At 37.2% G+C, this 139242-nt stretch overlaps 21 protein-coding genes and 2 long non-coding RNA genes across 28 annotated transcripts in view; 21 read left to right on the top strand and 2 right to left on the bottom strand.

The window, feature by feature from the left end:
- Positions 1-15110, top strand: part of LOC107040801 (E3 ubiquitin-protein ligase TRIM9) — a 91854-nt gene extending 76744 nt beyond the window's left edge. The window contains exons 5-9 of one of the 2 annotated variants that reach the window (XM_015261056.1): positions 592-624; positions 9555-9721; positions 11431-11569; positions 12298-12528; positions 13287-15110. In XM_015261056.1, the coding sequence (XP_015116542.1) occupies positions 592-624; positions 9555-9721; positions 11431-11569; positions 12298-12528; positions 13287-13615 (899 nt within the window). In that variant the 3' untranslated portion in view covers positions 13616-15110. The remainder of the gene's footprint in view (positions 1-591; positions 625-9554; positions 9722-11430; positions 11570-12297; positions 12529-13286) is intronic. The other variant, XM_015261064.1, reaches the window with a different exon arrangement.
- Positions 15111-26361: 11251 nt separating this feature from the next.
- On the bottom strand, positions 26362-31269 carry LOC107040817. Its single transcript, XR_001461025.1, has 3 exons — positions 31208-31269; positions 30770-31002; positions 26362-26456 (listed from the first exon to the last, which is right to left on the bottom strand). It is a non-coding gene; the product is annotated as an uncharacterized LOC107040817 (long non-coding RNA).
- Positions 31270-35658: 4389 nt separating this feature from the next.
- LOC107041440 lies at positions 35659-36741 on the top strand. The gene is made up of 3 exons (XR_001461058.1): positions 35659-36333; positions 36404-36561; positions 36660-36741. It is a non-coding gene; the product is annotated as an uncharacterized LOC107041440 (long non-coding RNA).
- Positions 36742-37282: 541 nt separating this feature from the next.
- LOC114841399 lies at positions 37283-38938 on the top strand. Its single transcript, XM_029126371.1, is given in 5 exon segments — positions 37283-37538; positions 37583-38199; positions 38493-38600; positions 38659-38811; positions 38879-38938. Coding segments are annotated over 5 exon segments (1194 nt in total).
- An 850-nt stretch (positions 38939-39788) lies between these two features.
- Positions 39789-41820, top strand: LOC114841398 (odorant receptor 13a-like). Its single transcript, XM_029126370.1, has 5 exons — positions 39789-40055; positions 40103-40705; positions 41005-41109; positions 41168-41320; positions 41388-41820. The coding sequence occupies exons 1-5, from the start codon at positions 39789-39791 to the stop codon at positions 41445-41447; spliced, it is 1188 nt and encodes a 395-aa protein (XP_028982203.1). The 3' UTR covers positions 41448-41820.
- A 1212-nt stretch (positions 41821-43032) lies between these two features.
- On the top strand, positions 43033-45445 carry LOC107040682 (odorant receptor Or2). The gene is made up of 5 exons (XM_029126369.1): positions 43033-43311; positions 43996-44598; positions 44969-45076; positions 45145-45297; positions 45364-45445. The coding sequence occupies exons 1-5, from the start codon at positions 43033-43035 to the stop codon at positions 45424-45426; spliced, it is 1206 nt and encodes a 401-aa protein (XP_028982202.1). The 3' UTR covers positions 45427-45445.
- A 3527-nt stretch (positions 45446-48972) lies between these two features.
- LOC107041464 (odorant receptor 13a-like) lies at positions 48973-51777 on the top strand. Its single transcript, XM_029126437.1, has 5 exons — positions 48973-49251; positions 50205-50807; positions 51319-51426; positions 51489-51641; positions 51715-51777. The coding sequence occupies exons 1-5, from the start codon at positions 48973-48975 to the stop codon at positions 51775-51777; spliced, it is 1206 nt and encodes a 401-aa protein (XP_028982270.1).
- An 874-nt stretch (positions 51778-52651) lies between these two features.
- Positions 52652-56224, top strand: LOC107041401 (odorant receptor 13a). Of its 2 annotated transcripts, none has more exons than XM_015261961.1 (5): positions 52652-52960; positions 54373-54975; positions 55050-55154; positions 55885-56037; positions 56111-56224. In XM_015261961.1, exons 1-5 carry the CDS (start codon positions 52682-52684, stop codon positions 56171-56173), a joined length of 1203 nt encoding a protein of 400 aa, XP_015117447.1. In that variant the 5' UTR covers positions 52652-52681; the 3' UTR covers positions 56174-56224. The 2 variants fall into 2 exon arrangements, with proteins under 2 accessions (XP_015117447.1, XP_015117436.1); XM_015261950.1 differs by having other exon boundaries at positions 56096-56224.
- A 3474-nt stretch (positions 56225-59698) lies between these two features.
- On the top strand, positions 59699-61382 carry LOC107040674. Its single transcript, XM_029126439.1, has 5 exons — positions 59699-59971; positions 60048-60650; positions 60713-60817; positions 61085-61237; positions 61314-61382. Exons 1-5 carry the CDS (start codon positions 59699-59701, stop codon positions 61374-61376), a joined length of 1197 nt encoding a protein of 398 aa, XP_028982272.1. The 3' UTR covers positions 61377-61382.
- A 1603-nt stretch (positions 61383-62985) lies between these two features.
- On the top strand, positions 62986-65347 carry LOC107041387 (odorant receptor 13a). Its single transcript, XM_015261924.1, has 5 exons — positions 62986-63288; positions 64143-64745; positions 64804-64911; positions 64979-65131; positions 65200-65347. Exons 1-5 carry the CDS (start codon positions 63010-63012, stop codon positions 65260-65262), a joined length of 1206 nt encoding a protein of 401 aa, XP_015117410.1. The 5' UTR covers positions 62986-63009; the 3' UTR covers positions 65263-65347.
- Positions 65348-65740: 393 nt separating this feature from the next.
- Positions 65741-67974, top strand: LOC107041433 (odorant receptor 4). The gene is made up of 5 exons (XM_015262007.1): positions 65741-65992; positions 66054-66656; positions 66716-66823; positions 67671-67817; positions 67888-67974. The coding sequence occupies exons 1-5, from the start codon at positions 65741-65743 to the stop codon at positions 67942-67944; spliced, it is 1167 nt and encodes a 388-aa protein (XP_015117493.1). The 3' UTR covers positions 67945-67974.
- Positions 67975-68589: 615 nt separating this feature from the next.
- Positions 68590-70316, top strand: LOC114841406 (odorant receptor 47a-like). The gene is made up of 5 exons (XM_029126388.1): positions 68590-68862; positions 69191-69793; positions 69856-69963; positions 70032-70184; positions 70254-70316. Exons 1-5 carry the CDS (start codon positions 68590-68592, stop codon positions 70314-70316), a joined length of 1200 nt encoding a protein of 399 aa, XP_028982221.1.
- Positions 70317-71408: 1092 nt separating this feature from the next.
- Positions 71409-73374, top strand: LOC114841403 (odorant receptor 13a-like). Its single transcript, XM_029126383.1, has 5 exons — positions 71409-71657; positions 71713-72315; positions 72374-72481; positions 72951-73103; positions 73171-73374. Exons 1-5 carry the CDS (start codon positions 71409-71411, stop codon positions 73231-73233), a joined length of 1176 nt encoding a protein of 391 aa, XP_028982216.1. The 3' UTR covers positions 73234-73374.
- A 1085-nt stretch (positions 73375-74459) lies between these two features.
- LOC107040848 lies at positions 74460-76586 on the top strand. The gene is made up of 5 exons (XM_015261116.2): positions 74460-74711; positions 74783-75385; positions 75971-76078; positions 76143-76289; positions 76357-76586. The coding sequence occupies exons 1-5, from the start codon at positions 74460-74462 to the stop codon at positions 76420-76422; spliced, it is 1176 nt and encodes a 391-aa protein (XP_015116602.1). The 3' UTR covers positions 76423-76586.
- An 863-nt stretch (positions 76587-77449) lies between these two features.
- Positions 77450-79062, top strand: LOC107040856. The gene is made up of 5 exons (XM_015261125.1): positions 77450-77701; positions 77969-78571; positions 78630-78737; positions 78799-78945; positions 79012-79062. Exons 1-5 carry the CDS (start codon positions 77450-77452, stop codon positions 79060-79062), a joined length of 1161 nt encoding a protein of 386 aa, XP_015116611.1.
- Positions 79063-79506: 444 nt separating this feature from the next.
- Positions 79507-81246, top strand: LOC107040665 (odorant receptor 22c). 2 transcript variants are annotated; one of them, XM_029126387.1, is made up of 5 exons: positions 79507-79778; positions 79933-80462; positions 80521-80628; positions 80684-80830; positions 80961-81246. In XM_029126387.1, exons 1-5 carry the CDS (start codon positions 79550-79552, stop codon positions 81018-81020), a joined length of 1074 nt encoding a protein of 357 aa, XP_028982220.1. In that variant the 5' UTR covers positions 79507-79549; the 3' UTR covers positions 81021-81246. The 2 variants fall into 2 exon arrangements, with proteins under 2 accessions (XP_028982220.1, XP_028982219.1); XM_029126386.1 differs by having other exon boundaries at positions 79507-79801; positions 79860-80462.
- Positions 81247-81797: 551 nt separating this feature from the next.
- On the top strand, positions 81798-83224 carry LOC107040657 (odorant receptor 47a). Its single transcript, XM_029126438.1, has 5 exons — positions 81798-82026; positions 82182-82711; positions 82779-82886; positions 82957-83103; positions 83162-83224. Exons 1-5 carry the CDS (start codon positions 81798-81800, stop codon positions 83222-83224), a joined length of 1077 nt encoding a protein of 358 aa, XP_028982271.1.
- Positions 83225-83979: 755 nt separating this feature from the next.
- LOC107040652 (putative odorant receptor 98b) lies at positions 83980-85656 on the top strand. The gene is made up of 5 exons (XM_015260828.1): positions 83980-84231; positions 84289-84888; positions 84959-85069; positions 85135-85284; positions 85591-85656. Exons 1-5 carry the CDS (start codon positions 83980-83982, stop codon positions 85648-85650), a joined length of 1173 nt encoding a protein of 390 aa, XP_015116314.1. The 3' UTR covers positions 85651-85656.
- A 1263-nt stretch (positions 85657-86919) lies between these two features.
- Positions 86920-88445, top strand: LOC107041410 (odorant receptor 67c). Its single transcript, XM_015261974.2, has 5 exons — positions 86920-87153; positions 87220-87819; positions 87883-87993; positions 88050-88196; positions 88252-88445. The coding sequence occupies exons 1-5, from the start codon at positions 86920-86922 to the stop codon at positions 88315-88317; spliced, it is 1158 nt and encodes a 385-aa protein (XP_015117460.2). The 3' UTR covers positions 88318-88445.
- Positions 88446-105339: 16894 nt separating this feature from the next.
- On the bottom strand, positions 105340-110483 carry LOC107040645. Its single transcript, XM_015260814.1, has 4 exons — positions 108994-110483; positions 107963-108524; positions 106457-106687; positions 105340-105956 (listed from the first exon to the last, which is right to left on the bottom strand). Exons 1-4 carry the CDS (start codon positions 110277-110279, stop codon positions 105537-105539), a joined length of 2499 nt encoding a protein of 832 aa, XP_015116300.1. The 5' UTR covers positions 110280-110483; the 3' UTR covers positions 105340-105536.
- A 2578-nt stretch (positions 110484-113061) lies between these two features.
- LOC107042028 (organic cation transporter protein) lies at positions 113062-132647 on the top strand. Of its 3 annotated transcripts, none has more exons than XM_015262896.2 (10): positions 113062-113633; positions 118289-119147; positions 119970-120308; positions 126832-127090; positions 127161-127252; positions 127927-128130; positions 128231-128480; positions 129156-129287; positions 130950-131304; positions 132174-132647. In XM_015262896.2, exons 2-10 carry the CDS (start codon positions 119022-119024, stop codon positions 132454-132456), a joined length of 2040 nt encoding a protein of 679 aa, XP_015118382.1. In that variant the 5' UTR covers positions 113062-113633; positions 118289-119021; the 3' UTR covers positions 132457-132647. The 3 variants fall into 3 exon arrangements, with proteins under 3 accessions (XP_015118382.1, XP_015118394.1, XP_015118386.1); XM_015262908.2 differs by having other exon boundaries at positions 118246-119147; XM_015262900.2 differs by lacking the exon at positions 113062-113633 and having other exon boundaries at positions 118160-119147.
- Positions 132648-132833: 186 nt separating this feature from the next.
- Positions 132834-135065, top strand: LOC107042041 (tubulin beta chain). The gene is made up of 2 exons (XM_015262915.2): positions 132834-132968; positions 133769-135065. Exons 1-2 carry the CDS (start codon positions 132912-132914, stop codon positions 135029-135031), a joined length of 1320 nt encoding a protein of 439 aa, XP_015118401.1. The 5' UTR covers positions 132834-132911; the 3' UTR covers positions 135032-135065.
- A 1768-nt stretch (positions 135066-136833) lies between these two features.
- Positions 136834-139242, top strand: part of LOC107042264 (tubulin beta chain) — a 5624-nt gene continuing 3215 nt past the window's right edge. Inside the window, exons 1-3 of the mRNA XM_015263267.1 lie at positions 136834-136915; positions 136979-137087; positions 138152-138379. Coding sequence (XP_015118753.1) covers positions 136859-136915; positions 136979-137087; positions 138152-138379 — 394 coding nt within the window. The 5' untranslated portion in view covers positions 136834-136858. The remainder of the gene's footprint in view (positions 136916-136978; positions 137088-138151; positions 138380-139242) is intronic.

Raw genomic sequence — 139242 nt, 5'->3', positions numbered from 1 at the left:
AATTCGGAAAAATCAGGAGAATTTCCGGAAAAATTGAAAATTCATGTCATTTTGTTCTTGAATATTCATGTTCCGTTGACAATTCAATCAAGTTATGAATCAAGGAATGAATTTCCTTGAATTCTATCTAAAACGTGAAATATCCTAAACCACAAAGAATCTGCAGTAGTTTTCCTCTAGACTACACCTTCTTAATAAATAATTGAGTGAAATTTTTTCATTAAAAAATTCAAAAATTATGGAGGTTCGATTCCTAATATTGTTATTTATTAGAGATAATTTTTTATCTAGTTATCAACGAATCTTGATATGACCTTGAAACCTCCTAAACGGGACATAACTAGAATAATCAATCTGTCGTCTCGCGGACTTTTCAGGTAAAAAAAATCCTCGAACTAAGAATTTGCTTTCAACTGAAAAAAAATTTTCTCATTTAAAAAGTTGCCGAAATGCTTCACTTGCAAGCAATATTCATAATTCGAGAATTGTTTTCTCCAAATGCATGAACTCCCATTCTCAGTAGCTCGTTACTTCACGAAAAAACCACTGCACAGTAAAATTTAACCATAAATTCTCCCCTGTTGGACGCAGCATCAGAAGGAGAGGATCGATATCCAACCGCAGGTAACGACCAAAGAATAACCAAAAGAGCCCCTCCCCGAGATGTGTAAAGAGTGTGAGTGAGAGAGAGAGAGACAAGCTTGGCACGATAAGCACGATTTCTCCAGTAGTAGTTGGCCCTGTCCGCACGGACGCGCCTCGACGCCCTGAATTACTTGATAATTCCCGTCGTCCTCCCTCCGGGCGACTTCTTTAACGGTATTCCCACCTTTTACTGAGCGTTCCAAAAGCGGATTAATTAGGCACCCACTCCCTCCCCCTCATTCGTGTACTCCCCAGGTACCGGTAGTAACTGACTTAACGATCTACTGCATGCAGAGTCCTGTGATACTCCGATATAAACTGAAAGTATTTTTTTCCGTTCTATAATATTTTGCATATTGTAGAAGTATCTAAACGTGAATATGATATTTGTGTTTTTTCTTATTTTGGGTCGGTTTTTGAACAATTTCGGATTATTGGAGATGAGAACTGGAGTAGAGTAAGAAATGAGAAGAATTCATTATTTTCAATATTTTTAGTATTTATAAGATCTTATGCTCGATGCAAAATTTATGACATTTGAAATATCAGAAATTGAAAAAATGTCTCATCATTATTTGAATGTTTCATAAAGTAGTGTTAAAACATTTTGGCTAAAGTTCAAAAATTTTATGGAAAAATTAATGAAAATTGGAAATTCTCGGTGAAATGATTTCGTGAAAATTAACAGAAATCCGGAAAATTCAGGTAAATATATTCTTCGATTTTAGATTGATAAAAAATTCAGGAAAATTTCGTACTGAGCATTCATGTTTCGATTGAGCAATTAAGGATATTCAAGTATCTTTCAACCATTTTCAATCATCAAATTTGTTAATTGAATTGTGAGAAACATTTGAAAAAAATCATGAATATTCAGTGTCATTCAAATGACGTTTTGCACAGAATTACAATTTTTTTAAACATTCGTTGTGTATAAATAAATGATAACAATTGTAAACTTTCAGAAACCAATTTTTTTAGTCATGAAATCGACTTCTGGTAAAATTCTGAATATGAATAAATTTGTTACGATCCCGAACAAATGATTTTCATGGTGGAAAATTCATTATTTATAAATCATTTATAGAAAATGTTCGGAATTTTTTAAAATGGCAATTTTTTAATGATTTCATCAATTTTCCTCCAAAAGTAAACTTTATAGTTTTATTTTAGATTTTTAAAATGTTTTCTCACGGTTCATTATCGAGATTCAAATTCAGGCCTGCAAATTTAAATAATAAAATCATGGGGCTTAAATGAAAACTCTGATGTTTGTCTACAAAAGTAGAAAAACATTTCACTGGAGAAAAAAATAGCCAAAATGAAAATAGCCAATGAGAATTCTCCAACTTGAGGATATCCAATCCCCCAGTTAGAGAATTTTCATCGTTCAGCTGCTCAAAAATTTGTAATTCCATCGTCTTTCCCATGAAATCCAAACTTTCCTCATTTTCCCCCCAACTTGAATTCAGTCTCACTCTCCTCCAAATTACTCCTCAACCGACCGCAAATTACAATTTAATCCGTCCCACCACCGACTGATTATTTTCCATTATCGACACAATAACAATAACACCATAAAAATAACGCTCACACCATAAATGTTCATTTACGTCCCAAGTAAGACCACTCCGCCGGGGTATGAGAACTACTCAACGGAGGGTAGGAGCCCAGGCAGGAAGCGATAACGCTAATGATTCTTCATTATCCCGGGAAACGAGTATAACCCCCGGTGCAGTGTGCCTTCCGAAAGAACTAGTCCACAATATTCACGAAAATTTCTCCGTTAATTATTAATTAGCCGTCACGTGTCGTAAGTGCGCAGGTGGAGTCTGTCTAGACATCAACCTGAGGGCAATTTAATCAGTCGCGTCTAACCCCCTCATCACTTCTTCTTTCGTCCCCTCCCCCTCCCCCTCCATCGTACCGTCGCGAGCAGAAGCGCCCGAGAAGCAGTAAACACATATTCACGTATACCAGTGAAATGTGGTAAAAGGGCTTTTCGTAATTCACGGTAGTGTTACATTCTCCCGCTGAAATCCCTGCCTTAATGCTCGTTTGTACCGGCAAGGAGATTATGCGAGCGCATACATGCGTGAATGAGAGAGAAAGGGCGGGGGGGGGAATAGTGGAGAGTTATTGAATGTCCGGCCAATCCGCCATACAGGATTTTATTCCATTTGTCAGAGTGTACACTCGCGATTTTTTTTTCGAGACTGTATTTACCTCCCCCATTTCTCTCTGGATTTTTTTGTTAATAGGGGGTGAGGCGAAAATGTGTTGGATTAAATAGAGGAAAAAATGGTGAGTTTAAAAACGAATAATCGGGCGTTTTTATCTCTGCACGCTTTTTATCGCGATATTTTGGTGGAGGATTTCATGAGGGGTAGCGGTGGGGGTGGGTTTTTGGGGGTTTGAATTTTGTGGTTATGGGGGCTCGTGCTGATAACACTCTGGTCAAATGAATCAGGAAGGTTTGGATAATGGGGTTGATAAAGTGTGAAATGTGGGGTTAATTAATCGGGAGACATCTTTGGAGGTTATCGGAATATTTCGGGGGGGAAGGGTTTTTTTATTGGTGGAGGTAATTTGATTTTACAGCCGGAGACATAATGCAGTTGAATTGAATGAAAGACTTGTTTTGGAATTTTTTCGTTTATTTCAACAATTTTTTCGGTGGGGATTAATGAAATCAGTAGCGAAATGGTAAACCGGTTTAAGTGGACTCATCTCCCAGTTGAGTTTTTGAGGAAAATTTCCGAATCTAACGGAGATAGCGAAAATTCCGTAATTACATTTGTTATAGCTCTCAATCGGCTCTACAAAAAATGTTTTAACAAAAATTTTGACATCTCCCTTAGATTCCGAGATATTTATTAAAAACTGGTCAATAGTCAAAATTGACTTATACCGTTTTACCACTTCGCTACTGAAATGTATTCATTTTAAGGAGAATGAATCGATTACATGAAATTTATGCATTTGTTCATCGTGGATAAATTTTATATTCATTAAACTATCTAGTTGTTGTAAATAAAATAGTAAATTAAAATCAAGTTTTAGAAGATTGACTTTTTTATATTCAATCAACGCGGAAATTTCCGTTATTTGATAACTTTAATTTGGGTATTGGGAGTTTTAAATACCGGCGATAATGAGTGAAAACATTGAAATCAGATCGTTGAAGGTTACCTTTATATTCCTGGAGGGATAGCATTATTTCTGAACATCCTTTGATCCCTCCTCCATTCAATTCATCAGGGAATCCAGCATTCCGCCAGTCTCTGCATATCCCACGATCCTGAGTTTATGCATGTTGAGAGAAAAAAAATTACCTTTTCGATCAAACTTTTCAACACTAATTGGAATTCATTGGAAATTAAGTGATTGTCAATCCTTACATGAAATTAAATTGGGGATGATTTGAAAAATTGAGACAATCTAACATCAATTCTCATTTGCATTATCGTAAATAAATCAATTTATTAATTTCTATTAAAAATATTAGTGAAATGAACAAAAAAATTTATTTGATTTAAATGTGACTTTGACATGACACGAATATCCGCAACTTTCTTTCTTATTCATTCATTTATTATTTTACTATTTTATTTAGCCTAAGAATTACAATTGAATTATATTTAGAATAAATTGAAAAATTGAGCCAATCCAACATCAACTCTCATTTGCATTGAAATAAATAAATGATTTCCTTAATTTTTAGCAAAAGAATTATCTAACCGAATAGAAGAATTCTAAATAAAGGCTTTTATTTAATTCAAATGTGTCATTTCTCGGAGTAAAACTTTCTACTCTATTCTACCCAAAACTTCCCAACGACTTTGACATGACACGTATGGCCCTAGCATTCGATATTGTTTCCATCCCCATCCGGCAGCTTTTTGTAACCAATAAAAATAAGTGGAGGGAGGAATCATACCCCCGGGATTCCATCAAAACTTTTTAACATGAAAAACATCCAATCGCTCTTCCGAATAAATCAAAGAGCAATAATACTTCCCATTCACTCAAAAAAATAATTGTTCTTCTGTCGAGAATGTTTTTATGACGTGCAAGGGTAGTTCAGGAATTGGTTAACATGAAAATTCGATTGATTTGAATGCGGCTTTTGACTGAGGGACTGGTGGGTGAGGCACAAAGGAATGTAAAATCACTGATGGAATAGCGGAAAATGGATTTTAGTGGGGGAGAAATGCTGAAGTGAAGAAATTCCCGCTGCGGTCAGACAAGAGGCTTTTCCCTCCGTCAAACGCACGGGCGTCAGTGTGCAGCGGGTGAAGTGGTTGGGAATAACCGGAGGTACGTCAGTCAGTGGAGATAAACCGAGTGTAATCAGACAAGCCGAATGCTAGGCTAAATCATGAGTGATACATTTGGGTGACTAGTGGGGAGGGGTTTATTACGATGACAGTTGGTGGTCAACCACACTCAATACACATTCGTATTATATTCCATCGTTCATCGGGTCTATTCCCACATTAATGTCACAATAATTCAAACTAGGGGGAACATGACATCGAAGAAAACAGACTTGAGAGGAGAGATCGGAGAATAAATAATCACTATTATTCATTTTTCATTACAATATTAATGATTATTGAGTTTATTGATATTATTGATGATTTATTGATACGTTATTGAAATAAGTGAAATTGTCTGTTACTCATTCCGAATACAATGAAGAACAATTTCTTGTTATGACTTATTAATCAAATAATATGTCATTTTGGAGAAACTATTACTGAAATTAATATTTATAATAAAACAATTAATAATTACCATTATCTATTTTTCATTATTATATTAATCGTTATTGAAATTGAAATAATTGAAATTGTCAATCATTGATTTAGAAGATAACGAATAATATCTTATTATTATCACTCATGAATAAAAAAAATTAAATTTTACTGAAATCATCATCGAAAATCATATTATAGCCAATCGTTGCATGAGAGGAGAAATAACAACTTTTTTATAATTAAATAACATAATGGGTCCTTCATATATTCAACGCAACAAAACAGTGAAAAAATGTCGAAAAAAAGATGAACCCATCGTTAATCTCCCGCATTCATCGAATACAATTAGCCAAATGATAATTACCCCCATTAATACGGAAATTACTCATGTATTACAGCAGTTCAAACTAGCGTGAGCATAACATCACAGAAAACACACTTGAAAGCAGAGATCAGCAAATTAATAATTACCATTATCTGTTCTCCATTAGCACATTCACAGCCAATGAATAAAATAAAATTCTAATTAATCCAGTTGAAGAATGTCAATCTTCATTGTTGATTAATGAATTAAAAATCTTCAAATACGATGATTCATTAATACACTATTGAAACAATTGAAATTGTCAATCATTCATTTAGAATATAACAAAAAATATCTTCTTATCATCACTCATGAATCAAATAATACATAATATTAGTGAAATCATCGTCGGAAATATCGTGAGACAAAAAAAGAACTTTTTTCATCATTAAAAAAAACATAAAAGGTCCTCCATATCTTCAACGCCACAAACCAGTGAAAAAATGTAGAAAAAAAACGATAAACCCATCGTTAATCTCCCACCTTCATCGAATACAATTAGCCAAATGATAATTACCCCCGTTAATACGGAAATTACTCACGTATTGCGAGTCAACAATTAATTCATACACACGTAAAACGAGAATATATTTTCCCATTATTGCAGTGGCACGTTTCGAAGTTCATAAATACAAGTAGAAAGGGGGGGGCGGCGGGGTGAAGGCAGCTGTTGGAAAATTTCTCCCTCCAGTGTGTGTGTGCCGGAGAATGAGCTTGGCAACGATGCAATAAACTGAGGTTTTCGTACTGGATACTACGGTTGGATTGCAGAGAGAACCAATCAATTTACGTTTAACCTCCCCCCCCCAAACTCTCTCCCACATTCTCGTTTCCTGCGTCAAACTCCGCCGGAAACTTATCACTTTGACTTCAATTTTCCCTCTCGACTTTGCAATAAAGCAAACCAAATGCCGCTACAATGTTCTTCACAATAAAACATTCAATTCCCCTGAAATGATATTTCACGAATTAAAAAATAAGCCATAAAAGCGTGAATAAATGGGAATTGATTGCGGCATAAAACCAAACATCCAAGAATTCTCCCGTGAAAAAAAAGAAGAAAAAAAATTAATTCTCCTTCCACTCACTCGTAAAATGAAATAGGCTAGAATTTGTGTAATGAAAATAGCCTGCAGGTGTAATAAAAAAGTCCTAAAAATAATTGTTGAGATCATGAAGAGGGAGCAGTAGGAGGCCTTTGGGGTTTGGAGTCATAAGTCGATTCAGTTAAAACCACAAAAGTCCATATCGTGCAAGTGAGTGGAGGGGTGAGGGGCTGGACTCTAGGAAACTTATTAGGAGTTTCTGTGGAGTGCAACGAACTTTCGGTGGGCAGGAATGGATCCCTCCGTGGGCATATTTCCTCCTCTGTTCTATCCTAAAACCACACGAACTAGGCCTACAAATAACTGCTCACACCCCTCACATTTTTCTTTCCTCCGTGTACACAGATGTCCAACAGTTACGATATAATTCATGCACTCGTACCAGGAGGGAAAAGTCCTGCGAAAATTATCCCTCAGCCCTGATAAATGGCGCATTTGGATGAAATAAAACATCTAACGAATTCGTTCAATAATAATTGAATTTCTGAGTCGTAAAGTCTTTATTTGAATGAGAAAACATTTTTCGGTATTTAAAGAACTATTGATTTTATGGGAATAGACATTTATCGCGTATCATATTTAGCTAAATCTGTTCATTTTATTCGAATGAATCAACTTCTTTTATTCAGTTTGTCACGGAAAATAATATTTAGTCTTCATGCGCTCACAGGAAAAATTATCCATGCTATACAAAGTTGTTTGAGATACGAATTCAAATGTATTTTTTCATCTGAAACAAATTTGTTCGGCATTAAACAATTTTTCTCCCAGTGCACACCATTTTTTTGTGTTCAACATTCAATTTTTATCAATGTTCGGGATTGAAATGAGAAAAAATGGCTCGTGATAGATTTTTCTACGATAATTTCCATGATTCTTTTCTCTTTATGTCAATGGTAGAAAATAATTGAAATTTCGCTGATAGTTGATTAGTAATTTTCAGGAGACCTACATTGAATTCGATTCGGGAAGAATAAGTCATGTAATTTCAAATTCCAAATTTCAAATTTGAGCAACTGTGAAGACAATAATTCCCTGATTTATTTGAATATTCATGTATGTACTTGAATTCTTTATTTCTATCAATTTTCTTAGAATATTTCAAATAAAATTCCAATTTCCATTGATTTTTCCACAAAATTGTGAACTTCCAATTACGAAATTCCCTGAAATTTGCAGGAAATTTCCAGGTGTACGTAAAATTTCAGGCAAAAAATTTCAACGCTACAATTGAGTGCGAATTTTTCACCAAAATGTAGATACACAATTTTCACCGTTGGTGTTGAGGTCTGGGGCCGCGAAATCGACCTCGAATTTAATTGAATGTTCGGACCAGTGAACAAGCTGTGCTACGTATTACCCACCTATATCCTCCGGGGAAAAGCGCGTAATGCCTTCGTTTGTGTGTGGCTGTCTGCGTTAGATAAACTCACGGCTCCCAACAAAACCCACCGTCCCCGTGATTCTCCCGTTTTTGTTGTTTCTCTCTTCATAAATACAGAAATCAAATAAAATAATTGGGAAATATGCGGGGCCTTTTTTCTGCAGTCATTACGAAAGCGTGAAAAAAAATTTTTTTGGTTCGCGGGGGTTATTTATAGAGACAAACGAGAGCGAGAATTGTTCTCTATCGGCAGGGGTGACATGCTGCAATTGTGGGTGGAGAAAGGGCGGAAAAAATGACCCAGTTGCAGAGGATTCTTTTCTGTTCGTCACTAACAGTCTGAAAAAAATGATGTGATTGGTTTTTCATTTATTTTTTTTCTTGTGGATTATGACTCTAATATTTTTGTAGATTACTGACAATTTAATTGAATTTTATCTTTTTCGTCTAACAAACCTTTGATTTTTTATGCAATTGAACAATTTTTAAAAATTGAAGCTGTAGATTGCACCTGTTACATAGGTTTTTTATAATTGTGGATGAACTTTTTTTTTCATCGAAATATTTGTTTTTCAAATTGTTTACGACTTTTGTAACTAACTCTGCACGAAAAGAAAAATTCATTACTTATGAATTCATTTTCGAAATTTTTACAAAAATGCAATAGATCCAGTGAAAATTCCCATGTTTTTATTCTATTACAAATGTTACAAAACTATTGTAATTTTTACTAGAATTGCTGCATTTTTTACTCCTTTCAGGGAAAATTTAATGATATTGGACTTTGAAAATAATGATTTCCAACGGATTTTATCCTCTGTGTGCAAAACAAATAATTCACAGAGATTTTTTTTTATTTTCAGGAACATAGCACTGATTTTTAGAAATCTACCACCAATTATTGCACCCTGGCTGATCACCAGTGACTTCTATCACTGAAATTAGTTGGTAGATTCCTAAAAATTAGAGATGAGTCCCTGGAAGTTCGTGGCTGTCGCTAAAAATCAGTAACAAAATCACTGAATTTCAGAATTTCGCATTCGTTGTTTTTTATCGAAAAATTTGTTTTTCAGATTCTTTACGACTTTTGTGACAATTCGTTACTTATGAATTCATTTCGGGAATTTTTACAAAAATTCCATATTTGAAAATTCCCATATTTTTATTACAAATTTCACAACAATATTGTATTCGCGAATCCATAATAATTCGGGATAAATTCCTAAGAATCATAACTTCTCTTTGTGTCCACATATTATCCAAACAATCTCTCACAAAAAAAATAATTTCAGCCCCTGGTGCACCGATCCTGCTGCCCGAGGACTGCAGCGCCGAGAATAACAGCGTAACGGTTGCCTGGCAGCCACCACCAGGCCACGGGATTGGATGTGGTCAGCGCGGTCCAGCAATCGAAGGTTATCTCCTGGAGCTCGACGACGGATGTGGTGGAGAGTTTAGGGTGAGATACACAGACTCAACAATACTTTTACCCTGTCTCCATAAACCAAACGCAAAAGTTGTTGTGTCCCACGAGAGAGTATGGGTGGGATACAAACAGTCCACTGGGGAAACCCATTTGGCTCGGTGGGGCCTCTTCCCCTCGGCTTTCTCAATACTTTTCTGGCCCTCAACCCACTTCACTCCAACTAAATCCTCACTCTCTCTTTCTTTCACTGTTTTCAAGTACACTTTAACCCTCGCACTATCCCTCCCATCCGCTTTTTCGTCTCGGTGACAATAACGGTTGCACGAGGAAATCGGTTTACTTACCACCCTTGACTATCCAACCCCATCGTACATAATACAATGCCGAGACTTTCCGAGGAAACTTGAGAGCTAACTCGTGTTTTCAGATGGACTTCAGTTACTATCGCTGATTACATTCTCAATGAAATTGCTTCGGGATATCTTTCCAATAATTATTTAAGTCAAAGAGAGAACTCCTGCAATTTCATTCTCTCGGAAACAAGAAGAATAGTAGAAGAAAAAAATATACACGAATAAAAATTGTGAAGACGTTCAGCTTCATCAACTGCTCGATCGTTAATCCTTCAGTTGTTATTTTCGTCTTTTTAAATGATTAATGTTATAACTTTTTCATCAAAAGTTTTAGAATTCTCATTTCTTTCCCCATTGACTTGAATTTTAAAGATTTTTGTTTTCAAATTGAGTGAGCAGTTGAGTTTTATTTTCTCCATTTGTTTTCAATTTCAAGTTACATAGATTAAAATAATATTAAAAAATAGGTTTTTTATTTATTTTTATTTCGGGGAGGATGGGGCAAAACGGCCCCCCTTCAATCGTCAATATTTTCCGATTCAATAATCCGATTGGGATGAGTTAAAGCTCGTTTTGAAGAATGAAAAATTATCTTCAAAATGAAGTTGAAACTGGGAATTTTCACGATGTCATTCACAAGTTATTGACAATTGAAGAGGGGCCGTTTTGCCCCACCCTCCCCTATTTAAAATTGTGGAGCCGTTGTTTTGGATTCATCCACTTATCGACCATTAATTTTTAACTGTTATTTCCCAATGACTCAAATTGAAAACTCGCTAGTTTTTATTTTGCGAACAATTATCACTCCAAATAAATAGGTTTTTGTATCCAATTTCAGAGATGTTTCGTCTGAAATAGCACAAGCCATTCATTTCGTGTGTAATTTTCAATCTTCAGTTTCTATTTTCCGGTTCGTTTTTAATTCAAAATTAGCTGTGCTGAAAATAACTGAAAAATCAGGTTATTCTCATTGAAAAGCATACGCCCTTTCCCCTCGAGAATGAAAAAATGGAGCAGATTTTTTCATCAAACAGAAAGCTCAAATTCTTTGCCCTACAATTACCCCTCCTGTCTCTCAGAGATGTGTGACATTCGCAGTGAACATCAATATTAGCACGGGAAAAAAAATCCTCATAACTGACTGAGCATATAGAATGACACGTCTCTGTATTTACTCTGAGAAAGCTCGTAACTGGTCGTTAAGCCGAGGGAGTAAAAGCTTACGCTCGTTAATTCCACGTTACCGGCTTAACAGTGCCAGCGTCAGGGCCGTATAACCGGGAGCCAAAAGTTTCTCATTTCAGTGCTGGCCGTCCTGAGCAACACAGCAGCCAACTCACCGTGATTTTACCCAGTTTAACGTATTAACGAAAATCATTTCTGATGCAGGAGGTTTATTGTGGACGAGAGACCATATGCACTGTTGATGGTCTACACTTCAATTCACTCTACAATGCTAGGGTCAGGGCATTCAACAGCGCTGGTGAGGGAGAGTACTCCGAGCTCATTGGGCTCCAAACTGCTGAGCGTAAGTTCATTTCATTCCCTTTTGTTATATTTTTTTCTTCCATTTCGTGAAGTGAATTAGAATCGACGAGCGTCTCATCTGAATATGCAAATGCTTTTTGCGGGGATGAGGGGAAAATTGATTTTTCCTTTTTGATTTTCAGAGGTTGAAAATCTGAATGGAACTTCAATTTCATTCTGATGTATGATTGACGACGATCGGATTTCAAATTTTCATTTTTTTCATTTTTAAGAAATGTTTATGAATTTTTGATTGCATTCTCATTGGATTTGACGCATCAAGTTAAATTTTGTATAGTTTGAGAATTTAAAGTAGTGTTAACTTGAATAGTTTCAAATTTTCATGATCTTTTAAGTGTTTCATCATTGTATTACAACAAAATTATCATTTTCCTTAAGTGTAAAAAAAATTGTCTGATTTCCCCGTCACAAAATCCATTGAAATACCATATTAATGAGTAATCACTCAATATTTCAAGAATTTATATCTAATAAATCTCGAAAGAATTCTTCCAATCTCGAGCGAAAACGATAACAAAAGAATGTAAATGCCTCACCTCGTCTTTAATTTCTACAATCGTTCCGGAAGTGAATTAAAATCGAAAAAAATCTCATCAAAATATGTAAATGCCAATGTTTCTGTCGGACGAGGAAAAAGTTTTCTTCCTTATTTTCGAGAATGAAAAAACTGAGTGAAACTTTAATTTCATCCTGCTGTTTGATCGACAGTGGCGTGGTTCTCATGGGCATCTGGCGCACCGGGAATCCCCCAAGAGGTTACGATATCCGAGGATGCGATGAGCGCATCGTGCGAGGGGTATGAGCATCGAGTTGTTTTATCGAGCGTCGGATTTTCCCGGGGAATCCACTACTGGGAGCTCACCATTGACAGATATCACAGTGACACTGATCCAGCCTTTGGCATTGCTCGGGCTGATGTATCACGTGACAAAATGTTGGGTGAGTTGTACATTTCATCATTAATTCATTTCAATCAGCGTGCTTTGAAGTGAAAATGTCAAGAGATATTTGTCGTTGGGAATTACCCGGGTCACGAAGGAGTCTTTTGACATGTTCTCTTGCATTCAGTTGTTCTCGAAATAAGAAAACAGATCTTCAGAGCGCCAAAATCCCTAGAATTAACGAAACACTGACCATAACAAGTAAATAATCCTCCACATGAACAGCCTTTTGATCAGCAATCTCATCTACACCGGCAAATACCCAAGTACCATTACCTGTTCTCCCCAAACTTCTATAAGCAATACGTCCCGCTGAAATTACAAGTGCCAACAAGCAACCCCCAGCCTTTATTCATGATCCTCAATGTCCATTTAACGTGTTCTGATGCAAGGACGACAAGCGTCGTCGTGATTTGAGGAGAAAATGTCAAGAGATATTTGTTGTTGGGACTTATCCCAGTTACGAAGGGGTCTTTTGACATGTTCTCCTGCATTCAGTTGTTCTCGAAATAAGAAAACAGATCTTCAGAGCGCCAAAATCCCTAGAATTAACGAAACACTGTCCATAACAAGTAAATAATTCTCCGCATGAACAGTTTTGACCAGCAATCTCATGTACACCTGCAAATATCCAAGTATCGTTACCTGTTCCCCCCAAAATTCTATAAGCAATACGTCCCGCTGAAATTACAAGCGCCAACAAACAACCCCCAGCCTTTATTCATGATCCTCAATGTCCATTTAATGTGTTCTCAGGCAAGGACGACAAGGGTTGGAGCATGTACATAGACCGTCAGAGGTCGTGGTTTATGCACGGTGGTGGTCATGCCCAGAGGACTGAGGGTGGTGTACAACAAGGATCAACGGTCGGTGTACTCTTGGATCTTGATACAACTCATACCCTCCGTTTCTTCGTTGATGGCCAGCCACAGGGTGGAATAGCATTTCGCGATCTATACGGTGTATTCTATCCAGCAGTCAGTCTCAATCGTGGTGTAACTGTAACTCTTCACACCGCCATTGATCCCCCTCGCCACTTACTAGCACTTCACGAAGAGTATATCAGTGACATTGTTCAGAGCTAGGGGTACCTCAATGTCCTTAAGAAGGGCCTCATGCAGAATCATGAGAGTGGTATTGTCGATTACGACAGGTCCAAGGAGCACAATGATCTTCACAATCAAACGTTGGAGAAAATTGTCGAGGAAGGACCGGCCGAGATCAACTGACAATGCTTGGTCCAACATCACAGTACATTGACATCAATTAGACACATTGTCCCATATTTTTAACATTTCAATTCACTGTTTTGATTCAGAGAGGGCTGAGGGACTTGCGTAGACGATTAAATTCACCTTGATATTCACTTTGAAACTAGATACATTCAAATATCGTTAGGGAGAGCTTCATTGAAAATCATAAGCATTGAATCCATCGGTACTCACTGCTCAATTCAAGGAAATAAAATACCTTTGACGTTATGAAACTCAATTTATGGCCTGGTGTAGAGTGTATCGAGAGTATATGTGGGCAAAGCCAAAGTACGGTTAATGATGTAAACTCGTTTGCAAATGTTGGTATATCGATCAAAGGTTACTCCGCTGGCTTTGATGTTTTTCTTTTTTTTCCACCAAGCGAAGGGAAAAAGTGAGCACATTTTTTTTACAACGGTGTACTACGCTTTTTTTGTTCATTCGAGAAAATAATAATATCGCTGCCACAAAAATCGCTTCGTTTGTAACGATTTAAGACTGATTCATCGAGTGGACTCACCGAAAATTGTCGAGAGCGAGGAAATTGGATGGAATTTTTAGCACTTGCGAGTGTTTTGTATGAGAGTTGGGAGCCTGGATGCACGTAAGAATGGTAAGACTGTATTTTATTGAGATAAATATGAAACAGGGGATATAAAATCAATAAGAGGAACAAATTGAACACTGATTCTCACGTAAAAACGAAAAAATTCAATCTAAAACTCACCAGTGTGACACTATCATATCGAACGTATTTAAACGGATAGACTTAAGTGTATCAGTATCATAGTATTAAAGAAAAATATAATAAAAGTACCGGAAATGAGGATAACCAGAAAGAGAGAGAAAGAGAGAGAGAGAGCACTTAAAACACACAAAATAAACAGAAGAATGGTTTTTCTAGTCCTAGAGAATGATTTCAAAATCAATTTTGTATACTTCTATGATCGTTAATTTTCTCATTGTATTCATATCTCATCATTCGGTGTAACCCTCAAATTTCACATCAGAATTAACAAATAGCATTTAAAGGGGAAAATGGTGTTGTGGGTGAGGAACGGGCTAATTAGCTACTACGACCGCAAATTTGTGGACGGAATGACGCGGTCTATTCACTGGACAGGGTGGCACTTGCTATTGGAAAAGGGCCTCAACGTTAATAATCCCGAGTTCACTCAGCAGTTGATCAGTGGACAAAAGGGCGAAATAATGCATCAAAAACAGTCTGTAAATACTTGTAAATAGCATTTATCAATGATATCGCCGATGAAATTGCCAATTGTAAACATTTATGACTATATTCGACCAATAAAAATATTGCTGAATAAAGAATAAATCACTGGGAAAATAAGGGAGGATGTCAGTGTCTGAGATACAAATTCCAAAGCTTCCCTAGAGATCTCTTTACTTATCCTGATCTCCCCGAAACTGCCTCGGGCATAGAGGGCACATAACTTCCGGTTTCATCTTCTTTCTCTTCTCTTATTCCCTCGTTCATTTATCCTTCCCTGCGTACCTTCGACACCATTATTTACCGGATTTTTTTCCAAGGCTTCTTTAATACGCATTTTTTTCTTGCTTTTAGGGATTTCCGACGGGTCTATCTGTTTGAAAAGATGATGGATAATGTATTATTGAATTCCGTCAGTCGGCAGACTGAATATCTTTGAATCACTTTCTGTCGGTGACAGAAAATGTTGGATGGATTTTATTAAAAAGGGAAAGGGGAAAGTTGCTTTTGAGACACAAAATTCCGATGAGTGTTGGGAGTCTCATAGGGGTCCGGAGGCTCAAAAGGTCATGTGAAGGCCACGTGGAGGTTTTATCGAGGTCATATAGGGTCACAAGAAGGTCTCACAGGCCTTATGCAAGTATAATATAATTTGGCAAAATGATTTTCTTCGCAATATTGTGAATTATCAATTTAATTCAGAGAAGATGATGAATAATGGGTTATTGAATTCCCTCAGTCGGCAGATTAAATATCTTGACTGAAAATGTTGAATGAATTTTTTTGTTAAGGAAAAAGGAAAAATTCTTTCTGAAGGAGATATTCTTGCAATGAAATAAAGTCACGAAATTCTTATAAGGGTGGGGAGTCTCGCAAGGGTCAGGAGGTCCGAAAGCTCATGTGAAGGCCATGTGGAGGTTTTATGGAGGTCATTAGGGTCATGTGAAGGTTGTACGAAGGTCTTATGAAGTTCATATAGTGCATATGCAGCATAGATCGGCATCAATCATTACTTTTAGTAATATTATGAGAAGTTGCACCTTACAGTAATTTAGATTTATTTATCGTAATTGAAATTTGAAAATTAATACAACAATTAGTAATATAATTTCTCAATCATTGGTTGACAAAATAATTCGGAATTTGAAAATTTAAATTGATGGTTATTTTTAAAAATCAAAAAATAGATGAATAATATTAACAATTGACGTATTCCAAATTTAACTGCAATTCGAAATTTCGATTATGCCGATGTTTGATATGTAGCTCTTACGCATTATGCAAATATAATATCATTCTAAAATTACGAATTATCTGCTTCGTATTTTTTCCAGTTCATTCTTTTCGAAATCCCCATAACTCCATGTAAATCAAGCACACAACAGCCCAAAGCGTTCAATATCACTTTGCAACCTCCATTCGAAGTACCTTTTTCATGATATCGTGAATAATCAATTTCATTTAATTCCGCTACTTTGTTCTCTCGGATATATATCGAACACCACAGCAGTTTTATATTCGCGAATTTTTACGATCTGTCCACTCCAACCGTTTCTTGCTATCGCAACTGCCACAGCACAGCTATAAAACCGACATTTTTATGCTCAACCCATGTGACATCCAGCATTTTTCATTTCATGTTCAACAAGCGAATATCTACATATATTTTTTCACCGAGAAACTACGTTTTTACGAGAAACCGAAACTCATAAATGGCACTGAAGTATCGATAACCCCTGGAATTCTCCCCCTCAATATTTAACTGCTCTAATTATAAATTGTATTACTGTTGATTCTATCCGGCAGACCGTTCAAATTGACCCATCAATCCTCCACCCAACAAGGCACGAATAAAAAAGGATAAACACCCCCCATTTCTTCCTCTTCCTTATTTACCCTCAAGAATTGAGCTTAAGCTGGTCAAGAGAATGTAATATCGGAGAGAAAGAACCCACCTAGTTCACGAATGGCTTCTAGACGCGTGCGTGTGCCTTGGAGCGTGAAGAGGGATTACAACTAGAATGCCTGTCCCCTCGTGTGTTTACCGGTCAAAAAAACCTCAGTGAAATAAGGTAAAACGAGAGGAAGAGAAGAAAAAAAACTTCCAAAGGAACATCCGATTGTCGAGCAGCGAGGGTAAGTACTCGCCTCTTTTATAGCTTTTTTTTTCTGTCTATTGGATGGGGACATTTGTGTCCGATGGACACATTTGTGTTTGAAAAGAGATGAATAGGGCATGGCCAGCGTACAAAGGGAGAGCGAGAGTGGGTGGGTGACAGGAATGCGAGTTGGAGAAAGTTGGATTCAATGGCAGTCTTGCATTCTAAACGATAGGGTCAACTCTCAAAGGCTCCACCTGTTAAGCCAATCATCAGCCATTCTTCATTGGATTTTCTCTGTTATCTGATGTGTAGACTCACAATCAGATGTTATAATGAATTGTCTGTTGAGACCTTGGAAGGGCTCGATGCAGAATTATGAGAATGGTATATGCTGCTAGAAATTTCTCGAAATTTCATGTAAGATATTATAGTAAATCTCATGTGAGTGACATTGCATCGGATTTCAGGAAAAAATAGTTATGCAATTTCAAGTTTTAAGTAGAATTCACGGAAATTCATGAGTTTTCACAACTCGATTGAATTTTCAGTGGGACATGAGTATTCAAAAACAAAATGACAGGAATTTTCAATTCCTCTCTGAATTTTTCTGACTTTTCTGAATTTTGATTTCCGAATAATTGAAATCAACAGAATATTTAATTTTTCAATGATAAGATTTTCTGAAAATTCAGTGGAACTTGAACACGATAAAACTTTCCGATAAAATTTCCTGTACTCCAAAAAACTGTCGAAGAAGAAGCGATCGAGATCATGTGACAGTACCTGAACCACATTCCAGTGCATTGACATCAATTAGATACTCCGTCTCAAGTTTCCACCATTTCTATTCACTGTTATGATTCAAAGAGGGCTAAGGGACTCCCCTAGACGATTGAATTCACCTTGCAATTCGCTTTGAAACTAGAGACATTCAAATGTCGTTAGGGAGGACTTCATTTAAAATCATTAGCATCAGAGCTGGGCAAAGTACTATTTCAAATATTGATGACTAATTACAGTTTCAGAGTTATTGAACATCGGAAATAGAATCGCATTTAAATAGTTGGATTAAAATGAATGCTATTTGAAAATAATTTCTGTTGTCAACTGATGAAATACGGCAAATTTGAAATAATTCATCGAATTTTCTTCAATTTTTTTTATTACTTGAAATTTTTCCTTTTCTACAGAAGACATTAGAACAGAAACAACAATGAGAACTAAGAAACAATAATTAGAAACAACACTTTTTCAAAATATCAAATGTAATGTCCTCCTACCTACTCCAAAATTCTATCCAACAATATCCTGTGACGTCACAAGATGTGAAACGTTATATAAAGTCCCGTGTTTAGTGATAATCAGGGTAAATAACCCATGGACGAACGTCGATAATCCGTCCATTCAGCCAATTCTTCGTAATTCATTGCGATTACGCTACCGCGAGAGAGCAGTAAAGGTGATAAGGGGTAGGAAAGCAAATATTCGTAGGAAAGAAAAACCATTTCATGTAAAACCAAATAGTGAAATAGAGAAAAAAAATAGTAAGTACTATTTCATTTTCTGTTTCGTTGAAATAAAATATTAAATAACTGCTTTATTTCAATTTCAAAAAGACATATCAATAAATACCATTTGATCGACTGAAATAATCAACTTGAAATATACAGTTCAAATAGTATTTCATCGTACTGAACCATTTGGAATGGCCTTTCTATTTGATTTTCATAAAATAGTGCCCAGCTCTGATTAGCATTGATTCCATCAGTACTCCCTGCTCGATTCGGGTGAATGAAATACCTTTGACATGTGTGCAAAGCCAGAGTGCACCTATCAATCCAATCATCAGTGATTCTCCCTCTCTGTTCTCTTCTAAATTATTCAAACGCACAAACAGAAGAATGAGACGAGATATAAAACCACAGACTCAACAAGAGGAAGAGTATTTCCATCGGTTTTACCTTACAATACGATCAGAATCTCCGACAGATGCACATTGAGACTGAAAAGATCACAGAAGAAAGGGAGTAAGAAAGAAGAAAAAAAAGTTGAGAAGAAAAGTGCATTGGTTCCAAGGCATCCTTTAATGTAATTCGTTGAGATGGAACAGATTTTTCTTTCATTGTGATGGTTATAAATGCAATCTGAGGGCTCAGACATTCTACAATGATAATGGAGCACGTGGTATTCTAGGTGGGATAGTAATGTTACCAGTTCCCTCGGTCTTTTACGACTTAGCAAACGTGACAAGGGACATTTGATTTGGGTTGGAGTGTGTGTGTATAAGTTTCTAGAGCGTGGGTTACCACGAGTGGTAGCTAGTGCTTTCCTCGCAGAAGGAAAACAGTATGGGTTTCAGGGGGTGCGTGGTTATAATGGGACAGTTGGCTCTCGTGGATGTATTTTCATCTCTCTCGTTCTCCTCGTGACTGAGAGTTATATTGGATTTTCTTGAGTTTAGTAAACTTGTAAAAGGCCGCTGTGTTTGGGATATTGAGCGTGGCACATATAAGTTTGAGTAAATGCTCACAAGTGTTGCTTCAGGTTTTTCGGTAAACAAGAGATTTTCTTGACATTCCTTGCGACTGGAGTTTTGTAAATAGATGAGATTTGAGTCGTTATGTAATTCGTGTTGTTTTTGGAGATTTGGGGCGCCTCGGATTGGCTCAATGTATAAAAAATTTCATTTTGAGACCATTCGAATATTTTCTTTTAGTGGAAAGTTTTCTTGAAGCATAATTGTCTTACAAAAAAATTATTGTGCAGGGAACATTATTAGAAAATTATTATTATATAGACAAATTTTCTGGATAGGAAATTTTTGCTAACAAAAAATTCTGCTCTTGAAACCTTTTCACTAGATAAACTTTGTTAAATTGTTAAATTTTGTTATAGCATAGTATTTCTGCAGAAAAATATGAAATAGTGAAGAATTGCGTGAGAAAAATTTCTCAGCCTCATTCAAATTACATTTTGCACAGAATTATTATTTTTCGGAATATTCGTTGTTTATGAATATATAATTAAAATTGTTTAAACTTCCGGAAACGTCATTTTTTAGGCATGAAATTGATTTCTTGTAAAATTCTGAATATGAATAAATTTCTTACGATTCCAAACAAATGATTTTTATGGGAGAAAACTGATTGTTTATAAATTATTTATAGAAAATGCTCGTAATTTTCAAAAATTGCACTTTTTAAATTATTTCATCAATGTCCCTCTAAAAATAAGTTTTCCAATGTTTTTTCAGATTTTTAAAATGTATAAAATGTTAAAATAATTGCAAAAGTAGAAAAGCATTTAACTGGGCTGACACTGATACCTCAGAACCTGATCGGGTGCCAATATCCAATGAATAGCCCCTGTTGACACTCTGATTTCATGACTATTCCCTTCCACACCCCTCTCAACCCACCACTGGCCTGTCAAATTATTTATTATTAACCCCATAAATATGCAAATCGGAGCATCGATTCTTCTGGGATACCGCAAAACTTCCGGGTCCACACACAGACTGTTGGTAAATCCGCTTTCAGCAGGGTAGTGGGTCCATGAAAATTTAAGTATCTCAAAGCCAAAAAGTTTTGTCATGTACTTCTACTTTGGTGATTTTTTTTACGTATTATCTTGAGAGTGAAGGTCTTCCGGTAACTGTTGAAAAGTGCCTCAGGAAAACTCGATAAGCCAGAAATTTCTCTGGCAGATGGTCTCCGCGTTAACTTTATTACCAGCATGTATAGGGAATACTTTCTTTCTCCACTCCCCCAACTTTGTTACTTCAATTTAATACTTATTGTGCAATTTCTGCGTCAGCCGAATGCGCATGAAACCCGCTGAACTGCAGAAATCTTAATTAAATCGGACAAAGGAGGATTAAAATCGACTGGTAAATTAATTGCCCCGTTTTCTTGAATCTCTCACGGTTCATTACGACCATATAAATCCTGGTATTACTGGATATACAACTCGGCAATATTCAAATGAATTAATCTGTTAAAAAAAACGAAAAGGAGATCCATTATAATATTATTCCACTTCGTTACCTCTCGAGCCCTCGTGAATATTTCCTTTTCACGGATTTAAAAAAAAAACGTCCGAGTCTTTTTAGAATTTATAGAGCCCCAGGTTAATGGAGAAAGAATAAAGCAACTGTGAAAACATATTACACATTAGCTAAATTGATGCTCGAGGGGGCTTTTTCCATTCCTCAATGGATGGGATTTCTGCAGAAAGTAAAAATATATACGTATTAAAGGGAGGGAGAAAAAAAGATGATAATGTATATGTGGGATAGCAGAAGCCTGGGGAAAACGAGAGAAACCAAAGCAGGGGAAATATGAGACTGGAGACAGTGGGTAGGGTGGTACGTGCCTCAAGCAGACCTGGTAATAAGGACGTTTTTATCAGGGATGGGCATTGCGACGCTCGTTAAACTTGTTGAATTTATGTGGGAGCCACTCGTTAGGAAAATTGCTCCTGTCGAATTGGAAATTAGTCGATCATAAGGGAGCTATTTAAGGGTGTTTATTCATTTTCCAAAAATATAATTTTTTTATGTTCCAAAAAAAAGTTCTGCAATTTTTTATAATCAAGGAGGAACGTAGGAAATTAACATCGGGCGCTCGTGAGATTTATTTTTATGACAAAAAAGAAAACGAAAATAGAGGGCAATGTCAAAAAATGTACTGAATTGAACGGTCAAGCCGTATATGAACTCAAGCTAACGCCTACATTCGGCGTATATTTTCTGTTTTATTTCTGAATAACAAATTTGAAAGAGATAACTTTGTCCATTAGTCAAATTTTTTTTAGCATTTGTAATTTGGTAATAAGGATGTTTTTATCAGGGATGGGCATTGCGACGCTCGTTAAACTTGTTGAATTTATGTGGGAGAAGATATCGCGCCACTCGTTAGGAAAATTGCTCCTGTCGAATTGAAAATTAGTCGATGGTAAAGGAACCGTTTAAGGATGTTTATTCATTTTCCAAAGATATAATTTTTTCATGTTCGAAAAAAAATTCTGCAATTTTTTATAATCACGGATGAACATAGGAAATCAACTTTTGGGCGCTCGTGAATTTTTTTCAAATTAATAATCCATCTGCAGGACAACATAATAATCTCCGTATGAACTCATGCTAATGTCTGCATTCGACGCATATTGTCTATTTGATTTCTGAATAATAAATTTGGGTTGGTAGATTGAATTTTTCATAAATACGAAGGACATAACATTGTCCATTAAAAAAAATCAAAATTTTTTTGAGTGTGTGCGACTATTGATGAATATCCTTTAGGCCTTCCGATTGATCTGACATTCACCAGGTGTAAAATGTGAATGAGTTAATGAACGGTATTCGAGGGTCTATTGAGCGAAAAATTCAGCAAACAGAAATTAGCGTTTATGAGTGGAAGTTAATGGATCATTGCCATCAGCAATTATGGAGGATCCTCGAATCGCTGTTCGTCAATAATCTGTCGAGGGGCTCATCAATCGGTGCGGGTCTCTCGAGTCGATACAGGCGAAGCTGTATTCATCATGGGCGCGTATGAAAAAAATCTATTGGATTTTTATTGAACTTTCTACCAGTTTCTGGCCGATTCTGTTGAAAAATTCCGCAGCTCATCTGTGTTTTTTTCAATAGAAATGTTTGATGGAAAATATTTTACGGGGAAAATCAATAGAGATAGTTTTTTCTGTACAAGTTATTCTGTTGAGATATGTGTCTATAGAAACTCAATTCAGTTTTTCTGAATTTTTTGTTTGATTTTTTCTATGGAACGCGAAGCAAAATAGAGTAGAAAGAAAACATTTGTAAATAAAATTCCGTTGAAAGTTTCGTGACACGGACAAAAAAATGTAATAGAAAAACCTATCGAATTCGTTAGAAAATTCTATTGAATTTCTATTGAACTGTTCTATTAGTTTTTGGCCGATTCTATTGAAATGTTCAATAGAAAATATTCAGTAGAAAAAGTTAATAGAATTCAATTTTCCTATATAACTTATTCTATGGAGATATTTTCTAGAGAGAAAATTTCCTCGGCTCAAATTTTCCAAGTTTTTTCGTTTGATTTTCTTAATGAGAAGAAAAGAAAAATAGAATGAAAAAGACTTGAAACATTTGAGTCGAGCAAATACTATAGAAAATATATGAAAGGAATAACTTACATAGAAAAATCGAATTCAGTTGACTTTTTCTATTGAATGTTTTCTATTGAACATGTCAATAGAATCAGTCTAAAACTAATAGAAAGTTTAATAGAAATTCAATAGAATTTTCCAACGCATTCGATAGGTTTTTCCATTAAATTTTTTCGTGCGTAGAACAGTGCAATCCATCCTTGAATAACTTAATGACCTCAAGACTGCAGGAATCTATGAAACTTATAAATAAGAAACTATACGAGATTCCCTAAATCTCCAGATTTCCATCAACTGATTAGATTCAATTCATCCCGAAAATGAGGTCAATGAAATACATATGAGTCACTCGACTCCCCTAACAACGCAGATATACTCCCGGCGTTAAGGTAATTTCAATGCATATAGATTCGGATATTGTCGTATAGCATGTACATAATAGTCCATAGTACTCTATGCAGATGGGGCGTTATCTCATGGCCCAGTACAGCCCACGGTGTTTCATATGTAAACCTATGTAAATGGACTCTTCGTGTAGTGACTCTACTAGCTGCACTCGCTACAAGAATATCGTGGAAAAACTTTTATTGAGAAACTTTGCTTCAACCAGTGTCAAGTGTCGAGCAAAAACGATTTCTCGGATTTTATCAGCACTTTTATTTCGACAACAGAGATGTTAGAAAACTTTGATTCAATTTTTTTTTTCAAGTGTTGAGCAAAACATCTCATTGCACTCGGCAATTTCGAGACTAGAATTATTGTAGACAATTCAATAATTCCATTACATCCATTACAGTTGACACGTACGGAAGGATTTTATAGATAAACTCAGCGAATTCTCTAGCAAATTCTTTTGAAAAAATCAATGAAATTCTATTTTTGTATAAAAAAATGGAGTGATTGATGTCGAGTAATTCCTGCAGAAGAGGTTTCAACAGAAAAATTTAATTCTTCTCATTTTTTTCTATAAAATAGTTCCTCTTGCGTATTTTCTATTAAAAACCCTGGAATAAAATTGCGTAATTTCTTCAATAGAACCGGCGAAAACCTAATAGAATTTTCAATCGAATGCGCTAGCTTTTCCAACGAAATTTTTTCATTCCTAGTTTCAATCACTTCCTCATTGAAGATCGCAATGCCCCCCAAAAACGGGAAATTGGTCTGGCATTTATACCGAAAATATAAACTCCAAAGCTACTCGTTATTTCCCGTATGTTAATTGGTCGCTTATACATACGAGATCTCACTCGTCTGTTGCAGGCTGCCAGTTGTAGAGGGAAATAGGATGGAGAACCCAGTGAAATTGGAGTAGACGAGAGTGAGGTGGACTGAAGATGAGGAAATGAGTGCACGATATATGCTTTCACAGTGTATGTAGAGTGGTAAAGCGGATATAACTGAATAGTGGGAAAGGGAGAAAATCTAACGAGGTTGCCTCAGTGATGTAGGTATGGGTATGGGATTGTTGGAGAGCTTATGCAGTGGAGGGAGATAGAGGACTTTCGCGATACGGACAGGCCCGAGATAGCTTCAGGCTCCCTGAGGGTTGCCACGGACATCACCCTCTTACGTAGAGGACCCCGACGAGTCTTTGGCCTCTGTGCGTGAGTCTCCTCTAAACGTCGTAATTGGAGTTTACTTTCTCTCTTCCTCCACATTTTCCCTCCCTTCATATCTTGAATTTTTTACACTCCATCCTCTCTTTTGTTCCTTTTACTCCATCTCACATTTACTATTTTCCTTTATCATCGCATATAAATACGCTCTTTTGGTGCTAAAAATACGCCAAGTTATCGATCCGACACCATTTTTTCAATGTTCACTTCATTGTCTTTTTTAGATATTGCATTACATTCAGAGTTGACATTTCATGCTTAAGGTTTTTAGATTATGACGGAATGTTAGTTATATTTTTGTAATTCTCAGGTGTTGGTAAGATTTTCCATGTTTCATTAATAATATTGTTGCGTATCTGACGGAACGCAAGCCTTAAACTCTCCTTTTATTAATTAATCACGTATCCGTTCATGTCATTTCATCAAACGCAACAATATTATTATTCTAGACAGTAAGTCTCCGGTATGTGTATCACACAAAAGAAATCAAACACCAGAATCACGTCGATTCACTCGTGACACTACTGCGCAGCTTATCGCGCCGCTTGCACATGCGCAGGACATCATATTATGATGCCAAAGTGCAGGAGGCCCCGAAGGGAATTTACGGATTTCATTTTTTGGATTTAGAAAAGATTGGATTGATCTCTCCTCGATATATTAGTCAAAGCAAATCAGCCGTGTAAAAGGGGTCTAGCTCCTATGAAAATTATAAATAACAAAATTGAAAATTGAGCGAAAAATGAAACAAAAATAGGAGAGGTTCAATTCAACTTCAGGAACAGGCGGTTTTCACATATTATATTTCTCAGAAATCATCCTCTCACCCCAAATTGCCAACTAATTCAAAATCAAGAGAAAAATTCAAACAGAAAAATCGAAATCTATTGACTTTTTCTTATCTAATCTACGCAAAGAATAAATGGAATTTTAACAAGAATTCCCTAGAATTTTAATAGAATCCCCATAGAATTTCTAGAGAATTCCAATAGAATTTTCTATTGAATTTTTTCATAAGTGACACTCGCTCCCCCACAATATTATGACATCAAGCCAAACTTAGAGGAAAAGCTTATTGTTCGTTCCACTCCAAAAAGGATTGACGATATCATGAAAGGCGAAGGAACCCCGGGGTCACTCCCATCAGCGTTTCGTCATTCACCATTTAGCCTTCCCCAAAATCCAACCCTCATATCATTTGGTCACGATCGTTGACTAAAAGAAAACCCGAGGGTTCCTTGTGCCTCGTTCCACTCACCCCCGTCTGAGATATCGCCTCCCTCGAGAGCTGATTTTCCCCATGTTTACGTACCTTTTTTACCCTTGTCTTTCGTGTTGCGCTTTATATTCCGGTCTCTATTATCCCGGCTCTCGTTGACCAGTATCACCATTATTGCCTGTAACATCCCATTGTTTCGTGTGTCTCCTACAAGACGCTGCTCTCATTGTCCGCTTGAGAGCCGCTCTAACCGTGCATTGTTCATTTTATCATTCACCATTTTCTCGGTCGTACTAAGTTGCAGTAATAGTCTTATATCTTTGAATGAGTGAAGCCATCATTTCCTTCGAATGCGCTGTTAGAAAAAAATGAAATTCCATGAACAGTTGACAGGCAATTTTCGGAGAGAGCGACATTGGATTCGATTTACGGGGGAAAAATAATAAAATTTCAGATTTCACTGAAATTTAGAACTGCATTCACCAAAAATTTCCTGATTTCTATTAATTTTTATGGAATCATTGAACTGGAATTTACAGTGTCCATTCAATTGCTGGAAAATTACTTCTGAAATTTCACTCACGTGAAATTTTCATATATTTTTTTACTGAAAAATGAGTTGAATTTTGGAGAATTCAATGGTATTGCAATTTCCTAGTCCATGTGCCAACGAAAATAACTGAAAATTTTGGAAATTCAGGCGAGCCAGGTTTCTGGCAGTGAGAACGACGAATCATGTGATCGATCAATCATCTTGCCATGAAATTTCCAATTTTCCATGAAAAAATTCCATTCAAAATTTCCAAATAAGTGTACCAGAAGTTCCAGCCTAAAATGTTCAACAGTGAGTATGAAAAATTGATGCGATTCACCGACAAGATATTGCGCAAAGCTATTCCACTCATGCAAATTTTTCATCCTTAAAATTTACCTCCTTTCATAAATCATAAGCACTCCCAACTTCGTCAATATCCATCTCATTAAATGGTAACATGACCGGGTGAGAAAAGACGAGATATTTCGTTGGAGAACAGCCACAGGGCAGACTCCGGCGTTTGTAACAGGGGAAGAAAAGTTTTTCCTTTTCCGATGCATTATAATACGCCCAAGGTCCCTCCACTGGAGTTTCCGGTAGAAGGGAATCTTGTATACAGACGCGTCGCGTCGTGGTGACCCTCTCGACCTCGTCTCGCGAGGCTCCCTTCAACGCCTTCACTTCAACTCCCATGTTTTCACCGCATACCCTCTTTTCACTCTTCGCCCAACCCTCCTCCCTCCTTTTCAATTCCCGTTCATCTACTTTCTTTTTTCATTTTAATTATAACTTTTTTTTTCTCCCACATATCCTGATGCATCGGGCAAATTAGCGCGGCACCGATGATTCCCGGGAGAACGGAGCAAAAGCTCTCAAGGTCTATTCACGGAAATCTGTCAACTTTTTATTGGGAATTGTGGGATTTTTTAAAAGAGAGGATGTGCGAGTGGAATCACTCAGCTGCAGGAAACCACGTCGATTGATTGAGATGGCAGTTAGCCCTCCCTCAATGGAAAGGCTATTCTATCCTGCAAAATTGGATATTAATGGGAAAACTGAATGTGCATGGCCATTCGCACCACAGCGTCTCTCTAACGAGCACTCAGACCCTAGGTTATTCATTAAAGTAATATTAACTCATCACTCAGGACGGGGTTTTATCGTCGTATTCCGGGGAAAACAATCGTTTTTTATGTAGATGAAGCAACGAGGTTCGAAAAAATTACATGGGAAAATCGAGCGAATTCGCTGGGAAATTCTATTAGATTTCCCCAACTCCTCTGCGCTTTTTCGAATGTTGTCTTCCTATAGAACTTTTTTTCAAAATTAAATTCATGCCGAGGGATTTCTTTAAGAAATAGCTGAATGTAGTAGTTTTTTCTGTGAAATATTTTTATTGAAACAAATGTGCGGATTTTTTAAAACAAAATCGACAGAAAACCAATAGAATTTTCTCCCGAATGTGCTGTTTACCCTGGTAATAATTTCGGCGGAAATTATAAGATCGTAAAAAACGACGATTACAAAGCCTCCATTCGGAAGCAAAAAGTCAAACAATGTAAATTCATCATTTTTACACGACAAAATTCCATTTGAAAAAACAACAAAGACAATTCTTGATGGTTACACATAGCATTGTCCCGATGAAAAAACATCTGCAGTTATTCTTTATCTGCAGTTATTTTTTTCGAGTGATGCTTCTCCATAAGGTTTTTTTTCCAACCATTTAAATAATGCGCTTTGGTAACCGCAGTAGTGCGGATATTTTACGTACAGGAGAGGGTTGAGGTGCTTTGCGAATGGCGCAAAATGTTTCGCGTAATCTGATTTATTGTCTCGACAACCAACAGTTTATGAAACTGGGTTGCAGATGGGAAGGGGTGGAAAATGTGGAGAAACAGCTGCTTTATGATTGCACGCACTCGTGACAATGTGTTGCTTATGAGTTCATTAAAAATGAATTTGAACTGGGAGGGAAAATTGGAGATGGGTTTGTCCATGGGATTGGTATTTTAATAGTCAGTGAGGGAATCAGAAAGTGGGAAATACTGTCTCATGTGTTTTAACTTATTTAAAAAAAACTTTTACGGAAATTTTGGCTCTTGTAACTATTCGTTCCGATATTTCAATTGAGCATAATTCATTTGGTTACCTAGTTATCGCATCTAGAGTGTGATGAAGGTCATACGCAGGTCATATGGGGTCACATGGAGGTCATATTAAGGTTATCTACGGTCAGATGAAAGCCCAATCGGGGTCTTGCGAAGGTTATATGGGGTCTCCTGGGGGTCATATAGGGTGATTTCAGATGAAATAATTGTCAGGTATGAAATAAGTATGATGAAGGTCACGTGGAGGTCACCTAGGGCCAGCTGAAGGTATAAAGGGGGTCATATAAAGGTCAGGCAGGTTCAGATAGGGGTCATATAGAGTAGTTTCGTATGAAATAATTGTCAGGTATGACATGGGTATGATGAAGGTTGCGTGGCGGTCCCCTAGGGCCAGATGAAGGCCCACAGGGGGTCATAAAAAGGTCTGATGGGTCATCTGGAGGTCCTATAAGGAAGTTTTATGTGTAATAAATGTGAGATATTCCATGGCTTCGGTGAAGGTCACGTGGAGGACAGCTAGGATCAGATCAAGGCCTAAAGGGGATCGTATAAAGGTTATACAGGGCCTTCTGGGATTCAGATAAGGTAGTTCCATAGACAATTGTCAGGTATCAAATGGGTACGATGTAGGTCATGAGAAGGTCATTTAGGGTCGGATGAAGGTCTCATGGAGGTCATATGGGACCTTGTGAGGGTCATATAGGGCAGTTTTATGTGCGCTAATTGTCAGGTATGAAATGGGTGTGATGAACGTCGCGTGGAGGTCCCCTCGGGCCACATGAAGGCCCAAAGGGGGTCATAAACAGGCCAGATGGGGTCATCTAGGGGTTCTATGGGGTAGTTTTATATGCAATAAATGTGAGGTATTCCATGGCTACGCTGAAGGTTATGTGGAGGACACCTAGGATCAGATCAAGGCCTAAAGGGGATTGTGTAAAGGTTATATAGGGTCTTCCGGGCTTCAGATAGGGTAGTTTCATAAGAGACAATTGTCAGATATCAAATGCGTACAATGTAGGTCATGTGTGGTCATTTAGGGTCAGATGAAGGTCTAATGGAGGTGATATAAAGGTCATCTAGGACCTTCTGGGGCTCGTACAGGGCAGTTTCATAGAAACTATTCGTCAATTTCAGATTCAGTTTCGATTCACTGGACTAGTCCATCCCCGTTGATACTTTTAGTATTATCATCCATTCATCAATATCTTTTGGAGATATTCAAAATTGCTTACACATGGTATAAATTCATTTCATGCGCCTCAAACATTCGCCAATCTGTTGGTATTGACCGAAACCAACTGTCGAATCATAAAGTTTCTGTATATGCCATCTAAATGTTTACTCCCATAAAATCAGTCTCCTACAACTACAATAATTAACGATGCTGTTGAAACTGTGTGACAGCTGTGTCAGTTTCAGTTGCAGCAAAATGATGAGAGCAAAACTCGGATAAAGGATGAGAATATTCCAACTAATACCATCATGAAAATTACATGAAAATGTCTGCAAAGGTTGTACTGTTCATAGCCCTTCAGCACCAGACGATCTAATTTCAGTTGCAATGTAAAGGTGAAGGTGCCTAGAGGGCACAAACGACGGACTCCAACTGTCCATCAAAACACAAACATCCAGATGTTTGTGTTTTGACAAACCCAACAACAGCTTCATCCAACAAGTTGAGATGATTGTTTCCTCCTGACTATTTGTCGGCTGACACTGAAAATTCTGCAGTGATTCCTCGACACAAGAGTACAGTAGACTTTATTCTAATGAAAATAGTTGAGAGGCATGCGCCATTCGCATTTTCGAATAAACTTTCGGTAATTTAATTAAAATCCTCATATGCAAAGAAACATAATTTTGAGATGGCAAAGCGAAGGATGTTAAGTATACATAAAATACATGTAGATATCTACTGGATTAAATGGTAAACACAAGATGTAGGGGCGCTGAATATGCCAGCCCGTGTGTATACGCCAGACAAATATCACGATAAATTAGAGAATATGCTTTCATATTTACCTGCTCTGTATTTTCATCACTGATTCAAGTTTTGGTGAGAGGGGAGGGGGTGGGGGGATTTCTCCAAATGAAATTCTCAGTCTGACGAGAGCGACAATTAATCCTCCTTTTGATGTTCGTCTGCACGTTTCATAATTTCCACAGCAGCTGGTATTCACATTCCATGATCTCGGCAGATTATTCAAAACATTTTTCGTTGTCAGGTGAAATTATTTGGAGGGAGAATGGATGGCCTGGAAATAGAGAAAACAATTGTCACGTCACTGGTGAATTATGATGGCATTAGCGGAACGCCAGGGAATCTTATTTAGTGAAAAAATGGAATTAATCAGTTGGCGGTGTATTTTTTTAAAACTCTTCTATTTTATTCACTTGATACAGCAGCCGAGATATGCTGGGGTTTCGGGTGGAATAGAACTATTGAAGAATCAGAAGTACCCTGGAGTGACGCTCGTCCGCAATGAGACACTTGTGGACGAAGTGAACTCGATGGAAGTCGGCGAACGACTGCACTCCGACTCGAGGGGAAAAATTTTCTTTCGAAAATTACCCACCATTACGGTAATGACAGTGGGGAAATTTTCCTCGACAGGAGTTTGCGATTTCAAATCGTTTTCTTCGGCTCAAGATTGTGGAGTTGCTTCGGTAAACGATTACCCGTGAAGGGTTGAAGCGAAGGGTGAAATTGCAAATTGTAGCAGGCTTTTGATATCTGGGTATAAGATAATTCGTCGGGCATCGGCTCATGTCACCGACGCTTGAAGCATTCTCATATCGATTGGCTGTAGGATCGATTGCCATTTTCTGATTTTGACCTAAATTCGATTTGCACTTGTCAAGGAATCATTTTCTTGGGAGAAGAATTCATCTTTTTAGGAGCGCATTCTTCCAGGCCGAGTCTATCTCAAAATATTACAATTATGTTGAATTATGGGATGATTATGCTACATATGATCTTGAACGAAATTTATTGACAATAATTAATATTTAGAGTTATTCCAAATTATTTTAATGAAAATTTGTTTCAAAATAGTATATTGTGTTACAAGTGCGTAAAGAACCACTTATTTGCATGCACGCGTAACACATCCTATTTTTTGTAATACCTGCCGAGTTCAGTCGAGTGCGAAGCTTTACGCACTTGAAATTCACTTTACGCACGACCTCTGAGTTTTACGCACATTGTGCGTAAAATAACCACTTTACACGCACTAAACGGTTTCGAAAAGTGAACTTTTGAGGCAGGTATTACAAAAAAATTGTTTGAAAATTCGAAAAATAGTGAAGGGTGATCCTTTTTTTTTTTCGTTACACTTGGTAAAGTTTCAATACTTATCACAGACCAATTCTTAGATTCCTCTGATCTAAGAGTTTGAACTCTGCTTATTGTTAAACACTTAACCCAGAAGTGAATTTTTTGCAGAATATGCAGTGAGTGCTTAAAATAAAAAAATATATATGTATGTATACGTAGTATTCTAATTTGCAAACAGAAAAAAATGAGCTGTTAGGAACATAATGTCAATATGAAAGAATAATTAAATGTTTTTGTGAAGAATGAGATGAAGAAAGACTTACCTGCGAAATGTGGAGCTCGAGTTCATCGAATTGCATGTTGTCTTCCTAAAGATGACTGATTAATGGTTGCTTGATTGCTATCATATTCGGCTCTTCTGCTTTAAATTTGAATTATTTTTCATGCGACTTTTCCTGTTATTTAACGCCATTGACGATTAAATTCAAGCACTTCCTCAGATCTCATTTCACATTTCCCACTCCCCGATTAGACCTTGAATAGTTCTCACACCACCTCTTCAGTCAATTAACCCTTCCTAGAAACAAATGAAATATTAGAAATTCAATATAAAAATATCCCGAAAGATCGTCACAAACTTGACGAGAAATGGATCGAGCCATCATGTTGCGTCTCAATCCTGATATGCTGATGGTTGACGGCCGTCGAAAAATCTCCAACTCCCCCAAGATGACAGCTCTCTGAAGACGGAGTCCTCAGGACGAAGGTGCCTCGATGAAAGCTCACACGCGACTGCCCACCGCCTGTGGAAATCAATTTTTTTCAGAAAATTGTCCTCGATTATCTGTCGAGACGTTGAACATTTTTGCCGGCGCCAGACAGCGATTTTCCATCTTCGTATAGCGTCACCGATTGATAAACGGTTTTGAAAAACGCGGGACGGCTTCAATAAGTGCTGGAGACAACTGTCTCCGGGGGGTGGTGGGAGATATAACGAGCCCTTGTTATGGAGTTATACGATAACTCACCGAGCATCGATCCAACTGTCCTCAACCTTTTCGTCTGTTCTTCTCCCGCGGAGGCTATAGACGGTCTATAGGCGGTTGATTTTGATTTCTTTTTTGGAAATTTATCAGAGTCCAAATTTTTTTTGAGCGCATGCCTCCTGCACTCCCATCAAGAGCCGTTTGGAAATTAGAATGAGAGGACCAGTCTTTTATCAATATTTTGGATTTTTTTAAATTATCCATCATTCATCATCTTACGCTGTTAAAAGTTTCAAGTCCCACTTAAATTTCAGGCAATCTTGTCATTGAAAAATCAAATATTCCATTGATTTTTTGTTCAAATGATCTAAAAATCAATAAAATGCTTTATTTTTCAGTTCAATTATTCTATGAAAATTCAGAAAAATCAGGAAAATTCAGGGAAAAATTGAAAATTCGTGTCATTTTGGTTCTGAATATTCATGTTCCACTGAAAGTTCAATCAAGTTGTCAACCGTTTTTCCCCTCAATCTGATTCCATGGCACTTTTATGAGAATTACTATCATATTTTCCATGAGATTTCAAAAAATTTCTAAACTGTCTCATGTGACAGGGATGATCGACATTGGTAATCAATGAGATGTTTAGTTTTTCTCTACTCACAATTGTGACTCCTCTGAGCGTACATCCCCACTCAGCACCTCCTGTGCGGCGATCGATATTCCACCGACTGACCTATAAGAACAATTCTCGGATGAGATACACAGCTACAGTTATTTCTTTAAATTTCTGATTGATTCTCAAAATTTTAAAAACTTGACCGAGTATTGAATTACATTGAATTTTGAAAAGTTTGACAATTCGGAAGAATAATCGCCTGAAATTTCATAATTTTAATGACCATGTAGCACCAAAAATAAATCTTTAATTGTGTCTTTCATCTGGATCGTCATTAAAAATAACAATTTCTTCGTTGCAATTTCATGAATAATTTTTCAATTTAGCCATTGCTGCTTTCACACACACAGAGAATGCATTCAATCATTCAAACACACATCTTTACATTCACGAATGCAATATTGAATACCATTTTCTAAATCCCTGAAGCGACGGCAATATCCTGCAGCCACCTTTCCAATTTCGAATCTGAAGAGCAGAAAAAAAGTATAATTAAAACTGGTGTGTGTTGAGGCTAAAATCGTGCCAATAAAAACTGCGAATTGTCAGCGTGAACAGTTTGAATGGAATCTCGATTTTTTTCCGATTTGAAACGTCAAAATACTCTGGGTGCATTGTTCAGTATGATCCCACTTTGAATGCCGAGATTACACTTGGAAATGTCACTTGGAGTTTCATTGTATTCGGTACCTCGGATGGCAATACGAGAAGTATGCACATCCTGCACTCCAACCCAGACTCCACTCGCAATTGTTCAGACAGTAATTCCAATCGTTGCTAGGAGAAAAGGTGCGAAAAATGCTGATTTGTGACGTTCGTAAAAGACGATAATGACGAAGGATTAGGAAAATAGGCTGGTTATTCAGAAAAATTTAAGAAATTGAAATTTACGAGATTCATTCATTAATTATTTTTTATTTTTGGTTCCATATGTATACCCTCTCGGGTTTTTACATTTTGTTCCCTTCCCTATCTGCGTTACCATGGGCCGACTTACTTTATCCCCAACTGCACCCCATTCGGGATTGGACTGCCAGGGAAACCATGGAAAACCTCAGTCGTGCAACCGGCCGATAATGCAGGGATTCCACTGTGTCCACTGGTCACACTGACTCAATGGGCACAGTGGTTCTCTCAAGAAAATATGCTTCAGATAATGGAATTTTTTTAGACAGGCAGTTTCAATGTATTTCGACATGACAGAACTTGGGATTGTGACTTTAAAATTAGCTTAATATGGCAGTGTGTCTTTATTATGTAAATTTCGAGGGCCCAGGTGGCATAGAAATTATGATTCCTTAATAATATATATTTTCCATACAACTGAAACAAACGTCGATATAAAACAACTTCACTAAACTTTATGTTTTTAACGATAGGCTCTTCATCCTTGAAATTGATCATCATTTCATAACATTCTACACACCCAAATAATAATTTTCCAAATTAAAATATTGCAGAATATCTAGCGCACTCAGTTTCTGATATTCAACTGATATTTATCAGCCAAGTCATCAGAAAAGACCACAAACGACTGTTACAAAAGTAACAATTGTTCGTGATTTATAATAATTGCGATGAGTGGGCATCGATTTCTTTGTAATATTCCATGATGCGATGATTTTCTCTTCTACCTCCAGTCGTTAGAGCATGCAAAAAATTCGATAACTTCAAAGAGTATTACTATTAACGAGTTCATGTCTCCCCACATTATTCAACAATGACTTTGAAAGCCCTCTCTCCGACGAAGCCGACAGCAGTATGTAAAGACCCCTCACAATGTGTGATTTTGTTTTGGAGCAATATAATACTCGTGACGAAATCGTCAGAATATTGCTGCAGTACTGCCCGATATGGTGTACAACCAGATTTCAACGTTTTGTCAAAATGTTTTTACCGTGTTACGCGACGATTGGTGCGGTACTAATTAGTTGCACGATCTTTCAGAAAGCTTTCAATTCATCGGATATGAGTTCTATGACCGAATGTCTATTTCCCGCAGTTGCTCTCACCACCATTCCTTTCAAGGTACTACAATAAGATTATTAACACTATGAAAAGACTAAAATGTTCAGGGAGCCACTAAACATTGTCATTTCAAGCTGATGGCAACGGTGATTTACAAACATACATTTCTAGAAATCTATGAACGATTAGACAGTGACTTGCGATTCTATTGCGTCGATACAACGACTGTAACCCTGAATAAAACGACTGTCAAGATATTCACAGTATCAATGAAATTTCTGTTCATATGCTACAAAATGCTGGTGTTCAATTACGTTATTGTTCCACTTCTTTTCATTCTCTATCAAATTGTAGCTAACGTACTTCCCACTATATTGGTATTGCCTTTTCCATGTACCTACTTTGAAATATTCACGAGTGATGCTATTATTTTTGTAAATAATACGTAAATGAATCTAATTCATTTAGAGATGAGCGAGAAAGTCAAAATGTAGTGGAAATGTCTTCCCGTTGATAAGTCGTGTAACTCATTTGAATCATAATCCGCATTTTCAAAGCCGATAGATAGATTGCAGATTTCAACACGAGAATGCTGCTCATATATGTCGGTTGGATATTATTGAAATACTTGCAGATATTGACTTGTGGGTGGTATGGCTTGGTGTTGATTTCAGAGGTACGCAGCCCTCTCCATTCATTCTCAACACCAAATACATTTAATACAACATTACACGCCCTGATTTCAGAGTGAGAACCTGAGCAATGCGATTTATTCCTGCAAGTGGCCGGATGTCTACAACAGAAAATTCATGACCCACGTTGCACATGTGCTGCAGCAGAAGGATCGCCCATCGCGATAAATGTTTATGGATTCTTCGTCATATCCATTCCCCTGGCTTCATCGGTAATGTATCTTTCGATTGATATCCTCAGAAAAACAAGAATATCTTCATTATCTATTCTTTTTCAATGTAGGTAATCTTGATTTGTTCTCCTTTCTAGATCATTACGGCTTCGTTCTCGTATTTTTTCTTATTAGAATCTCTTGACCAAGGAAAGTAGTGGAGGATAACCGGAAAAACTGAATATTTCATGTCATTCCCATAATACAGTATATTTGAATCAAAATTGAATTAATGTATGAAAATGTAAAATGTTGTTTTCTATTGCCTACACCCAGAAGAAGCGAAGAGAGGGCTTCAACTTTTTGTTGTTCCAAAAATAGTCCGAAATTTGCAAGCTTCTTCACTGTGCAACACGAAAGTCCAGTAACAATATTGCAGAATTCCCATGCGAGTCCAACTGTCAACTCCAAACTATAGAATACACACTGATAGAAAAGGTGGAACGATTCAGTTGCACCAAACGAGGCTTCTTAACTATTACCGCGATTCGTTAAACCGTTCTATCAGTGCACCTGACGACTATAAGAACAATTAACTTCACGTACGGCTAATTTCCAAATTATTCTCAATAATCCTTATAAACCATTTCTGAAAATTGACTGCATCCAGTGTCAAGAGCAACTTATCTTCATCATTAATTCAACATAATCTGATTCACTGAAGGATATAGATGACTTCTAGAAAGTGAATATCACAAGTTGATGTCTCACAGTTGAAAGTATGGGGAAAGATCTTCTGAATCGTTACACATCATACTCGGAAAGTGTGAAACGTCTCTCAATAATATGTGGAATGTGGCCTTCAGAGAAACCGAGCATATTTTACCGATTGCTTCCGTATTTTAATGGTTTCATACTCTTCATAATTTGTTGGGCCGCAACGAATTTTGTATATGTCAATATTGATAACTTAACTCTTGTGATAAAAGGCCTGAGCATATCTCTGGGCTACCTCAATGGCATTACCAAGGTATTGCGTTGCTTTTCATTTTATGAAACTCAGATTTCAGATGTTTAACAGCGTCAATATTCAAGGTGATTTGTTACATAATATATCGTGAAGAGGTCATAGAACTGCTTGATACGATGAATGAACTCTTCAGAAAGCAACAGGGAGATGAACAGTTACTATCTCGAATATTATCTCCTTTCACGTTTTTCAACGCACTCTCCGTGCTTCTGATGTGTGCGGCTGTCATTGTCCTTGGAATTTATTTTATCACACCCCTCGTAATAATGGCCAATCAATATATTCAGGGTGTAAGACCAATTCGTTACCTCTTGCCCTATCCTGCTGTGTTTCCATACCATATCCGAGGTGGAAGTGCACTCTATCTACTTCACTATGTGATGCAGAGTTATGAATTGTTCGTTTTTTTCTCCAATTCGTCTAGCATCGACAATCTTTTTGCTTTATATTCTTCTCAAATCAGCGGCCACCTAAGAGCCTTGACTTATGAGATGAGACATTTTACGTTCAAGGTTGGTTATGAGAAACAGTTCAAAAAACTTGTAACAATACATTAGAAATTGATACGCTGCTGTGAAATGGTGCAAGTAATACATGGCCCCATCGTTCTATCAATGATGCTGACGACATCTATCATTCTGTGCTGTATAATATTTCAAATCAGTCAGGTGATCAATCAGTCTTACGAATATTTCCATTGATTCATTATTCATCATCATTTTCCTTGCTTATGTATTTGCAGTAAGTTTTATTTTTCGGGGAGGGATTGGGTGCAAACTTAAACTCTATTCCAAACCATCATGCATTTCACACATTAACTATAGCTTCTAAAAGTTTTGAGCTCAAGCTATCTCGAACAAGCTCAAATCAGCTCGAGCGCGAGCAAAACCCTTTCTCAAACATTTCTTTTCACAGAAATATCTTACTTTTTCTAATTGTGCTAACATGCCATGTTTTACAGATGAAGACTATATCTGTGAAACAGATGGTATTTTTCATTGGATTTATGTGCGTCAAACTGCTACAAACTACGATATACGCATTTGCAGGAGCTCTTATCACAACAGAGGTGAATTGATCTACCTAATGAGAGTACAAATTAATACGAATTATTTTCTTCATTACAGTGTGAAAATTTTCGGGATGAAGTTTATGGGACAGGATGGGAAAAACTTGGAACTAAAACTGCTGCGTATCACGTTCAAATTATTCTCATGCAGAGACCCATTCAAATGAAGGCGTGCAGCTATAGCTTCATTTCAGTTAATGTGCTCACAGGAGTAGGTTCATGAACATGAATTAATTGAGAATCGAATCAAGTGTAATGAATTAGTATACGTTTTTCAGATTCTGAATACAACATTATCTTACTTTTTCTTATTACAAACTTTGGATGATGAACAATAATCTTGTATTTCATTATTCATGGCTGCCCTACTGCGTGAAACTGTTGGACAAAAGGCCATCATCTGTGTGGCGAATGACAATGATTCTTATGATTAAAAATGTTTATTGATTTTAATTGCTTCATGAAAACATTAGCTTCAAAAAATAAAATGTAATGAAATGAAAAGTATTTTTTTTATCGTTATTTTACATCGCTTTGACCCGGTGAGGGTATGCTGCGATGATGATCAAGACTTTAAATGGTTAGATCTCACCATTCTACTCGGCCGGGTTTTGAACTCGGAACCTTTCGCACGTGAGGCAACGAACTTACCCACTGCGCCAAGCCACCGGGCAAAATGAACAGTATGTAACTTGGGGGATCCCATGTAACAAACTAGTTGTAAGTCACGATACTCGGCGTCCTCGTATTTTTTGTTATTAAAATTTATTGATCAAGGGAAGTAGTGGAGGATAATTCGAAAAACTATATATTTCATGTCACTCCAGTAATACTACTGCTGTTGCTGTTGTTGCAAAAATAGTCCAAAATTTGCAAGCTTCTTTACTGTGCAACACTAGAGGTCAGTAACAATATTGCAGTATTCCCGTGTGAGTGTAACTGTGAACTGTCCAAACTATGAATTACAGCTGACGACTATAAGATAATTAACTTCACGTATGGGTAATTTCCCAATTACTCTCGACAATCATCATAAACCATTTTTGAAAATTGACTGCATCCAGTGTAATCGTCGATAGATGAGAGAAAATTATCTTCATCACTAATTCAACATAATCTGATTCAGTGAAGGATATAGATGACTCCCAGAATCTGAACCTCACAAGTTGATGGCTCACAGTCGAAACTATGGGTAAAGATCTCCTAAAAAGTTACACATCATATGCAGAAAGTGTGAAACGTCTCGCAATAATATGTGGAATATGGCCTTCAGAGAAACCGAGCATGTTTTACCGATTGCTTCCATATTTCATCGGTTTCGCACCCTTCATGATTTTTTGTACCACTATGAATTTTGCCTGTGTCAATATTCATAACTTGAATCGTGTGATGAAAGGCACGAGCATATCTCTGAGCTACCTCAATGGCATTGTGAAGGTATTGTCTTACTTTTCAGTCTATGAAGCTCAGATTTGAGACGTTTAAAAACGTAAAAATTCAAGATGATTTGTTATCTAGTACATCGTGAAGAGCTCACAGAGCTGAATGGTACAATAAATGAACTCTTAAGAAGGCAACAGGAAGATGAACAGTTACTGTCTCGAACATTATCTTCTTTCAAGTTTTTTAAAGTACTCTCCGTGCTTCTGATGTGTTCGGCTTTCACTGTCGTTGGAATGTACTTCATCACACCCCTCATAATAATGGCCAATCAATACAGTCATGGTGTAACACCAATTCATTATCTTTTGCCCTATCCTGCTGTGTACCCGTATCATATCCCAGGTGGAAGTGCACTCTATGTACTTCACTATGTGATGGAGAGTTATGGGTGCTTCTGTTTATTCTCTATTACGGCTAGTATCGACAATCTTTTTGCTTTATATTCTTCTCAAATCATCGGCCACCTAAGAGCCTTGACTTATGAGATGAGACATTTTACGTTCAAGACTGGTTATGAGAAACATTTGCAAAAACTCATCAATATACATCAGAGATTGATACGCTGTTGTAAAATGTTGCAAGCCATACATGGGCCCATTGTTCTGTCAATGATGGCGACGACTGCCATCATTCTGTGCTGTTTAATATTCCAAATCAGTCAGGTGATCAATCAGTCTTATGAATATTTCCATTGATTCATGATTTCTTATCTTCCTTGCTTATATCTTTGCGATAAGTTTTATGTTTCTGGAAGGAAATTTGGTTACTTTATTTTGGATACTCCATCCCAAACTCATCATGTAGACTTCACGTTAATCATAACTTCCAAGAGTTTTGAGCTCAAGCTAGCTCAAACACGCTCAAAATAGTCTGAGCATGAGCAAAACTCATTCTCAAGCATTTTTTCAATCGCAGAACGATGTTGCTTTTTCCACTTGTGCTAACTTACGATGTTTTACAGATGAAGACAATATCCGTGAAACAGATATTTTTTTTTGTATATATCAGCGTGAAATTGCTACAGACTTTGATATACGGATGGGCAGGAACTCTTATCACAACAGAGGTGAACGGATCTACCTAATGAGAGTATAAATTTATACGAATTATTCTCTTCATTACAGTGTGACAATTTTCGGAATGAGGTTTATGGGACAGGATGGGAAAATCTTGGAAAGAAATCCGCTGGATATCACGTTCGAATTATTCTCATGCAGAGACCCATTCGTTTGAAGGCCTGCAGCTACGTCTTCATCTCTGTTAATCTGGTCACAGCAGTATGTTCATGAACACGAATTAATTGAGAATCGAATTAAGTGTAATGAATTGCTATACGTTTTTCAGATTCTGAATACAACATTATCCTACTTTTTCTTATTGCAAGCTTTCGATAATGAACAATAATCCTGTATTTCATTATTCATGAGTCTGCTACTGCGTGTAACCGTTGGACAAAGGGTCATCTACATCATCTGTGTGGCGAATGGGAAGAATGATTATTGATTCCAAGTGTTTCGTGAAAACATTAGACTCAAATAATGGAATATGATAAAATAAAAAATATGTAACCTGTGAGATCCTATGTAACAAACTCCCAGTAAGTCAAGACTGTATGGCAGTGAGCGATACTGAGACGAAGTGTATCTCACGGAAGTCAATCAACGACTGCTCTCCGAGAAGGGAAAAAAAATTCTGCCATAATTGACATGATTGCTTTTTGATTACTCTATACTTTTCTTCCCCAGAAAGAACTTCACTCCCTTCTTTTCCCGGAAAACGATGACTACTCGGTTGTTTCGATAAGCGATTCTCAGCGGTAAAAGATGAAGAAGGGTGGGCAACAAGAAGCGCACTAGCCATTATTTTCCTTTGTATGTAGCGGTGTAATGGCATACGAAGTATTCTCTATGCAGGACTTCCCCCTCTCATTTCTATCGATTTCCGATTGGAAAATGGACCAACTAATAAGGCACAAATCTATCGAACTTCATGGACCATGCCTTAAGGATATCCGAGTATCTTTTACGGTTTGGTACAGAACACAATACAGATTCAACCATTGTCAATCATTAAATTTGTCTATTAATTTGACGTCACTCAAATTACAATTTGCACAGAATTATTTTTCTGTTTAATATTCATTTTTGATTAATAAACAATTGAGATTATCCAAACTTTCATAAGCCTCGTTTTTAGACATGAAATTGTTTTTTGGTAAAATACTGAATATAAATAAATTTGTTACGATTTCGAACAAATAATTTTTATAATAGAAAATTTATTGTTAATAAATTATTTATAGAAAATGCTCGTAATTTTCCAAAATTGCAATTTTTATATTATTTCATCAATCTTCCCCCAAAATAAAAATTTTCGATTATTATTATTTTTCGATTTCTCTAGAAGCTTTAAAATGAAGGTTGATTGATTAAAATCGTACCCCTTGGTCAAGGGATACTAATGATTGAAGACTCTGTTTTGCCACTTTATCCCTACCACCTATTCAATACTGTACAAATCGAACTCCTCGCAGGTTTTTTGTGACATTTGACTCTTCCGAGTCCCAATTCTCACGATGTATAATTCTTATGGCCCTTGACTGTCGTGATCAATCACTTTTGACAGTGATTTTTTTCTCATTCTATCTCAATCAAACGAGACCGACGAAACCCAAACGAGACTTTTCACTATTTCGTCTGGTCTCGTCTCGCGGACAGTGCTACTAGCAACTAAACCGGTGGAACCGCTGAGAAATCAGCGAACCTGTCTTTAGCTCGATAATATCACTTAACGAGTCGATGAGATAACATAGTGTATAGTAGTCAGTCATTAGAAAATCGTTTCCTAACGAGTAATCACAATCAATTTACAAACTGCTATGAATATACCATGAGTTACTAGTCCCATCCATCTCCGCTGATAAACTTATGAAGGTTCCACTATAAGGTATGCACTTTTTCACTTCAGCGAATACAAATAATTAGTACATATGGACATCAGTGCTTCGGAGAGGGCAGAAAAAACGAAAATCGAACTACAGGAGTACTATCGGTTTAGGCGCAATATTAAATATTGGGCATATTTCAGTGGTTCATGGCCAATCAAGGATGCTAATTTCTTTTATCGCGCCCTACCTTTTTTGGTTTTCACTTCCACTAGTTTGATATGTATTCAGCAGTTTCGATTTGTCTTTGCCAACATCACAAATATTGGCGTTATGGTGGGAGGATTTAGTCTTGGAACGAGTTTTCTATCGGTAGCTATGAAGGTACAGTGATATTTATGGCGGGTTGGGGGGAGGGGCGAAAGGGGCCGGGTCCGAAAATTATAATACCAAACAATTTCATTCCCAAACCAGTTCATCTCACGACAGTTTCGTTCAATTTTCTTCATTATTTTTATTTGGAGTAAAAAAATGCATGAATTCACCTAATAGAACCTGAGAAAGGTTATAACGGTAATAGGGTCTTTAATACACTGATAGAATGATTCATTTATTCCAAATGAGATTCGTTAACTATTAACGAATGGTAGAGTTGAATGCGACCAAATAAATATTCGTTAATAGTTAACGAAAGGTTTACTTGAAAGGTGAATGTCGAGTCAAACAAGATTCCTCAAATCTCCATTTGTTAACTATTAAAATGAGCATTTGATGAGACCGAATAGACCCTAGTCTCCAATCAAATCCATTTGTTGACAATAACTAATCCTTTCTATCAGTGTAGTAATTTTAAATTATTTGTTTGGGACGGGGGCAGGTGAGTTTCGAGACAGTTTCGTTCCATTTTCTTCATTATTTTCATTTGTCGCGGCATGAATTTGTTCGGGATGAATTGTCCGGGATGAGTTGTCTGTAACGGAAATAGCGTCTTGAGTAATAATTTTGAATTATTAACTTCCCGACTCAAAGGGAAGGGATATCTACGTTTCATTTGTACATTCCTTTCAGGTGGCTCTTTTCAAATTCCACAGATTAAGATTGCTGGAGATACATACAATACTGGACGGTTTTCATAAAGAGTCCCTAGCCGACGAGAACTCAAGATATTTTGTTTTGGAAAAATTAACTGGCTTCCGACGTCTAACAAAGATCTTATCAATTTGTGTCCTGTTTGGCTGTGTCTTTTGTATCATCGGCCCAATGTTACTCTTTGTAGCTCAAATTCGTAGGAACATTCGTCCCTTGAAATACACACTTCCAACGCCGGCTGTCTACCCGTGGAACACACACGATATAGGATTACTTTATATATTGACGTTTATATACGAATCGTATAATGTCATAGCTATAGGTGTCGTGACTCTTGGAATCGACGGACTATTTGAGTTCTACATTTTTTTTGTCATCGGTCAGCTCAGAGTTCTCAGCGAACAAATGATCAATTTTAAAGCAACAGACGATCATAACGCGATTGTACGCCAATGGGTCACGAAATTCTTAGTGTTGAAGAAGTGCTGTCAAATGTTACAAACAATTTATGGACCCATCATTTTGTGGCAAGTTGTAACAAATTCAACTGTAATTTGTACCGTCTTATTCCAAGTTACGCATGTATGTTATTTAGAATTTGAGTTACAATTCTGTTATGAAGTAGTGACGAGTTTTCCAAGAATATCTCAGACTTAAGTAAAAAAAATTTTGACACCTTTTTTATAGAATTTTTTTCTGTGGCCAAAGGGTTTGATCCATTCTCAACTATCAGTTGATTACTGAAAATGATTAAAAAAACATAGAATAACAGACTGCAGACCTCAGAACACGAGAATAACTTCCCCTTGTGTATCTGTAATTTTTTTTTTCAAAAATTATTCGCTGAAAAATTCTATGATCTCTGGAATTCTGAGATATTCTTTAAAAATTCAGTTAACAGCTCTTTCACTAATAAATAAACGGATCACAATCTCCCTCCACTATTTTCCAGGTGTCAGGCATTTCTATAGGAAGATATTTGCTCATTTTCGGTTACAGTGGAACAAAAATAATGCAGACTTATCTGTATAGTTGGGCTGGATCGAGTCTGACTGCTGAGGTAAGTTAACCATAACTTCCTTTCTGGAAATTACAATTATCATCTGTAATTGGATGTGTTGGAATCAGAGTGAAGCGTTGGGAAAATCCGTGTACTTTTGTGACTGGGTGAGTAATGGATGTCAACGTTTGAGGACCTCAGTTTTAATAATTCTGACGCAAAAGCCTCTCGTAATCGTAGCTGCGGGTTGCGTCTATATTTCCCTCGATATGTTCCTAATGGTATACAATAACATTTTCGCTGAGCAGATGAGCCGTCTGTCTAACCCATGTACTTTTTTGCTACAGACATTGAACACAGCCGTATCGTACTTCTTCTTGCTGCAGACGTTTGAGGAGAAAGCATCATAATCCCCAATTTGTGATTGACCTCAAGTGAATTTCCGCATTGTTGTTTGTTTCATAATAAAAATGTTATTCTAGTTTTCCATGATTATGAACATTCAATTATCTTGACGAACTGTAGTTTATTGGAAAATTCCTGGGACAAATATGGAGCTTTTCTTCTAGATACAAAAGAAATGTCTTCATAATCATACACTGTTAAAAATTTTAGGAAATCTTGTCATTCAAAAATCAAATATCTATTGATTTCCTGTTCAAAGGAACTAAAAGCTAATAAAATAATCGATTGAAAATTCACAAAAATCAGGGAAATTCAGGGAAAAATTGAAAATTCATGTCATTTTGTTTCTAAATATTCCACTGAATTCATGTCATTTTGTTTCACGTTCCACTGAAAATTCAATCAAGTTGTGAAGTTTCCATCTCACTCCCACTGAAAATTGAACCCGATTCAATTTCACCCTCATAAGTTTTATTATATCTTCCATGAAATTTCAAAAAATTTCTAACAGTGTATTTTCCAATAGATTTCAGATAATTTCCTTCCATTCCTACACATGCGAAAACACAACCATTATCCAATGTCTTTATCGCACTCAACCAATCTGTTCTTAGTGTCATTTCATCCAGTCCATATGACACATCGACGCGCGAAATGTCTGTATGAATGTATAAGATTGTACACACTCCCATTCTGTAAATGACGCAATGCAAGCATCAACGAGGCACTAAGTAAAAACCATCAGGTTGATGGGTTTCATTTCAGTGTAGGATCTCTTGTCACTCACACCTTCGCCGAGCGCCTTCCTCTATTATTTCACGACGCATAGGACAGTCTGACACCGCAGTCTCGTCTTACGCTTTCCTATTTCGTCTCCATATTTTCTATACACGAAAGTTGAAAGAAAGCTCTCTCCAACTCGCAATACCACAATTGAATGCATGTTGAGCAATTTGGTGGGATTTGAGAGAGATGTAGGAAGGTATAGATAGCGTGAAGGAAACTACTACAAACTTGTTGAGAAAAAGTAGATCGAGTTTTTTAAACTTGAATATGATAAGGAGAAATGGATCGCTAGTGGCTTGAATTTCGTGAAATTAGCTTACTGATGCAATAGTAAGTCGACACTCAAGTCTCATCTTTCACCACAAAAACCGAGACAGAAGGAAGCAAAGACCCACGTCAACAGTCGTTTCCTTACCCTTACTTTCCAGGAAATGATATTCCGTTTGATTACCCTTGACTATTCATAGTTGAAAATATTTTCATAAACTTTATAGTGTACAGGGCTTTCTGAGATGTCGCGTTAAAACGCGATGTTAACATTTTTGTGTAAAGCGCTAGTTAAGTTGAAATTGAAGTCTAGACTTGTCCTCGCGAGAAATCGCGAAGTTCACACTTTGCGTTAAGTCGCAATTTTAACGTCTTCGTGTAAAACGCTAGTTAAGTTGAAATTGAAGTCTAAATTTCACGAGAAATCGCGAAGTGCACACTTTGCGTTAAATCGCGATTTTAACGTCTTCGTGTAAAACGTTAGTTAAGTTGAAATTGAAGTCTAAATTTCACGAGAAATCGCGAAGTTCACACTTTGCGTTAAATCGCGATGTTAAAATCTTTGTGTAAAGTGCTAGTTCAATTGAAGTTGGTGCCTTCTTTAATGCAGTATTCATCGAAAGTCCTGGAAAGCAGAGATTCCCTTCCCTCATCTCGACAGTATTTTTCAAAGCCGGACTTCTGCCACTGCCACCAAAATATCATTTTTCTTATTACACCAGACACCTTCTGGAGCGAATTTACAAACGGGGTTCCTCCAGGAAAATTCACCGGACTAGTTGCAGGTCGAGATGATAAGAGGGACCGCATTTAATGGAAGTCAATAAACAGCTGCATTAAATGGCCAAACTACAAGAAATTTCTGAGGTAACCGACAAAATCTTTCACGATCTTTCATTTGAATCTATCGAAAACCGCGAATATTATCCGTTGTGTACTTCACCCCCTCCGACTCTTACGTATCATTCCACCCAGTACATGTGACCCAAACATTCCCTTTGTAATACACACACTCATGTATATAATGCGAGTATGAATGTATGAGATCATACACATGCTTTCCTGCTGCGAATTACGCAACCCAGGGATCACCGAGGCACTAAGTAAAAGCCATCAGGTTGATGGGTTCCCTTCTAGTGGAGGACCTCTTCTTGTCACTCACACCTTCGTCGAGCGCCTTCGTCTATTATTTCGCGTTACATAGAACAATCTGACACCACAGTCTCATCTTTCGCTTTCCTATTTCGTCTCTTGACTCGCAGTTCCCCATTTTCTTCTATTCAAACGAAGGAAAGCAGTAGCCAACACGCAATACCACCGTTTAATTCATGTCGACGAATTCGGTAGGGTTTAAGAGAGATTAGAGATGCTAAATGACGTTCATGACATCATCCATGCCGTCATTTTTGAGACCGCGTCACCAAAAAATGACGGTCATGTGACGCATAAATTTTCTAACTACAAACGATGGTCACAAATAGTTAGCAAACAAATTGTTGACAAAATCTCTATATAGATGCATAATGCCGGTCATAACTAATTTCTAATTTGTGACGATCATAAATAAAAAAAATATTTTCATCTCTAGAAATGAAAAATTACCGTGTTTTTCGGTTCAAAATGCACATTAGGCTGATACGAAATGAATTCAAATAAAAAGTGATAAAGAAAAACTGAAGTTGCATCTATTTAGATGAAAAATGAGTGTCATTTTTTTTTTACAAATTGTGACGATCCTAGAGGAGGGGGAGGGGAATTGTGACAGCCGCCATAAATGTCTCCTCAATGACGTCATAAATGGGACGTCAAAACTTTTTGAAGGACTAGCGGATCGAATTTTGTCGTCGGTTGAGACAAATTAAAGTATCTGCAGCATTTAAAACTAGAAATTTTTCGGTGATCTCCGCGAAACGAATATGATGAGAAGAAACCCGCAGCCAGTAGCTCGAATTTTTCTAAATTTACAGGCCTGAAGACTCGTGCAAAAGTAAGTCGACACACAAGTTTCATCTTTCACCGCAAAAACCGAGACAGGACGACGCAAAGACCCATATCAACAGTCATTTCACTTATCCTTACCCACATTGTGTCGCTCCACCCATTCACTTGCCATAAAAAATTCTTCTGTTGGGCTACCGTGTGGTTACTCATAATTCGAGATATTTTTTTCAACTTGATACTGCACGTAGGTTTCTGAGATGACAGACGAAGACGAGAAACTATACCAGCCCCTTCGCAACGAAATACGCGACCCTGTCTTTACTATGCGAGTGCGCAAGGCATTCAACGAGTCGATTCAATCATATAGGAAATAACATTCATTGGCAACCTTTCATTATTCACCCACTTTGTAACAATCAAGAACAATCAACAAGTCGTTTTTTACAAATGAGTTAAAATGAGTTTCCAAGGAGGCTCTTGTTCGATATCACAGCCATCAAGTTTTTACCGCAGAGTGGACGCTTTTCCACTTCATAGAATATAAATAATTCGTCAGCATGGATATCGGTTCTTCTGAGAGGACAATTAAAGAGAAAATCAAATTCAGAGAATACCAGAAGTACACGAGCGATGTTAAATATTGGATGCTTTTTACTGGAACATGGCCGGTTCCTAATCCAAGTATCTTCTATCGTGCCATACCCATTGTCGCTATAACTTCCACTACTGTATTGAGTATCATGCTTTTCCGTTTCGCTATTGCCAATATTACAAGTATCAGCCTCATGGTTAAAGGTTTTTCTCTAGGAACGAGCTTTCTGTCGATAGCTCTGAAGGTAATGTAACTATCTTTTCATACATGGACATAAATATCCACAGGAAATTATCCACAATAATTTTTAATGAGTGAAATTCTATCGAAAATTTAAAGAATAGATTTCATTCTGATCGTTCAGTGGAAATTTGGAAAATTCATTCATCTCATTTCTACTTGAAATTATTTTAATTCACTTGAATTCTTTCGGAAACGTGAAATTGCATAAAATTTTGCTCCTTCATTGAATTGTATGTCTCTCCTTCAAAAATAACTACTCAATTGTCCATACAATGACAATTTTTTGTCAACAGCGCACTGTTGGAAATTTTTAAACATTGAATTTTTAATGAAAAATGAATGACCAGAAACAAAATTATATGAATTTTTAATTTTTCTCTGAATTTTCCTGATTTTTCTGAATTTTTACGGAACAATTTAACTGAAAAATGAAGAAGTTTATTGATTATCAGATCATTTGAACCGAACATTAATGGAATATCTGATTTTTGAATGACAATATTTCCTGAAATTTCGGTGGAAATCAAACACGATGAAAATTTCCTGGATTTGCCACGGAAAATTCAGACGAAAATTTTTAACAGTGTGTAAGGAGTCTATCCTAAATGTATTACATTTTTCAAATAAAATTCAGAGAAAAAATCCATAAAATAGGTTACACGATTCGAGAAGAGTGGGGTAAAACGGAAGTACGAGGTAAAATGCACAGTGGGATAAAGTGAAATGAAGGTATAATTTGTTATAATCTCTGAGCCGTTGTAAAAATATTTCTACGCCACCCACATTTTCCATACTTCTGAAATCAAGCAATACTCTCTATATTCCAAGGGTCCAACCTGCCTCATTGCATAATCTCATGCGTCACTCGACAATCCCGTTTTACCCCCGTCTCCCTCAATCAAATTCCGGGGTGATATTCTAAACATTTTCATGGAATTGCTCTATTATTTTCAGGTTTTTCTTTTCACATTCTATAAAAAAAAGTCGACTGAAGTGCATACAGTTCTCCTTGACCACCATACAAAGTTTTTGGCCGATGATAATTTACGATACTTGGTGCTCGAAAGAGTAACCGGATTCGGCCGTTTAACATGGATCCTAACCATTCTTGTATATAGTGGCTGTTTGATGTATTTCCTCATTCCTATCATTTCCATAATTGTTCAAATTCGACACAACGTACAGTCCATAAAATACATACTTCCGGTACCCGCCTTGTACCCATGGGAAATATATCCTGGAGGCGTCGTGTACATAGCAACGTATATATTCGAAACCTATAATATATTGTGCTTAGGTATTGTTACATGCGGTGTCGATTCACTATTTGGATATTATATTTTTCACATAACCGGACAGCTTCGAGTTCTGGGTTATCAGATGATGAATTTGAAATCGACGGATAATCAGGCTGAGTTCATACGCGAATGGGTTACAAAATCTCTGGTGCTGAGAGAGTGCTGTGACTGCTTACAGACAATCTACGGCCCTATCATTGTCTGGCAGATCATCACAAATTCAGCTGTGATATGTACTGTACTGTTCCAAATTTCACAAGTAAGGAATTCTATAGGGGCGGTTGGGGTAAAACAGACATTTATGGATGAAAATCAAGATATTTTTATTTTTCTACGCAACTCGATCTGTGGGGAATCTTTCTCAAGTAATCGCGCGGCATCAAACAGGGAAAACTACATCATTTAATCGAAAATATTTAATGCCTCTTTCTGGGTGTTTTCTATTCTCCAATCGAGTATTTTTCCGTTCGTAAATTCTGGAGGAATTATTATACTTTTAGTGACGTAGTCCAGAGAATCGTCAAGTCATAAAATTTATTCATGGAACAAAGAGTCTTTCGAAATATCTTCATATTCAAAAGTAAAATCATTTCATTAATATAATCCTTAAACTCTCTTACATATATTTGTGACGGACTTGATAGTTGAAATTATACATCCTCTTCAGATCGATCTTAATTCAATTCACCCTGTTTTTTTTCCCAGCAATGACTATTAATTTAAGAAATCTTCCATACTTGTGGATACATTTTTGCATTGATATTTTACAGGCATCAGGAATTTCGTTAGGAAGGTATATTCTCATTATCGGTTACAGTGGAACGAAAATAATGCAAACTTATATATATAGCTGGGCTGGCTCTGTCCTGACCGTTGAGGTAAGTTCATTGCATTCTTTTCTATAGAAGTAACAAGCATCCATCTTATGTGTTTGGTTCAGAGTGAAGCGTTGTCGGAAGCTTTGTACTTCAGCGATTGGGTGGGTGCGAGATATCAACATTTTAAGACGTCGATTTTATTGATTCTAACACAGAGGCCTCTCAAGATTACCGCTGCCAACTGCATGGTTGTTTCGACGGATATGTTTCTCATGGTATAACTTGTTACTTCTTTAAGAAGAGAAGAAACATCTCGTGTTATGTCTTGCGTGTACTTTTCTATTGCAGACATTAAACACAGCTGTATCCTACTTTTTCCTATTGAAGACATTCGACGAGCGAGAATCGTAGAATTATAGCTCCAAATAGAAGTTTTCATCTTCTTAATTTTGTGATAAGTCTAAACGAGATGTATCGCTGTATATATGTGAATAAAGCTATTATCTTTTCCGGAAGGTTTATGGCCATGCTCACTGATAGACAGGATTAGTTATTGTTAACAAATGGATTTGATTGCAGTCTAGCGTCTATTCGGTTTCACCAAATGTTCATTCGTTAATAGTTAACAAATGCATATTTGAGGAGTCTTGTTTGACTCAACTTTCATCTTTCGAGTGAACCATTCGTTAACTATTAACGAATATTTATTTGGCCATATTCGACTCCACCATTCGTTAATAGTTGACGAATCTCGTTTGAAATGATTGAATCAGTCTATCAGTGCTGAATTCCCTTCCTAGGCCGTCATTATAGAGAAAATTCACATAAACATAAACACAAACTCATGCTCACCTACTATATTCCACCTTTACGTTCAACTACGGAAAAAATTCCTTGCCACTATCACCTGTCACCAGTAATTCTCGCGAATAACCGGGTTCCTATCACAATTGAGCAAATTATTGATAGCTTCATAAGACACACGCATTCGTTTTGAATCGGGATTCATGAGATGGGGGATGAACACTGCACGGATAGAGAACTAAACCCTGTCGAGAAATATTGCAACCTGCCTCTACCTCGATGTTAAATATACCGTTCGATCAGTCGCTAATCACACGGGGAATACCACATAATACCACATGACGGCCATCCATTATGCACCTATTCTGTAACGAGTAATCACGAACAATTTACGAGACTTTTTTTTCCAACATCTGATGCGCTATGAAGGAGATGCATAGCTTCGACATCAAAATAATGGACATTACACTGTATCGAATAACTTTTTAGAGAACCTTAATGCATAGTACATATGGACATGGGTACGCCGAAGAGGTCAATTGATACGGACATCAATGCCACACAGTCTGAGGCGATACTGCGTAAGATAAAACTTTGTATGCTCATCAATGGGACATGGCCGGTGCAGAATCCCAGTATCTTCTATCGTGCTATCTCCATTTTTACCATAACTTCCACCGCTATACTAGGCATATTGCTCTTTCGTTTTGCATTTGCCAACCTCGCAAATCTCAGCCTGATGGTTAAAGGATTCAGTTTGGGAACGAGCTTCATATCGCTAGCTCTGAAGGTGATATAAGGATATTATAATATTCTTGTTAGTGATGCCGCGAGACACATTACGAGACAAAACTTTGGAGAGATGATGTCGTTCTCAATGAACACGGAAATTATTACTTTCGTCTGTCTCGAAATACGCAGTATCGACTCTTCTCGTGATGACTCCGAGTCAATTTATCTCATCTCGGTCTCAAGTTTTTCGTGTTTTTTAATCTAAAATCTCGGTTTGTCTCGTCTCGGATTTTTACATATAAAAAGCGCGAAAAACTGGAAACTGAGATGGAATAAATTGACTCGGAGTCATCATGTGAAGAGTCGATATTGCGTATTTTCAAACTGAGACGAGAGCAAAGATTTTTATGTTCATTGAGATCGAAATCCTCTCTCCAAAGTTTTGTCTCGTGATGTCTCATGAAATGTCTTGCGGCATCACTAATTCTTGTTTAAAACTAATACTATCCTCTATTAAAAAATAGGTGAAACACTTTCGATCATCAATCTATTTCGCCAAGCTTATGCTTGACTTGAAAATATTTCAAGTTCATACACCCCGAGTCGAATATCTGGACCTTATTCCCCCCTATTACCTCCTTGAGATATTTTTTCCTCCTTTATTCATCCTGTACATCCTGAATAACTCCTTATATGATCCTGCCTCATCCTAAAGGCGTAAAAACCCTTCTCAACTGATACTTTTTTCTCCCTTCACCTCCTGTCGAATGAAAAGGAATCATAAATCCCCTGAATTAACCCTGATAGCCAGGATGATTGAGTAGCTCACTATTTTGTTCATTTCCGTTTGCGGTGAAAATTACTGAAATTCCCACCCTTATTTTTGACTGTCGTTTCTGACCGTTATTTTTGACCCTTATATATGACCCTTGAGTATGACCTTAATTTTCACCCGTGCTTCTCATGTTAATAATTAAAAATTAAAAATAATACCTCCAAAGGGTTTGCAGGTTCTTTCCAGGAGGGATGGAGTGGAAAACATTTTAGGGGGTGCAGGCGATAAATAGGTTTAACACACCTCCTGTTTTTCTCCTGAACCCTCGGAATTTGGAAATAACTCGCACGTTCAGGCGGAAACCAGGGGGTCTTTCTGAATGTAAATACACCCCAACTTCATCCTGGTACTCCTACTCATAATAGGTGTTCAAGGGGGAATTCAGGTCCTAATATTCGACTCAGGACGCTTAAAAAATTCAGTCTCAAGACTTTTTGTCATTTTAAGTCTTGAGAAAAAAATTATCACTTGTCATAAAGAAATATATTATTTTAATTAATAAATGAATATATAACGATCGTAAATAATACGCATCTTCCTTTAATATAATGATCGAACCTCACTTTTATAGACGCCGAAAAAACTAAGAATTATGCACGCACATATAACAACTCGAACAATTTCATTTCTTTCAGGTAGCCCTTTTCAGATCCTTCAAAGGAACAACAATGGAGTTATACACAATTCTTCACGAGTATTATACGAAGTCCCTAGCAGACGAAAAATCGAGAGATTTGGTGTTGAAGAATATAAGTGGCTTCCAACGATTAATATCGCTCCTAACTGTATATGTCACTACAGGCTGTGTGATGTATACGATTACTCCTGTCATTTACATAGCAGTTCAACTGCGACATCATGTGGATTCTATAAAATACATCCTTCCGGTGACTGCTTTGTACCCATGGGAAGTTAAGCCTGGAGGATTTTTGTATGTAATAACATACATCTTTGAAACCTTCAATATATGGGTCATATATACTGTGACACTTGGAATGGATCCACTTTTTGCATATTCTATTTTTCAAATAATTGGACAGCTACGAGTGTTGCAGCATCAAATGCTGAATTTTTCACAGTCCGACAATTTGAATGAACTTGTACGCAGATGGGTCGTGAAATATCAGATATTGAAAGAGTGTTGTGAGAAACTTCAAAAGATGTATGGACCTGTCATCCTGTGGCAGATTACAACAAATTCAGCTGTAATTTGCACAATCTTATTTCAAGTTTCACAAGTGAGTGATTATGCATGCAACCCGAGATGCAACCAGCAATTGATGAATTACAAGGATGTGTCAAAATTTGACAGGGCAAAGGTTCTTTAGCGAAGTACATTCTCATTTTCGCCTACAGTGGAGGGAAAATAATACAAACATATCTGTACGCCTGGTCTGGGACTCAGCTGACTTCTGAGGTACGGTCGTCATGATTATGTTCATGCAAATGGCAATCGTCAGTTTCAATTCGGATGATTATTTTACTGTGTACAACGTTGCACTGAATAGTTCGGACTTTTATGACTTTTGACATAAACAAGATTCAGTCTTTTACACTGTTAGAAAAAAAATGAAATTTCATGGACAGTTGACTAGTACTTTTCAGGACAGTGACACTGAATGCAATTTAGGGAAGAAAAATCATGAAATTTCAGGTTTCACTGAAAATTCAGTAAAATTTCAAAATTTTAAGAAGCATAAAGACGAGAATTCCGTATTTATTTGAATTTCCAATCTAATATGAATATTCACTGTCAAATTACATTGAATTTTTAGTAAAATCTGAAAGTTTATGATTTTTTCCCCTAAATCGCATTTACTGTCCAGAAAATTCAAAAATATATTTACCGGAATTTCCTGTTTTTCTATTCATTTTAATGAAAAACGGGAACGGAAATTTACAGTTTTCTTTGATTTTTCTACGAAATTTTGAATTTTCAATGCCGAAATTCCTTGAAATTTCAGTGGTAATTCAATTCAATAACAATTTCCAAAAAGTGTACCGGAAATTTGAGACGAAAATTTTTAAAAGTGTATATTGCTTCATTTGTCATGTTCTACCCTTCTGTCCTTTGATTTTCCTCGTAAAAATTGACAATCTCAACATGGACTTCATCGTTTATTGTTAATTTCAACTGTTTAACGCAGAGTGAAGCGTTATCAGATTCCGTTTACTTCAGCGATTGGATGAGTAGAGATCGTCAAGCTTTCAGAACATCAATATTAATAATACTCACACAACAGCCTCTCAAAATTATAGCTGCGCAGTGGATAACCGTTTCCCTTGATATGTTTATTACGGTATATAATAACATGTCTGTTGAAATATGAAAAAAACTGAATTACTTGTATTCCATAGATATTTCTATTACAGGTATTGAATACAGCAGTATCTTATTTCTTCCTGTTGCAAACATTCGACGAGAAGCAGCTCTAGAATCCTAACTTCAACCGGAAAATAGATGAATATTTTTAAATTTGTGTTGAAATTAACAGAAATATATTGGAATTGTTGAATGATGATGCTCTCATTTGAATAACTCCTTATAATTATTCATTATGATGGCTTCCGGATGGATGCCGCGTCTAGATTCACCTTTTTGCTGACGTTTCGCAAAGTTTTCAGTCTGTATCATCAGGGCTAGGTTGCTCCGATATTGAAGCTCCCCGTTGTAAGGAAGTCCTTATATCCCCCCTGACCTCTGGAGGGGGTAGGTAGAGTGGTGGGGCGTATCCCAGCCAATCAAGATGTTTTTAATTGATCAGCTGGTCAATTAAAAAACCGGGAGGACAGTGTGCCAAATTGGATTGGTTTGGTATCCTCGATCCCTATTGAGATTGTTCGGATGTTTTTGGATCTCAAGACCTTCGCGATGTTTTCTGACGAAATATCCTTGTGAGCTGGCAAGCATTTCTGTCTTGTCATATTGGATAGAGTGTCCAGTGTCCATACAATGTTCAGCCAGTGCAGATTGCGAGATATGGCCATTTTTTGCACACCGTTGATGTTCTTTGATCCGTGTACTTATCCTCCTCCCGATTTCACCAATGTACACTTTTCCACAAGAGCAAGGGATTTTGTACACCCCTGGGACACTAAGTGGTGCTCTCCGATCCTTAGTACTGCNCTGACGAAATATCCTTGTGAGCTGGCAAGCATTTCTGTCTTGTCATATTGGATAGAGTGTCCAGTGTCCATACAATGTTCAGCCAGTGCAGATTGCGAGATATGGCCATTTTTTGCACACCGTTGATGTTCTTTGATCCGTGTACTTATCCTCCTCCCGATTTCACCAATGTACACTTTTCCACAAGAGCAAGGGATTTTGTACACCCCTGGGACACTAAGTGGTGCTCTCCGATCCTTAGTACTGCGGAGCATTTGTCCAATTTTCGTTGGTGGTTTGAAAATTGTCCTGATGTCATGCTTCTGTAGTACCTTGCTAATGCGATCGGTCGTACCTTGCAGATATGGAAGAACAGCCATTTTCTGATGTTCCACGTTATCAGCAGATTCACTCTCAGCTGAGATCTTGTTTATCAGCCTGTGCAAAACACGGTGGACTTATTTGCTCTGGTATCCATTGTTATTCAATGCTTTATCCAGGAGTTGAACTTCGGCTTCCAGATATTCAGGCTGGGAAATAGTGAGAGCTCGGTACATAAGAGAGCTTATCACCGAGTTCTTTTGAGAAGGGTGATGGTGTGAGGAGGCATGGAGGTATCTGTCTGTATGTGTAGGCTTTCGGTAGACTCGGTGACCAAGACTTCCGTCCTCATTACGATGCACTAGGACATCTAGGAAGGGAAGAGACTTCTGTTCCTTAATCTCCATAGTGAATTTTATGCTCGGATGTTGTGAGTTGATAAAATTCAGGAACTGAGGCAACGTGGCTGCTCCATGTTTTCAGAGGACGAAAGTGTCGTCGACATACCTGAACCAAACAGAGGATTTAAGAGACACTGATTTAAGAACTTTGTTTTCGAAATCTGCCATAAAAATGTTTGCTATGATGGGAGAAATGGGCGAACCCTTTGCTGCTCCGAATGTTTGTTCATAGAACTCCCTTTGGAATTGGAAATAAGTGGAAGTCAGGCAGTGTTCAACCAGAGGGAGGAGTTTGGGTGGGATTTTTTGGGATTTTTTGATGATGTTAAGAGTGTCGGGAATGGGTACATTTGTGAACAGGGACTCCACATCAAAGCTAACCAAAAGATCTCCTGGACTAGTTTGAATGTGAGACAGTTTGTTCACGAAGTCTTGGGAGTTTTTGATGTGGGAACTATTCTGACCCACGAGTGCTTGGAGTGGTTTGGTCAGATAGCGAGCTAATTGTTACGCGGGGGCACCAATGTTGCTCACTATTGGACGAAGGGGGATAGTCACTTTGTGAATTTTTGGGAGACCATAAAGTCTGGGAGAGAAGGATTCTCGGGTACTAAGGATTTTTTGGGTTTCGGGAGAGAAGACTCAGATTGGAAACTTAAGGATTGTGGGTTCAAACCCAACCCCCGGCGATTTTTCGCAATTCCTCAAATTTCACCGAGATACGCGGTAGCGTATCGGCCAAGAAAAGGTTTGACCAACTGAGCAAAATATCAGGCCGCGAGCACCGCGTATCTATATACGACAGAACTTCCCCTTCCACTACCTCTAAATGATTTACATTCGGTATGATGAAAACGGAACGACAAATCAGGAAAGTGTCGTGACAGTGAAATGCGAACAATTTTGTAATTACTTAGGAACAATTAGTAGGAAACAGATTAAATGGACACTTTGAACCCTTTCCAAAATGTTGATGTCTTATTGAAGTGCTGATGAAATAGATTTTTTTTTAAATTAAAGTACAGTCAGCCCCTTTGTAATAAGCTTAGACTGAGCTCAATTGATAAATTTGTTCCTTGGTTATAAACATTGAAATAAGAAGTCAGAAGAGTCCATTCCACCCAATGGACTTTGGGACAAACTCCACCCGGAGTTTTTCAATTCACTGTCTGTATCAATCAATTCCTCCATCCTTTGATCCGCGCCAAGGACGTTGGTCCTGCTCCTACTGATTTTTTATTTCATGGAGAATTTTTTTAGAATACTTATTCCATTGAGAACTATTTTTATTATAGACACTTGAATGTGCACTATCATCATTTTTTCAAAATTCCTAACTTGGCTTCCTTCTTTATTTCTATGTATTTTTCAAAAACGTCGATTTCCCAGTAGGAATCAAACAAAACTTTTTCTTGGCCCAGTTTTTTTACAAAAACATACTGTATTACATTCCTCTCAAAATGAGAAATGAAATGACTTAAAAAATATTAACGATGATTGATCTCGACTGAGATTTCACGATATTTACAAACTCCACCGGAGAATGCAATAGTGAGTGGGCACTGCTATTCCATTTTCAATCGTAAAAGCCGTGATACAAGAAAACAAAGACACATCAACAGTACGTGTTACTCATCCTCACCAACACCCCTCCGCCGCTCCCCTCATTTCATTTCTATAAACTTATTTTCCCATTAACAAAGAAAAACAATCCTCGACAACACTGATTTTAAATAACTCACGAATGCCGGACACCTCCATTATAAAAAGTTCCTACTTGATCACCTTTTCGACAACTTCATGAAAAATATTGATCCCCGATGCATCTGAATTCACGGAATGGACGAATATATCACTAACGAAGACTAAACTCATCTCCAAGTGGAAAATCATTCAAGCCTGTCTATACCGTAATGATACGCATTCATTCCGAGTTGATCGTTTAGCATGGGAAACTATACCTCATAATAACCCCTCATTAGCCAGCCATTCTTGATTGAGTAATCATAAACAATTGACAAGTAGTTTCTCATCGACAATAAGAAAAATTCATCTTCAACGTCCGAGTTGCAATACCGAGAGAGCATCGGTTTCTTCACTTCGGAAAAAAATAAATGTTAAATTCATATGAATATGAGTTCTTTAGAAAAGGCAATCAAAGCGGATGCCCAATACAAAGACGCTCAACAGATCATTAAGCGTATAAGATATTGCATGCTCATTACTGGAACATGGCCGATTTCAAACCCGGGAATTCTATATCGTGCAATACCCTATGTCACTGCGTTATCCCTTGCTACACTGGGTATCGCACTTATGTGGTTTACTATCGTCAACATCACAAATATCACCATCATGGTGAAAGGATTCAGTTTAGGCGTCAGCTGTATATCCATGCTTTTCAAGGTAAAGTTACAATCTCCCAATTCTATTCTATACTATTTTTCTATTTTTTTTTTAACTATCACTTTACTCTATGGAGGTATTTCTCTTCACATTCTACAAGGAAATGGTCAATGAGTTATATACGACCCTTCATGACTATTATACGGAATCCCTAGCCGACAAAAAATTCCGATATATGGTTTTGGACGGAATAGGTGACTTCCGACGTTTATTTTGGCTCCTTTCTGCTATTGCTCATATTGGTTGTATAATGTACACAGTGATGCCCATAATATTCATGATAATTCAAATTCGGCGGCATGTACATCCTCTAAAATATCTTCTTCCGGTGTCTGCTCTATTTCCATGGGAAATAACTCCTGGGGGACTAGTGTATAAAATAACTTACGTATACGAGTCCTATAATATATGGTGCCTATATTTCATAACTGTTGGAATGGATCCACTCTTTGTATATTTTGTTTATCAAATAATTGGACAGCTTCGAGTTCTGGGATACGAAATATCGAATTTACCACTGGCTGACAATCTTGATGGATTTTTGCGCCAATGGGTCAGCAAATTTTTGGTATTGAGAGGCTGTTGTGAAAAACTACAAACTGTTTGGGGACCTCTCATCTTGTGGCAGATTATCACCAACTCAGCTATAATTTGTACTGTCTTCTTCCAAATTTCACAAGTATGTTGTTTCCCATGCAGCTGGTTATTCATGGATTACAACGTCGCTTCAAAATTTGACAGGGCGAAATTACTGTGGTAAAGGCTCTTACTATTCTCACCTATAGTGGCGGAAAAATATTGCAGTCTTATCTGTATAGCTGGGCTGGGTCTTACCTGACTGCCGAGGTTAGGCACTTTCAGTTTTGCTGGAAAATCGTGGGATATTGGATGCAACATTGACTAATTTTTCATTTGGAAGATGTTCCACTTGATGGTCTGGTTTCTTTAGGCTCTTGATATACTGGATTTTCACTCATGAATTGGAGAAATATGTTTTAAGAAATATGGCACAATTGTTTTCATTTCCTCCAATATCCCTCGATTTTCAACGAAAATATAACAACATGCAGTAGAATTTCATTATTGGACTTCAAAATTATCTATTTGTCTCAGAGCGAAGTGCTGACAGAAACAGTATATTTCAGCGATTGGCTGGGGAAGGGACGTCATCGTTATAGAACATCAGTCTTGGTAATGTTGACACAAAAGCCTCTCCAAGTTATAGCCGCAAATTGGGTTCCCGTTTCCCTTAATCTATTTGTCATGGTATATAATATGATTCTTCATCGTCGCAATTTAGAAATTTGCAATTGCGTATATTGCATATATTATCTCATTACAGACCTTGAATACGGCCGTGTCTTACTTTTTCTTACTGCAGACATTCGAAGAGAAACAGTCGTAGTCCGATTACTTCTTTTTCCGTTTCTGATGGTTCTAGATAAAACATGTTGTAGTTATTGTTCTTCAATCATTCTGCATTTTTTTTTTCCAAATAATTCCCAATCATCCGGAATGCTCAAGTTTTCAACTTCATTCTAATTAAGCATAGCGTAGGTACAACACAACTCGAATTTGATTACTTCTATTGGACGGAAAATTATCGTACCAATATGTAATGGAAGTTAGCCATACTCCAACTTCAACTATAACAATTATTTCCAATAATATTTGTATGATTGATATGCTATCTGTGGATTTAGAAATAATCAATTTTGAAAGTAGCCACTCGCTATCGCATGGGTTGGTACGCCGCACACGGAGAAAAATATTCAATAAAAATTACGTATCTTTTTCGTAATTCCGGAGCGAAATGTGGTTGTAGGAAATTTTATGGAACTGTCACGGAATTTTTCCGGAGCGTTCCGTAATTTTTATCTGAATCTCCTATGAAAAAATACGATACCGTCACTTAACCGTCACTTACCGTCACTTTTTTTCTAAGTCGATTCCGTAATCGGCGAATGAATTATGAGTTCCGTAATTTTTACTGAACATTTCTCTCCGTGCATGGACCCCGTCTTTGAGGGGTTAATTCTAAGATTCATCAACAGCCACTTCAAATCACTTATGGATATCCAAGTATCTTTTACAGTTTGATACAGACCCTGCTAAAGATTCAACAATTTTCAATCATCAAATTTGTTCATTAAATTGCGAGAGAAAATTTGAAAAAAATCAGAGAATGAAAAATAACTAAAATTGTTTCAATTTTCGCAAACCATATTTTTTTATATTCTGAACATGAATAAATTTGTTACCATTCCGAAAAATGATTCTATGATCTAAATTTATATGATGTGAAATTATTTATAAAAAATGCTCGTAACATGCGCAAATTGCAATTTTTAAATTATTATATCAATCCTCGTCCAAAGGAAACTTTCTAATTTTTTTCAGATTTTTCAAATGTTTTCTAACGGTTCAATATCTTGATTCAAATTCAGACTGGAAATGTATAAATAATAAAATCATTGTGACATGTCCGGAAATTTAGGGTGAAATGGGCTACAAAAGTAGAAAATCATTTCACTGCAGAAAAAATAGCTAAAGTATTTGGCTATCCTTAAACTCACGTCTAGGAAAGTCTTCTTTCGAGAAGATTGAAAATTTTCTCTTCTATCGCTGATTGACGTTCCTCACCAATCGTCACCCGTTCATGGCGAACTTTTCACAAGGAAACATATTTATGATAACTTTCAAATACACATGAGCGCTTCCCATATCTGAATTCATTAGATGACGGATGACCACTAGACTGTGGGAACTGAACTCGGTTCACTGCAGCAATATTCCAACCCCTTACATCGATGACAGGTATGATATTACACAGATCGAATCACATAAGGAATAATATACAAGACGGCGTTGCATTATTCACTGATTTCAAAGGGAGTAATCACACGTAATTGACGAGTCATTTTTCATAAACATAAAGGAAGTAACAAAGGAGGTATCATCTGCGATAGGAAAGGTATGAAAACTCCACCGCGGAGTATACGTTTCCCAACTTTAAAGAAGATTAATAAGTAGTGTATATGAATATGAGTTCTGCGGAGGAGGCAATGAAAGAGGAAATTAAATTTGAAGAGTACCTCGCATTTACACGCAGTATAAAATATTGTATGCTTTTATGTGGAATATGGCCAACTGGACAGCCCGGAATACTGGATCGTGTCCTATCTATTCTCGCTATAACATCCACGAGCACACTAAGCATCGTATTGCTACGATTTGCTTTTGCCAATATTACAAATATCAGCCTGATGGTTAGAGGATTCAGCTTAGGAACCAGTTACCTATCCCTGGCTTTGAAGGTAAAAAGAACCACTCTTCGGCACTCGAATGTAAGCATGCCGTGATGCCCCCTTTTATGTGTATCAAAGGACTTCACCACCTGAAAATCATGTCGAAAGGTCGAAGTGATGATACATTCCCGATAAATAACAATAAATTTCTAAAATCATTCACAGAGGAGAAAATGTTTTTTCTTTCAAACGTGTCATGGATTTTCGGGAATTTATCCCCAATTATTAGGGACTGGCGGTGTGGTCCGGCTTCTTGGTTTCGACTTTTCTAGAACACCCGAGAATTTTCCCAATTTCTTCGGAAAACCCTCAAAATTTTAGAACTTCTTGGGTGTTGTAGAAAAATCAAAAACATAGAGGTGTTTTTTTTTCAATTGTAGGAATTCTCTTATTCTGCTCAGGCGAAGCTGGGCCACACAGCTAGTTTGAAATTAAATTGCGCAATTGGAACAAATCAAATTTTCATAGAAAACCCGAGAATTTCCTGGAATTTTTTGTAAAACCATAGGATTTTCTCGAAATTTTTATAAAACCCGAGAATATCCTCGAACGTCGTAGAAATCTAAAAAATATTCTCAAAAACTCAAGAATATTCTAGAATTTTCCAGAAAGCATTAGAATTTTCTTGAAGTTTCTACGGCGCATACTAAATTGTGTAATATTAAAAATACTATTCAAATCTATTCAGTCGTTTTTATGTAAATCGCAGCCAAACAATGGGCAACAGATTAATTATATTAAAGATTTGTGGCTGTAAAATTCAGTGCTTTCGTCACCAATTTTCAGTTGCATCTCCACCAATTTTCGGAGTTGTCTTTTTGATTATTGAGTTTTTGATTCTTAAAGTAAGAAATTTCTTTCAGGTAATTCTCCTCACATTTCACAAGAAAACTGTATCTGCGTTATATACGATTCTTCACAAGTATCATGAAGAGGCTCTAGCTGACAAGAAATTGAGATCCCGCGTGTTGGAGAAAATAACTGGGTTTCGACGATTATCATGGATCCAAACGTGTCTCGTCATCAGTGGTTCCCTAATGTATTCCTTCATGCCAATTATTTTCATGATTATTCAACTACGGCAGCACATGCAGCCTATCAAATATATCCTTCCATTGCCTGCTCTGTACCCATGGAAAATCCAACCCGGAGGCCTATTGTATAAAATAACATACCTATTTGAAATGTATAATATGTTGTGTATGACTACTATAACTTGTGGAGTTGATCCGCTTTTTGGATATTTTATTTTCCTCATAACCGGGCAACTTCGAGTTCTGAGCTATGAAATGATCAATATAAAACCGAGTGACAATCATGAAGAATTCATACGTCAATGGATGACAAAATTTCAGGTGTTGAAGGATTGCTGTCGTAAGGTGCAAAAAATCTATGGACCCATTATATTGTGGCAAGTCACCACAAATGCAGCTGTGATTTGCACTATACTGTTTCAAATATCTCAAGTGAGTCATTGCGCATTCCTCTTGTCATTGCTGGATTACAACCTCGAAAATTTAACAGGGCAAAGGCATTTCTGTAGCAAAATATGTTCTTATTCTCTGCTATAGCGGCGGGAAAATTGTGCAAACATTTATATATAGCTGGGCTGGAACTGTTCTTACCAATGAGGTAGGTGCATCACAATTATTTATCCACGTAACAAGCATCATTTCTACTGTTATCTATTTGATTTAAGAGTGAAGCATTGACAGAATCTGTGTACTTCAGCGATTGGCCGGAAGCCGAACGTCAACGTTTCAGAGCTATAGTTCTAATAATTTTGACGCAAAAACCCCTAAAAATTTCAGCTGCAAATTGGATCGTGGTGTCCAATGATCTCTTCGTGATGGTATTTTATATTTTCTTGGCAAAGAAGGGAGAAATATTGTCTATACCACACGTACTATTCTCTTCCAGACGTTGAATACCGCAGTGTCTTATTTCTTCTTATTGAAGACTGTCGAAGAGAAACAATCGTAGGCTCAACCATTTATAATGAACAAATTATAATGAATCGAGACGAGATATATTTATATATTTTCAGGAATAAAGTGATTCACTTGTCTGAATGGTCTATCATTGTTTTGCATTGGGGTCACACAATATTTATTGAACATAAAAAAGCGAATTTCACTTGTTCTTCCAAACTAAATTTTGGTATACGTTGCACTCTAGAAGACAGCTCAAAATAGACTGAACCGATAGTGCGTTCGAGTGCGTTCCCCCTTTCCCTGCTCTCTAAAATGACATCCACTTTTCGAATCGATTGAATATACCGTATTAAGCATAACTTATCATGTCGGAAGTTTTGATTTATAAATCACATACCCCACGCACTCATAAAATCAGAGTTTTCATTTTGTTCTTCACTCTATTCATGTCAGTTGAAAAGATATTTTCAAACCTTGCATATCCCATCGCTTGGTAAAAACCAAAATCCATGTATTCGCGTTACAAAATGTCCGATAGTCGAAAACTGCAAACTTACATGGCATATAGAGAACATCTTAGATGGCTGCTGGACTTTGCAGGTTTATGGCCCTCGGAAGATTCAAGCCCGGCATATCGTATGCTGCCTTATTTGCAGATTGTTGTTGGTTGCGGTGCTGCTATGAAAATTGGGAATTTTATCGCACATCATATAACAAGCATCCGAATAGTGACAAGAGCTATGAGCATCATGACGAGCATCATCTTGAACATGTTTAGAGTATGTATGAAACTCATACTTACTAGAGCATTGAGCACTTGATTTTCTGTCTACTCCAAAGGTAGTGTGCCTCGCAAGAAATCGCGAACCACTGATAAAAGCTCGCAAAATTCTGGACACTTATTTCGATGAACTTTTGGTCCATGAAAAAATGAGGGAAGTTGTCTTGCACGATGTGAAACTCTTTCGACGGCTCAGTTTATTCTACACAGTATTAACATTTTTCGCTCTATTTGGATACGTACTAACTCCCCTCATCATCATCATCAAACAACATATGCGTCACGTTCAATCTGTCAAGTATCCTCTCATACTACTAGGAATGTATCCGTGGATTGTACCCGACAACATCTTTATTTACTCAGTACACTACGTTTTTGAAGCATTCGCCCTTTTCACTGTATTTTATGTGAGTTCCGGGACAGATGCATTCCTTCCATTACTCGTTTTTCAAGTTAAGGGAAAACTCCATGCAATGGCATATCGCTTGACACAGCTTGGAGAAAAAGACAATATTGATGATGAAATGAGTCGATGTATTCGAGATTACATAGCCTTGATGGAATGCCGGGATATATTGGAAAAAACTTTTGGTCCTATAATACTACTTTTGATGAGCAACAATGCAATCATACTGTGCGCTCTTATCTTTCAATTCACACAGGTAATCGAGCTAGAATGTGTTTTTTTATGAATATGATTAATTACAACTGTTATCCACAGATGAAGGCCATAACAATCGTTCAAATCATACAGTTTGCAGCATACATTTGTGGGAAGACCACTCAAACTTTTTTATACAGTTGGTCAGGCACGCTTATGACATCAAAGGTAAAGTTACTCAAAGAATCCGCTGTTAGGCTGTTTAAAAAATAGAAGGTTATGAACAAAAAATTCATTGATTTATTATGATCGCTGTTTGTTAGTTGTTAAGAGAAAAAAAATGAATGCAACAATTGCTGGCAGATCCTCGAGCGGGCTCTGCTCCCGTCACCAGTTCTTTGAGCAGGCCACATAATCGGTTATATGCGTTATTAAGGAGAGTGGAGTAGAGAAGAACTGTCCTTACATGTATATTACCACCTGCACTACAAAATGGTTGACTTATAGAGCTTGGAATTTCAAGTGAATAGCCTCGGAGCAGGAGCGAGAGCAGTGCCTGCTCGAGTTTCTTCGAACGGTAGTTCAATGAATTATTTTTGTGAATAACTGCAAACGAAAACCGCTAACGAATGAAAACTTATAAACAGAAAATTCATTGATTTATTGTGATCGCTATTTATTAGTTGTTAACAGAAAAAAATGAATGCAACAATCGCTGGCAGATCCTCGAGCGGGCTCTGCTCCCGCCACCAGTTGTTTGAGCAGGCCACATAATTGGTTGTATGCCTCACTGAGGAGAGTGGAGTAGAGAAAAACCGTAAGCGTAATGTAAGGACATGTAGGTCCTTACATGTATGTTAGCACCTGCCCTGAAAAATGATCAACTTATAGAGCTTAGAATTTCAATTGGAACAGGAGCGGGAGAAGTGCCCGCTCGAGTTTCTCCGAGCGGCAGTTCAATAATTTCTTCTTGTGAATAACTGTAAATAAAAACAAAAATTGGCCTGAAGAGTCTCAAATTCGTGATAGATCACACTTGTCCAGTTCTACTCATTATCCTCAAATCATCTCGCAGAGTGAAGAGTATCTGGATGCTGTGTATGCCTCAAATTGGTACGGAAATCCCAAAGGAATGAACTCTGTCTTAATCACCCTGAATCAAAGACCACTGACCATGACGGCCTGGCATATGTCTGTTGTGTCAGTCGATATGTTCGTGATGGTGAGTATCTCGTAAATTGAATCTATGGGAGTTCACTGAATTGGAATTATGAAACACTCTTTTGGTTTAGGTTCTCAATACAACAATGTCATACTTCCTCTTATTACAAACGATTGAACAAGGCTGATTTATTAGTCTCAGGAAGAGACGATCTGTCTGTAGTTTTTTGGAGAAATAATAGGTCTGAATATAAATACGAATGGGCACCAATATGTTTCATTACCTGTATTTTCATTTCTCCTGCAACCATAACCATTACCGGAGAATCCATGTGTATTTGGAACTATTCAGCCTCCCGACAGGAATGTCATTGTTCTGTCAAATTTAAGGATAACAGGATTCAAAAAATGACATTAACAGATGTAACCTCCTTTATAGCCTCCAGTGATTCAATGCATTTCACGAAATAGCGACCCCTTTATCATGAACATATCACAATTAATCATATCTCTGATGACATCACCATACACTTGAATTCCCGAAATATCTGAACTTATGATATGACGGATGAACAGTCAACTGGTAGGAACTGAACCCGTTTTACGATTGAAAAATATTCCAATCTTCCCTTAGCTCAATAATATACATGCCTTTCATTTGATATTATTACCCCTGATGACACACAATGACGGCGTTCCGTTATTGACGAGTTATTTCCCATGCACATAAATATGATGAGTTACGAAAGACTCATGTTAAACTCATGAAGATTCCACCGTAGAGTGTACGCTTTTCCGCTCCAGAAAATATTAGTAATTAGTGAATACTCAATATGAATTCAGCGAAGAAGATTGTGGCAGAGGAGATCAAACTGCAAGAGTATCATGGACTAACGCGACTTATAAAGTGTTATCTGTTTTTATGCGGAGCATGGCCGATTTCACATCCCGGAATACTGTATCGTGCCCTATCTATTTACACTATTATTTCCAATTTACTAGGAAGCATCACGTTGTTCCGATTTACTTTCGCCAACGTTTCTAGTATCAGCCAGGCGGTTAGAGGATTTAGTCTAGGAAGTAGCTGCATATCCTTGGCGTTAAAGGTAAAATGATAATCCCGCAACATAGCAAATGCACTTTTATGGGGAAAAATTATTCTTTTATAAGCGATCTTACTTCGTCTATGACATGCTGGAAATTTGAGAACGAGAGGGAGGAAAATTTTAAAATCTGCTGAGAAATTTCCGAGTCATACATCAACACTTGAAGACTCGGGAATGTCTCGATACGATTCTGAAATTTTTCAATAAATCCTCAATAGATTTTCAAATTTTCGAAATCGATCGAAGGCGTTCCACAACTTTGCAACCCTCAATAATATTTCAGAGAAATGAAGAAATTTCATTCTACAACGTAAGGTATTTCTTTCAGGATATACAGCTCACGTATTACATGAAAGAGTCATATGAGATATTAACGACTCTTCACAACTATTTCAAAGAATCTCTACTCGACAAGAACCTGAGATATTGCGTGTTAGATAGGGTAACAAGTGTCAGACGTTTAACATTGATTCATTTTTTTATTGTCACCAGTGGCGCCTGCATGTTCGCCTTCGTGCCAATCATTCGCATTATCCTTCAAACTTGGCATGGCGTACAGCCAGTTAAATATACACTTCCAGCGCCGGCTCTGTACCCATGGAAAATATATCCTGGAGGCATGGTTTATAAAATAACTTACATATATGAAATGTATAATATGTTGTGCTTGGCCACCATAACTGTTGGGGTCGATTGCCTTTTTGCGTATTATATATTTCTCATAACTGGACAATTTCGAGTTCTGAGCCATCAAATGGTCAATCTGCAGTCCAGTGAGGATCATGATGAATTTATCCGCAAATGGGTGGACAAATTTCTGGTGTTGAGGCAATGCTGTCGAAAACTCCAAAAAATGTATGGGCCCATAATTTTGTGGCAGATCACCACCAATGCAGCTGTAATTTGCGCTATACTGTTTCAAATTTCGCAAGTGAGTCATGTAGCAATCACCTTGCAATTGATGGATTACAATCATGATGAACAATTTGACAGGGTAAAGGCATTCCTGTAGCAGCGTATATTCAAATTCTCTGCTACAGTGGTGGGAAAATAGTGCAAACTTTTATATATAGCTCATCTGGAACCATTCTGACGGAGGAGGTAGGTGCATCACGATGCTGTTTTTCAGGGCAACAATTATCATATTTTTCGTCATCTAATTGACTCAGAGTGAACTGGGAACACAATCAGCGTACTTCTGCGATTGGCCAGACGCAGTACATCATCGTTTCAGGACAGCTATCTTAATAATTTTGACACAAGAGCCACTGAAAGTTTCAGTTGCTAACTGGATAATTGTGTCTAACGAATTATTTGTTATGGTATTTAATAGTATTTTTGTTACAAGGAAGAAAGTAATATTGTATATTACATGTACTCATCTGTTACAGACGCTGAATGCGGCAGTATCTTATTACTTCTTATTACAGACATTTGAAGAGAAGCAATCGTAGAACTAAAACTCTACACAAAGTACTCATGATTTTCAATTCATGATTAATCCAGGCGAAACTCTATAATATATTTAATAACAGAGTAGTTTGCTCTTCCAATGGTCCATAATTATTTAAATTCTTAATTTTTTCGAATTCATTCTCATGTGTCAACCATACTAATAAGTCCATAATTATTTCATTTCTGAATCTACAAGTTCAAGCGTGAACTCTGACTGAAACTCAATTTGGTACTCTACAGGAGAGTTCATTACACTCACCAGAAGTCAATCAATTGGCGATTTGGATTCATCCAACTCGGTAATCGGTATTATGTACGATGGCTGCGGTAAAAAATTAATACTCAGCAATATTTCTATTGCTAGAAAAACCCAGTTAACACGCTAACAAGTATGACCTATCACGAATTCAAAATTTGGTAGAGCTATCGGCATGGTGCAGTTATGAGTATAGGGAAAATAAAATAGCATTAACAGATAAATACAAAACAATCAAAATAGACTCACAATCATTTAGATTCGTGATAAGTCACTTTTTCGAAGTACTACGAATGTTCCTCTGTATCAAAATGTCTCGTAAACTACCTTACGAGTATAATTCACTCAAATGATTCGGATCAAAAAACGTAAAATCACGTATTCATGAAATTGAAATCGTCATTGAATTGTCAAAGTTTGTCAAAGGCTTTTCGCAGCACGTCGATCTTGTGCATTCAATAACCTTCTACTAAGGATATCTGAGTTCCCTCGCTCTAAGAGATCACGAATGATCACTCCGTTGAAACGCAACTAAGTAGGTACACGCGCAGAAAGACACGTGAACCTTTCTTTTGCCTCACAATCCTCATGCCATTGAACGAATCGATCAAATGATACCCCTATCAATACTGAATAAAAAAGGCAACATTAGTTGATGACGGTGTAACGAGAAGTCATGCATATTTCATAAGTCACTGGCAATATATCATACCCAATACGCAGAAATTATGCTCCTCTTCAGAGTTATGAAGTTACCTCTCATGGATATATCGTTTGCTACTTGCAAGAAAATCACAAATTCACTGATACCATCATCTATTACCCTCCACCAGCAATGAAGGATATTGAACTCAGAGAGTACCAAATTCTCACAAACAGCATCAAATTTTGGCTGTTGTTCGTTGGAATATGGCCAATTTCCAAGCCCAGAATTGTGTATCGTGTCATACCCATTTTTGCCATAAGTTGCAACATCATATTGAGCATTGCACTATTTCGATTTGCTATAGCCCATATTTCGAGTATGAGCCTCATGGTTAAAGGTGTTTCATTGGGAACAAGCTTTGCATCTATAGCTTTCAAGGTAAAATCGAATTTTCAAGATTTACAAATGTTAAAGTCTCATTTATTGCCTTCAGATATTGGTTTTTACACTGAGCAGAGAAGGTATCACTAAAATATTCACGATTATTCATAACTATCATGAAGAGTCTTTAGCCGATCAGAATTTGAGACATCTCGCCTTGGAGAAAGTTTCTGGATTCCGACGCTTATCGTGGATCTTGTGTTTTCTTGTTGCTTGCGGAGCTGTATCCTATTGCATAGCGCCTATCATCTTCATAATAATCCAACGTCGGCATCATCTGCAATCAATCAAGTACATACTCCCATTGCCTGCTTTTTACCCATGGGTGATATCGCCTGGAGGAGTTCTGTACAAAGTCACCTATGTATTTGAAGTTTATAATTTGATGTGTCTATTGTTCACAACCTGTGGAGTTGATTCCCTATTCGGATACTACATATTGCATATAACTGGACAACTTCGAGTTTTAGGATATCAGATAACACATTTGAATAGAAGTGATGACTCCCATCAATGTTTACGCAGATTTGTTGATAAATTCGAAGTGTTGAAGGAATGCTGCGAAGATTTACAGACAATCTATGGGCCTGTCATTTTGTGGCAGATTATTACAAATTCAGTGATTATTTGTACCGTATTGTTTCAAATTTCACAAGTAAGATTATTTTTTGTAAAATCCAACTGATATCAACCTCTTGTGCTTCGTCTTACAGGAGACCAGTATTTCTATACCGAAATACATTCTCATTATGGGCTACAGTGGATCCAAAATAATGCAAACATATATCTATGCTTCAGCCGGGACTGCTCTGAGCACAGAGGTACGCCAATTGTGATTCAATTTCGATAGATGCAATGAAAACTGAAAGATCCTTTGTGCTGAATATGGACAATTTGCGGAATTACCATTTACCGCTCACTCTTATTCAAGCAATCATCACTCGAATGAGTTATTTGGCAAATTATTCCTCTTCTTCTCAAGAACGTTACAGCTTGCTTCAATCATCTGAACCTTTATCGCATCGATCAAAAAGCAATTCTAGTCACAATTTTTTTTTGATCAATGCAGTGAATGGTATGAAGATTGAAGATTATTAATTGAGAGATTTTCAATGAGCGGACAATTTGTTTGGAAAATATCCGTGTCGAGTTTGTGTTCAGAATTTCATTCTTGTCTGAAGAATCTTCCAATTTCCTGCAATTTTGTGAGCGGTCACTATATCACTCAAGAAAATGTTTGCGTAAGGACTTATTTAATTGATATTGATGAAATTTATTGTTTCTGCTTAGAGTGAAGCTCTGACTGAATCCGTGTACTTTAGTGATTGGCCAGGTGGTGGTACACAACGTTTCAGGACATCAATATTGATAATGCTGGCACAAAAACCTCTCCAAATCACAGCTGCCCATTTCGTCGTCGTATCTAATGATATATTTATCATGGTATAATGTTATAGATATTTTCTTCAACATAATTACATTTTTCTGCTCATGGATTTTTGTATTTTAGACATTGAACACGGCTGTCTCATACTTCTTCTTATTGAAGACATTCGAGGAAAAGCAATCGTAGGATCAACGTTCACGCGTACACGAAACTGTCTTTTCGCACCTGCGTTGCACATGAAATATTTCCTCGAACTTGCAGAAGATAGTTTATATTTTTTATCCAGTTCGAGAAGCGGAAGCAGAAAGCAGAAATTTGACATGCAGATGTGACGGAAAAAAAAAATTCTCAATTTGTGATGAAGCTTCGTGAAATACGTTAGTGCACATCCAATAAAAAGAACTTCTGTAATTTGCGATTTTTACAACGGTTCCACAGATTCAATACTGCTTATTCATTGAATTTTGTTTCGTGAGAACAATGAAACAGCTGTATTGTACGGGGCTTTCTGATATCAAGTCTACCACACGCTCAATACTCTTCGCATCCCATATTTTCTGATGAATGAAAAATTATAAATAAAATATATAATTGAAGCTACAGTATTCACCTTCCCAATGGTATCAGTCCGATTGTATTATTTGCCATAGTTTCGGAAATATTTAATGTTGAAAAGAGCCGTGCGTTTTTGCATGGGTCAGTATGACATACCGAGCCCGTACGTGAGGGGTTAAAAACCATAGCTCCGGAACCGTAAAATCTTCATTCACCACTCAAGGCGCCATTTTGTCTAGATAGAAGCAAAAAATAGAAAGAAAGTCTTGCCAATAACTAAAACCATGAGTTTCGAATAACAAATCAAACTTACTGTGTTTCTTACTTTTTTCTGCAGCAAACACCTCTTGGAACACCAATCCATTAAGAACAATGTCCTTTGCAATCAGAAGAGATAGTGTTCTGTAGTATGTCAAAACGTTCATTCTATTATCAGCAATCATCTTCAAAGCAAAAGGAATCAGTCTTCTCTTTATTTTTCATGTATAACATTTCCAATGTCCACAATTTCTGAATTGAAAACTCATGAAAGATCATACGATAAAACTTGACTCTGTAGAATATTGCAATAAATAATCGTGCCATAGGACAGCTCCAACAGAACTAGCACTGGAAGGGAATCCCCGTTTTGCTGACTTCCCCCCTCCCACTCTTTTGACTATTTCCGATCGTAATGCATGTGCAGTACATCATTACGCACAACTATTCAATGACGACGATAGAGTCGATTGCAGTTACGCAGAAAACAACTGTCTAGAGGAAAACGCACTCATCGTTTCACATGCGAAGATACATTTTACAGTTCGTATATTATCAATTCTTTCCGATATTCATCGAGTACTTCTACATCCGGGACAATGGCCAACGATCCAAGAGCTGAGGAGTACTTCCTGATTCGCAAGACTATTCAAAAACTTGTATTTTTCATGGGCGTTTGGCCGTCTGAGGATTCTAGCTTCGCTTACCGTTTCCTACATTACGTACCTGTGACTCTTTATTTCAATGCAATTATGATAATATTGAACTCTATTGCTCATCATCTTGATAATGCTAAAATTATTACGCTGAGTTTCGGAGTAGTTGCTGTCTATCTATTGTGCGCGCTAAAGGTAGATCAATTATCGTCAATCGTTATAGAGACTCAAAACGTACTCATCAATCCCCAATATTGTTGGTTCAGGTATTGTGTCTAGCCATGAATGTGAAAAAAATAATGTGGTTCTACAAAACAATCGATGAGCTTTGCAATCAATTTCTGAGTGACGGCCGATTACAAAGATTTGTGCTCAGTGATGTGACAATATACAGATACTTTTTCTGGTTTCACACAAGTCTGTGTGGATTCAGTGGCACTATACCTCTAGTTATGTCGATGGTATCAGTTATGAATCAGAAGATCCATCATATTCATCCGATTAAGTATAATTTAATAATTCCGGGAATGTATCCCTGGAATGCATCCATCAATGAATTGATTTATGGACTTCATTTTGGTCTTGAGTCTTACACGCTCATGTGGACTTTCTATGTGGGAGCTCTGGTCGATGTTCTTTTCTCATTTTCACTACTTCAGATGACGATTCCACTGCGTGGAATGTCCCATGCTATAACACATATATGCGACCAGAACGATTATAGGGGCACATTGCATAGATGTCTTGTTCAATATAGAACTCTCATACAATGTCGGAATATTATTGAAAATACCTATGGACCTATCATACTTGGTGTTGCCATCACTGGTCCCATAGCGCTCTGCTCACTTGCTTGGCAAGTCACACAGGTATACTCTTAAATATTTTTGCTGAAACTTCCTGTACACTTTCTGGAAGTATTCATACTTTTTAATTTTTTTTTTAAATTGAGAATTTCATGGGCAAATCAATAACAGCTGTAAATTCTAGTAAATATATCCTTGCATTTTTAATATACTGAAAGTTGATCGTAATTCGGTGCTGAATATTCATCATTTTATTGAAAAATCAAATAGATTGAGGAATTCTCATCGCAATGCTGCTCAAAAGTGTGCAGTTTCATTGAATTGTTAAGGGAATCTGAAATTTCAATTTTCTTCTAATAGCGTAGCAAAACGAATGTCTGAATTTCACACACTTTTTATAGACATTTGCCAGACAATACAAAACGTCAGAATAAAATGAAAATTTGTCTGAATTTCAGACGAACAGATGCCTAAATATCGTAAGTCATATTTGAAATTTAGACGAATTTTCATTTTATTCAGACGTTTTTTAGTGTCTAAACAATGTCTACGAAAGGTAAGTGAAATTCAGATATTTGTTTTTGCTGTGAGTGTAACTAAAGATTGATTTTAATTATTTGAGCATTTTAATATTACTTTGATTCACAGATGGAGACGATAAACAATTTTCAGAAATTTAGATTTGCAGTTCACGGAGTTGCTAAGATACTACAAGTATTCTCGTACAGTTGGTCTGCAACTATCCTGAAAGGAAAGGTGATTTACCAATTGCTAAAATGCATCATGTTCTTTATGACTGGTCCTTTATTCCTTGAAATAGAGTGAAGATTTCCTCGTGAAGGTTTATTCATCCGAGTGGTATGGTAGTAGAACCTTCATGAATACAGTCTTGACGATGTTGATTCAAAGGCCACTGACGATCAAAGCGGGCCACATGACCGATGTTTCCCTTGGCATGTTCGTCTTTGTGAGTATGCCTCCCGTCGCCAGATCGGTCTACAGGGAAAAAAATGAATACTTCAATTTTGATGCAGGTGATGAAAACAACTGTATCATACTACTTATTGCTACAGACAATGGAACAAAAATCAGCTCAATGAGTAACAAATTGATCAAGGATGTGCTATGAAAGTTTCGCGTATCAAGTTGTGACTGGAAGGATTGTCCCAATATTCAATGTTCTGTGTTGTCTCACCAGTTCTCGGATTGCATGGGCTTTGCAAAATTTTCTGATATGAATCATTACCATTTTGATGGACTTTCGATTCACTTCGCTAGTGATTAAGTCGTCAATCCAAAGTCTCTCATTATTTCAATTTACCACTCTTTAGTTCAATCCTTTACAGCATTACTTTCGTTTTTCTTTGTTCTGAATTACTGTTCATCCAAAGGCTATTGACAACCAGATAAACCCACTCGCCTAATATTTCTGGTGATATATTCACATTTGTAAGTGTGCCTTCAATCATCAAATACGCTGCAGATGAAAAGGTTGACTATCATAATTTTCACACAGGTGATGAAGACCACTGCATTATATAACTAATTGCTGCAAAAAGTGTCCGGATGTGTGGAATATTGAAGATATCCGCAGATGTTATCGAGCCAAGGAGTTTGTCATAATCACACCATCACAACCGAAAGAATATTCAATATTCTGTGCAATTTGCTGACTAACAGATCCTCCTATTGCGTGGACTATAAAAATGTTCTAATATGAATCAGTAATATTCTGTTGAACTTTCAGTTCACTTCACTGGTCATTTCATCACCAACTCCAAATTACTCCTAACTTTTCTGTACCCCTCTCCCGATCGAAAAACAAATTTCGCGGAAAGAATTGTGTTCTATAGGACAGTTGTAACGAAACTGGCATCGTCAGAAAACCTTTACATTTCTGCCGCCCCTCTCTAATACCAACCTCATAATATAATGCAATACATACCTGGTCATATCATCATGAAGTATCATTCGATGACAACGATACAGTCAATTGCAGTTCGAGGTAAATAGACTGGTGAGGGAAAAAACGCACTTTGAGTTTTCCATGCGTAGACAATTGTGCGTGAAACTTGAGCATCCCTCCCTAGGTCTGGTCATCTGCCAAGTAACTTTGCGTATGAAATAATGTCAGACGATCAACGAGTGCAAGAGTTTTTCGAGACTCGCGAGACAATGCGGAAAATCGCACTCTACATGGGTCTTTGGCCATTCGAAAATCCGGGTTTCTTCTATCGCCTGATACCTTGTTGTCTCGTGAGCCTTTATATTTATGCAATACTCATAATATCTAATTCAATTGCTCATCACGTCAACGACGCCAGGCTGGTAACAGTGTGCTCTGGTGTTATTACGATTAATGTTCTGTGTATCCTAAAGGTAGATGACGGATCAGATGAGTCGTGATGTGGTAAAAGGTAACGAGAAATTATAGAATCTCAATAAGACAAGAGAATGAGGATAAGAAGTGAGCAATCCCTCTTTTTTTTATCCTCAGGATTTTTTTGTCCTTTCTTTTGCTCTATCCTTTGTCTCGTCTTGTCTTGCGGCATCGCTAATAACTCATTACCCTTCACAACTTCCGTACTGAATCCTACTTCATTATTATGAACGGCAAAATTGACTATCGTAATGTTGTCCATCTAGATATTGCGGATCGCCAGATACAGAAAAGAAATGCTGTGGTTCAACAAAACAGTCACCGATCTGTGCAATCAATTTCTTAGTGATGGAGAACTGAAAAAATTTGTGCTAGATGATGTGAGAATATTCCGATGTTTTTTCCGTGTCCATGCAAGTTTGTGTGCCTTCAGTGGAACAATACCAATAATTACTTCACTGGTATCAGTTGTCTATCAAATGAAGCACGATATTCATCCCATCAAGTATAGTTTAATACTCCCAGGAACATATCCGTGGAATGTATCCACCAATCAATTTGTTCACGGACTTCATTTTGGTTTCGAAGCCTATAGCCTAATGTGGAACTTCTACGTGGGAGCTCTGGTTGATGTTCTGTTTTCATTCACCATCCTTCAAATGACTATTCCACTGCGTGGAATGTCTCATGCCATCACGAATCTGCGCTACGAGCGTGATTATGGAAACATATTACATAAATGTCTCATCCAATACAGGACCCTCATCAAATGTCGCTGTATCGTTCAGAAAACTTATGGACCTATCATCGTTTTCATAGCTGTCACGGGTCCAGTTGCACTCTGTTCACTTGCCTGGCAAGTGACACAGGTAATCGAAGATAGTTCTGTATCACTCGATTATTTTAGTACCCTTTCACATTTTACAGATGGACTCGATGACTAATATGCAAAAATTGAGGTTTGCAGCTCACGGAATCGCCAAAACACTTCAAGTTTGGTCGTACAGCTGGTCAGCAACTAATCTAAGAGGACAGGTGACTTACCAAATCCCAATATAAGCTATCCTTCTCATGGACTTCTCATTTGTTTATACAGAGTGAAAACTTTCTGGAAAAAGTTTATTGTTCTCAATGGCTTGGTAATAGAACTTTCATGAATACAGTTTTAACAATACTCATGCAGAGACCGTTGATAATCAGAGCAGGGCACATGCCAGATGTTTCTCTCAACATGTTCGTATTTGTGAGTATGCCTTCCTTGGTCAGCTAACGCGAAGAGCGAACCTTTAACATTGCAATGTTCACACAGGTAATGAAAACTACTTCATCATATTACTTGTTACTACAGACACTTGACTAGAGGTACGCATTTTTTACTAAAAAAGTACTGTACGATGTTGCCATACCAAGGTATGATTGCGAAGGGTCTGCAGAGTCTCACTTGCAACAGAAAAACATCCAAATAGTTACTCGTCCAGAAGAGGATGAATTGTTACATCTCACTCTTAATTGTTACATTGTTTCTCGACAACGGGCTACATGGCTGAATCAATTGATAACGTCTGATGTTATGTTTTCTTCTTCCGCTTCTACTCATCGATTCTTAAATCTGCTCCAACGTCACAGGAAATACTGTCACTGTTCTCACCCAGCATGGCGCCCGGGAAATACTCTCGTGAATTATATACGTGTAAAGGAACCACCTGGTTCTCTTCGCCCTTACAATGCAGCCCTTTGTTATTGATTTCATCACGTCATTATGGTTTGGTGCATACCCATCAGGCCTTTACTAGCAACAATTGCCTCTTGCTTCAAAACTGGCTTTAGCCTACAATTTTCCCTGAATCATGACGACAAATGTTACACTGGCGGCGTGCTTGTCTTTTCGTAGAAAAATAAAAGCACTGCTTTATGTTTCTGGTCTTTGGTTACCTGAAAAGCTAGGTTCATTCTATGGTCTTTTGCCATTCGTTTTTGCTATCGTTTCGGCTATCACAAGTTTTGGTATCTTGGCATTGGTCTCACATCACATAACGCGAGTTCCTGTTGTCGTGAGAGGCATGAGCGTCGGGACCAGTTTATTATGCGTTATTCTCAAGGTAAGGGGCATCTCTAGACAGACTGGCTCCTTGACGTATTTCGATATTGTGCTTCCAGATATTCTGTGTGATTTCACAGCGTAAACGTGCGATTGAGCTTCATGAAATTCTGGATCACTACTTCTCTAGAGTTCTCAGCGATGAACATATGACTAATCTCATGTTAACTGGTATCTTCACTCTTCGACGGATATGCTTTACTCTTTTTTTTGCCAGCTCCTTCACAGTTTTTCTTAACTTTGTAACACCAACTATTGACATAATTAACCAGAAACGCAATGGAGTTCAACCTATCAAGTATTCTTTGATCTATCCTGGAGTATATCCTTGGGATACCGTTCAATACGGTGTTATACATCAAATTCACTTCATTATCGAAATATTAGCCTCTGTGAGTCTATTCTGTGTTACTTGTGGAGTAGATGGTCTCTTCGCTTTTTATGTATTTCAAGTGACAGGTCAGCTCCGAGTGATGTCACATCGTTTAACTCATGTTGAAGAGAAAAATAATATCCAAATTGTCATAAGAGAATGTTCCCAGCAATATCGAATGTTACTCAAGTGTCTAGATTCTATGGATGACATCTTTGGTCCTTTTGTATTGTGGATGATGGCGACAAATGCCATCGTTCTATGCGCGTTAATATTTCAACTGTCTCAAGTAACGTGTTTTTTTGTTTGCGTCTCTGCATTTTATTGAGGTTTTGATACTCCCGCAGATAACAAATATATCGATATTCCGAGTGATTTTCATTTTGACGTATCTTACTATGAAGATGACGCAAACATTCATTTATACGTGGTCTGGAACATCTCTCATTCATCAAGTAATCATGTCAATTGATGAAGGTGTTCAGGATTTGATAGTTTATGTCATTGCAGAGTGAAAAATACCTGGAAGCCATTTACGAAATTGATTGGTTTGGGAAGAAGACGATCATGTCTTCGATCATCATTATGCTATGTCAACGACCACTTCGTCTCAAACCCTTCGGATTTTCCGTTATATCCATGAATGTATTTGTCATGGTGAGTTAACGTGAACATACTGTTAAGAAAGCGACCCGTTTTAATACATAATCATTTTGTTAAAAGAATTTGAGGCGAAAGAAATAATAAAAAGATCTTATATCTTCCTAATTGCCTCTTTCTTTCGCAGATTCTCAATACAGCGATATCTTACTTCTGTCTGCTCAGAACTGTGGAACAAAAGTCTTGAAGAATCAACAGACCTTCCGATACCTGCATCATCATTAAAATCAGACTTGTGTATAATAATCAGTCTTTTGGCTTTGTCGTAAGAGCCATCGGTATAGTAGTAGAAGTGACAAAGGAAGTACAGAGCCTGTATTGTTAACATGTGAATTCTGAATTTAATCTGATAAAAGTAGATTACTGTCATAGTAGTGTATTTAGTAGAAAACGAAGGTGGAGGATTCACTGAGATATGAACTTTATTTATGGTCACTTCCTTGATCCATTAGGTCAGTTTTTAGGAGGTAAAAATTTTTCAGCGTTTCGCAGTAAGAGAAATGTCAATTAATCCGAGTACTCGTGAAAGATTTTTGGAAAGCGATTGCTGGAATTCTTGCGAAACCATGAAATACATATCAGAAATTTCAAAAAAGCTTCAAGTATTACAGCTCATGCTATTGCCAATAAAAGGAGTTCATAATATGACTGACCCGATATCAAGCAGACGAAACTGTCAAACCCCATGCCGAGCTAGTTCTTCGATTCATCGATTCCCATATTGATGACAATATCACAGTCATTAGAATCAGTGTATGGGTCTACAGTCATACAGTTACTAGCTCCGTCCCCTCAATGGTTCTCCGAAAATGTCTTTCCATGATTTATTAACGTCCGAATCGACCACCTGGTTCTGTTCGACCATCGATTCCAATCCATCATTACGACTTCTGCATATTCCCTTCGACAGTTATCGACAACAGCTTCTTATTTTGTGTATTGAGCCTGCAATTTCCTCCCAATAATGTCAGCGAATTCCAAATTACCAGAGTATGTCGCGTTTTACCAAACCACAAAGACGCTACTCTCTGTAGCGGGTCTTTGGTTGTCTGGAAATCCGGGTTCATTCTACAGTCGTTTACCTTTTCTTTTCATTATCGTTTTATCTATCACGGGTTTTGGTATTCTGATGTTTGTTTTACACCACATAACGCGAATTGCTATCGTAGTAAGGGGCATGAGCATCGGAACTAGTTATTTAACCGTGATCTTGAAGGTAAGGCGGATCTCTATTTGAAATGAGTCTGTCTAGATATTTCAGTACTGAGCTTTTAGATAATTTGTATAATCAGTCAACGTGAACGCGCAACACAACTCCATCAAATCCTAGATGACTACTGCTCCACAGCTCTCAGCGACGAGCGAATGAGAAAACTGATGTTAGCTGGTGCCACCACTGTTCGTCGGATATGTTTCATTATTGTTTTTACTATTGGTCTCGGGGTTGTGGTTTTCATCCTCACGCCGTCAATGAGTATTATAAACCAAAAACGTCATGGTGTCCAACCTGTGAAGTATTCCTTAATATACCCTGCATTATACCCTTGGGATCCTTCTGAATATGGAGTTCTTTACCAAATTCACTTCATCATCGACATATTGGCTTCAGTGAGTATGTTCTGTGTTACGTGCGGAGTAGATGGCCTTTTTGCTCTTTATATATTCCAAATGACAGGCCAACTCCGAATAATGTCGTATCGTTTGACACACCTCAACGAGGAGGAAAATATTCAAATAGTCATAAAGGAATGTTCTCAGCAATATCAAATATTACTCAAGTGTCGAGATTCGATAGAAGATATTTTTGGGCCCCTTGTATTGTGGATGATGGGAACAAATGCTATCGTCCTGTGTGCATTGATGTTCCAACTGTCTCAAGTAAAGTATTTCATCAACTTTTCTCTTCGTCTTCCGCATTCCATTGGCATTCTAAATTACGCCACAGATGACAAGCATCTCTATAGTACGAGGAATTTTTATCATTAATTATTTGATCATGAAAACGGTTCAAACGTACATTTATACCTGGTCTGGAACATCCCTCATAACTCAAGTAACTTAATCTTTTGTTAACTTGATTAATTTCATTGATAAAGTCATGGATGAACGTGCTCCAATTACAGAGTGAAAAATACCATCAAGCCGTCTACGATATCAACTGGCTTGGAAAAAGGACAATCATGTCGTCGATCATCATTATGCTTAATCAACGACCACTTTACCTGAAACCCTTCGGATTTTCCGTTATATCTATGAATATGTTTGTTATGGTTAGCGCACTTAATCAAAAACTTACTTAATCCCTACTTATTCCTTTTTTTTTCACAGATTCTCAAAACAACAGTATCTTACTTTGGTCTGCTCAAGGCTATGGAGAAAAAATCCGGGTGAGCCTGAACAATCTCCAGTGTGCCGAACATTATCCAATTCGACCTTGTCTATAATTCTTGATAGTGAAAATTGTGTTCCGCCTGGATGAGTCATCAGCATAGTGATATCTCTCGAAGAAAGCACATGAATAAAGGTGTATTCCAATGTAATTCCTGAGATGTATTACAAAAATATATACCAAGCTCTTCCTTTTCCAATGTTCAAACTCGAGCTGAAAAGGAGTTGGCCAAAAACCGTTGGGTGGTTTCCCTCTGACTCCCTTGATTCAGTAGCACTCAAAATAACACAAGTGGAACTGTTGAAGAACCCGTATTACCTTCAATCGTCATCGTAGTTCACCAACGACCGCTCCAGCTGAATCCTTTCGGATGGCGGTGACTTGAGATGCATCATAAATCAGAGATTGCATCACTCAACTGATTGACTTTTCTTTGCAAATTTTTCTATGCAAACACCTTTCAGTGCCTTTCCTCTCGCTACCTCGATTCACTAGCACTCAAAATATTGCAAGCGGTACCCCTGAAGAACCTATGTCCTGCTCTGCTCTCCTCCATCGCATGTGCCTCGGAATGCACTGCCATAAATCATGAACGTGTGGCCTAGGCCACGCGGTACTCCGCTCCCTCGCAATTTCACCCTCTCCTCGCGATTCGAATACCTCATCATAATGTTCCGTCCATCGCAATTTGCTTCCATGCATTTCGCCGTTTTCTGCATTCGCCAGAGTGTCTTTAGCCTGCAATTTGACTTCAGCAATGTCGAAAAAGGAGCAGATATTCGAGTATACGGCATTCCGCTTGACGACCAAATTCCTTCTGTACAGCATAGGCTTGTGGCCAGTGAAAGAACCCGGGTTATTCTACCGGTTTCTCCCATTTCTCTGCTTTTTCTCATCGTGTTTCGCCAGTCTAGCTGTTCTGAGATTCATCTACCATTATATAACGCGAATTAATGTCACATTGAGAGGAATGACTATTGGAACTAGTCTGATGTTGTCGATGTTGAAAGTATGATACATTAATATCAACTAAAATCTGAGACACATTTCAATACATCATTTCCAGATATCGTCTATTATGATAAATCGTAAACGTGGACTTGAACTTCATCATACTCTAGAGGAGTACTTTTCTGCAGCTCTCAGCGATGAACGATTCGCTCAACGTGTGTTAGTGGGCATTACTACTGTTCGACGCTTGTGCTGGGTCCTTATTCCAACCATCTTTATCACAGTTGGAGGCTACGTTATGAGACCCATTACAAGCATCATGGTGCAAAAACGCAATCATGTCGAACATGTAGAATACACATTGATATATCCTGGATTGTATCCGTGGAATGTACCCGACGGATTCTTCTATCAGGTTCACTTTTTCTTTGAAATAATAGCTTCTATAACAGTATGGTGTGTCACATGTGGGATGGATGCTCTCTTCGCTTACTACGTATTCCAGATAATAGGACAGCTCCGAGTCATGTCGTATCGTTTGACCCATGTGGAAGACCAGAAAGATATGGACGTTATCATAAAGGAATGCACGCAGCAGTATGCAGAGTTGCTTAAATGCCGGGATTCGCTGCAAGACATTTTTGGACCTGTCATATTGTGGATGATGGGGACAACTGCGATTGTCCTCTGCGCGTTGATATATCAACTATCTTCGGTAAGATTGATAAATCCATTCCTCGAAATCCATTCCTCATTTTCGCTTCATTAAAAAATTCACTGTTCAGCAACTGAAAGATCTATCGATAGGGAGATGGATCTGGATTTTGGCGTATCTGATTCCGAAAGTAACTCAGGCATACATATACGGCTGGTGCGGGTCCTACCTACATTCCGAGGTATGGCAAACACTCTTCTAACAAGGAAGATTTTTTTTTCTGGATATAACTCGTTACAATTCCAGAGTGAAAAGTATCGCTCAGCTATTTATCACACTAATTGGTTAGTTGCAAAGAAGAATACCATGTCCTCGATTGTCATTATGCTCAGTCAACGACCAATCAATCTGGTAGTCTACAAGTTCTTCTATTTAACTGTCAATATGTTTCTCATGGTAGGTTCATAGGGATAAGGGTTCATAGATCAATAGCGGTTCGCCTAGAATATCTTGGAAGGTGTTAGAAAAAGTCTACTTTTAGCAAAAATTCTACGCCCGGACCCATATTGCGGATCCTCTTCAGACCCTTATTTATATCTTCATTTTTAAACCATGGAGCGAGAGAAAAATGCGACATAAAATTCTCCAGATACTCCTGAATCTAGAACCTTCTAATACATTCCATGATTTTCCCGGGAAATATACTACTCAAGTAACACAAAGTAAGATTGCTTTTTACTATGAGCTATTTTCTTCTCACAGATTCTCAAAACGACACTATCATACTATTTCTTACTCAGACATATTGAACAAAAATCGTAATCGGAGTGAGTGAACATCAAGTATACCTATGAACATTAAATTTGTCTGTAATCTATGTCACTTGGAAACTCCAAGTTCTGTATTATTTGACTAACTCATTGTTCCTTCATGTGATTTGTCTTTATTGTAATAAAATTATTTTCACCAGGATTCACATCATTGTAGAAGTATCAGCAAAGAGTCGCTCAATCTCATTCACATTTCAGGTTGTACGCGACACACGTCCTTCCCTGCACCTGAAGTTCATGAACAACAACACTATTAAATGAATCGTCCATAGTTTTTCAGGTCCCTAAGCGCTCGAGCGCAGGTGCCTGTAAAAAAGCAATTTAATACATTATGAGTGTGGAAACCACCATCCGTTTCGCGTTGCCTGCGCAATTCAAGCATTTCCATGGGATTCATGGGATTCAATTTGGAACAGAAATCTTGAAGCTGAGCTTTGAAATTCGTGGATCTCTGGTGATCGAATTTTATTCTTGAAGAACCACACACTCTGTAATTTAACTTGTATTTTCAGAATATGTATTCATGAATTGTAAAACGATTGTATATGTGAAATAGCATCGCTGATACAATAACGAAATAACAAAGACGATGAGACATACAATAATTTTTCTTCTTACCGAGTTACACTGTTAGAAAAAACAAAAGAAATTTCAAGTTTCACCAAAAATCCAGTAAAATTCCAGAATTTCACGAAGCATAAAGACGAGAGTTCCTTAATTTATTTGAATTTCTTATCTAATATGAATATTCAGTGCCAAATTCCATGGAATTTTCAGTAAAATCTGAAATTTCATGATTTTTTCCTATTAAATCGCATTCAGTGTCACTGTCCTGAAAATTCCAGAATATATTTACTCGAATTTTCTGGTTTTCTATTTATTTTCAGGGAAAAATGGAACTGAAATATACAGTTCTCTTTGATTTTTCAAAAATGTTCGCCGTGTAGAGTAAAACTGACGGGAGATGATGTTCTATTAACTCTCCATCCCGACTCTTCTTCCGATCCACAAATCGATGGTAACAGCAAAATTGCTGTAAGCTTTTTTGTTTCGTCCGCCTGCAAAGACTGTTGTGAATTATGTACATGAAAAGTGGCAAAAAGTCTGCGCTTCTGACCATGATTACCCCCTCCCTCACATCATATTATGGAGCTCCGTAGCTATTGACGATTTATAGACTACTACTAGCAATTTTATCATTTTCTTACTGCGACGAATTGGCTTTGGTAATTTACCTCCAATCATGTCGAAAAACAGCAACATGGCTGTGTATTCTGCCTTTCACTGGACAACAACACTATTTCTCCACATTGGAGGCATATTTCCTCGGAAAAATCCTAAGTTTCTGTACTGTCTTCTGTCATATTCGTACCTTCTCGCGAATTCAATGACAATTGTTGGTCTGCTAGGATTCGTTATGGCTCATACAGCGGACATGCTCCTCGTAGTAAGAGGAATGAGCATCATAATAACTCTGGTGTCAGTGGGGCTAAAAGTAGGCCCGACAATGTGACAAAATTGAATTCAATAACAATTCGAAATTTCAATACCATGTTTCTAGTTGAGTTACATGATCGCTTACCGAAAACGCACGGCGGAACTCTATGAGATACTCGATCGGTCCTGGTCCGAAGCTCTGAATGACGAACGATTGTCTGACGTAGTGTTATCCGGTGTTGCCACAATTCGAAGATTATCCTGGACTCTTATCCTTGGTGTCATGATCCTAGCTACAATGTCTATCGTAAAACCTGGCCTGAAATATGCTCATCAAAAGCATGATAATACAACAACTATGAATTATCCATTGATCTACCCAGGAATCTATCCCTGGAGTATTACGAATGTAGTTGTCTATCGAATTCATTATCTTATCGAGAGTATTGCTGCATCATCGATATTAATTATTCCTGCGGGAACGGACTCTCTCTTCCCGCTTTACATATTCCAAATGATTGGACAGCTTCGGGTTATGGCATACAGGTTGACACACCTCAAAGATCAGCAAAATGTTAAGATGATCATAAAAGAATGTGCCCGACAGTATAAAGTGTTACTCATGTGTCAACATTCTATGCAAGAGATCTTTGGACCCTGGATATTGTGGATGGTGGGAACATCTGCTGCTGTTCAATGCGCATTAATATTTCAACTGTCCCAGGTAAAAATGTTGATTAATTGTCGTTCGTAATTTTTCGCGGCTTTAGAACATTTTAATACACAGACTGCAAAGGATCTATCGGTTGAACAATGGGTCATGACCATATGCCATCTTATCCCGAAATTGACACAGACGTACATCTACAGCTGGTCAGGAACAGCATTGATTACAGAGGTGAGTCAGAAAAATATGATTCTCACAACGAGATTCAATTCTTTATGATGCCACAGAGTGAGCAATATCGTGAGGCCGTTTATGGAGTCAATTGGTTTTCGAATAAAAATATTATGAGCTCAATCATCATCATGCTCAGTCAGAAAACCCTAAAATTAACAGCCTGCAAGTTTCTTCTCGTCTCGGTTGAAATTTTCGCTGTGGTAAGTTCATGCAGATAATGAAATATTTCAGTTCATCTCTTATTCTTATCTCCAGATCATGAAAACGACAGTTTCGTACTTCTTTCTACTCAGAACTCTAGATCCAGAACCTCCCTCCTAGATTTTGGCATGAGCTGATGGAAAAATAGTTTCATCTTAGAGCATCCTAGAAACCAGTAAAAAACATGCATGTAGCTCATTGTAATTTTACATTCAACGGGTGGAATAAGGAGAGGAATATTTCAAGCATTAGTGACTAATCAATAGGAAAGGAGGATACATCATCCTCACGGTGGCATCACATCTACGTGAAAGTATCATCTTGACGATATAAATAAATGAATATGCTAATGCCAGATGATGGTTCTCTTGGCCACATATTATTTAATTCTACTGGTTGGAATATTTAGTCCTGTTCGTGATAGACAGATTTTTTTCAAGAATTCGCTAGGTGTTTCTATGAAATTTTTTCGTGCTTGCATATTCAGGCGAAAACCACATCTGTGACAACCATGAATTCATCTTCGAATGTTCAATGAATTCATATTCATGTATCACAACCAAGCAGTGATAGAATTATTTGATACCCACTTGTATTGTGTCTCCGTCGGTATAAGCTTGGCAGCATAATTTGACTCAACAGTAATGACGTTTAGACACTCCCGTCTCTGCACCATACGTTTCTCTAAAGAGCTTTATTGGTTGACAATGGTACAGTAGGCACTGCGGAAGGATTATATAGACTTCTACATCACCCCTCAGATGCATTGTCTGCTCGAGAGCACTCATCTAGGACGACATCTCCCCCGCGAGTGCCCAAATCTTGCATTCAATTTCACCCAGGAGAAAGAAATATTTCACACGAGGGAAATAACGCACACGTATTAAGGATATCCAAGTATTTTGGCTATTTTTTGTCCAGTGAAATGCCTTCCATTTGAGTCCCATTTGCCCCTACGTTTCCGGTCATTTTAGAATGATTTTATTATTTAACCTTTGCAGGACTGAATTTGAATCTCCATATTAAACCGTTACAAAACATTTTAAGGAGCTGAAAAAAAAGAGAAAATTTACTTTTGGAGGAAGAATAATGAAATAATTAAAAAATTGTAATTTTTGAAAATTTTACGAACATTTTCGATAAATCACAAACACTCATTTTTTCATAACAAATTTATTCGTATTCAGAATTTTACTAAAAATCGATTTTATGCTTAACCCTCGATCACTCACGCTCGGCCGCCAGTCTTCATCCGTTGCACGGTTAGTGCAGCGCCGCTGGGTTAAACCGAGCGCGCTGTTGCCGCCTTGGCGCTTTCCGCTATGCGCGCATTACAAGTGTGGCAGTGAATGTAGCAACACTGTCGCTCGAAGGGTCGACAGGGACTCACTCCCACCGGGCGGAGCCGCGCCGCTTTTCTGTCCATTAAAAGTTTCGTTTCTTTTTCAGCTAAACAAATTTCCCGAGAAAAAAACGGACAACGCCAACGCTTAATAAAAGGATTGAACTAGGAACTTCAATTAATTTTTTCAGAATTTTTAAGCGTCGTGAAACAAGCCAAAATTTAAAAAAACGAAAATGGGCGGCGAGGGTTAAAAAGAAAGGTTTCCGAAAGTTTAACCAATTTTAATTATTTCTTTATAAACAAAGAATGTTTAAAAAAATAACAATTCTGTGTAAAATGTAGTTTTAATGACGCTGAATCTTCATGATTTTATTCAAATTTCCAATTGACAAATTTGATGATTGAAAATGATTGAATCCAATATAGTGTGGTCTGCACTAAACTGTAAAATATTCTTGCATATCTATCAACCTGAAATCCCTGAATCCCGTGAAATGCTGCATCGAAGAGGAGATAAGTTAACCCAGTGCATTATTTTCCAACGACATATGAAAGTTTTTGCAGCCCCAGCTTTGGTCTCATATTACCATTCGTCAGTGACAGTCTACAACTCCTCAAGAGGGTGAGGATGTGGAAATCAGTGGGAAGACAAGACGGTTCCATATTCTATGGGCTCTCAAGCGTTAAGAGGGTGTATTCCACACCACTTCCACTGCGAAGCTTCTCGCAATAAGGACCGAACCACTAAACTTCGAAATGAAACTCGAGCCCTCTTGGTGGTGTATCTATATGAATGTCGAGGAGGTCTAAGAACACCCGGGGACTTTGCCTCAGAGACATTGGCCCTGAGTTCCACTCAATACCGATGTAAGCATCGACCAATTAGAGTAATTGAATTATTAGATAGGACGGAGTGACATTTCGTGATGGAATTAATTTCAGAATATTGTAATTAGATTTAGGGGCGGGTGGTAATGTGACGGTAAGTACGTGTCCATTATTATTTGTAGGAATTCGCTAGAACATTGAATAGAATTCGATTTTTCTATACAACTTATTTTGTTTAGTTATTTTTCTTACAAATTCCTCAGCTCAAAATTTTTAAAGTTTTTTCTAATGAAAAGAGAAGTAAAATTGAGGGAAAAAAACCTGGAAAACTCAAGTCGGAAAATTCGCATAGAGATTGAATGGAAATTCTGATAATTTTTTCAATAACATTATTTTCATTATAAACATTTTCTATGGAAAAACGCGCAATAAAGCTGCGGAATTCTTCATTAGAATCATCTCTATCTAACTCGCTAGGTTTGTCTATGAAATTTCTTCTGCGTTTTATCCTCAAAAAGGTCGTATTTTTTATTTTCTCGAAGAAGAATTGATAATTTAACTCCGGTCATCCTCTTGAGTTGTCCATCTCCCCCTGATTTAGCCGATAATTTTCGAATCTAACAATACATGTTTACAAAGTGAAAAAGGCAAAGAAATTCAACATTTCTAATTCAAAAATATCTTCAGAATTTTTGAATTAGATTCCGATGATGTGAAGATATAAAAACTCTTCGATTTCATCCGAATTTTGATAAATAATACTCGTTACAGATATTCGAGGGCCATTGGATACTTCTGTGAGTTGGAAAGCATAAAGTACTTGGAAACAAATTTAATAATCCCTGGACGAGAGTTGCAGAACCACCGCTGAGATCCATATCGAGAATTTTCTTTTATTGCTGAAGGTAATCGGAAAAAATGAAAAGAAGGAAAACACTCGACAAAACTGAAATCGTTAAGTCAAGAAACGAAGTCGTTGAACTGAGTGGGCAAAACTTTCAGATTTTTCTTGTTGGTCCCATTAAGGATATGTATTTCAGCGACAAAATGTTCATTCGGTCATAAAGCTACATAAGCTATTCTCAAATCGAATAACTGATTTATTCGCGAATTTCTATCAATATTATTCCCAACGACAAATTGAATATTCTGGGGTAATACATTTGGACACATGCCCCATGGAGTTTTTCATGCCATTTCCCTCGATGGTGAGGGTTTATGCTCTAAAAGTTTGCTTATGGATTCTGCAAACGAAATACCATGAAAGCCCTTCATGCGGAATTTATTCAGCTGAATATTTCGTTCAGTGTGCATTACTGTTCAGCTATGTTGACATGGATATTTATTTTCTCGGATAGAACGTACTCAATACCAACGGATTTCAATCATCGTGTTTTCTATTTATATCACAGTATCGAGAATGAACTGCAGCACAAAATTTTGGATCATACGCTGAGGGAAAAATTAATTTTTTATGGTTAATTGTTTATTTGTTGCAACAAAAGAGTTACGGCAAGAATGGAATTTTTTCAAGAAAAGATTACGTTTTTTTTAATTGGTCTTCTTTTTATTATTAACATTCCAAGAATTGAGTTGAATCAATTTAGAATTAAGATGAAGTTTTTCAGAATTTTTCTTCTTTTTATGGAAAAAATCACACAAAAAAATGAGAAAATTTTTCATTGAATTTATTTTGAAGTCACTCAATTCTGTCGCCTTTTGATGTTCTCTCAGCAGTCAAAATGAAACTGAAGGCGCACGCAACGAAAATGGCGGCGCGTCGATATCTATCGTCCGATTGATCGAAACTCGAATCGATGACAGTAGTTGCAACATAACGTGTTATTTTCTGCAAAGCTCCAAAACTTCCAATGACTGCCCATTATACGTCTACATCTCCAAAATTGGAGTTCTATAAATTATTGCCATGTGTAGTGGCCATCGGCCTCATCACACGCGCATCAGACTCAACCGTGATTTAGATTTCGCAATTCGCTAGAAGCGATTTCTTCTTTTCCGGAAAATTGTCGGAGCGTCTTTAGAGTGCAATTTGTTTACAACTATGACAGACAATGTAAGACTGCATGGTTAGATCGCACCATTCTACCCGGCGCGGATTTGAGCTCGAAACCTTTCGCATGTGGGACTTAAAATTATTATTCAAAAATTCAATAGAAACAATAATACAAAATTCAATAGAAACTCAATGGAATTCTTGCAACGTTTTTCTACGAAATATTTTCATATGTCATTGTTTCTCTCTACAGATTCTTCAAACCACAGTTTCCTACTTTTTTCTGTTGAAGACATTGGATCAAGCGTCTCAATAAATCAGTGAGAATTGCTGGTCATTGATGATGGCTCCCTTCCAGCCATCTGAAGTTTGTGTGAACTATTGCATTTCGCCTGATTATAAAAAAATCCATAAAATTATTTTACATCTGAAATTCAAACCACAATAATTACTCCGCATGGATTCTAACTTTCTATTGTATTGTGAAGCTAACAAGAATAAAGAATAACACATTCATGTAATCATCTCACCATTACCACAATCATTCCAAAATATCCTCAAACCATATTTCCGTCAGTGGAAAAAGCATTTCCAAGCGCAATGTTTCGTCCACAAAATTCAGTTTTTCACTTTTCGTGAATTCACGGAAAATCCAGTGACAATTTGAATTCCAAAATACTGAGGTCAACCTCTAGTCTACGGCTTTGTGGGGATCACCTATACGTAAACGTGAAACCGGACTGTAATTACCAGACCACAGCATAATTGCATCTCACCATGCATATCCGCCACATTTCATCGTAGTTTCGAATTGAAATTCAATTGTAGGTATTAAAACACGCGAATACAAGTGAGTGTTTTTTTTTTCATCCAGCACTCAATACCAATAGTAGTTTTGCCCTCTTTTCTTTCAGGTAAATTGTACAGATATTGTTTTACGTGCTTTACGTGAATTCATTTCGAGAGTATTTTCCTGTTTGTTTTTTCACGTTTCTATGTCGACACAACTGTTTCCTACAGACGGAACAATTGAAATTTTTCTTGCGCTTTTTGGAAGGTTTTTTTTCACTCCTGTTGGAATAATAATGGAGAATGTTCTCGGGGAATGTGAGAGGTCGGATAGTTTTCGTTGGAAATAAATTCAACATTGTGATTTCTCCATTATTGGGTGGTATTATTCTTTAATAATTTTGAATTCATCAGCGAAGGAACTCCGCGGGGCGGGTGTTTGACGAAAGAAATATAGAGTTGGAATACACTGGAATACGTTTGAAGTGATAACAAAAATTTAAGTACCTGCATAATATGTTTAATGGCCGTAAAGTAATAGAAATCCAGTAGAAAATGAAATAAAATTTCCACATCGGAAATGTGGAAAAAACCATAAACTGCACTAGGTTATTATCCATTTGCGACGTTTCGCTCACAATTTTATTTGAAAATTCAAGTGAGTCGGGGAATTCTCGTCTTTCTACTATTGAAAAATGTTCAATCTGTTAAAAAAAAATGAATAATCAAAATTTTTAATCAATTTTCAGTGAAATCTGAGATTTTATGATTTTCTCCCCTAAACTGTATTAAAATATCAGTTTCCTAGAAATTACTATTCAACTGTCCACGAAAATTAATTTTTTCCAAAAGTAGGGGAGGGTGGGGCAAAACGGCCCCCCTTCAATTGTCAATAACTTGTGAATGACATTGTGAAAATTCCCAGTTTCAACTTCATTTTGAAGATAATTTTTCATTCTTCAAAACGAGCTCTAACTCATCCCAATCGGATTATTGAATCGGAAAATATTGACGATTGAAGGGGGGCCGTTTTGCCCCATCCTCCCCTATATGTATGGCAGCTTGTCAATTTTTCCTCTGAAAAAAGAAAAAAGCATTATCCATGGGTTGAGGGAACTCCAAGCGGTGGAACGTATGCGTCACGTAAGCAATGTTTTCTCAGTAGAAAAAAAAATACATCCCAATGTACGAGTTTCATTCACAGGGGTGAGTGATGGATCGTCGTGACTCAAGTTTATTTCCCTTGACACCCTGGCACGCAATTGTACACTCTCTGATGTCACGAAAAAACAAGGTGACAAGAGGAGGGGAAGATAAAAAAAAAATCGAAAATGTGCATTACATTGTCTCCCGAAATTTGCCAAGATTCCCATATTGTGTCGCTAATAGAGGAATGATCTTGAAAGAGAGAATGACGAGGATTGAGTGAATGCTGGAACTCCGAGAAACTGAAATACCGGATGACTACTTTTGTTTAGCATATAAACTCGGTGATACAGCTGGGATGTAGGGGATGTCGAAGGGGGGGAGGGGGGGCGAGGGATGGACAATTTCTAGAAAACAAGATCTCAACGAGGGGATGGGATGAGAAAAAAAACGCGGAGGGATGAGGTCGGTGGACTCGGTATAGCCCAGTGCATCCATCCAACCCTGGGGGTTTTACCCCCATTCTCTTTTGCCACCACGAGAGCGTATTATTTCCGCATTGTGCGGACGCAAGAACAGACGGACCGACGGAATTTTAACGAGTTTTGTGTAACTTGATATAACGACAATTGCGCCTGCGCCGAAGAGAAGAATAAGTTTGATTGGTGGAGATAGATTTTCTTTATTTTTTTATCTTTGTGGAGGGAAGGACAATTATGTCATTGTTGGTATTATCAGATTTATATTCACACTGTTGGAAAAAAATGAAATTTCGTGGACAGTTGACTACTAATTTTCAGAACAGTGACAATGAATACAATTTAGGGGAAAAAAATTATGATATTTCAATATTAAGACGGGAATTGCTCAATTTATTGGAATTTCCAATCTAATATGAATATTTAGTGCCACATTATATTGAATTTTCAAGATTTTTTCGATCTAAATCGCATTCAGTGTCACTGTCTTGAAAATTCAAGAATATATTTACCGGAATTTTCTGGTTTTCTAGTCATTTTCAAGGAAATTTACAGTTTTCTTTGATTTTTCCGTAAAATTCTGAATTTCCAATAACGAAATTTGAAATTTCAGTGGTAATTATATTCGATAAAAATTTCCAAAAAGTGTACCGGAAATTTCAGACAAAAATTTTTTCTAGTGCACAAACAGAACACAAATTCGACACATCTTTAATGTATTTTGCATGAATGATTGTCTTTAAAACATTGTCATTTGATGTTCTGGGTCCTATGGAATACATGTTTTACTCTGTTTCATTGTTCTAAATCAAATATTATTTGATTTGAAACAAATAAATATTTTTACAAATATAAACAAGTGTTTTCTTGATGTTCATAAAGAATCTAAAAATTTAGAATTTCATTGAATTTTCAGGGAAACTTGACAATTCATTCCACCAATCTAGTTAAATAAAAAAACGCATTTTTCATTCAATATAATTATAACATTTCTATTGGAATAAATCCCTGTCTACTCACTTCATTATACACTAACACATTACATAATTCCAAAATATCCCTTGTACCCTCTGTCTGAGTATTTTCCTGATAACCCCTCAATTATCCCCTGAACAATTGAAAAAGTTGACGCATTCCAATGAAATCTCATCACAAAATCACAGAACCCTTCACTCAAATGCATCCCTGGACTCGATCTGTGATCGACATTTTATGATTTTAAGATTTGCCTTCACTCGACATCACCCTGATTGTCAACTACGTGATATAAACGGTATATTAAATCCCCTCAATCTCGAAGAAGTGATTTACCGTCAGCAAGACGAGAACGAATGGTGGTACGACAGTAAAAGAAGCCAGAAAGTGAGTGGGTGGATTTGCTTCGTGCTCGTAAATTCTTCCAATCACCGACAAATGTTATATTGCCTCTGAGACACAGTAGCTCTGCCATCCTCGAATTCTCTAGTGAGCACGATTGAGGGGGTATATATGTAGTGAAAAGAATCAGGAGGACTACGGTTGAGTGACACAGATACGAATACCGATGAACCACTGAGGGGGGCAGGGGGAGGGGATTTGAAAGGTAACAGAAGTGAGATTACATGAATCAGTGAAATGAACGTTATATCTACATTTGTGCTGTGCGAGTAGAGAGAAAAAAAAATTACGACGAATGCTTGGCACGATCCATTTCAATTTCAGGATGAAAATGGGAGGGGGTTGGATGAGAATTACAAAATCGATTTCAACGCTGGATAAATTGGAATGCCAGGACGTGCAGAAAATATTTTTTCCAATTTCATCCTCTGGAAAGGGATTCCAGACTGCAGGAACCAGTGCACTGTTAAAAATTTTCGTCTGATTTTTCGTGGTAAATCCAGGAAATTTCTATCGTGTTCAAATTAAATATTCAGTGATTTTCTTTTCGGAGGATTTGAAAATCAATAAAATACTTTAATTTGTCGGTTGAATTATTCCGTAAAAATTCGGAGAAATGAGGAAACTTCAGGGAAAAATTGAAAATTCATGTCATTTTGTCTCACTCCCACTGAAAACTCGTGAGGTCCCTTGAATTCTACCAAAAACTTCAAAATTCATAACTACTTTTCCCCTAAATCGGATTTAACGTCATCCTCATGAAAATTACTACCATATTTTCCATGAAATCTCGAAAAATTGCTAACAGTGAAAAAACTCATCAATTAAAGTGTTTCATGAGAATTTTTTGAATGCATTTTATTTTTTAATGGATAAAATTTGAAATTTACCGAGAAAAAATAAACAAATAATCTTATTGCAAAAGGAGTTTTCTATTCCTCCAGTCAAAAAAAACTATGCAAAACCTGCATTCGCATTTTTTTTTAATAATCTAATGTCATTTTTAGGATTATTATGCAATAACATCGCTGCTGCGCGTTATTTTTCCATCTGGCATTAACTGGCACCAAACTGGCGCCAAACAGATTTCTATTTGCACATGTTAATTTATTTAATCATTTATTAAAAAAAATATCAATCCCAAATTGATTTAACGAAATATTAAAAACACATAATTATTTACCCGCCATTAAGCATACGGAGGGCTTCAAGTGACATTAACTGAGACATTGAAAGCACCCAGAGAACATTTTTCATGTTCAAACACTATTCGATGCGAATGAAGAAAACAACATAAAATGTCATAAAACTCTAGTTTTTTTCTATTTTTTCCCGGCGAAATTCCTGCTCAAATCACTGCGAAATCAAACTTGAATTTATCCCCGACGATATCACAATGTAGTCGATGGAGTATATTAGGTTTGCAGCCCGAAGGCGCTCCAGCGATACTTCCGGTTTGTTTTCCCAAGGGAAACATACAGGGTTTGGTCGGACACTGAGTGTGAGAGGTACAGCGATAGCCAACGGCTCACTCTGATGCACTCACCTCCACGCTCGAATGAGCCCTCTGGGATTCACCGGGATTGAGCCTACAGCTTCTACTGCATTACTCGGTGCATCGTGAATTAACCTGATGGCAACCATTTGGCCTTGTTAATGGGCATAACAATCATTCAACCAGCGTGATGAATCACTGATGGACTCAAGCCCCTGAGCCAGTTTTGGGGGCTGGCAAACATTTTAACTGACCTCCGTCTGCCTTCTCCACAATCACGGAAACTTTTGCTGTCCGAAACGTAATCATGAAACGAAAGGTAATCTAAGGTAATTCAAGTTGTTTGGCGATTTTATCGCAATGGAAATGCTTTTCTACTTTTGTAGTCGAACATCAGAGCTTTCATTTAAGCCCCATTAGACCCTAAGTTTCTGGACATTTTAAATAAATCATTTTAATATTTAAACTTTGCAGGTCTAAATTTAAATCTCAATATTGAACCGCTAGAAAACATTTGAAACATCTGAAAAAAATTAGATATTCTACTTTTGGAGGAAGAGTGATGAAATAATTGAACAATTTGAATTTTTGAAAATTACCAGCATTTTCTATAAATAATTTGGAAACAATCAATTTTCCACTGTAAACATTAGTCTGTATGGATATTATTATGTTATATATAGATATTCTTAATGGAAAATATGTTGCGTGAAGGAAATTCTGCATTTCGTCAAGTAAATAAATGATGTCTATGCTTTGTTACGAAATTAGTCCTGAAAGTTCAAGTAAAGAATCTTGAACTTGTCAACTACAACTAATTTACATTTTCGTGTATTTTATCGCTAAAAAACAGTCCATTTCTGGAATATTTAATACAATTTTCATTTTCAGGAAATTCAAACAATTTCTTTCACATTCACTCCTTGAAATGAGTGATTGAAACCTGGACCGAAAATTCGCTCGATTAAAATTGAGGATTTCACTAATTTTTACACGGAGAAAATTATTTGAAATTCACAAACTAGTAATTCATTCAAATTTAACAACTAGTTGTTGAAAAAAATGAATTGCCAACCAGTAGTTTAAATTCAACAACTAATTGGTGAATGTTAACAAACTACTTGGTATTCATTAAAAATTCATTAAAATCATTAAAATTCATATCATTCATTAAAATTTAACAACTAGTGGTTGAAAAAAATAAATTACCAACCATTGTTGAAATTCACAAAATAATTTTCTCCGTGGACTCCGTGCATATTGTATCATTCAGCCTCCCTCACCATGAATTCTAATGGCGATCTGTTTTCCCAAATAACACCGACTAAATGCTCCCCCCGAATGATCATTAGGATCTCTGTTGTTTCAGACAATAATACCGTCATCGCCGCCAAGTGATTCTCGTGCTCTCCCCGCGGCCCCTGAACAATAAACTAAACTTGCAGAAATTCCCCGGTGTCCAGGCACTCGCTCAGTCTGTTGAGTTCGCTTAAAAACCATATCGCACGTTGAGAAACGGTACGTGCCACGAATTGACGAGTGAAAAGGGAATTTTTTTTCGGCGATACCAGAGCCGGAATGAGGAGGGACGAATGAAGGTAAATACTATACGTATCTCCTGCGTGAGAGGAGGACGTGAATGTTAGGCTTTTTGTTGAGTCACTCACTATTTTTATTGACTCAGTCCTTCAAAGGACGGGTGAAGAATGAAACTCGCGTAATGAATATCAGGTTTCTTTTCAGGAGAGATAGAAATCCTCATGAATTCTTTTATCAGGAAATTGATTAAATCCGTTCGGTCGCGAAGCTGCGAGAGGACAATTGGCATTTTGTATGAACTATTTAATGAATCCTTCCTCCATATTATAGAGCTTTCTATCACACACGAAAAAATTTCACTGACACTTATGAAAAAATTTAATGAAAAAAACCTAGCGAATTCGGTAGATAATTCTATTGGATTTATATTGAACTTGCTATTAGTTTTTCACCGATGCGAAGAAGTCAATAGAATTAGATTTTTCTAGCCAACTTATTCAGTTGAGATATTTTCTATAGAATTTCCTCGGCTCAAATTTTCTAAATTGTTTTATTTGATTTTCTTGATGAGGAAATTCTATAGAAAATATCCCAATAGAAGTTATATGAGAAAATCAAATTCTATTGTAACCAGGGGAGACTCCTAGACCCCACTGGACAATGTTGTCACAACTCTGCTTTTCAATTGAAAACAGATATCATTTTTAGAGACATTTGTCATGTTTAGAGACATCAGCACGCCATTTCTCGAGCTGCTCTTTTATTTGAGCCCAAAAAAACATTCATATCTTGTCTGACATCGCTGCTACAAACTCGGGTCTACAACTGGGGCTTTCAACTGAAGGCCCGAGTTGAAGACCCGAGTTTGTAGCAGAGATGTCAGACAAGATATGAATGTTTTTTTGGGATCAAATGAAAGAGCGGGTCGAGAAATGGCGTGCTAGGGCCTCCAAAGATGGTTTTGAACCAGGGGAGACTCCTAGGCCCCAATGTTCTATACATACTCCTAGGCCCCATTGTCCTCCTAGACACTGCTTTTCAGTTGAAAACAGACATCATCTTTAGAGACATTTGTCATGTTTAGAGGCCCTAGCACGCCATTTCTCGAGCCGCTCTTTCATTTGAGCCCAAAAAAACATTCATATCTTGTCTGACATCGCTGCTACAAACTCGGGCCTACAACTCGGGCCTTTAATTGAAGACCCGAGTTGTAGACCCGAGTTTGTAGCACAGATGTCAGACAAGATATGACTGTTTTTTTGGGCTCAAATGAAAGAGCGGATCGAGAAATGGCGTGCAGATGCCTTTAAAGATGGCTTTGAACCAGGGGAGACTCCTAGACTCCAATGTTCTATACATACTCCTAGACCCCATTGTCCTCCTAGACACTGCTTTTCAGTTGAAAACAGACATCATCTTTAGAGACATTTGTCATGTTTAGAGGCCCTAGCACGCCATTTCTCGAGCCGCTCTTTCATTTGAGCCCAAAAAAACATTCATATCTTGTCTGACATCGCTGCTACAAACTCGGGCCTACAACTCGGGCCTTTAATTGAAGACCCGAGTTGTAGACCCGAGTTTGTAGCACAGATGTCAGACAAGATATGACTGTTTTTTTGGGCTCAAATGAAAGAGCGGATCGAGAAATGGCGTGCAGATGCCTTTAAAGATGGCTTTGAACCAGGGGAGACTCCTAGACTCCAATGTTCTATACATACTCCTAGACCGCATTGTCCTCCTAGACACTGCTTTTCAGTTGAAAACAGACATCATCTTTAGAGACATTTGTCATGTTTAGAGGCCCTAGCACGCCATTTCTCGAGCCGCTCTTTCATTTGAGCCCAAAAAAACATTCATATCTTGTCTGACATCGCTGCTACAAACTCGGGCCTACAACTCGGGCCTTTAATTGAAGACCCGAGTTGTAGACCCGAGTTTGTAGCACAGATGTCAGACAAGATATGACTGTTTTTTTGGGCTCAAATGAAAGAGCGGATCGAGAAATGGCGTGCAGATGCCTTTAAAGATGGCTTTGAACCAGGGGAGACTCCTAGACTCCAATGTTCTATACATACTCCTAGACCGCATTGTCCTCCTAGACACTGCTTTTCAGTTGAAAACAGACATCATCTTTAGAGACATTTGTCATGTTTAGAGGCCCTAGCACGCCATTTCTCGAGCCGCTCTTTCATTTGAGCCCAAAAAAACATTCATATCTTGTCTGACATCGCTGCTACAAACTCGGGCCTACAACTCGGGCCTTTAATTGAAGACCCGAGTTGTAGACCCGAGTTTGTAGCACAGATGTCAGACAAGATATGACTGTTTTTTTGGGCTCAAATGAAAGAGCGGATCGAGAAATGGCGTGCAGATGCCTTTAAAGATGGCTTTGAACCAGGGGAGACTCCTAGACTCCAATGTTCTATACATACTCCTAGACCGCATTGTCCTCCTAGACACTGCTTTTCAGTTGAAAACAGACATCATCTTTAGAGACATTTGTCATGTTTAGAGGCCCTAGCACGCCATTTCTCGAGCCGCTCTTTCATTTGAGCCCAAAAAAACATTCATATCTTGTCTGACATCGCTGCTACAAACTCGGGCCTACAACTCGGGCCTTTAATTGAAGACCCGAGTTGTAGACCCGAGTTTGTAGCACAGATGTCAGACAAGATATGACTGTTTTTTTGGGCTCAAATGAAAGAGCGGATCGAGAAATGGCGTGCAGATGCCTTTAAAGATGGCTTTGAACCAGGGGAGACTCCTAGACTCCAATGTTCTATACATACTCCTAGACCGCATTGTCCTCCTAGACACTGCTTTTCAGTTGAAAACAGACATCATCTTTAGAGACATTTGTCATGTTTAGAGGCCCTAGCACGCCATTTCTCGAGCCGCTCTTTCATTTGAGCCCAAGAAAAACATTAATATCTTGTCTGACATCTCTGCTACAAACTGGGGTCTACAACTCTGGTTTTTAATTGAAAAATTGCTGGTTTTCAATTAAATAATGGCAAAGGAAGAAACCGATTTTCTCACGAAAATTCTGAAACGACTATTCCTCGAACGTCCAAGTTTTTCACCTTTATAGACCTCCGGAAAATTTAAAACGCTCCTAGAATAGTCAAATGCGTGTTCAAACTCAGGCGTATGCTGTATTCCCTGAAATAGGTGAAAGATAAACTCTCGAATGTGATATCCGCACAGCCAATACCCGACAGTGTACCATTACAAAGGGCTGATAGCTTTGTGAATTCAATCAGATTGAATCAAACATTCCCGTGATTTTATTCTGAGTAGATTTGAGGATACAGGTCGGGTGGAGTGGATCGACGGTCGGGTGAAAGCTGAATGAAAAAGCCACAAGTCCATTTAAGAAATTGCATTGAGTATAAAATAGAAATATCAAAGGCATGAGTCAATTTACTTAAATCGCTGAACGATTGGTGCAGTGAAGGGAAAAGGAAACAAATAAATTTTCGAATAAATAAATTCGCTTTCGCAATGAGACAATATTTTTCGAATTTCCTTGAATTCTACGTAAAACTTTAAATTTTATCACCATTTTCCCCCTAAATCGGATTCAATGTCACTTTCATGTGAATTACTACCAGATTTGCCATGAAATTTCCAAAAAATTTTGACGGTGTGGTCGAAACATAAATATTCAGATCGATGGTTGGAAAAACAATTCAGTTGGAAATATCGCATTCTCAGACGATTTTTTCTCGAGAAATCAGTTGACGAATTTCGTTTCTTCTCTCAATATTGATGCAATTAGAATGGCATTCGGACTCTTTACATGCAAATCCCCGATGAGGACACAGTCGCTTCAACAACTTCCCACCCCCCTCTCCCCACATCTTATATACATTGTCTGTGTGAGGGTCTGTTGGTTTAGTCGGGTTTAATTTAGTTTAGTCAATAGTTTCGAAGCCGTTATTGTATTTTGGTGGCTAGTAACCTGACGGTTGGTAATGGTCCAACTACCTACTCAAACCCCCTTAAAACTCAACGCACAACTAGGCCCCACCACATCTCACCAATTGTACATTTCTCTCTCCCGCTCTCGTGCGCTCTTCTGCATTACCCTCCCTCCTCCCACCTGCAATTTGCATAGACGGGTGCCACGTAAATACGATTCTCCAAAAGTCCATTGCACCCCCGCCCACTCACCCCAAAACATCAAAGGGATAGCTCGTCTAAAACCCCGACGCAAATTAACCGGCAAGAGCAGTGGATGCTGTCCCACTCGCTCTGTTTGCTGGCACATCTCAACCTCACCCTGTCTGCACATCTACCGGAGCCTCGATCCACCCACTTTCTAGGGGGTAACGTAAACTCCAACAGAATCCCGATGTATCGAATTCACGCGCCACCTGAGCCAAACACAAACGATCCTGGTAAAACTTTTAATCACAGCTATAAAAGCTCGAACGATAAAAGCACTTTGGGGAAATTATTTATTGGGAGGTTTTTAACGATGCTGAAGTCTTGTTTATGATTTTTTTTTCTAGGGGTAATTACAATGGATTGTTTGTAAGTCATGGTGAGGAGGAAGTTTGTAATGATTTGTGGAGTGAAGAGGATTTTAGTAGACTTTTTAAATGAATGTTTGCAATTTCTTGTTTTAATGGGGCAGAAGAGTTTTGGATTAGTTCTAGTGGAAGGTTGATGAATTATCCACTTCGTTATTTCTTAAGTATTTATTCAGAGCGAATTCAATTTTTCTCGATTACTTATTCTCTTCAGATATTTACTGGAGAATTTCCTCGGCTCAAATTTTCTAATTTTTTTCATTCTATTTTTCTTTTCTTCTCATCAAGAAAATCAAACAAAAAAACTTAGACAATTTGAGCCGAGGAAATTCTATGGAAAATATCTCAATAAAATAAGTTGTATAGAAAAATCGAATTCTTTTCACTTTTTTAAATGAATGTTTGCAGGTTCTTATTTTAATGGGGCGGAAGAGTTGTGGATTAACTTCAATGAAGGGTTGATGAAGTATTCACTTGGTTAGTATTGAATTCATTGAAAGTATATTTTTGAGGTATTCATTGTATGAAAAGTTTGTAATTATTCATGAACAGGAATTTAATAAAACTTCCTTTATATCGAATGTTCACAACTTCTTGTCTCAAAAATGCAGAAAAATTTGGGTTTTATTTTATGAAAATTAATGAATAATACTTTGCTATGCACTGGAGAATTATTTATTGGGGCGTTTCTAACAGGACTAAAGTGTCTTGTTTATGAGTTTTTTTCTAGGGGTAATTATAATGAATTCTGAGTTCGTCAGGTTCACGGAGGACGTTTGTAATGATTCGCGGAATGAAGAGAATTTCATTCGACTTTTTCAAATGAATGTGCAACTTCTTGTTTTAATGAAGCGGAAGAGTTTTGGATTAGTTTTAATGAAAGGTTGATGAATTATTCACTTCCTCATTGTTAAATTGATTGTAATTACATTTTTGAAGTATTTATCGTATGAAAAATTTGTAATAAGTCATGAAGAGGAAAAGGAATTTAATAAGCTGTTGAGTTCAATTTTAGGATAATTAATGAGTAATAATTTGCTACGATTTAATTAATATTCCACTACTGCGGAGCTGAAATGCCGTGTTTTTAAGGATTTTTTTTCTAGAGGCAATTACACTAGATTGCGAGTTTGTAAGGCTCAAGGAAGAACTTTGTAATAATTTGCGAAATGAAGGCAATTTCATTAAACTTTTTCAAATGAATGTTTGCAACTGTCCGTTTTAATGGAGCCGAAGAGTTTTTGCTTAGCTTCAATCGAGGGTTGATGAATTATCCATTTCATTATTGTTTAATTACTTGTGATTATATTTTCAAGGTTTTTATTGTAGATAAACTTTGCAATGATTCAGGAAAAGGAAGAGGAATTCAATTAAATTTCCTTCATACCGAATGTTCACAACTTCTTGTTTCAACGATGTAGAAAAGATGGAGTTGAAGTTCACGGAAATTAATATAGTTTATACATTATAAATATAATGTATAATAGCATCTTCATTAATTGTACTGGATAATCACCTATTCTCCATCGAATGTCCACGACTGTTCCTCTTGATAACGCAGAAAGGGTCTGAATAAAAATCAACATAGCAACTATAGTCAAGATTTTTAATTTTCTCATTATGCAATCAATTTCCAACTATTTCAAATGCCCTTCAGAATTGCTCTAAAATTTCACTTCAACATTTACGTATTTTAATCCAGAATATACTCGTAATATAAAAAAAATATTATGACAGAATATTTCACACACGATAATTGTACAATAAAATACAGAATGAATTTTATAAACTATGAATTGTGGAGTACTTTGTTGAAAGCATTGTACGACGTCTCCAGATCGAACAGCAGTTGACGCACTTGGGTTTCGGACAATTCATCAGATGCCGACATGCTATTTAAAGTTTGCAGCCAGTCTGATACCCTCGTTTTACCATCGAAATCACTCGGTAGGATGCTGAGACGATTCATGGTGTCGAGGAGATCACGGAGATCGGGGTGAAGCTCGTCCATTGCTTTTATGTCCAGACGGAGTTTGTCCATGAGTGTGATGAATAGAGAAACGATATCGGCGATGCATTTCGATGTGTTTCCTTTGTCATCTTTTATTGTTATTGGCCTGTCCTCTTTGATTCTCTCCAGGGCTGCTGGACAATCCAGGCGAAATGCTCTTGCAAATGCGTCGATTGTGGGAAATTGATCACTCTGGACCTGTTGATGAATTAAAAATGGAGATCAATTTTTTAATGATTAATTCAACTTTGCATTGAATGAAAAATATTTCAAATCATTAGATGTTAAATTAAACATAATGATAATGAAAAATTATAATTAATTGATTTTTTTTTTTGGAAATATATTAATTGTTATGGAAAAAATCCACAGCTGTTCATAAAAAATTGAAAATGGGGATGAAGTGAATCAATACAAAACCCAATTTAACCCAATTGGGTTAATATTAAACCCAATTTCATTGTATTTCAATTTATTTTGACATAAATTAAACACAATAATAATAATAAATTGTAATGAATGAAGACAATCTTGGAAATAATATCTAAATTTCCATGTATTGTCATTCTTTGTCTTCAACAAAAATTATTGAAAATGTTTTCTATCATTTTGTTGGTGTGTTTTATGTTTCTGATTATTTTCTAGTGAATAAAAGATGGAACAATTATTGTTGGGGTTTGAATTTCAGGCTTAATTACCTGTTTGAAAGCAGCACGATATTGAACCAGCAATTTGCTGCATGCAGCTGTGTATTCCTTGGGTGTAACACAGTCCCTTATGTAAGCCTTCTCCAAATGCTGAAGGGTGTTTACAACTGCATACAAATCAGCTTGATTATCGTGCTTCTCCCTTTCCCTGGCATTTTTGTAGAGTTTCACTTCTTCGTACAACTCTGGACGCTCTTGAGCGATTGACATTGTGTCTGGAGGCTGAAAAAGGGTTTGAAACATTGATCGACAGGTTTTTTGACTATTTACGAGAGAATGCACTTCGATAGTGGACTGGGAGGGACAAAGGGTTGGAGGTTAGCTTTGATTTTTCATGAAAAAAAAGGAGTGAGGGATTATTGTGGGGGGATTATCGTGAATTTCACTTGAGAACTTACTGGTGAGAGTGATGATCAGGGCAGATGACTAATTTCTTCGATTTTTTTAGGATATTTCATAAACTGTCGTGGGCAGATCAACAATTCACTTTTACCTGTGACTCAGAACTGACATTAGAGATCAGCTGATGGCGTCAGGCGGCAGAGGTCTGTGTTATCTACAGATGGGGGAGAAGATTGCACTTGACATTCAAAACGATTGAATGGAAAATAGTGAACAATACATCGATGTAAACAAGAGTGAAGCCATTTGTTAATGGGTTAGAACGTAGTTTCATTCTTCGTTAGATATCAGTATTTTTCCTCCCACATGGCGTGTTTAGAGATTAGCAATGGTAAATAACGCTCTCAGGAATTAATTGGCCTCATCTGTTGGAGAATGAATAGAACAGAAGTGCTTTGTTGAAATATAAAATTTATTTTCTGTTATGAGAATATTCTTATTTAACAAATTATAATAATGATAAATATGATGAATTATTGCAGAGAGTGATTCGTAGAATTTGGCTTTTCTTGGTTGAATATGATTAAAAATTGTTCTATTTGAGATTATAATTATAATTTTGATAATTACATTATAGGTCAGGATTATTTTTCGTCAGCAACTTCATTAACACTTATTTTCTCTGACAATTTGAAATTTTTCACGATTATTGGGACCTAATCCTAATTATTTCATTAATACAATTTAAAAAACTAAAAATATGAAGAGATTTCACTCAGAAAAACAACAATTGTTCGCCAATTTCTGACTAAAGAAATGTTTGAAACATAAACAAAGTATTTCATCAAGATGTAAAATTTATTTTCTCTGTAACGAGAATATCAATGTAACAATTATACAATAATAAATTATTTAAAACAGTAATCCATCGGATTTGGCTTTGAAGCAATTCAATTCATGATTAACAACAATTTTTTTTTTCACTTTGCCATTGGAATCTAATCCTTTACAACTGATGAGAAAGGCTAAAAATGAAAATATTTTACTTGGTTCTGGACAGAAAGAACTTAGTGCCTCCTCAAGATATAAAATTTATTTTCTCTACAACGAGAATATCAATGCAACAATTACTCAATAATAAATAAATTATTTAAGAAAGTAATCCATAGGATTGGGCTTTGAATTAGTGAACTTTATAGAACAGGAATTGACTAATTTCCCAGCCCTCAGACAAGGGCAATCGAATTCCTGGGTAACCACTTCACCAGCTGATTGTTCTCCATCAACTTGGGATTCGTCACTCTCATCGAGGATTAGTTTAAAGTGCAGAACACTCAGAATTAGCTTGTCAGCATCGATTACCTCCCAAGGTGGATAAAACTTTAAAGCACTCTTTTCCTTAACATTGAATTGCCCCACAATTTCTGGCATTGTTAAAACAGTTAGAGTCCTTCCCAGTGATTCATCAGATGCACTTGCAGCACTCAAATCAGATGAATTACTCGAAATGGTTCTTCCCAGAAGATTTAACGAATCTCTTGTGACTGTTCCGCGGAAATAAGGCCTTCCATAAGAAGTGGAGAATTTTTTTATTCTCATTATCACACACTGATTGCAAGTACCCTTGAAACGTGACTGGGCCATTTGGTGATGCCACATACGTAGGCATGATATTTTTCCATTCATTAATGTCTGGAATCTCTCGAGAAGTGATCCTCTGGAATAAAAAAAATATTATGAGACGGTAAATTAAATTTTGGGTCATTTAGAATTGACTTTGGGTCATTTAGAATTGAAAATTATATTCAACATTCTGTGGAAAAATCAATGGATACTGTCAATTTCAGATCAATTATTCCATGAAAATTAAAATAAATCGGGAAAATTCTGGTAAATATTTTCTTAAATTTTCAAATATTGAAAATGGAATTAAATTTAATTTTCAGTGAAATCTGAAATTTTATAATTTGTGCCTTCTAAAACAAAAATATTTTTCTTGAAATTGTCAATCAAATTTCAATGGATTAAGGCTCATTTTAAAGTCTTAAAAAAAACCTTCAGAATGAAAAAGAGGCATTCAAAGTCATTCAATTTTTTTAGTTAGTGATGTTCCAAACCAATTCATTTTAATTTGCCCTTCCCAAACATTAAAAACTAAAGAATCCAAACAAAGCTCCAGTACTAACTTTTTAGGTTTCTTCTTCTTTTTCACAGTCCTATGGTCGATAACTGGATAGACCTCAGGATCATTCCTCCTCGAGGAAGGCGAAGCCTCAGCACTAGTTGAATTATCACTAATAGTGAGATTAGACCTGACATTAGACACTTGATTGCTCAAAGCCTCAGATATTTCCTGAGACACCGACTCCTCGATGACGTCTCTCTTCACTGGATCCCCATCCTCATAATACGTCGCATCGGAGTCCTCTGACTCGATCCCGTCAGCCTCCGCGAGTCCCTTCACATTATTGTTATTGACCTGCGAAAATTCCCCAGGATCTTCTATCAGAGTCTGCAGGGTTTTGTCGCAGTCATCATCCTCAGCAGTGTCAATACTCAGGGAGTCCCGAGGAGAGTCCTCCCCAGGACTCAGAATTTCCTCCAGAGTGTTTCCATCACTGGACCGACACTCTATGGCGTCTTCTGAGCTCCTCGAAGAGCCCACCGACCAAACCTCGAGGATTTTCGGGACCTCCGAGGCTTGCGATGGGGACGAGAAGTCAATTTCAATGTTTTTGGGGGGAGGACTGTCACACTGGGAGATCAACCGCTCCAGTGGAGGCTCCTCCAGGGGTACATAACTACTTTCTCTCACCCTCCAAGGGATTTTCTCACGAATTTCACTCTCCTGAATTTTTTTTTCAACTTTTTCCCCGAAAATAACAGCTCTACCAGCTGCCAGCTTCGACCTGGGGGACAGGGAAGTCGCGTCGATGCTCTCGTGAGTCTTCGCGGGAGACGACACCCCCGAGATTTTCTCGGAGGTTCTGGGGCTGTCGGAGCCCTCGAAATTCTCCTTCAGGAGTCGGGAGTCTCGACGACTGGGCGAGGTTAATTGTCTCGGGGGGATTTTTGGGGAATTGGGGGGCTCGTCACACACCCTGACACGTTTTACTTCGTTTAATTGTCGGAGGGGTGACCTTGGGGGTCTCTTCAACCCCGGGGGACTGTCACTGATGACTGAAATGGACGACGAGTTCAGGGTGCTGTCGGTCCTCCCAATTTCGGCTGTCATCAGCCATTTCGTGATGAAATCAGTCTTTGGGGGGGTTGAGATGGGACTCTTGGAGGGTCCGGGGGCCGTGGGGATGTCCCGCGATTTGTGAAAAGAGGAAATACCTGGTCGATCGTGGGGAGACAGTCCGGTGTTTATTTTTCTGACAGGAGGGAGGTCCGCGGGAGAGTCCTCTGGGGTCATCTCTTGGGCTCCAGGCGCGATTTTTGGAGACACTGACACTTTTCGAACCTTCATTATTGTTTATTCACTTGATCACTTGATTTTGTGGTGATAATTACGCTTTTGGGGCGCTTTTTGCACTGGGAGCACTGGGGGAGAGGGAACACATGGGTTGGATGACGCCATTTTGGATTGGGGGTTCCTATAACGACCGATGTGCGCCCCGCAGGGACGTCGCGTACGAAAATTTCGTAGAAAGACCTGCGAATTCGCTGGAGAATTCTATTTTATTTCTATTGAACTTTCGAATAGTTCAGGGATCAGCGAAAATTGTTACTAAGTTATTTTGAAAGGAGTTTACCATTTATTAATCACAGTTCCTTCCTTTTTTACTTAAATTTGAAAATCATTTTTAATTGTCAATTATAATTGAACAATTCTGAATATCTGATAACAATATTTGCAAAATTAAAAAATTTGATTTATGACTAATTTAGTTATAAATTTAGTCATAAATCAAATTGTTGAAAAATTGAAAATGTTATATTTTCCGGAATATTGATGGAGAATAATAACTAACAGTTTGATTTATAGAAATGAGTTATGAAAAAGATGTCTGAATTCTCCGAGATTTTTCCGTGGAAATTATGCAAGAATTGTGTTGAATGTCAAGGTACACCAAGACCTGAATTCTAATAAAGAATAATATATGACAATTTCATTCATGAAAATGTGTAAATATTCTTTCCAAACATTCCTACATAAAAACCATCATTTCGTAATAAAAGCACCTCCGTGCAAATTGAATGAGACAGCGAATAAAAAAGAATTAATAACAATCAATAAAAATTTCGTTCATCCTCATAAAAGATATAGAAATAAATTTTATTCAAATTCTCATTGGATTATTGAATTTGCACCTGATGTATTACATCCATTGAGAGAGGAAGAGCAAAACGAATGAAACTATTTAAAAAAATAGATTTCAAGACAATAAATAAGATCTCATTGGTGAGAAAAATAAAAGACAACAATCTGATCGCTGAAGACGCTGAGAACAACAAATTTCGACTAGTGTATGAAACACTCCAAGATTAAAAAAAAATTACTTAAAGTCGCATCAACAACGAGATTCTCAACGACTTCAATAAAAAATTTGGAACATTTCGTTCACATTTGGTTTTGGTTAATTATTCATTATACTAGATGGCATATTTTAATTAGTTTGAGTAGTTTCAATATTTTTTCAACATTTTTTTCCTCATCGAGTACTTTTTCTAGTTCGCATCCTTTGGACAGTTCGTTAGGATATGTTTCACTGTCACGCTCCAAGATTTGTCGAAATCGCAGGTGGGTGAGGGTTCTCCCGGCGAAGATACATCACTGTATCGAATTTAAAGAGAGGCGGTTCGCCGACAACTGTTGTCTACTGAGAATTTCCACCCGAACAGTTCAGAAATCCATAAAAATTCTTGAATCTTGCTTCAAAATATTTTCACAACTAATGAAACAACGTTATCGCTTAATAAAAACCGCTCCTATAAAAGAACGAAGGAAACTGTCAAACAAAGAGCTAATCTCAATGTTGTTTGACAAGTATGATAAGAACTTCTATAGAGCTCGATTTTTTAATTTACACAACTGATTCTATTGAGATATTTTCTGCAGAAATTCTTCGCCTCAAATTTCCCAAGTTTTTTTGTTCGATTTTTTAAATATGGAGAAAGGAAAAATAAACTGCAGAAAACTCAGACAATTCTTGCAGAACAAATCCTACTGAAAACAGAATACCAATAGAAAGTTTAGAATCTCGAGAAGTATTTTTTTTTATAAAATACTTTTTGCTGTCCATTTTCTAGAAAATGCAGAATTCTTCACTAAACTACCAAAAACTAATAGAATTTTCAATAAAAGTTCAATCGAAACCCAATAAATTTTTTTCTAGAATTCGCATTCGAAATCATTTACTTAAATTGTATTCTATTTTTATTAAATTTTCGTGCGCGTTTTTTTTTTCAATAAAAATGTTCATGAAACAATATGCTACAGAAAAAAGTCAATAGAATTCCATTTTTCTATACACTTTATTCTATTAAGATATTTTCCAGCGAAATTCTTCGGCTCAATTTTCCCAAGTTTTTCTGTTCAATTTTTCCAATGAAAACAGAACAAAAATAGACTGAAAAAGGCTTGGAAAATTTACGTCGACAAATTTTCATGGAAAATATTTCCAATAGAAAAACTATTCCTACAAAAAAACGTGCAGTAAAACTCAAAATTCGTCAATATGATGGGCCTAAAACTAATAGAATGTTCAATCGAAGTTCACCAGAACTCCAATATAATTTTTCCTAGAATTCGTTCGTATTTTCAACGAAATGTCTTCGTGCTTGGGCCCAACGACGAATAAAAAATAATAAATAACAATTTGATTCATGAAAATTAATCGGCAAACTTGAACCGCGAACAAATTACGGGTTACCGAGTGTTGGAGGAACCCCTTTTATATTAATAGTCGAGTGACTGAGTGGATGAGAGTTACCTCGTGAGGGCACAGCAGGGACGAGGAGAGAGGCCGGGGGGAGCGGGAGAGGAGAGGGCTAACGCGAGGAGATGGAAATTGTGTTGGAAGTGGATATGTTTTTGTATACGTGTATTGGTGTTTGGGTAATGGGAGGTGGAGTTTGAAGCCACTGGTGACTTTACCAGTGAGTGAGAGAAAAAATGACAAAAAACAAAGAAGAAGATGTGAAATATTGTGTATATGGAGGAGGTAGGGAGGCCTCAAAATGATAGATAGGAGGATGGGATAGGAGATGACCGGGCCCCTCTGCACGTTGTTTCAGTTTGAGTTCGCGATGGAAACTACATGCTACGTCTAGAGTTCATAGTTTACCGATGATTGTAGATTTTAGAATAATTAAACATCTGTTTTAACGACATTCAACATCAAATAATTGAAGCACTTAATTAATCTTAATAGAAAAATAGTTGTGAGATAAAATAATTGGATTTAATCGATTGTCATTTGGGCTGAGGTTTTAGTTTAGTTCTGATGATTATTTCAAAGAATTATTATGGAAAATTGTTTCTCGCCTTCGCTCGAGGGGGATAATATAATATTTTGAAGTTTTATTCAACGTCGGTACACGTACACCCGAGGGGGACCGGATGTCGGACGGTGCAGTGATTCGATTGATTCGTTCAAGAGTGTCCGTGGCTACTACCGAACTTCCGAGTGCCGCTCTACGTACCCGCGCGTTTACCGCTCGTGAGCGCGCACGCTCAATTGGAATGCAGTTAATCCCTTGTGGAATGATTTCCAAGGGAGGAGAGTAAATATATTCTTGTGTTGTTGTTGAAAAGGTGATTAATCGAGGGGTGGAGAGATACGGGATCTCAAGAGTTGAAAATTTATTCGTCGCTCTGGTAAAATTCATTTTTTTACTTTATCATCATTATTTTTAAGCATTGAGACAATGAATTCAAGTGAAAACTGCGGAATCTGGAGTTTATTTGAAGGCAATTGATGCCTTCAAATTAATTCAACGTCGGTTTCGAGGGATAAAAGGATATCAATTGTTCTATTGCTGTTATTCTTATGTTATTCTCTTTTACTTTTGACAATTGATTCATCGAATCCGTTTGAAAATTACGGGACCTCGAGTTTTTGAGTGATTAATCGAGAGGTGAAGAGACACGAGAGATCTCAAGAATTAAAAAATTTATTCATCATTTTGGTGAAATTCATTGCATGTTATACTTTTTCATTTTTAATAATTAAAACAACGAATTTGAATTCAAAATGACTGAATCGTGAGTGAATTCAAACGCTATTGCTCATTTTTTATATTATTCTCTTTTACTTTCAAAAATTGATTAATCGAATCCATCTGAAAACGGCGGGATCTCAAGTTTTTAAGAGATAGACAGGGGACGGACTCATTCACGTAAATTGGTGCCTCGAGTTGGTAAATAAACATCGTACGGTAGGAAATGAAGACTCATGCGCTTGGGGTGGTGTACGCTAATCATCCGCGTTCATTTATCCATAATACACCTGTCATTACATTGTTTGCGCTGTGACGTCACACAACGAATTGTAAAGTTAAACCGAAATGGTAGCGTACGACGTACTGACGGCATCGGGGTTTAGTGTTACACGTATCACATGTAATGTTGATGGTATTTTGACGTAGATAAACACACTCGAGACGATGGCAATCTTCAGCAACGAAAACATTGGGAAGATTATTCAATAGCGGATGAACGCGGCGGAGATATCTATTAATAGATTTGGAGTTTTTCAGTAATCAAATTTGTCTATTGGATAACGTGAAGGAATGCTGAAAAACGATAATTTTTTTGCGGCATTCTTTTTTATGAATGATTAATACGAATTGCTTAAACTTCCGGAAATCTTTTTTTACGATCTAAAATCGTGTTCTGGTAGAGTTACGAACTATTCTTTTATGATTTGAAGAAATTATTTTAGAGTGGAGAATTGATTGTTTACTAATGATTTGTGGAAAAGGAATCTTAAAAAATTACAATTTCTCGGTTATTTCAGAAATGAATGGATGAATTCTTTTGGTTTTCCGCCGATTTTATTGAGTCATTTTCAGTGAAAATTTTTTATCATAAATTAGTCAATTCTGTTCACTGCATTTTCATGTTTTCTCATCACAAAAATTGAATAAAAATACTAGAAAAATTGAAAGCGAGAATTTTCGAGGAATTGCCACAGAAAAGTGACTAAAATACTTTGAGAACAAATCCCTTCGCACAATTTGTGTTTTTATCTGCAAATTATTTTTAGGGGGGAAAATTAATTGTTTATAAATTATTCATGAAAAAAGTTGCACTATTTCAATTATCGGACTGAATTTTCTCATTTTATTCTTCTGCTACGAATTTTATTGAATTTCTTCCCAATTTGATTCATTTTTCCGCTGATTCTATTTCAGTGAAAATTCTTTCCCATAAATTCTTCAATTTTTTTCACTGCATTTTTGTCTTCTCTCATCGCAAAAATTGAATAGAAACACTAGAAAAATCGAATGTGAGAAATTTTCGGGGAATTTCAACAAAAAAATTACCAAAGTACGCATTTCAATTAAGGGATATTCTTCAAATCTCCCTTTATCGAATTGTGTGGAAGGGTTTCCTCAATTCTGGAACCCCTTCCAAACAATTCATATCTTTATTCTTAGCACATCGACACGTGGTGACCCCTTTCCCGTCCCATCAGTTTCCCTTGAATGACAAAGATAAATAAAAGAGACAAGACGTTTGAATTATTGGATGACACGGGTCATGGGTCTGCATTTGTCGCTCGACGTTACTATTCCAACGTATCATCTCTCGTGTGCACATCATTTTTTCTTTATTTTTCCAGTTTCGCAACTGTTCACACGCTAGTCACACGATATATAAAATCCACACGTTGTCGAGTTTATTATACACATAATGATAGAATGGGTGGGCGCAATGACGTAGATGTGGGGGAGAACAAGTAGCGCAGACCGATCCAACCGAGAATGAGAAGAAGCATTGTGGACATCCGAGCGAATAAGATCGATACATTTTCCGTGATGAATCGTGGAATTTTTTTAATCAGTTTCGTCTTATCGGGAAATCGACAGTCGCGCGCTTTCAAGGGTTCTAAGTAGTCTCGGCGCTTGTCAGCTGAATGACTCCACTCATGATGGTTAATTAGTAATTAATCAGACGAGGACCAGATCATTGGGAAATCAACTTCGATTTTTTAAATGTTTTAATCTTGCTGAAGCAAACTGTCTTCAATCCTCGATATCTCCTGACCAAACGATGCGATTGGGACGAGTGACGACTCATTTTGAAGCTTGAAAAAATACCTTGAAAATGAGAAAAAAAAGTCGGGAAATTCGACTCTACGGTTGTCGAGTTATGGAAGACTAAAATCGGTCGGTTTTACCTCACTCTTTCCTTTGCAGTCGCAGTCTGGGACATGTGTCGCAGAATCGTCTACCGTGATACGGGGACCGCCCCGTTGACGTAAATCCCGAGTATGTTATGCACGAGAAATCAGAGCATGTCTTTCTCATTGTCCCGCATTTTTCTAATCGTTTAGGCGTCTTACGCACTGATAATAACCGAGCTATTTAAATTCTGGGTGATATCGGGCCGGGATTCTTCCACGTTCCGTGAAATCATTCTCAATGTTGTGACGTTCAATTTAACGTGGTACACTACTACTGACTGTTATGTGGGGGAAGACGAGGGTTGAGTAACGGCGTGTAGGAGAGTGAGCGCGTCACACACGGGAGATTACAGCTTCTTTGATCGTCACACCAGAAGAGCCTTCGGTATTCAGTCGACCGACCGGAAAAGCATTCTCTCGTGTGAACCTTGAGGAAACCCAAATTTATCAACTCCGTTGGAATTTTTTTACCACGTTTTTCCTAACACGTGAACGAAAATAATTCATGAAGTTGATAATGGGTTATCAAATATTACACATGGAGTAGTATGTTACGATACAAATGAAAAAAAGGTGTTGACGACTGTGAGGTAATCACAATCGACAGGAAGTACATTTTTTTCACATTTATGGTACGGTATTCAGTATTTTACGATACTGGGGAGGAAAAGGCGATTCTTTGCGCGCGAAGCCTGCAACGAAGCGTCCCTTTTTCACTTGATCATAAAATTTATTTCTAATCTCTCGGAATAAATAATAGCGATTAATAAAGCGATTTCTGAAAGTAATTATTCCCAGTCAGCAACGAAGTTAAATTCAACGAGTTGAATTTCCTAGTGTCACTGAAAATCCATTCATCAGCTGGGATTTGAACTATTTTCCATTCTCAATTGAAAATTTCTTAAACTTGTGAAAAATGACGTTCATCAGTCCATGAAAAAATGCCGAGAAATGAATGAATGAATTTTTTCTGCTTATTTTATTACGTTTTATATAAAATAGTGCCTCTTGAACATTTTCTATAAAGAAAGGCGCAGTCCTCTGCGCATGTCTACAATTGAATCGGCCAAGAATTAATTGAATTTTATCGAATTTAATAAAGTTTTAATAAAAGTTTAATTTAAAATTTCATGAAAATACAATAGAAATCTATTAGAATTTTCCCCAGAATCTGCTAGGTTTTCCTAACAATTTTTTTCGTGCGTGCACCTCTAAAAAACTGCCCCCACTGCACACGAGACCGTCAGTATTCCATTTAATGTCACTGGATGCTTTCCGTATTTGTAATGAGGGTCAAATAATTTAATTTTCCAGCAAGATTTTTTTGACCGTTCATGTATTTCATGATTTTCTGATATTGTAACTTATGGCCTGGGGACAATTTAGACTTTGAGAGATTTCTTTATGTCATTCATTAATTAATATTAAAATCGCTGAGGATCGCTGAGACCATAAGTTACAACATCGAAAAATCATGAGATAATTTAATTTTTTTTATAATTCGTCAAACAACGCACCAAGTAAATAGCTAATACTCCTTTTACCATTTGCAATTGACACTCCCCCAACTGAATGTGACAAATAAATTGATATTTGAAAAATATAAAATCTGCGCCGTGTGTCAGTTTCTGAAAAATTCACGTTCATGGGCTACTTTTTGATGGAATAAATGGTAAATTTTACAGTTTCATCACAAATGCCCCAATTTAGTAAACGATCTGGAAGCACCGGAGAATTCACTATTCATCTCGCACCTAGAAATGGATTCCGCTCCACGATTACTAGACTTGTTCGTTAAATTTCCGCGTCCTCTTCCCCCGGTAAATTTCCAATTCCATTAATTAAAAAATCCCCCAGGCTGGCAGGAACTTGGATACTGGCATTAACTGGGATATTGACGGTATGCGTTGAGAAAACTTGAAGCACGTCAGCGACAGTAACGACTATGTTTCAACGTCACCATCGATAAGTCGTCCGCGTGCGTATGTGATGCTTATGGCGGTGCTGGCTTGTTCATAAACTCGACACCGCATCGAACCTCAGTTGAGATCGTCCCGCGGTTCTGCTTCCGTGTTACAGGGCTAGACAGAAAGAGATAACAGAAATTTGTCCCATATTCCAGCGGCATCCTGGCGAGCACTGTCGGATGCACTGGGCCATCAGCAGGAATTGATCCTGCCTCAGGTTCATGAGCTTACACTTCTCACGATGATGGTGAAGGGCATGAGAGTGATGAGGGCAACATGTTACCTGGCAACACCAGGTAACAACGGCTGACATCTCCGTCATCAGCGAGGGGCAGACCGAGAGACGCGTAAACATGTGATTATGAAAATCCCCGAGTTAACAAACTTGATAATTCACGTGACATTATTAACGCGAATGAATAGTGAAGTATTTCTGATCCACTGGGACAAGGAAACAGGGTGAATTGTACGTAATTACCTAAACAAACATTTTTTTAAAATTAATTAAAACGTGTGAAACTGCCGGATATTCCCAAGTGTCAGTGAACGAAACACTCTGTCATCTGTGTTATTTAAATCACTCGTACAGTGATGTTATTGTCCGTAATTAATTAATCGTTGATTAATTCAATAATGCTGTTTCTGAAAGTGTTGAGACAATTTATGATGAACTAATCGTTGGTGCAGATTGTTGGATTAAATAAATAAGTGATTGGTGGGAGGTCAATAGTATTGGAGGTATTATTGGAGATAAATCAGTGTGTCGTGAATAAGGGGTGATAATGAATGGACGGACATGCCGTCTGACCTGGTGAACAAATCAGGCGAACAGTACGTCATTGACGTTGGTTTCAAACCGGGAGAATCTTGCACTCTCCCACTGGAACAATGAGCTCCATAGACTTTGATGAGGTGCTGGTACATGTGGGGGAGAAGGGAAGATATCAGAATATTATGTATTATCTGCTGTGCATACCAGCCACTCTGCCGGCAGCTTTTCTCGCCTTCTCGCAGGTAGAAAATCAGTTTCGAACTATTCGAGGCATTGCTCAGTAACAAAACAGGATTTTTAAGGGTTAAAATCATTCGGAAATATCAAACATTCACAAATTAATGTTATGGGGGGATGAGAAGAAAAATTAGCTGGGAGTTACCCTTAAAGAAAGTGAGATACATGTGAAATTACTGAGGATATCCAAGCAGCTTTTACAGTTTAGTCAATTGAATCGCGTGAGAAAATTATTTTAAAAATTCATGAATGTTCAACGTCATTCAAATTACATTTTACACAGAATTATTATTTTTTTTTAGCATTCGTTGTTTGTAGATAAATAATTTAAACTGTTAAAACTTTCGGAAACCCAATTTTTTTAGACGCGAAATAGATTTCTGGTAAAATTCTGATTATGAATGAATTTTTACAATTTCGAACAAATTTTTTTTATGATGGAAATTGATTGTTTATAAATTATTTATAAAAAACATTCGAAATTTTCAAAAATTGCAATTATTTAATGATTTCAGTAATTTTTCTCCAAACGTAAAAATTCGTTTTTTTTCAATATCGAGATTCAAATTCAGACTTGCAAGGTTTGGTTAATAAAATCATTATAAAATATCCGGAAACTTAGGGTCAAAGCTTTCGCTGGAAAAGGTTAACCAAAACACTTGGATATCCTTAAAGTACAATTTTTATTCACTTAACTCTATCGATCTTGAGTTATCGATGATTAAAAAAGTTTAAAATTAACAAATCAGCAGTAATTTCCAAGGAAATTGCTATAATTGAATAATTCCATAGAATTAATGAGATTAATTCATCTCATTATCTCCTAGGTATTCGTCAGCGCGTCACCCGAGCACTGGTGCAGAATACCAGAGCTAGAGAACGTAACGAATCTTCTGAGTCTCCAAGCGAGAAAAGAACTCTCTCTACCTTACGAATACAAGTCTGACGGTAGACGTCAGTTCTCTAGGTGCTACATGTACGATGTCAACTACACAGCCATCCTCGAGGACTGGCTGAGGCATGTGAATACGGAGGTTAATGCCACGGGTTCATTAACAACGAGTCTACCATCACCACCAGTGAGCGACACAGACTGGCCGAAAACCAAGTGTCTTCATGGGTGGATTTACGATAAGAGGGACTACGAGAGCACACTCGTTACCGAGGTAAACTCCCTCTAATTTTGCCACTATTTGGGGTTTTTTCGGGATGAAGATCGGGGTTGAAGAGGAAAATATTGTGACACAAGTCCAATTTCTATTTAATAATTCACGCTGAGAGATGAAAAAAAATTGTTTTCATCGCAGAGATAAATGTTGTTTCGAAGGATTGAATTATGAAGAAATTTGAAGAAAGACGCGCTTTTTTGGAGAATTTATCTAGAATTTCAAATTAAAATTCGAAAATTATGCAACTTTATTATTCTAATTTTTATGTTTCTGTTTTTCTCTTTGGGTTTTGCAATATGATTTTTTGGGTATTATTTTTTTATTTCAATGGTTTAGCTGCATCTGTATCTCTCTGAATAAACATCCTCAATAGAAAATACTTACAAACGAAATCCGTGTTTGTCTGTATAAATTCGTCAGCCCAAATTTTATAAGTTTATCCTTCAATTTCTAACCACAAGAATAAAAAAAAAGAAAAATTTCTGCCTAGAAATTTCTATAGAAAATATCTCAATACAATAAATTGTAGAAAAATCAAAATGTAGTAAATTTTGTGAATTGAAAATGTTTTCTAAAAAATTTTTGAATAAAACCAATAGAGTTTTTAGGGTTGAATTTCTATTGAAATATTCCGCAGCTCTCTGCGTATCGCTCTGAACAAAAATGCGCAATAGAAAATATTTACCTATGAAATTCATTTTTTTGGCCTTCAATTTTTCACTGAAAGAATAGAAAAATAAATAAAGGCTTTTAAAAAATGGAAAATTTATGCCTAGGAATTTCTATAACAAATACCTAAATAGACTGACTTTTCCAAACAATCAAAATGTCCTCAAATTTAATGAATTAAAAATATTCCCTAAAAACATCTGGATAACCGAATGAAATTATTAAAATTCTCCGTGCCTGTGGCTGTGGAACATTAGGATAAAAACATTGGGTTGATCACAATTCTAACCATTCTCGGGTCAATTACAAAGCCCATTAACCCCCATTTTTCAAGTCACACTCGAGCGGAAGTACTCTTCTCCAACTTAATTCCATGACATATCCGGGTTTCTCCGTCTTCCCTAATCCGTCTGTAATCCATTTCACTTGTGTTTCTTGAATGACCAACTCCGGAAAAAAACTAATGAGATGAGATATTTGGAGGCACGCGGGCGTATGACTGGCGTTGAAGAAGAAAACAACCCGAAAATTTGCATAATGCGCATAGGAACATTAACCAGCTCGGTCTAACGATGCTTAATCATTTAGATTGCATTACACTCACTGGAGTTAAACTCGTTGTACACACGCTCGTACAAGTTTTACTCCACGTGATTAAAATAATTCCAACAGTGTGGTTTTTCGCCTTGGCCTTTCACACGTTTTGTCTTGAGTTAGTGACAAGTGGCTGTCATTTTGCTGGATACATTCGTGGAAAATTTATTAATGAATGTTGAGAAATCAAGGGGAATTGGTGGAGTTGATGGATGAGTTGAGGAGTCTGCACGCGATGAGAATTATTTTTTTTTTTCATCAAAAGGACTGACGCTTCTCAGGTTTTGCCCATCACGAGGAGCGATTTTTCGCGAGATTAGGGGAGGCGTTAACGCATCATCAAGTTATCCATGGAAATTGATAAATGGAGTTTAACCCATTTCATTGAATTACTGGGCCGAACAGCGATGAAAAATTGGTGGGGATTTTTTTTTTTCTCCTCGATTCAAGTACAATCACCTTGAAATCTTCGGACTAGGGGGAGAGGGGGGGGAGGGGGAGGGGGAGTGGCCACGAAAGGTGCATCTGAGAGAGAGTGGACTAGTCGATATGGATTATGTGTTTTTTCTGCAGGAGGCCTCTAGTGGCGTCAGCAATTGCCGACCAATTTACCTACCCCCACATCCGGTCATGTGATATGTCACATCAAACACTCGAGCAATGCATGTGTGTACACGCACCTTGTTACATATACCTATATAGGATACTCGGGGTTACACTGGCTCGATTGTACCGAGTATTTACGTTACGTATACCGGGAACAGATTTAGACCTTCCGGTAACACTTTACTTCCGTTTCTTGGGATTTATCTGGCTTTTAGAAGGATTTTTTGGGGCTGATTGTTGGGGAATTCTGGAAAATTGATTTTTTTAGCGGATTTTCGGGTATTTTGGGCTTTTGATTTGTTTTAATTTTTGAAATGGTTGGTGAAGGTTCGAAGTGGAGAATCAAATTAGATCTTCGGAGTGGGAAGAATAAAATCGTTGTAAAGTGTTCGATAATAGAGCATATTTCTGATTTTCCAAGACACTCTTTTTATCTCCAATTTTTGGCTTAAGGGAATTCAAGTACTTTTCGAGTTTTCCAAAGACATTTTGGAAAAAAAAATTTTCACATTCTGTGGTTGAGAATGGAAAGAATGGAAAATTGTTTTTTTAGTTATAACTAAAAAGATGTTTTAATATTCGAACAATTGAAATTTTTTAATGATTTTATGAGTTTGCTTTTTTTTTAGTTTCAAAATGTTCGATAAAGGTTCAAATGAAAAATAAAATTTATATCTTCGAAGTTCGAAGAATAAAGTGGTTGTAAAATGTTCTGTTACCGAGAGTCAAGCGGAGCTTAAATAGAAATTCCGATGTTCAACTACAAATACTTCAACACTTTTCCTTTCTCCTCTAATTTATCAACTGAAATACCTCCCAAAAATTCAAAATAATTTTTTTCGAAAATACTTTTAGAGTCCATCCTCATTTAAGAATCATCGTAGATTTAATCACGATTGAAAACTGATTCATCATAAATTTTTGCATTAATCTTTCCAAAAAATCAACTTCCTCAATTTCCCCAACAAAAAAAATGCACAAAATCCTCGAACACACGGAGAGAAATTTTTTAGAAAAATTCTAGTACGAGTACTGGAAAAAATCATAATCCACCGGTTGTGAAAAATTCTAGTGCTGTTACGGTAAAATTTTTTGGTATTTCTGATCAAATTTCTGGGGATTTTTGTGAAATTTTCACAGAAATACGGAGAAAAATTCACGTTTTTCCCAATAAAATTTCTAGTGCTGGCAATGGAATTTTTTCTTGGCCGTCACCTTGCGCCTCTTTTCCCGTGCTAGTACTACAATTTTTCTAAAAAATTTCTCTCCGTGCATTCTCAAAAATAGAGTGAATAGATAACCCGTAATATGAAATTTACGTCGAAATGAAGATATAATCCGTTCAAGAGTGTTCACTGCAAGTAGTTACACCCAGTGCGTCAGAGAAGAGATTAGTGTAGAGGCATTATCTACTTATCGGATGGAGTTCTGCACGTTATGTTTCGCCTCAACGCTCCAACCTCCGACACTTGTGCACATCCCGCTTGTATTTTGGCACTTCTTGTTTCACTGTTACAACACCTAACCCCTCCCCCCCCTTGCCCCTCCATTTGGTGGGCATTGTTGGTCATGGTAGGCATTAAGTCGCCGTATTAGCGTAATACCACACACGAGTGAACTGTTCGCAACTGTCTGAACTGTTAAACTTCCCCTGTATCTCCGAGGATTTCAGTTTCTTTCTCAATGGGCATTACGCCAAAGACACACATTCGCAGAGAAGGCAAATGTACGTTCCACTGTTGTACATTATCCTTTCATGGATTATGGAGACGTCTTCGGCATTCTCGTTTACCCTCTGTCTCTATTGTCCCAGGGGAATGACTCGGCGGCCCAATGCCAAAAGGCATTTGGCTTCTTTCCCTTTGACGGAGCTCTATATTTTGGCTCATTTTCATTCATCCTGCCTTCAATATTCCTCACGGGTGGGAGGAGCTTCGTATGGAGAATAAGTTCTATTAAAAATTACCAATCGTGAAGTCACGTACGAGAACATTTCACAGAAATACCTAACGAATTCCATTGGAATTCGCTAGAAAATTCTATTGGACTTCTATTGAGCTTTTTAGTAGTTTTCGGTCGATTCTAGTTACAAATTCCGCAGGTTATTGAGGCGTTGTTTGTCAGTAGAAATGTTTAAGGGAAAATATTCTGTAGAAAAGAATCGGCGGAATCTGATTTTTCTGTACTACTTATTTTATTGTGATAGTTTCGAGAAATTTCTCGGTTCAAATTTTTTTCAAGTTTTTTTGTTTGATTTTGTTAATGAAAGGAGAAGAAAAATAGAGCAGAAAAACTTGGAAAATTCATGTTGAGGAATTCCGACAGAAAATATCGCAATAGAAAAAGTTGTATAGAAAGATGAAATTCTACTGATTTTTTCTATCAATAGTTCCTGTTGAATTCCGTATTGAAGCTTTTTGTGGAATTTTCACCTGAAATATTTTAATTCTTACTATAATGATTGCCTTTTTTGGTAAAAATTCCTGGAAAATCGTAACAAATGGAAATGAAATACGAAATAAATTATAATGCAGATTTATTTCAATCAACTTTTGTATCTCATTATTTTCAATTTTGGAAAGTGCAACAACAAAAAAAAATTAATGCTAAATCCCATCAAATACTCATCATTATTCATCATCAGCCCCTAATGCATTTTTGTAACTTCCATCTCGTCTCCTCACCCATCGTAAAAACATAAAAAACAATAAACCCAAAGAATTCATTTAGTTGCAAATTCCGCGCCCGTAAGTGCCACTTGCAGATAATTTCCATAATGCAAATCATGAAAAATAAATAAATAAGAGATGCGAAACGTAGTCGAGAGGCGATTTGTTAATTTGTTCTTTTCGATTTTTTTTCATACGTGACCTTAACTAGATGATAATAATTTCCAGGATTTCAAACTGTGCATTCGCTAGGGGGTGGAACGCACAATGAATAGAATTCGATTCTTTTAGGCAATTTATTCTAGTGAAGTATTTCCTATGAAAATTCCTCGGCTCAAATTTTCCAATATTTTTTGTTTAATTTTGGAAATGGAAAGAGGATAAAAATAGAGTGGAAAAAACTTATAAAATTCATGTCGAGAAAGTCCTATAGAAAATGTCTCTATAGAAAGATGGAAATCCCCTCATTTTCTCTGTAAAATAGTAACTATTGGTCATTTTCCATAAAATAAACGCGCCGTAGAATTGCGAAATTCCTCAATAGAATCAGCCGAACACTAATACAATTTTCAATAGCAGTTCAGCAGAAATCCAATGGAATTATCTGTGGAATTCGCAACGTTTTTCTGTGAAATTTTCTCCCACATGTTTATTTTATTCAAACGCGTCATTTGCCTGGGTGCAACCATTGCGAAAGAGTCGTCGAGCTTAAAGTTATACAGCTAGAAGGACGGGTAATGATGGGTTGAGGAGAGGGAAGAGGGTTTGGGCAAAGTCGAGGGGGTCTATGTTGGATTCTGGTGTTCACGCACAAGAGAGCCACGAGGCAACGCGGGGGACACGCTCCTCCTGTCAACGGAGGGTGATGGACACCTCGCCGCTGTGGGAGCCAACCAACACTGATACGAGCAATATTCCCGGACACATTGACACGCATCACACAAAGCGGTAGTAGCAATAAACTATCTGGCCGCGGATTTATTCTTTATGTCTGTTTATGCGCGATGGAATTGAAGGTTTGGGGGATTCGATGGAGATGATGCGATTTGGGATCGGTTCATGAAGTATTTTAGGATTCTTGGCTCGACGGTTTCGATTATCTGTCTTTGTTGGAGATGAGGATGATTGAAAAGGTATTGGAATTGCCGTTTGTGCGTGGCTTCATAGAGTGGCTTCGTGTCCACTAATAAAACTCGGTTCCTGTTCAACGCACATGAGTCAATCAGAGCGAAATTCCGAGCGATGATGATGGAGAATTTGGCATTTCATTGTTAGAAATTTATAGAAATTTAAGTGACAGCGGCAAAACCATTTTTTTATGTTGCAAAATTTAATTCTGTTTGAGATCGATTTGTTTATGGGACGTCCACTGAAATTTCAGAAAATTTCATTTCTGAAAGCTCACAATTTTCAATGATGAAAAAATCAATGAAAACTGTAAATTTCCATAATTTTTCATAATTTGAATAAAAAAATCAATGGAAACTCAATGAAAACGGTAAATTTCATTTCCCTTATCCCATGATAATTAGTAGAAATCACGAGAATTCACGTAAACATATTCTTGGATCTTCAATCAACTGAAAACTCAGCGTAATTGAATACTAAATATTCATATTTCCATTGGTAATTCAACTAAATTCAGGAATTCTCGTCAAATAAATTTGGAATTCCACTGAATTTTCAGTGAAATTTTGAATTTCTGGATTGTTTCCCCCCTAATCCCAATTGAATTACGCTTTCCTAAAAATTAATACTGAACTATCGTTCTCAAAAATCTCTGCATGAATTTATATCAATTACATTAGATCACGTGAAGAACAGTTATAAAAAAATAACTAAAATTGTATTGCTTCTCATTAAATATTTTTCTATTGGACGAATTCATAATATTTTCCCGAAAATCGTCTATAGAATTTATCTCTGTGTTAATTCTATTGATGATTATTAAATATCTTAATGGAATTTTTCCATCCACGTAGCTAGACCTCGTATGCGACAACAGTTGGTTGCCATCCACATCGACAACATTTTTCTACGTAGGAAGTCTATTCGGTAACATAATTTTCGGATGGATTGCCGACAAGTGGGGACGACGAACGGCATTCTTCTCAATTCTCTTCTTGGAGGTGATATTCGCAATAGCAACGAGCTTCAGTCCAAATTATACCGTGTACACAGCCCTAAGGACCATCAATGGCCTATTCTTCCCCGCCATTTATCAAATTCCATTCATACTAGGTGAATAAACACTTCCCCCGACATTTTCCTCAATTTTACGGACATTTTCTAACAATATTTCAATTTTTAGCACTTGAATTAATGGGTCCTAGGTACAGAACATTCGCTGGAATGGGAATAAGCATGTTCTTTGCCACCGCCATGTGTCTGCTCGCACTCCTAGTAAGTACCAATAATTTTCCATTCGTCTCGTTTATTTTCTACGCAACAAAATTATGTTATTTGGTCATTAGTAATCAGCAGGTATCATCGCAAACAGTTAATTACGCAATTTATATGTTTCGAGGGGCCTTTGTTGACGACTATTGCGTTTTTTATACTGTTTTCACGTGAATTTCCCATTCTAATGATTAGCGTGTTTACACTGACTACTGCACCTATGAATACAAATTAACAGACTTAAAATTACTGCGTATATTCGTGATTTTAAGTACAAAAATAATTGAGAGGAAAACTTTGACCAAAAAAAGATGCATTATTGATCATTTTTTATGTGAATTCTGAATTTAAAGAATATGAAAGATCAATTCATTAAATTCATACTTCGATTAATTTTTTAAACTAAAAATTGACACCGACGATTATTTGTATAAGGGCATAACATTTTTATTATTTTTCTCATATTCTCTTCGCCCTAAACCTGAAATGTTCATCTTCTTGCAAAACCCTGTGTTATTTTGCCACTTCTAAATTAATTATTATCAATAAATTTGACCAGAATGTTTCTGTTTAGATTAACTTTCGTTTAGAATTTATTTCACATTTTAATCATCCCAATTTGAGCTCGAATTTGAGTTATATTTAAACTACTTTAAATGATCCGCTGTTACTTTCAGGGGTACCTGCTGAGGCATTGGTACACCCTTTCGTTAGCCACATCCGTACCATTTGTACTGCTGTTCAGCTACTGGTGGATCATCCCCGAGAGCCCCAGGTGGTTGTTGAGTAAAAATAGGATAGACGAGGCTGAAGTTATTGTACAGCATATGGCTAGGGTCAATGGCAAAACTGTGCCGACGAATTTTCTGAGGAAAATGGAGGTATACTTATATCATTCTCACTGTCATCTTTGCTAAAACGATGCAAAACAATTGCAAAAAAACGATTTGATTCACGTTCTTCGATTTTCTAAACCCGAAGATGGAGATTCTGAAGAGACAAGGAGTCTCCTGTAACGGCAGAAATTCTGGAAATATCCTGGCACCTGGAGAAACGGAGGACAGACCCCCTCCGCCCTCAGCAACTCCCATGGACATAATAACAAATCCGAATATACGAAAGAAGTTCATCATCCTTGCATTCGACTGGGTGGCAAATGCTGTTGTGTACAATGGATTATCGTACAACACAACGAACCTCGGTGTATCCGATTACCTTGCCTTCTTCATAGGTAATTGAATGACATACTGACTATTTTTATGGCTCGTGTTGATAGAACATGTCGTTACACATCGTTAACATTTTCAATCGCTAAAGTTGTTTCAATCAATCTCAGACGATAGCATTTCATTCCAAATATTTGAAAGGCTGTGAACGTTTATGTACCAGTATTTTAGCTGTGCAGATGCATCAATTATTTATTCTCCCTCTGTTGTTTTCCCTGAACAGCTCAATTTAATTGGTACGTCATCTGTGAAAAATTTAGTCTATTGTAGCTTATGAATTATATTCCAGTTCTGTTAAAAATTCTATCAATTTCATTATTCTAGCATTATGCTATTGTTTTAGTTCAGTTGTAAAATTGAATTGTTGTATTGTTTTAGTTTAGTTGAAGAGATTAATTCATATAGAGGAATAAAAATCCAGTGAATTTTTTCCACAAAATATCAAAGTTCCATAAATTTCAAAAGAATTGCAATAGAATTGCTCAGCGAAAGTGCTGTTTCTCTATAAAATTTTTTTATCCACGATGTAATGGTATCGCGTAACTCTGAAGGTCACAGAATCACCAGCAATTTCACTTTAAATTCTATCAAACGATTTGCATACACCTAATAATAATCGCGTCACTCTGCATATAAAACGTTGATCGAATAAACGTTCTGATAATGTGGGTGTGTTGCAGGAGGCATTGTGGAGATACCGTCCTATGTTATAACATGGTACGCCATGGACAGACTGGGAAGAAGATGGGTACTTTGTTTGACAATGCTGCTGGGTGGTGTTGCTTGTGTTTCTTGTATGTTTGTACCTGAAGGTGACTATCAAAATCTTTCAAAATCAATTACTTCGTGGCCGTCCAACGCCGTTTACGAACATTGTGAAGAAAAATTATGTTCGTCACTCGGCCGAAAACAACATTTATGACTCGTGTGATTGCATTCCTTGGCTTCGTCTCGGTCTACAACCCTCACACTCATCAGAAGTTTTTTTTTCCGTACTGACGCACTTTTCCTCGTCCGGGGATTGGTATTGGCCCTTCCCCAAACTCGTAAAAGTGAAAATCACTACGGAAAAATATCGTTCACGACTAGTGCCATGGGATTTTTTAATTTGCGTGGTTGGTCAGTCCTCGCCTTCGGCTCGGACGCCAACTCCAGGCGAGTAACCATGGCACTCGTCCTGAAATGTACTATTTCGGCCTTGTGACGAAAATAGCTATTTCAGCCTCGTGACGAAATGGTATACAGTGGTTACTCCCTAGCATTTCAGCCTCTGGGGCCAGAATTCAAGGAATTAAATGCTCGGGAAGCCCTTACTCTTCCGCTGGAGGCGGAGCTAGGAAAGAGATAGAGAAGAATCTGCCAAGAATCTACCTCTCTTCTCTAGAATAGAGAAGAGAGAAAGAATCTGCCGGTTTCACTCTCACACGCCGAGAGTAATTTTACTGCGCAGTCCCGTCGCGCAGGAGGACATACAGATTTACCCAAACACATTTACGTTGTCGATGGTGGAGGGAGTCAACTTCTCCGACTGAAATGTTAGGGAGTAACCACTGTATTGTGTTACTAGTGCGTAAAGTTTCACTTGTTCACTCGCACGAGTAACATCCTATTTTTGTGGTATCTGCCCAGTTCACTATGCGGAACGCTAGTGGGGTAATTCCGTTGTTTTTGTCCACGAGTGTGTAAAATTCTAGAGCGTGCGTACACGGAGAGAGTACAAAATAAAAAATTACAATATCAACATAGTAATTGAGGGCCATACCGAAACAACTTCAAAATTTTATTTATCTTAACTGAATTTTTACTCGTGCCAAATTGAATTTTACTTTTATTCTACCACTTTTCACTATACTGACTCGCAATTTTTGCTATGTTCAATAGTAAATTTTGAGTGCGGCGAGTATGGCCCTCGAAGAGATAAAGCGGTTTAAGTCGACTGATCTCTTAGTTGAGGTTTTGAAGAATATCTCCGAATCCAAAGAAGGTAACGAAATTTTTATAATAAGCTTTTTCTTAGAGCAAATTGAGTGCTACAAAAAAGGTTTTGGCAAAAATTTATCTATCTTTCTTAGATTCTGAGATATTCACTGAAAACTGGTCAATAGTCAAAATCGACTTAAACCGTTTTACCACTTTGCTACTGATATTAAATTTTTTCTGTGTGAAGTTCGTTGACTTTACGCACGCCCGTGAACTTCACTCACGCTGTGTGGAAAACAACCGCTTCACGCCCACTAAACCGTTTCGAAAAGGGCATTTTTGAGGCAGATATCACAAAAATAGCTATTTCATCACAATGTGTGGAAAGCGAAGCGTGCGTAAAATTTCACTTTACGCACAAGCGATGAAAAATACTATTTCCACGAACATCAAACGTTTTTTTCACCAGAATGTGCGGCACGCGTTTCGTGCGTAAATCACCTCACACGTGATGAAAAACGTATTGAGCAAAATTCTGGGGTAAAATGTTTCAGATGCAGTTTGGGTAACTGTTTCCCTCGCAATGATCGGTAAATTCGGTATAGCCGCATCGTTCGCTGTATTTTACGTATTCGTTGGTGAGTTATTGCCAACGGTGTTGAGGTCCCAGGCAATGGGAATAGCCTCGTTCATCGCCGGAATCGGCCTACTGACATTCCCATACATCGTTAACCTAGCGGTTTACTCCAGAGTATTACCATTGATTGTGATGGGCACACTCAGTGTTGCAGGTGCACTAACGTCAATTTTTTTACCAGAGACACTCAATATACATCTGCCACAGACTATCGAGGAGGGAGAGATGTTTGGAGCTGATTTCAAGCTCTGGTCTTGTCCAACTCTTCCAGAGTAATTATTCTTTATTCTTATTTTTACGGTTTTCACGTCTGCTTGCTATTCCCCTTTGTAGTCCGTGTATGCTGTTAGTCATTCATTCTTTATTGCCTTCAATCGGGTATTTAAATTTTGAAATATTATTTCTATTGCAATTATAACAGTTCTATTGAAATTCCATTAGAAAATCGAATTGTTTTTTTCACCGATTTTTTATTGAAAATAATAGATTTTTTCTGTGCATTTATTAATAAATTTTTGTATTGAGAATAATCAATAGATTGATTTTTCTATATAGTTTATTCTTCTTTGCAGGAAAAAAAACAATTGCAGGAAAAAAATTATTCCCAAGAATTTCTATGAAAAATAAAAATCTTTTTACGTTTTTATCAACTATTTAATTCTATTGGAATTTTATCTGCGCATTTTTCAATGGAAATGTTTAATAAAACATATACATAGAAAAATCAATAAAATTTCATCTTTCTATTTGATTTATTCTATTGGGAAATCTAAAGAAATTCCTCGCCTCAAATTTACTAAGTTTTTTATTTAATTTTTATTTCACGAAAGGAGAAGAAGAATAGATTGCAAAGAATTCAAAAAATTAATGTTGAGGAATTCCGATACAAAATGTTTCAATAAAAAATGTTATCTACACAATTCTATCGAAAGATGGAATTCTATTGATTTTTTCTATTAAATAGTATCTATTGGACATTTCCTATGAAGAAAAGGGCAGTAGAGCAGCAAAGTTCTTGTCTAGAACCGCCAAAAACTACTAGAAATCTAATAGAATTTTCTATCGAATTCTTAAGATAAAATAATTGAAAAAATAATAGAAAAATATAAAAAAAATTTAACTAATCTCCGAAAATTTTCAGACGTACAAAAACAAAAACCCGCAGACGAGAGTCACTTCCCCTGAGATACCTCGTTAACGGACGCCCCGGTAGTCGCACAGGGTCCAGTGTCAAGACTACATTGGCCGAGTCAACGACACAAGAAAATATCGATCAACTGGGACGACTGTTGCCCCCTGCAAGCGAAGAAGTGACAGAAAACTTAAGTGTCACAAAAGACACTGACGAAATCGCGGGAAAGGGGGAGGGACAAAAGAGAATTCACAGTGCTGAAGTTTTTGTTGATCTGCGCGGAAGAAAATGACCCTCACCCTTCAAAAAACTCAACAGAAAACATGAGACACGGATAAATCGACGAACTTTTGTCTAATTGATGAAGAAAAAAAACCATAATGACTTTGTATTATACTGTCAGTATAGGAACGCATTGTATTTATTTTTTTCCATTCATTATAATGTACTTCCTTTCTAAAGTCTGGCTTGTGTCATAAAGTTCTTTATTGTTCTATTTATTCCGCCCCCAGATATATGACAACAAACGTTTTAATTAAAATCGAAGTTGTCAAGGTAAACATGATCGCCATTTATTTCAGACTTTTTTTTATTTCACTGTCATTTTGTTTTCATCGGCAAAACTGGTGAAAATTTTCGTTCATTATCTCGTAAATCCGTTGTAATCACCCCACCCCGGAGGTAATTCTCGACAATTCTTTAATTTCATTCAGTTTTCGCTCCTTTGGGACAAAATTCTTCGTGACAATGCGGGAAATAGTGCATATTCAGGCTGGCCAATGCGGAAATCAGATCGGCGCGAAGGTTAGTATCTCAACCCATTAATTCTCGTCGTTAATGATTAAATAATGAAGAATGAGAACTCTCCACTATACGCACGGCAAAATTTTATAGGTGAACCTAGCGAATTCGATAGAAAATTTTATCGAATTTCTGTTCAACTTTAACTTTTCTTTATCGAAGTTTTTTTGCTTTTTTCGCAATAGAAATTTTCAGACGAAAATATTTTACAAAAAAAATCAATAGAAGTTGATGTTTTCAGACAATTTGATCAACTGAAGATGATAAGTTTCTATAGAAATTCCTCGTCTCAGTTTTTCCGAATTTGTTTGTTTAATTTTTTTAATGGGAGCAGAACAAAAAAGGAATGGAAAGAACTCAGAAAATTTATGTTGAGAATTTCTTTTCTGCAGCGTTTTTGTTTGTTTTTTTTTAGTATAATTTTTCAACAAAAAACATTTCATTTTAAAAAATCAATAGAATTTAATTTGTTCATACAACTTACTCTATTAAGATATTTCAATTTCTCGCCTCAAATTTACCAAGTTTTCTATTTGCTTTTCTTCAATGAGGTGAGAAAAACTTGAGTGAAAAAAACTTAGACATTCGATGTCGAGAAATTCCTGTAGAAAATATCATAGTAGAAAGACCCGTACAGAAAAATCCGATTCTATTGATTTTTCCACAAAAACCATTTCTCTTAGCCATTTTCATTCCAAAACGCACAAAAAAGCTACATAAAGCAAATAAAATTTCACTAGAATTTCCCTCTGAATTCGATAGATTTCTCAATAAAATTTTTTCCGCTCGTAATTACTGAACAGTTCTGGGAGGTGATATCCGACGAGCACGGCGTGGATCCCACGGGCAAGTACCGCGGTGACTCGAGCGTCCAAGTAGAGCGAATAAACGTTTACTACAACGAGGCATACGAGGGAAAATACGTTCCCCGAGCGATTCTGGTGGACCTGGAGCCAGGAACGATGGACTCTGTGCGCTCGGGTCCCTACGGTGAGCTCTTCCGCCCCGACAACTTCGTGTTCGGTCAATCGGGGGCCGGCAACAACTGGGCGAAGGGCCACTACACCGAGGGCGCCGAGCTGACCGATGCAGTGCTCGAAGTCGTGAGAAGAGAAGCTGAGAACTGCGACCGCCTCCAGGGCTTCCAGCTCACGCACTCGTTGGGGGGTGGAACGGGCTCGGGAATGGGAACCCTATTGGTATCCAAGATCCGAGAGGAGTATCCGGACAGACTGATGTCGACATTCTCAGTGGTGCCTTCACCAAAAGTCTCGGACACTGTTGTCGAGCCCTACAATGCCATTCTCTCCTGCCACCAATTGGTCGAGAATACCGATCAGACTTATTGCATTGATAACGAGGCCCTCTACGACATCTGCTTCCGCACCCTCAAGCTCCCCACCCCCTCCTACGGCGACCTGAATCACCTGATCTCCCTCACCATGTCCGGCGTGACGACCTGCCTGAGATTTCCCGGACAACTCAATGCGGACCTCAGGAAATTGGCAGTCAACATGGTGCCTTTCCCCCGTCTCCACTTCTTCATAACCGGTTTTGCACCGCTGACGTCACGCGGCTGCCAGCAGTACAGAACGCTCTCCGTGCCGGAACTGACGCAGCAGATGTTCGACTCGAAGAACATGATGGCGGCGTGTGATCCCAAGCACGGCCGATACATGACAGTGGCCGCGGTCTTCCGGGGGAGAATGTCGGTGAAGGAGATTGACGAGCAAATGCTGAACATCCAGAATAAGAATTATCCGTACTTCTGCGACTGGATTCCTAATAATGTGAAGACTGCTTCTTGCGATATACCGCCCAGGGGACTGCAGATGTCGGCGACGTTCATTGGGAATTCCACGGCTATTCAGGAACTCTTCAAGAGGATTTATGATCAGTTCACAGCTATGTTTAGGAGGAAGGCTTTTCTCCATTGGTACACGGGGGAGGGCATGGATGAAATGGAGTTCACTGAGGCCGAGTCCAATATGGGGGATCTTATTTCGGAGTATCAACAGTATCAGGAGGTCAGCGCTATCGATGATGATTATGTGAATGAAGATTGAGAAGGTCCAGCGGACGACGACATCTATTTGTATTTTTTTGAGAGTATTTTACCCTTTTTTAGGGGGAATAAATGTTTGTTGAGACATTCTATTGAATTTATTTTAGTTTTTGATTCTTTTGACGCTCCACTACAATTTTCGCGAACTTCCTGGATTTTTCTGTTTCACAGAATTTGGGAGTGAATTTAGACGTTCGATGGGAGATGTTACAGGAAGCGCCGTTTCTCCATTGGATTGCTGAGATTTTCTCAAAAAATTGGAATTAATCCCTTAATTTTGTTAGTTTTTGTTAAGGGAATTTAAATTCATGTGGATTCGCTCAACTTTTACACACCTGTTTCATATTCATGGATTTAATGATTGGTTTTTTACCCAATTTTACATGTCTGTCAATTTTTTTGTAATTTTTTATTTGTCCTATCCCTTTTGGAGCGAAATAAAAATTACCGACTTTTATACGCCTGTTTCATATTCATCTATTTAATTATTGGGTTTGTAGACGATTTCACATGTCTGTAATGGATTGATTCCCATATTTCACTTTGTTCTCATTTTAATGAATGAATTAACGAGTTGAATGAGATTAATTGCGATGCATGAGTGATTACAGGTGTTTTGATTGGAAATCTATTACGATTCTAATGAAATTCGATCCGTTCGTCGCTCATTTTCCTTTTTTTTGCAGAATTTTCTATAGAAATTCGGAATTCTAAAGAAGTTATGTTTGAAAAAAATAGAAATCGTCAATTTTCACTCGTCCCTATCATAATCCCTTTTGATGCGAGCAAAATAAAAATTCCCAACTTTTATACGCCTGTTTCATATTCATCTATTTAATTATTGGTTTTGTAGACGGTTTCACACCTGTAATAGATCGATTCTCATAGTTCATTTTGTGCTCCCATTTTAATGAATGAATTATCGAGTGTGAATGAGATTAATTCTGATACATGAGTGATTACAGGTGTTTTGATTGGAAATCTATTACGATTCTAATGAAATTCGATGCGTTCGTTGCTCATTTTCCTTTTTTTTTGCAGAATTTTTTATAGAACTTCGAAATTCTAAAAAAGTTGTACAGAAAACGCAATGTTTCTCTATCGAATTGTTCCATACATCTACATTCGCATTATTTATTCCCTATTATTGTGAAAAAAATAGAAATCGTCGATTTTCACTCGTCCCTATTATAATCCCTTTTGGCGTGAGAAAAATAAAAATTCAGAACTTTTATACGCCTGTTTCATATTCATCTACTTAATCATTGGTTTTGTACACGACTTTGCATCTCTTTACAATGAATTGATTTCCATATTTGATTTTGTATTCTGATTGTTAAGAACGAATTAGCGAGTTAAATGAGATTAATTCACATCCACGAGTGATTACAGGGGTACGCTAATTCTTTGAATATCATATCGGGCAATTGTTTTCTCGGTGGTACACGTGTCTGCATGACATTCGAGGGAATTATAATTAAATGATCAAACGAATATCCATGGGTGGCTATCGACTGCCATCGTCCTTCTAGCCAAACTCAGACTGATGGAACTTGGACCTTGGGAAAAATTGGCGATTATGCATTATCTCATCGGGTACGAGGACAAATAGAGGTATTGCGTATGTCGCTGGTCGCACGAGTGTTCGTGATTTTCGTTCGTTATCGATTTTGCAAGGGGGGAAGGGGGTGTGTACTTTGAAATCAGTTGTTTCTCGCTCTTCATCTGATTTTTCTTTCCTTTTGGATTCACATTTTCGAGCATTTCAGGTCTTCGTTGGGATAAATTTTACTGATAAATTTTCTTCGGGGTAAATTGACGCTAAATCATGCGTGAGATAGTTCACGTACAAATTGGACAGTGTGGAAATGGCATCGGTTGTCGGGTAATTCAATGAATTATATCCGTTGTATTATCAAGTTATCATGATGACATTAATCGTTGCCAGTTTTGGGAGGTGATTGCTGATGAGCACGGCGTTGATTGCTCGGGAAATTGGCGCGGGGAATCCGATCTACAACTGGAGCGGATGAATGTGTTTTTCACGGAAGCCAGAGGTTTGATAATTTTGGTGGAAATGTCGATCTGTCGAATTGGAAGTTGTAGGTCGACCTCTTCCATCGGGAAATGACATAATTCGGATGGAAAGATTCAATAACAGTGACTGAATACAGAATCAACATTCACTTGGCGAAAAAATTAGATTTTGGCGAAAGTCGACTTTCCCTGTGACAAAATTCAAGATCTGACATTTGATCGAGGGAAAAAAAAAATTTTATTTTGACATTTCTGTTGCCTCCGAGTGTTTCATTGGCATCTAAGAGGGGAATTAATACCAAATCGACATTCACTTGGCGAAAAAATTAGATTTTGGCGAAAGTCGACTTTCCCTGTGACAAAATTCAAGATCTGACATTTGATCGAGGGAAAAAAAAATTTTATTTCGACATTTCTGCCGCCTCCGAGTGTTTCATTGGCATCTAAGAGGTGAATTAATATCAAATCGACATTCACTTGGCGAAAAAATTAGATTTTGGCGAAAGTCGACTTTCCCTCTGAAAAAATCCAAGATCAGATCTTGGATCTGACCCTTGATCCAGGAAAAAAAAAATTTTTTTATTTTGACATTTCTGTCACCTCCGAGTGTTTCATTTGCATCTAAGGGGTGAATTAATACCAAATCAACATTCACTTGGCGAAATAATTCGATTTTGGCGAATAGAGTTTCTATTGAAACGTTCAACGATTTTCGACTCATATTTAACCGAGAACAGTCTATAGAATTTGATTTTTTTGTTTCTTATTAGAAAATGCAATAAAAAGAAATTGCGAAATTCATACCGAGGAATTGTTATAGAAAAAATCGCAAAAGAATAAATTATGAGTGAGTTCAATTGATGAACTTATTTCTGATCTATGAACATTTAAAAAATGTAAAAAACATCATTTGAAATGGGCATAAAACATCTAGAATTCTTAATAGAATTCATGAAACCCGTAAAATTTTCTAGGTTTTTTCTTTCCGTCGAATTTTTCTGCGCATTTTAGTAACAATCAAAGCCAAGTTAAATTATTGAGTTGTCGAGTATTGACGAAAAAAATCAATCACTTACATTCGAAGGCGGAAGATTCGTACCAAGGGCGATTCTAGTAGACCTGGACGAGTCGAGTCTCGCCTCGGCGATGTCTTGTTCCATCGGTCGGCTCTTCAGTCCAGATAATGTCGTGTCGGGTCGGGCAGCAGCCGCGAATAACTGGGCCAAGGGTCATTACACCGAAGGGGCGGAAATTATGGACCACACTTTGGAGCTGATCCGCAGGGAGGCTGAGAGTTGTGATATGATACAGGGTAATCCCGTCGTTGCACTTTTATTTAGTTGATTATTAGTTATTTTCACGATTTTTCAGTCATAATTCGGATTTCAAAGTCTCACCAATAATTTATTCGTCTCGGAAACGTTTTTTATTTTTATTTTTTCAAATAAAAAATGGAAAAAATGATTTTTTTTTACGAAAATATGAATTATTTGCTCCTGAATTTCCTCTCTATCAAAAACAAGAGGAGAAACTGTGAAGTTATGAATAAAAAATCTACCAGAAGAATAATAGATTTCTCGATAGAATTCAATGTTTTCTCATGAATTCTTCATTTACATCGACACTTTTTAAAATATTTTCATTCGTAACTCGTAATATTCAGCCACTTCACTACTGAACTGCTTCAAAATCATCATTTGTATGCATAACAGTCTCAACCAACTGTAATAGCCATGACACAATGTCCCCTCATCGTAGATACGACAATCACACAATCATTGTTGAGCTGTGATTCAAAATGATCAATTCAATTGACTGGAAAATGAGAATCGGACGATGAACTCATCTCCCGTTACGGGAAGGTTCACCCCGGGAAAACACTTTTTCGTTTTACAAGGAAAAAAATTTTAAAAGTACTATCTTTTGCATGATTTGTCCTCAGGAACCCGAAGACAATTTTGGTCTACAAAATATCCCAAACGGTTTATTTTAATTGAATAAACTGTATGTGATTCAAATAAAGTTTATGTAATTCAAACAACTATTTTCTTTGGTGTCGAGCGAACTAGCGAGATTATTCTGTTAGATTTCTATTGAACTTTCTATTAGTTTTTGGCCGATTCCATTGAATTGTTCAAGAGAAAATAGTCTATAGAAAAAGTCAATAGAATTTGA

This window comes from Diachasma alloeum, unplaced genomic scaffold (genome assembly GCF_001412515.2).
Source record: "Diachasma alloeum isolate Michigan unplaced genomic scaffold, Dall2.0 Dall_scaffold_00179, whole genome shotgun sequence".
In the NCBI taxonomy this organism is placed as follows: Eukaryota; Metazoa; Arthropoda; class Insecta; order Hymenoptera; family Braconidae; genus Diachasma; species Diachasma alloeum.
The sequence above is the reverse complement of the archived record's forward strand: the minus strand, read 5'-3'. Positions and strand labels throughout refer to the sequence as shown.

Excerpts from the sequence above, each read along its gene's own strand:
- LOC107041410 (XM_015261974.2), top strand. The coding sequence starts at position 86,920 with ATGGCTGTGTATTCTGCCTTTCACTGGACAACAACACTATTTCTCCAC. Across the intron at positions 87,820-87,882 it reads TAATATTTCAACTGTCCCAG|ACTGCAAAGGATCTATCGGT; the intron begins GTAAAAATGTTG and ends TTTAATACACAG. Across the intron at positions 87,994-88,049 it reads GAACAGCATTGATTACAGAG|AGTGAGCAATATCGTGAGGC; the intron begins GTGAGTCAGAAA and ends ATGATGCCACAG.
- LOC114841406 (XM_029126388.1), top strand. The coding sequence starts at position 68,590 with ATGAATTCAGCGAAGAAGATTGTGGCAGAGGAGATCAAACTGCAAGAG. Across the intron at positions 69,794-69,855 it reads TACTGTTTCAAATTTCGCAA|GGTAAAGGCATTCCTGTAGC; the intron begins GTGAGTCATGTA and ends ACAATTTGACAG. Across the intron at positions 69,964-70,031 it reads GAACCATTCTGACGGAGGAG|AGTGAACTGGGAACACAATC; the intron begins GTAGGTGCATCA and ends TAATTGACTCAG.
- LOC107041401 (XM_015261950.1), top strand. The coding sequence starts at position 52,682 with ATGGACATGGGTACGCCGAAGAGGTCAATTGATACGGACATCAATGCC. Across the intron at positions 52,961-54,372 it reads TCATATCGCTAGCTCTGAAG|GTAGCCCTTTTCAGATCCTT; the intron begins GTGATATAAGGA and ends CATTTCTTTCAG. Across the intron at positions 54,976-55,049 it reads TCTTATTTCAAGTTTCACAA|GGCAAAGGTTCTTTAGCGAA; the intron begins GTGAGTGATTAT and ends AAAATTTGACAG.
- LOC107040665 (XM_029126386.1), top strand. The coding sequence starts at position 79,550 with ATGACGACAAATGTTACACTGGCGGCGTGCTTGTCTTTTCGTAGAAAA. Across the intron at positions 80,629-80,683 it reads GAACATCTCTCATTCATCAA|AGTGAAAAATACCTGGAAGC; the intron begins GTAATCATGTCA and ends ATGTCATTGCAG. Across the intron at positions 80,831-80,960 it reads CCATGAATGTATTTGTCATG|ATTCTCAATACAGCGATATC; the intron begins GTGAGTTAACGT and ends TTTCTTTCGCAG.
- LOC114841403 (XM_029126383.1), top strand. The coding sequence starts at position 71,409 with ATGAAGGATATTGAACTCAGAGAGTACCAAATTCTCACAAACAGCATC. Across the intron at positions 71,658-71,712 it reads TTGCATCTATAGCTTTCAAG|ATATTGGTTTTTACACTGAG; the intron begins GTAAAATCGAAT and ends TATTGCCTTCAG. Across the intron at positions 73,104-73,170 it reads CTAATGATATATTTATCATG|ACATTGAACACGGCTGTCTC; the intron begins GTATAATGTTAT and ends TTTGTATTTTAG.
- LOC107040674 (XM_029126439.1), top strand. The coding sequence starts at position 59,699 with ATGAGTTCTTTAGAAAAGGCAATCAAAGCGGATGCCCAATACAAAGAC. Across the intron at positions 60,818-61,084 it reads GGTCTTACCTGACTGCCGAG|AGCGAAGTGCTGACAGAAAC; the intron begins GTTAGGCACTTT and ends TATTTGTCTCAG. Across the intron at positions 61,238-61,313 it reads CCCTTAATCTATTTGTCATG|ACCTTGAATACGGCCGTGTC; the intron begins GTATATAATATG and ends ATCTCATTACAG.
- LOC107041464 (XM_029126437.1), top strand. The coding sequence starts at position 48,973 with ATGGATATCGGTTCTTCTGAGAGGACAATTAAAGAGAAAATCAAATTC. Across the intron at positions 51,427-51,488 it reads GCTCTGTCCTGACCGTTGAG|AGTGAAGCGTTGTCGGAAGC; the intron begins GTAAGTTCATTG and ends TGTTTGGTTCAG. Across the intron at positions 51,642-51,714 it reads CGACGGATATGTTTCTCATG|ACATTAAACACAGCTGTATC; the intron begins GTATAACTTGTT and ends TTTCTATTGCAG.
- LOC107040645 (XM_015260814.1), bottom strand. The coding sequence starts at position 110,279 with ATGAAGGTTCGAAAAGTGTCAGTGTCTCCAAAAATCGCGCCTGGAGCC. Across the intron at positions 106,688-107,962 it reads CCAATCCTATGGATTACTTT|CCTCCAGACACAATGTCAAT; the intron begins CTTAAATAATTT and ends ACCCTTTTTCAG. Across the intron at positions 105,957-106,456 it reads ATCGTGCTGCTTTCAAACAG|GTCCAGAGTGATCAATTTCC; the intron begins GTAATTAAGCCT and ends ATTCATCAACAG.
- LOC107040652 (XM_015260828.1), top strand. The coding sequence starts at position 83,980 with ATGTCGAAAAAGGAGCAGATATTCGAGTATACGGCATTCCGCTTGACG. Across the intron at positions 84,889-84,958 it reads TGATATATCAACTATCTTCG|CAACTGAAAGATCTATCGAT; the intron begins GTAAGATTGATA and ends TTCACTGTTCAG. Across the intron at positions 85,070-85,134 it reads GGTCCTACCTACATTCCGAG|AGTGAAAAGTATCGCTCAGC; the intron begins GTATGGCAAACA and ends TTACAATTCCAG.
- LOC107041387 (XM_015261924.1), top strand. The coding sequence starts at position 63,010 with ATGAATATGAGTTCTGCGGAGGAGGCAATGAAAGAGGAAATTAAATTT. Across the intron at positions 64,746-64,803 it reads TACTGTTTCAAATATCTCAA|GGCAAAGGCATTTCTGTAGC; the intron begins GTGAGTCATTGC and ends AAAATTTAACAG. Across the intron at positions 64,912-64,978 it reads GAACTGTTCTTACCAATGAG|AGTGAAGCATTGACAGAATC; the intron begins GTAGGTGCATCA and ends ATTTGATTTAAG.
- LOC107041433 (XM_015262007.1), top strand. The coding sequence starts at position 65,741 with ATGTCCGATAGTCGAAAACTGCAAACTTACATGGCATATAGAGAACAT. Across the intron at positions 66,824-67,670 it reads GCACGCTTATGACATCAAAG|AGTGAAGAGTATCTGGATGC; the intron begins GTAAAGTTACTC and ends ATCATCTCGCAG. Across the intron at positions 67,818-67,887 it reads CAGTCGATATGTTCGTGATG|GTTCTCAATACAACAATGTC; the intron begins GTGAGTATCTCG and ends CTTTTGGTTTAG.
- LOC107040657 (XM_029126438.1), top strand. The coding sequence starts at position 81,798 with ATGTCAGCGAATTCCAAATTACCAGAGTATGTCGCGTTTTACCAAACC. Across the intron at positions 82,712-82,778 it reads TGATGTTCCAACTGTCTCAA|ATGACAAGCATCTCTATAGT; the intron begins GTAAAGTATTTC and ends ATTACGCCACAG. Across the intron at positions 83,104-83,161 it reads CTATGAATATGTTTGTTATG|ATTCTCAAAACAACAGTATC; the intron begins GTTAGCGCACTT and ends TTTTTTTCACAG.
- LOC107042028 (XM_015262896.2), top strand. The coding sequence starts at position 119,022 with ATGAGCTCCATAGACTTTGATGAGGTGCTGGTACATGTGGGGGAGAAG. Across the intron at positions 119,148-119,969 it reads CTTTTCTCGCCTTCTCGCAG|GTATTCGTCAGCGCGTCACC; the intron begins GTAGAAAATCAG and ends ATTATCTCCTAG. Across the intron at positions 131,305-132,173 it reads TCTTGTCCAACTCTTCCAGA|ACGTACAAAAACAAAAACCC; the intron begins GTAATTATTCTT and ends GAAAATTTTCAG.
- LOC107042041 (XM_015262915.2), top strand. The coding sequence starts at position 132,912 with ATGCGGGAAATAGTGCATATTCAGGCTGGCCAATGCGGAAATCAGATC. Across the intron at positions 132,969-133,768 it reads GAAATCAGATCGGCGCGAAG|TTCTGGGAGGTGATATCCGA; the intron begins GTTAGTATCTCA and ends ATTACTGAACAG.
- LOC114841398 (XM_029126370.1), top strand. The coding sequence starts at position 39,789 with ATGGGTAAAGATCTCCTAAAAAGTTACACATCATATGCAGAAAGTGTG. Across the intron at positions 40,056-40,102 it reads AGGTATTGTCTTACTTTTCA|ATGATTTGTTATCTAGTACA; the intron begins GTCTATGAAGCT and ends TAAAAATTCAAG. Across the intron at positions 40,706-41,004 it reads TAATATTCCAAATCAGTCAG|ATGAAGACAATATCCGTGAA; the intron begins GTGATCAATCAG and ends GATGTTTTACAG.
- LOC107040848 (XM_015261116.2), top strand. The coding sequence starts at position 74,460 with ATGGCCAACGATCCAAGAGCTGAGGAGTACTTCCTGATTCGCAAGACT. Across the intron at positions 75,386-75,970 it reads TTGCTTGGCAAGTCACACAG|ATGGAGACGATAAACAATTT; the intron begins GTATACTCTTAA and ends TTTGATTCACAG. Across the intron at positions 76,290-76,356 it reads CCCTTGGCATGTTCGTCTTT|GTGATGAAAACAACTGTATC; the intron begins GTGAGTATGCCT and ends ATTTTGATGCAG.
- LOC107040856 (XM_015261125.1), top strand. The coding sequence starts at position 77,450 with ATGTCAGACGATCAACGAGTGCAAGAGTTTTTCGAGACTCGCGAGACA. Across the intron at positions 78,572-78,629 it reads TTGCCTGGCAAGTGACACAG|ATGGACTCGATGACTAATAT; the intron begins GTAATCGAAGAT and ends CACATTTTACAG. Across the intron at positions 78,738-78,798 it reads CAACTAATCTAAGAGGACAG|AGTGAAAACTTTCTGGAAAA; the intron begins GTGACTTACCAA and ends TTGTTTATACAG.
- LOC107040682 (XM_029126369.1), top strand. The coding sequence starts at position 43,033 with ATGGACATCAGTGCTTCGGAGAGGGCAGAAAAAACGAAAATCGAACTA. Across the intron at positions 44,599-44,968 it reads TCTTATTCCAAGTTACGCAT|GTGTCAGGCATTTCTATAGG; the intron begins GTATGTTATTTA and ends ACTATTTTCCAG. Across the intron at positions 45,077-45,144 it reads GATCGAGTCTGACTGCTGAG|AGTGAAGCGTTGGGAAAATC; the intron begins GTAAGTTAACCA and ends TGTTGGAATCAG.